The 118,326-nt window shown below is 40.4% G+C and overlaps 5 protein-coding genes across 7 annotated transcripts; all 5 read right to left on the bottom strand.

Annotated features, from left to right (window-relative positions):
• Positions 1-24,510: 24,510 nt before the first annotated feature.
• LOC139413692 (green-sensitive opsin-2-like) lies at positions 24,511-26,832 on the bottom strand. Its single transcript, XM_071161364.1, has 5 exons — positions 26,411-26,832; positions 26,104-26,272; positions 25,803-25,968; positions 25,456-25,695; positions 24,511-25,228 (listed from the first exon to the last, which is right to left on the bottom strand). Exons 1-5 carry the CDS (start codon positions 26,772-26,774, stop codon positions 25,127-25,129), a joined length of 1,041 nt encoding a protein of 346 aa, XP_071017465.1. The 5' UTR covers positions 26,775-26,832; the 3' UTR covers positions 24,511-25,126.
• Positions 26,833-37,305: 10,473 nt separating this feature from the next.
• On the bottom strand, positions 37,306-39,539 carry LOC139413691 (green-sensitive opsin-2-like). Its single transcript, XM_071161363.1, has 5 exons — positions 39,116-39,539; positions 38,763-38,931; positions 38,462-38,627; positions 38,115-38,354; positions 37,306-37,994 (listed from the first exon to the last, which is right to left on the bottom strand). Exons 1-5 carry the CDS (start codon positions 39,477-39,479, stop codon positions 37,893-37,895), a joined length of 1,041 nt encoding a protein of 346 aa, XP_071017464.1. The 5' UTR covers positions 39,480-39,539; the 3' UTR covers positions 37,306-37,892.
• Positions 39,540-45,774: 6,235 nt separating this feature from the next.
• Positions 45,775-90,340, bottom strand: LOC139413690 (green-sensitive opsin-like). Of its 3 annotated transcripts, none has more exons than XM_071161362.1 (5): positions 48,824-49,247; positions 48,161-48,329; positions 46,829-46,994; positions 46,460-46,699; positions 45,775-46,283 (listed from the first exon to the last, which is right to left on the bottom strand). In XM_071161362.1, the coding sequence occupies exons 1-5, from the start codon at positions 49,182-49,184 to the stop codon at positions 46,182-46,184; spliced, it is 1,038 nt and encodes a 345-aa protein (XP_071017463.1). In that variant the 5' UTR covers positions 49,185-49,247; the 3' UTR covers positions 45,775-46,181. The 3 variants fall into 3 exon arrangements, with proteins under 3 accessions (XP_071017463.1, XP_071017462.1, XP_071017461.1); XM_071161361.1 differs by lacking the exons at positions 46,460-46,699; positions 46,829-46,994; positions 48,161-48,329; positions 48,824-49,247 and adding exons at positions 76,257-76,496; positions 76,641-76,806; positions 86,105-86,273; positions 89,917-90,340 and having other exon boundaries at positions 45,784-46,283; XM_071161360.1 differs by lacking the exons at positions 45,775-46,283; positions 46,460-46,699; positions 46,829-46,994; positions 48,161-48,329; positions 48,824-49,247 and adding exons at positions 75,196-76,142; positions 76,257-76,496; positions 76,641-76,806; positions 86,105-86,273; positions 89,917-90,340.
• On the bottom strand, positions 64,336-68,380 carry LOC139413689 (green-sensitive opsin-like). The gene is made up of 5 exons (XM_071161359.1): positions 67,970-68,380; positions 67,384-67,552; positions 66,239-66,404; positions 65,824-66,063; positions 64,336-65,354 (listed from the first exon to the last, which is right to left on the bottom strand). The coding sequence occupies exons 1-5, from the start codon at positions 68,331-68,333 to the stop codon at positions 65,250-65,252; spliced, it is 1,044 nt and encodes a 347-aa protein (XP_071017460.1). The 5' UTR covers positions 68,334-68,380; the 3' UTR covers positions 64,336-65,249.
• Positions 90,341-96,607: 6,267 nt separating the features above from the next.
• LOC139413970 (green-sensitive opsin-like) lies at positions 96,608-106,115 on the bottom strand. The gene is given in 4 exon segments (XM_071161857.1): positions 96,608-96,847; positions 100,635-100,736; positions 100,738-100,776; positions 105,890-106,115. Coding segments are annotated over 4 exon segments (549 nt in total). The 5' UTR covers positions 106,058-106,115.
• Between the last annotated feature and the right edge of the window lie 12,211 nt (positions 106,116-118,326).

Here is a 118,326-nt window from a genome sequence, read left to right as displayed (position 1 = left end):
TGTTTTTCTTCTGTACAGGCTTCCTTCTTTTTACTCTGTCATTTAGGTCAGGATTGTGGAGTAACTATCCTCAGTGTTCTCCATTCAATTCTGTAACTGTTTTTTTTTTACCTATCTTTGCGAGGCATTGGAAAACATATCTGGTCTTTGTGGTTGAAATTCACTGCTCGACTGAAGGACCTTACAGATAGTTGTGTGGTGTACAGACGTGAGGTAGTCATTCAAAAATGATGTTGAACACTATTATTGCACACTGAGTGAGTCCATGCAACATATTATGTGACTTGTTAAGCAAATTTGTACGCCTGAACTTATTTTGCCATAACAAAGGGGTTGACTACTTATTGACTAAAGACATTTCAGCATTTCATTTTGAATTACATTGAAGAAATGTCTAAAAACATAATTCCACTTTGACATTATGGTGTATTGTATGTAGGCCTGTGACACGGAATTTAGATTTAATCTATTTTAAATTCAGGCTGTAACACAACAAAATGTGGAAAAAGTCTGAAGGCACTGTACATGTTGAACATCAGCCTGTGAAGAGGTTGGCTGGCTGCCCGGCCACTGCCAGATTCATACGTCTCAGTATCTGACTTTGAACCAAATGGTCTGGACAGCCAGGCAGGTTGCTATTTAGTTGAGGCCATTGAGTAGTTGCATGATTGAACCATTTATTGTATACCTTTTTGATATGGATGATATTTGCCACATTCAGTTTGTAGAAAAACTTAGACAATATTATTTTCACAAGCTGCAAGCATATTTTGTTTACTTATTTGATGCCTTGTTTGCATTCCATTTTTACCAGTTTTTATATCTGTAATGCTTTGTCTTTCACTTCTTTTCTTTGGTGTGAATCAATAAAACCTGCAACCTTGTAATTGACGCTAATCACATATAGTTTGCAGATAGAAGCTTATTTTGTAAACAAGCACTATTTATTTTTCAATTCAAACTGGTTAAACCGTTTCCTGAGTGAACAAGTTGCTAACAATGTTAAACTTCCTGGCTTCAATTCCTGCAGGGAGCTTCACGTATACCAAAACAATGCTTGCACTCACTGTACTGTAGGTGGCGTTAAGTGGCATATAGATATTGTGGGGATGTTTCAGTGCTTGTGGTGGCACGTATGGTAGGGTACACGTACCTTACTTGAACAGGCTTTGGTATTCCTGGTAATGGAAAATCGAATTAAGGCCCAACAGGTTTTACAGAGGCTTGAGCAAATTAGAGACTTGTTAGAGCATTGCAGGTGCCACTCTCTATGAGAGGGATTACACGAGGTGACTTCAGCCTAACAATGTTACGGTAAGCCTTCCACAGTGGGAGACGGTGAGAAACGTTGTGCATTCTCACCTGCCACACTTACCCCTTGTTTGCACAACATGGGCCTCGGAGGCTTTAACATCTGTTAATGTAATAACACTGTTTAACGTAATAACTTCTCTAAAAGTAAGAACTTATTTATTCGTAATTTAATAAAACCGGTGAAAGTAAGAACTTGCAGGATAATGTCATCAACATGTTGAACAGATAATGCAATATATTAGTCTGCATAAGTTCTTATGTTATCCGGTGGCCATTACATTATCAGGTGAGTAACAGCCTTTTTTAAACATTTTATTCAGTATTATTTCCCTGATTTTGATGCACCTACCGTCCTTCACCAATCACAAACACACACCATCATGACACAAGGCGAGACCCAGATGCAGACACAGGAGGCAGATGGTTGGAGTTTAAGATGTTTAATAATCCAAAAAGGAGTAGGCAAGAGAATGGTGAGGGACAGGCAAAAGGTCAAAACCAGTTCAGATGAGGTACAGAGTGGCAGACAGGCTCGAGGTCAAGGCAGGCAGAATGGTCAGGCAGGCGGGTACATTGTCCAGAACAGCCAAGGGTCAAAACCGTGAGGACTAGAAAAAGAAGAATAGCAAAGGCAGAGTACGGGAAAAAACGCTGGTTAACTTGGAAGGTGAAACAGGTGAAGCAGTTCCGGGTGTGACACATACACCTATACACATACACCTATACACATACACCTATACACATACATTGACACTCATACTCAGAGACACACTCACAAGCACACATTGAAATGTACACACATGCATGCTCATAGACAAACACACACGCACGCACACACACACACAGAAACACACCTACTGATATATATGTACCCACATATACAGAGACTCAAGCATTACAAACACACGCATGCGCACGCACTTACAAGCACACATTGGCACATGATAAAATTACACACACACATAATCAGGTAACAGATTCATTTTTTTCACAGTTCCAAACCCCATGGGAAACCAGACACACATGATGGGAGCAGCACAGTGTTAGCATTGCCCTTGTAGCAGTTTAGGGACAAAGTACTTGCTCATGGCCACAAAGGCAGTTAGGGATGGCACCTGAAAAATGTATGTAGGTGATGAGTGACCTTGTCTGAAACCTAAAGACCTGAGCTAATGCCTACGCTTAAGCTCAGCAGGTTATCACGGTCATATGGCCTGCAGGAAACCTTTGTTAGAAACTAGTCTGTCTCATTGATGCCGTGACCTAGATAGGTCTATGTGAGGAGAAGGTGAAATGCGTGGTGGAGTATAATGAAGGTAGTTCTGTAAACCATGCTAGTGTATTGAGTAACCTTTCTTGATACGTTAACCACATAGAGTCGATGTTCGCTACCCAGCGGAAATCTACTGGAATTAGCATAATAAAAACATGTGAAAATGTGTCAGTTTAAGAGATTAGTGTGGCAGTCCAGTAACTGCCAGGTCGCCAGTTTGAATCCAAGGGCTGACAAAATGGTGTAATTGACTGTGTTCAAACCTGAGCCACAAGACAGTGTTACCTTGCTGAACTAAGGGGCGTTATGAAGACTAGAGGTTAGACGGGCAGGACAGCAAACAGAGAGTTGCTCGTTGGATTGCTGGGTCTGATGGGAAAAATCGGGAGGATGTGATCCAGCAACTGAAGGGTTGCTGGTACTGTACATAATTCTAGATATCATATCCTGTCGTTGTGCCGATGAGAAAAGCACAACCACAAAAACAGTTCCAAGGTGAAATATTATTTTTTACCTTGGGAGGGCAAACGGAAGTCTTAAGGTCTCAAGCAAATTTATTCAACATGCGCAGTTCACCAAACTACCAAACCTCCTCAGTTACACGTCACTCCCCTTTTGACAGTCCCCTCCTAGCAGAAACCAATCTGTGTCACAGATGGAGGTCTATCCCAGGTCTCCTGTGAGCTACAAAGTCTCAAGCAAGGTTACTCATTATGATACACAGCCTGCTGTGTGTATGGTATTTCAGAGACTGTGATAGCAAAAAGACAAGTTTTACTTGTGCAATGGCTAAAGTGAAGATGTGTTCAATTTGGACTTTTCAAAACTCCTTCCACTGATGTCATGACTGTAATGAATGCCTATCTATAATCAAGTAAAATGTTACCTGAGTGAGTATGTGCGTGTGTGTGTTTGTGCATTTAAGGGAGCACACTTTGCATACATTTTGGTATACAGTGTATGCAGAACATTAGCCACTCATTCTGACCATTTCAAATACTGCATACCCCTTCATTAAAAAAACACATGGTAACTTGTAAATAGATTAATGAGATTAGTGTGTTGTGTGGCTTGATTGGTAGACCATGGCACTTGCTTGGTAGAGCAAGTTGACTTTATTAAGTTTCCAATGGTTTTAGCAGTAGAGGAAGAGTGGTCTGAGGGTAACTATTTATGTTTTTTGTTATATGGTAGACAGAGAACAAGTATTTGATACACTGCCAATTTTGCAGGTTTTCCTACTTACAAAGCAGGTAGAGGTCTGTAATGTTTTATCATAGGTACAGTTCAACTGTGAGAGACGGAATCTAAAGCAAAAATCCAGAAAATCACATTGTATGATTTTTAAGTAATGAATTTATTATTATTTTTTTATTGCATGACATAAGTATTTGATACATCAGAGAATCAGAACTTAATATTTGGAATAGAAACCTAAAGTTTCTAAACCTAAGTCACAAAAAGCACAAATAGAGAGAAAATGAATCACTAACCTTTGATGATCTTCATCAGATGACACTCATAGGACTTCATGTTACACAATACATGTATGTTTTGTTCAGTAAAGTTCATATTTATATCTATAAATCTTATTTTACATTTACAATCTTATTTTACATTTTACATTGTGTTATGTTCAGTAGTTCCAAAACATACAGTGATATTGCAGAGAGCCACATGAAGTCACAGAAATACTCATTATAAATGTTGATGAAAATTTAAGTGTTAACTTTAGATAGACTTCTCCTTAACCTTTCTAGGACACTCGTTCTGCTAGCGGAACCCCTCGACAACATTCCGCTGAAAAGGCGGAAACACACAGCCATTTTCCCAGCCAAAGGTCACAAATAACAAAAATAGAGATAAAATGAATCACTAACCTTTGATGATCTTCATCAGATGATACTCATAGGACATCATGTTACAAAATACATGTATGTTTTGTTCGATAATGTGCATATTTATATCCAAAAATCTCAGTTTACATTGGAGCCATGTTCAGAAATGCCTCCAAAATATCCGGAGAAATTGCAGAGAGCCACATCAAATAACAGAAATACTCATCATGTCACGCCCTGGTCTTAGTATTTTGTGTTTTCTTTATTATTTTGGTCAGGCCAGGGTGTGACATGGGTTTATTATGTGGTGTGTTTAGTCTTGTTTTTTTTGTAGGTATTGGGATTGTGGTATAGTGGGGTTTTCTAGAAAGTCTATGGTTGCCTGAAGTGGTTCTCAATCAGAGGCAGGTGTTTATCGTTGTCTCTGATTGGGAACCATATTTAGACAGCCATATTCTTTGAGTGTTTTGTGGGTGATTGTTCCTGTCTCTGTGTTAGTTTGCACCTGTCTCTGTGTTAGTTCGCGTTACGTTTCTTGTTTTGCATTGTTTGTGTTCTTTCGTTATTAAACATGTATCAAAATTACCACGCTGCATTTTGGTCCGATCCTTGCTACACCTCCGCTTCAGAGGAGGAGATAGAAGAAAACCGTAACACATCATAAACTTTGATGAAAGATACATGTTTTACATAGAATTAAAGATACTTGTTCTTAATGCAACCGCTGTGTCAGATTTCAAAAAAACTTTACGGAAAAAGCATACCAAGCACTAATCTGAGACGGCGCTCAGATAGAAACAACATTTCTTCGCCATGTTGGAGTCAAAAGAAATACGAAATTACATGATAAATATTCCCTTACCTTTGATGATCTTCATCAGAATGCACTCCCAGGAATCATAGATCCATAATAAATTGTTGTTTTGTTCGATAATGTCCATTATCTATGTCCGAGTAGCTACTTTTGTTAGCGCGTTTAGTACACATATCCAAACGCTCGTGCAGGTCCAGGTGAACGTCGGACGAAATGTTCCAAAAGTTATATTACAGGTCGAAGAAACTTGTTAAACTAAGTATAGAATCAATCTTTTGGATGTTTTTATCATAAATGTTCAATGTTCCAATAATTCCATTGTCTGTAGAAAAGCAATGGAACGAGAGATACCTCTCATGTGATATGCGCGTGACTGAGAATGAGGCTGCTGACAGACCCCTTAGTCAAACAGCTCCCATCCGGCCCCCCTTCACATGAGAAGCCTGAAACAATGTTCTTAAGACGGTTGACATCTATTGGAAGCCTTAGGAAGTGCAACATAACCCATATCCCACTGTGAATTCGATAGGGGCTGAGTTAAAAAAAACTATAAACCTCTATTTGTTGAGCAAAATCAAAGCTGTAATGCATCCTGATGTCTTTGCTTGCTGGTTCAGTAGGGGCCCCCAGAGACAACTGCAGGTTTTGAAAGGTCGTCTTGCAGTCAGCAATCGTCTTCTGGTAGACAGACAACTCACTCTGAACAAGCATGAGATGCTCCTCTTGCTTCTTCAGCTTGGTTTTCATGTCTTCACTGTATTCTACAATGTAGAACGTAGTTCAAATAAAGAAAAACCCTTGAATTAGTTCCAAACTCTTGACTGGTACTGTATTTTCCATGAATGCATTTATTTTCTAGAGCTACATCTCAAATAATATATACAACATATAGCAAATTATTACATATTCAGTCAATAAAATAATTGAAAGCCAAAAATTATCAAACCTAAAGGATAATGTCCATCCTGACAACATGAGTGGAATTCATTAGAGCTTGAATTCTAGTCATTCAATTAATTTAAATGAGCTAAATGAGTAAAGATTCCACTGTGAACTTCATGTTGAGTGACAGAGCTTCACTTCCGTAGAGAGTGTGTGACAGACCAGGTTTACCTCATACTCTGGCCTCCATCCTGATAATTGGCTTTAGAGCCTGCCGTATTGTGTGTCAGGTAAGTCCTCCTGAATTCGCTTAGCAGTGTCACTGCTGCTATCAGCCAATAAAGACATAATCCTGTGCAAAGATATGTCTGCCCCAGCAAAGGAATCAAACAATAGCAGAGGAATAAGGGAGACATAGGACGTAGGACGAAGTTTTAACAAACTCCAGGCGTTTACATTTGTTGGATGACATGAAAATAGAGCTCTTTGGCCACGCACACCAGTGGTGGGTGGGTTTGATGTCGAACTAAGGATGCATACGCAGAAAATAACCCCATACCTAATGTAAGGGGTAAATATTAAATGTTATCAGGCTGTTTTGCTTCCACTGGTTCTGGGGCACTTGTTAATGTCAACGGCATCATGAATTTTACCCAGTGCCAGAACCTTTTAACTAACCATCAAATATGGTTGCCTTTGCAAGGAGGCTGAGACTTTGCAGCAAGTGGATACTACAGCAAGACAAAAACCCAGAGCACACATCAAAATCCACAAGGAAATTATTAATTGACCACAAAATCTACATTTTGCAATGGCCATCTCAGTCTCCAGACTTGAACCCCATTGAAAACCTGTGGTTTGAATTGAAGAGGGCAGTCTAAGCCCTTAGATCACAATATCTACTAAGCTGACATGTGGAATTGTTTTAAGATGGTCATAAAATGTATTTTTTTGCCATTTGATTTTGAAATGTAGGACCCCTGAAGGCCAACATTTGTTTTTTATTTGGGGTGCTGAAAAATTGAATTTCGTCTTTACTGCTATGGCCCATAGAAACTTCAATAACACATTCATAAATGGCAAAACACAAAACAGTCCAAAAGAAAATTCATAAAAAATAAGGTTTTGAAGTGTCTGTCCTATACTTGAGAGATGTAAGAAAACTCAGGAAAGGTTTTACTTATTATTATAAGAAATGTTTAACCCATGTTAGGTCATGTTATTTTGGCACATTTTACCCACTATGCACTTTTTGCAATTTTTACAGCAGGGTACTTGGTTACATTCAGCCAACTCCACAGAAGTTTTTGTACGTCATACAGCAGAACAACTGACGCCTTTGTTTGTGAGAGTCTCCCCTTTCGATATTGGTGACATATTAGTTTGTAGCTACAACGGTTTGGTCTGGACAGTAGAGAATTCAGAAGACTGCTGTAAAGCTTGTGGATGTCATAGAGCCAAACAACTGACACTGTCATGTTCGTGAGAGTCTCCTCCTTTGAAATTGGTAAAATATTTGTTTGTAGCTCAAAGGTTTGGGTTTTACAGAAGATTTCGTGATGATTTTCTGGTCCATTTGCTTTAAAAGGCACCTTTCACAAGCCCCATGTTATGGAATAGGCACACACTTTATATAGGTGGAAAAAGGGGAGCTATTCTATATTCAAAAGGATGTCACGTGTGACGCATGGGTGCGTCAATCGACTGTTTTTTTTAAGCGTAGACAAAAGATATCAAAGATATGTAAAGATTCTGAAATCGAGGAATGGTCTAATGGTTGACGTTGAGACTTGTGTTTTGCGGGTACTATTTAATGAAGCTGCCAGTTGAGGACTTGTGAGGCATCTGTTTCTCAAACTAGACACTCTAATGCACTTGTCCTCTTGCTCATTTGTGCACTTTCTATTCTGTTTAGAGACAGTTTGCACTGTTCTGTGAAGGGAGTAGTACACAGCGTTGTACAGAACTTCAGTTTCTTGGAATAGAATAGCCTTCAGTTCTCAGAACAAGAATAAACGGACAAGTTTCAGAAAAAAGGTCTTTGTTTCTGGCCATTTTGAGCCTGTAATCAAACCCACAAATGCTGATGCTCTAGATACTCAACTAGTCTAAAGAAGGCCAGTTTTATTGCTTCTTTAATCAGCACCACACTTTTCAGCTGTGCTAACATAATTGCAAAGTGGTTTTCTAATGAGGCCTTTCAAAATCATAAACTTGGATTAGCTAACACAACATGCCATTTGAACACAGGCCTCTGTACGCCTATGTACATATTCCATAAAAAATCTGCCATTTCCAGCTACAATAGTCATTTACAACATTAACGATGTCTACACTGTATTTCTGATACATAAAAAAAAAAAAAAATCTTTCAAAACAAGGACATTTCTAAGTGACCTCAAACTTTTGAATGGCAGTGAATATACAGTACCAGTCAATTTTGGACACACCTACTCATTCAAGGGGTTTTCTTTATTTTTACTAAGACATAATAGTGAAGAAGACATAATAGTGAAAACATCAAAACTATGAAATAACACATATGAAATGATGTAGTAACCAAAAAAGTATGAAACAAATCAAAATATATTTTAGATTTGAGATTCTTCAAAGTAGCCACCCTTTGCCTTGACAATCTCTCAACCAGCTTCACCTGGAATGCTTAATAAAACAGTCTTGAAGGAGTACCCACATATGCTGAGCACTTGTTAGCTGCTTTTCCTTCACTCTTGTAACGGTTTTCTTGTGTCGAAGGAGAGGCGGACCAAAACGCAGCGTGGTTATTATTCATGGTTCTTTAATAAAGAAACTATACATGAATAGACTAACAAAACAAGAAATGTGAAAAACCGAAACAGCCCTATCTGGTGCAAACACAGAGACAGGAACAATCACCCACAAACCCCAACACCAAACAGGCTACCTAAATATGGTTCCCAATCAGAGACAATAACTAACACCTGCCTCTGATTGAGAACCATAACAGGCCAAACACAGAAACAGACAAACTAGACACACAACATAGAATGCCCACTCAGATCACACCCTGACCAATCAAAACATAGAAACATACAAAGCAAACTATGGTCAGGGTGTGACAACTCTGCGGTTCACCTCATCCCAAACTATCTCAATTGGGTTGAGGTTGGGTGATTGTGGAGGCTAGGTCATCTGATGCTGCGCTCCATAACTCTCCTTCTTGGTCAAATAGCCCTTACACAGCCTGGAGGTGTGTTGGGTCATTGTCCGGTTGAAAAACAAATGATAGTTCCACTAAGCGCAAACCAGATGGGATGGCTTATCACTGCAGAATGCTATGGTAGGCATGCTTGTTAAGTGTGCCTTGAATTCTAAATAAATCACAAACAGTGTCACCAGCAATGCACCCCCACACCATCACACCTCCTCCTCCATGCTTCATGGTGGAAACCACACATGCGGAGATCATCCGTTCACCTACTCTGCATCTCACAAAAACACGGTGGTTGGAACCAACCAAAAAACTCATATTTGGACTCATCAGACCAAAGGACAGATTTCCACTGCTCTAATGTACATTGTTTGTGTTTCTTGGCCCAAGCAAGTCACTTCTTGTTATTTGTGTCCTTTAGTAGTGGTTTATTTGCAGCAATTCTCGCCCATGAAGGCCTGAATAACGCAGTCTCCTCTGAATAGTTGATTATCGCTCACTCTGAACAAGCAGGAGATGCTGCTCTTGCTTCTTCAGCTTGGCTGATTTAACATCTTATGGCAGATTGGCATATCTGAAGACCTGATATTTGTTCCTTTGGCACTGCCAGCACAGGTCTGTCCTGGGCTTAGTGCTTGAGATGTAGGGCAGCAATTTTCTCCACAGATTCCTGATGGAAGACAGCCCGACTACACGTACCTCTGGAAAATCAGAAAATAATGTCAGAATAATAATAATAATCTCAGAAATAATGTGATAAGCAATGCGATTGAAAGATCTAATTTCTGCCTCCCAGATTGCAGTTCCTATGGCTTCCAGTAGGTGTCAAAAGTTTTTAGGCTTGTTTTTTTTTTAAATGAAGAAGTATTTCTAGTCTTTCCAAGTTGAGCGCCATGGCAAAAGTAGTTGCACGCGTGAACATGGGCGCTCTTTGTTCTTTTCCTTTGCTATTGAACATAGTAATCTCCGTCTGAAATGTTATAATTTATTTAGATATTAGACAATATGAGGATTAATAAAAAACATTGTTTGGCTCGTTTGGACGAACTTTGCTGGTAACTTTTTGGAATCCTTTGTATGCATGTTGAAGGACTGGATTAATTAATTCAATGGCACCAACTAAACTGTATTTTTGGGATATAAAGAAGGACTTTATCGAACAAAATGACCATTCATTGTGTAGCTGGGACCCTTGAGATTGCAAACAGAGGAAGATCTTCAAAGGTAAGTAATTTATTTTATCGCTATTTGTTATTTTGTGATGCCTGTGCTGGTTTGGAAAATATGCTAATGTGAGGTGCTGTCCTCAGACAATCGAATGCTATGCTTTCGCTGTAAAGTCTTTTTGAAATCTGACAACGCAGATCGATTACCAAGATTCTAAGCTAAAGAATCATGTATGACACTTGTATTGTAATGAAAGTTTAATATTACGATTTTGTATTTTGAATTTTGCGCGCTTATAATCCACATAATAATTCACATTTCCTGTTGCTAAAGGAATATTTTCCTGATGTAGTAAACTAGCTCAAATTTAGATCCTTGTCATGTTAGTCATATCGAGGAGACCAAGGCGCAGCTTACATACTTCTTTATTGAAGAAAGGACACAGAACAAACTATCAAAACAACAAAACGAACCGTGAAGCTAATATGCGTAGTGCAGACAGGCAACTTAACATAGACCAAGAACCCACAAACTACCCAAGGGATATGGCTACCTAAATATGGTCCCCTATCAGAGACAACAATAAACAGCTGCCTCTGACTGAGAACCAATTTAGGCTACCATGGACATATAAACACCTAGGTTTCCAAATACCCAGAGACATACAAAAACCCCTAGACAATACAAAACTAAACAAACCACCCTTGTCACACACTGACCTAACCAAAATAATAAAGAAAACAAAGATAACTAAGGTCAGGGCGTGACAATCCTACATCTGTAAGTGAGTCATTAGACACTTTTTTTGCACTTTTGTGTCACTTTATACATTAAGTGCATTCAGAAAGTATTCAGACCCCTTTACATTTTCCACATTTTGTTACATTACAGCCTTATTCTAAAATTGATTAAATAAAAAATAATCCTCATCAATCTACACACTATTAAGACAAAGCAAAAACTGTTTTTTAAAGAAATGTTTGCACATTCATTAAAAACATTTTTTAAACATACCTTATTTAAATAAGTATTCAAACCCTTTGCTATGAGACTCAAAATTAATCTCAGGTGCATCCTGTTCCCATTGATCACCCTAGAGATGTTTCTACAGCTTGATTGGAGTTCACCTGTGATCAATTCTATTGATTGGACATGATTTGGCAAGGCACACGCCTATATATACAGTTGAAGTCGGAAGTTTACATACACTTAGGTTGGAGTCATTAAAACTCATTTTTCAACCACTACACAAATTTCTTGTTAACAAACTATATTTTTGGCAAGTCGGTTAGGACACCTACTTTTTGCATGGCACAAGTCATATTCCAACAATTGTTCACAGACAGATTATTTCACTTATAATTTACTGTATCACAATTCCAGTGGGCCAGAAGTTTACATACACTAAGTTGACTGTGACTTTAAACATCTTGGAGAATTCCGGAGAACTATGGCATGGATTTAGAAGCTTCTGATAGGCTAATAGACAGAATTTGAGTCAATTGGAGGTGTACCTGTGGATGTATTTCAAGGCCTACCTTCAAACTCAGTGCCTCTTTGTTTGACATCATGGGAAAATCTAAAGGAATCAGCCAATACGTCGAAAACATGTTCTGTCTCCTAGAGATGAACGTACTTTGGTGCGAAAAGTGCAAATCAATCCCAGAACAACAGCAAAGTACCTTGTGAAGATGCTGGAGGCAACAGGTACAAAAGTATCTATATCCACAGCAAAGCGAGTCCTATAACGACATAACCTGAAAGGCCGATCATCAAAGAAGAAGCCACTGCTCCAAAACCGCATTTAAAAAGCCAGACTACGGTTTGCAACTGCACATGGGGACAAAGATCATACTTTTTGGAGAAATGTCCTCTGGTCAGATGAAACAAAAATAGAACTGTTTGGCCATAATGACCAACATTATGTTTGGAGGAAAAAAGGGGGGGCTTTCAAGCCGAAGAACACCATCCGAACCGTGAAGCACAAGGGTGGCAGCATCATGTTGTGGGGGTGCATTGCTGCAGGAGGAACTGGTGCACTTCACAAAATAGATGACATCATGAGGAGGACATTTATGTGGATATAATGAAGCAACATCTCAAGACATCAGTCAGGAAGTTAAAGCTTGGTCGCAAATGGGTCGTCCAAATGAACAATGATCCCAAGCATACTTCCAAAGTTGTGGCAACATGGCTTAAGGACCACAAAGTCAAGGTATTGGAGTGGCCATCACAAAGCCCTGACCTCAATCCAATCGAAAATTTGTGGGCAGAACTGATCAAGCGTGTGCGAGCAAGGAGACCTACAAATCTGACTCAGTTACACCAGCTCTGTCAGGAGGAATGGGCTAAAATTCACCCAACTTATTGTAGGAAGCTTGTGGAAGGCTATCCGTAACTTCTGACCCAAGTTAAACAATTTAAACTTCTGATCCACTGGGAATGTGATGAAAGAAATAAAAGCTGAAATAAATCATTCTCTCTGCTATTATTCTGACATTTCACATTCTTAAAATAAAGTGGTGATCCTAACTGACCTAAGACAGGGAATTTTTACTTGGATTAAATGTCAGGAATTGTGGAGAACAGAGTTTAAATGTATTTGGCTAAGGTGTATGTAAACTTCTGACTTCAACAGTATAAGGTCCCATATTGACAGTGCATGTCAGAGCAAAAACCAATCCATGAGGTCAAAGGAATTGTCCGTAGAGCTCCGAGACAGGATTGTGGTACCAAAAAATATCTGTAACATTGAAGGTCCTCAGGAACACAGTGGCCTCCATCATTCTTAAATGAAAGAAGTTTGGAATCACCAAGACTCTTCCAAGAGCTGGTCGTCTGGCCTAACTGAACAATCGGGGGTAGGGCCTAAGTCAGGGAGGTGACCAAGAACCTGATAGACACTCTGACAGAGCTCCAGAGCTCCTCTGTGGAGATGGGAGAACCTTTCAGAAGGACAAACATCTCTGCAGCACTCCACCAATCAGGCCATTATTGTGGAGTGGCCAGACGGAAGCTTCTCCTTCGTAAAAGGCACATGAAATGTGCTTGGAGTTTGCCAAAAGGCAAACTTAGACCATGAGAAACAAGATATTTTGGTCTGAGGAAACCAAGATTGAACTCTTTGGCCTGAATGCCAAGGGTCACGTCTGGAGGAAACCTGGCACCATCCTTACAGTGAAGCATTGTGGTGGCAGCATCATCTTGTGGGGATGTTGTTCAGCTGCAAGGACTGGGAGACCGAGCAAAGTACAGAGGGATCCTTGATTAAAACCTGACCCAGAGCACTCAGGACCTCAGACTGGGGCGAAGGTTCACCGTCCAACAATACAGTGACCTGAGCACACAGCCAAGACAACGCAGGAATGGTTTCAGGACAAGTCTCTAAATGTCTATGAGTGGTCCAGCCAGAGCTCGGACTTGAACCCGATCGAACATCTCTGGAGAGACTTGAAAATAGCTGCGCAGTGATGCTCCCCATCCAACCTGACAGAGCTTGAGAGGGTCTGCAGAGAAAAATGGGAGAAACTTCCCAAATACAGGTGTGCCAAGCCTCTAGCGTCATACCCAAGAAGACTCAAGGCTGTAATCGTGGCTTAAGGTGCTTCAACAAAGTACTGAGTAAAGGGTCTGAATACTAATGTAAATGTGATATTTCAGTTTTTTATGTGTAATACACTTGCAAAAATTTCTAACAAACTGTTTTTGCTTTGTCAATATGGGGTATTTTGTGTAGATTGATGAGGAAAATTATCAATTTATCAATTTTAGAATAAGGCTGTAACTTAGCAAAATCTGGAAAATGTCAAAGGGTCTGAATACTTTCTTAATGCACTGTAGAAGATCTCCACTAAACATAGAAACACATGGTTAATTCCTCTCTTTGTGACTTCCAATAACAAAGCTGACTACAAATCCAAAGTTGCCTTTGCAATTGATACAAACAAGCAATGTATAAAAAGACGGTTAAAATGAAAACCGAGATGACTGCATTCAAATATAAACAGTAAAGGCTATAGACTTATTTCAATCATATTATGAATTTCTTGTTCAATAAATGTAGTTATATTTTGCTACTTGTAGGCTACTTTTGTCTCAATATATTTCAGGATGTGTAGCCTAACACGTGTGCAATGAAGTGCCAAGTGCCAGTGATTTTGTGCAGTTTGTTGGGTAAGCATTAGAATAAACTGTCAATATTTGCAGCCAACGGATGGTAATACTGCTTCTCTCTGGGAGCCGATCCGTCCTCAGTATTGTAAAATAATTCTAATGTTAAAGTAACATTTTAATGGAGAATGCTGATCTGATTTGGCCTCTCGAGTGGTGCAGCGTTCTAATGCACTGCATCTCAGTGCAAGAGGTGTCATTACAGTCCCTGGTTCAAATCCAGTCTGTATCACTTCTGGCAGTGATTGGTAGTCCCATAGGGCTGTGCACAATTGGCCCAGTGTAATCTGGGGTAGGATGTTATTGTAAAAAAAAATAATAATCTTAACTGACTTGCCTACTAAAATGAAGGTTAAATAAAAATGTAAAAAATCTGAGAGCTGCTCTCCCTTTCTTTCGATCCTATCAGTATCGATACATGCCTCAAAAACTGTTATGAATAATGACGAAATGATGTATACATTTAACGTAGAACTATAACTAACAGAATTCTACCCTGTCTCTGTATAATGATGAAGAATATTTGTCCATAAGAGAAGAGGAACTGTGGCAGACAACTTGTGACCTCTATAAAACTGATAACAGGGAAGGAAGTCTCCCCACACAAAGAGAGGACAAACTGTTGGGCTTGCAGTAGATAGTGCCACATGTTGTAGGATGTGATAAGCAATGTATGCGTAGGAGAAAACTTGTAGACTATATTGTCATTGTCTGAGAAGAGGAGGGACATTTATGACGAAATGGGAGATATATTAACCAATGTACATGATATATTGGGGAGAGTTCTCGTAAAAAAACGTTGCTGACTATTGTAGACTGCCCTCTGTCGGTTTCATTTCAACAAGAATCTTACCAATTCTTGGTAGCAGACCGAATAGTTTAATTAAAGTTCAGTTTATGAACATTGAGAACATAATTCTCATAACAAAAACGCATTTAGCAAATGTTTTCTCTGCATGGTGTTTTGGGAAACACATTACATTTTCGGCGTTGTAGAAAAGATGCATCGTTAAAACACTGGTAAGCCTAAATCCCATCACCATCGGGAAACTGGACCCAGGTTTGGCAGAAGGCATGATTGGTAAATATACCCCTATGAATTGTGACACTTTTTTTTACCGAAGTATCAACAATTAGACATTAGTTAAACTTATCCTGCTAATAAAAACAATTTGTCCAAATAATCAATGCTACTGGCTACTATTAGGCTACTGTTAAAGTGCTCATATAGGCTGCTTCTCTGCCAGAGCGTGTGAGATAATTAGTCCTACCGCTATGTGAGGTCTATTCAATTATCTTATGAGATCACTACTCCCTAGATTGATTCTATTGATGGAAAACCATTGTTTACCTCTTTTGTCACATACCGTGGATCTCCGGAGAGACCTGAAAATTTACTTTCATCAAGCTGCCCACTCAAGAAAAAAGTGCCTACAACCTGGTTCAGGTTGTCAGTCAACCTACCAGGGTAGTTACAAATAGCACAGGAATTAAATCATCATGTATTGATCACATCTTTACTAATGCTGCAGAAATGTGCTTTAAAGTGGTATCCAAATCCGTAGGACGCAGTGATCACAATTTAGTAGGCATATCTAGGAAAACCAAAGGCTAGGCCTAACATAGTCATACAATACATTTTGTAGTGATTCTGATGTTATTTGTGGTGTGTAATGACGAGCAACCAGATGCTGCACTTGACACATTTATGGAATTGCTTATTCCAGTTACTAATAAGCATGCACCCATTAAGATAATGACTGTAAAAACTGTTAAATTCCCTTGGATTGATGAGTAATTGATAAATGGTATGTTTGACAAGGGTGAGGCAAACGGTATGGCAAATAAGTCTGGCAGCCCAATCGATTGGCCAATGTATTGCAAATTAAGAAATCATGCGACTAAACTAAATAAAAATAAATATAAATTATACTATGAAACCAAAATAAATTATGTAAAGAATGATAGTAAGAAGCTTTGGACCACCTTAAATGAAATCAGTGGGATAAAAGTCAAACTCGTCTTCCTCATTCATTGAATCAGATGGCTCATTCATTACAAAACCCACTGATATTGCCAACTATTTTAATTACTTTTTCATTGGCAAGATAATCAAACTTAGGCATGATATGCCAACAAACGCGGACACTACATATCCAAGTATATGTGACAAAATTATGAAAGACAAGCACTGGACTTTGACTTCCGTAAAGTGAGCGTGGAAGAGGTGAATGTTTTTTTGGTCTATCAACAATGACAAGCCACTTCGGTCTGACAATCTGGATGGAAAATTACTGAGGATAATAGCAGAGGATATTGGCACTCCTATTTGCCATATTTTCAATTTAAGCCTACTAGAAAGTGTGTGCCCTCAGGCCTGGAGGGAAGCAAAAGTCATTCTGCTACCCAAGAAGAGTAAAGCCCCCTTTACTGGCTCAAATAGCCAACCAATAAGCCTGTTACCAACCCTTTTTAAAATTCTTGAAAAAATTGTTTGACCAGATACAATGCTATTTTATGTTTTCGCTGTAATAGCTACTGTAAATTGGATAGTGCAGTTAGATTAACAAGAATGTAAGCTTTCAACCGATATAAGACACTTATATGTACCTTAATGTTTAATATCCATATTTTTTATGTTTATTTATTTCAATTGCGTGCCCTCCAGCTTCACCGGAAGTTGTCCCGCTAGCGGGACACCAAGGCTTATTAACTTGTTGACGCACCCACCCCGTTAGCGGGATCATTTTCATCAACACCCGCTGAATTGCAGCGCGTCAAATTCAAATTAAATTCCTAAAAATATTGAATTTTCATGAAATCACAAGTGCAATATAGCAAAACACAGTTTAGCTTGTTGTTAATCCACCTGGCGTGTCAGATTTCAATACAGCTTTTCGGCGAAAGCATAACAAGCGTTTATGTAAGAACATCTATCTCAGTAGACAAAATATTACAAACACCTAGCAGCCAAGTAGATTGGTCACGAAAGTCAGAAAAGCAATAGATTAAATCACTTACCTTTGATGATCTTCAGATGTTTGCACTCACGAGACTCACAGTTACACAATAAATGCTCATTTTGTTCCATAAAGATTATTTTTTTACATTTAAATACATTTAAACTCAGTTTTGCAAAATTCCTGACATGTAACTATTTTCGGATAGGGGGCAGCATTTTCACTTTTGGATGAATTGCGTGCCCAGAGTGACCTGCCTCCTACTCTGTCCCAGATGCTAATATATGCATATTATTAGTAGTATTGGATAGAAACCACTGTCTTTTATACTGATAACAAGTTCAAACAGGTGCCATTAATACAGGTAACGAGTGGAGGACAGAGGAGCCTCTTAAAGAAGAAGTTACAAGCCAGAAATCTTGCTTGTTTGTAAGTGACCAAATACTTATTTTCCACCAGAATTTGCAAATAAATTCATTAAAAATCCTACAATGTGATTTTCTGGATTTCTTTTCCTAATTTTGTCTGTCGTAGTTGAAGTGTACCTATGATGAAAATTACAGGCCTCTCTCATCTTTTTAAATGGGAGAACTTGCACAATTGGTGGCTGACTAAATACTTTTTTGCCCCACTGTAAATGATGGACTTTATGGAACTTTATGGAACAAATCAGTAATTTATTGTCGAACTGGGATTCCTGGGAGTGCCTTCTGATGAAGATCATCCAAGGTAAGTGAATATTTATAGTGTTATTTCTAACTTCTGTTGACTCCAAAATGGCGGATATTTCTCTGGCTGGATTGGGCTCTGAGCGCCGTTCTCAGATTAGGTTTTTTCCGTAAAGTGTTTTTGAAATCTGACACAGCGGTTGCATTAAGGAGAAGTCTATCTTTAATTCTGTGAATAACACTAGTATATTTTATCAATGTAAACTGAGATTTTTGGATATAAATATGCACATTATCGAACAAAACATACATGTATTGTGTAGCATGATGTCCTATGAGTATCATCTGATGAAGATCATCAAAGTTTATTGATTAATTTGTCTCTATTTTTCTGATTTTTGTCACTCCTATCTTTGGCTGGAAAAATGTCTGTGTATTTTTTTGACTTGGTGGTGATCTAACATAATCATATGTTGTGCTTTCGCTGTAAAGCATTTTGAAATCGGACACGATGGGTAGATTAACTTCTTATGGCTGAGATCCCGTTACCGGGAGCGATATAACAACAACCAGTACCGTGCGCCATATTCAAAAGAACAGAAATCTAATTATTCAAATTCCTCAAACGTACAAGTATCTTATATTGTTTTCAAGGTAGTATTGTTGTTAATCCCACCACAGTGTCCGCATTCAAATAGGATTTACGGGGAAAGGGCCACAAACGATTATGTTAGGTCACCAACAACTCACTAAAATACACAGCCAATTTTACCAGCCAAAGAGAAAGAGAGAAAAGGCACATCTAGAGATAAAATTAATCACTAACCTTTGATAATCTTCATCAGATGACACTTCATCAGATGACACTCACTTCATGTTACACAATACATGCATGTTTTGTTTGATAAAGTTCATATTTAAATCAGCAAATCTGAGTTTACATTGGCATATTAGATTCACTAGTTCCAAAAACATCCAGGGATTTTGCATAGCCACATCATTCAACAGAAATAGTCATCATAAATGTAGATGATAATACAAGTTATACACATGGAATTATAGATATACCTCTCCTTAATGCAACCACTGTGTCAGATTTCAAAAAAACTTTACGGAAAAAGAAACGCATGCAATAATCTGAGACGGCGCTCAAAAGTAAAAACACCACAGCCGCAAAGATGGCAAAGATAAACAAGAAATGACATGATAAATATTTCCTTAACTTTGATGATCTACATCGGAAAGCACTCCAGGAATCCCAGGTCCACAATAAATGTTAGTTTTTTTTCCGAAAATGTCCGTTATTTATGTCCAAATACCTGGTATACATATCCAAACGCTAATTCTGGTCAGCGTGATATCCGACAAAAACTTCAAAAAGTGATATTACCGGTCAAAGAAACATTTCAAACTAAGTACAGAATCAATCATTAGGATGTTTTTAACATATAGCTTCAATAAAGTTCCAACCGGAGTACTCCTCCTTGTCTTCGTGAGCAATGGAATGCAAGTGACTACCACGAGGAATAAACATGATCAGAAAATGGCTGACTGCCAGACACCTGACTGATTCTGCTATCATTCACTCCCACAACATCATAGAAGTCTCATTATAATGTCTATTGACGGTTGACATCTATTTGAACCCCTAGGCAGTGCAACATCATTCATATCTCAAGGGGATTTCATTGTGGACTCTGGTGAATACATACAAGCTCAAATTTCTGACTTCCTGTTTTGATTTCAACTCAGGATTTTGCCTGCCAATATGAGTTCTGTTATACTCACAGACATCATTCAAACAGTTTACAAACTTTAGAGTGTTTTCTATCCAATACTAAGAATAAAATGCATATACTATGCATATATATAAACTGAGATTGTGGAGCAGGCCGTTTACTTTAGGCACATTATTCATCCAAGCTACTCAATACTGCCCCCCAGCCATAAAAAGTTAACAAGAAGTGTATCTTTCATTTGCTGTATTCGACTTGTTAATGTGTGAAAGTTTCATATTTCTAAAAAATATTTTTGAATTTCATGCGCTGCCTTTTCAGCAGAAGTCGAGGGGTTCCGCTAGCGGAACTTCTGCCCTAGAAAGGTTAATCCCAGTAAAAATTAGGATCACCACTTTATTTTAAGAATGTGAAATGTCAGAATAATAGTGGAGAGAATGATTTATTTCAGCTTTTATTTCTTTCATCACATTCCCAGCAGGTTCAATGTTTACATACACTCAATTAGTATTTGGTAGCATTGACTTTAAATTGTTTAATTTGGGTCAAAGATTTCGGGTAGCCTTCCACAAGCTTCCCACAAAAAGTTCTGTGAATTTTGGCCCATTCCTCCTGACAGAGCTGGTGTAACTGAGTCCGATTTGTAGGCCTCCTTGCTAGCACACGCTTTTTCAGTTCTGCCCACAAATTTTCTATAGGATTGAGGTCAGGGCTTTGTGATGGCCACTCTAATACCTTGACTTTGTTGTCCTTAAGCCATGTTGCCACAACTTTGGAAGTATGCTTGGGATCATTGTCCATTTGGAAGAACCATTTGCGACCAAGCTTTAACTTCCTGAATGATGTCCTGAGATGTAGCTTCAATATATCCACATAAATGTCCTCCTCATGATACCATCTATGTTGTGAAGTGCACCAGTCCCTCCTATAGCAGAGCACCCCCACAACATGATGCTGCCACCCCCGTGCTTCACGGTTCGGATGGTGTTCTTCGGCTTGCAAGCATCCCCCTTTTTCCTCCAAACGTAATGATGGTCATTATGGCCAAACAGTTCTATTTTTGTTTCATCAGACCAGAGGACATTTCTCCAAAAAGTATGATCTTTGTCCCCATGTGCAGTTGCAGACCATAGTCTGGCTTTTTTATGTCGGTTTTGGAGCAGTGGCTTCTTCCTTGCTGAGCAGCCTTTCAGGTTATGTCGATATAGGGCTTGTTTTACTGTGGATAAAGATACCTTTGTACCTGTTTCCTCCAGCATCTTCACAAGGTCCTTTGCTGTAGTTATGGGATGGATTTGCACTTTTCGCACCAAAGTATGTTCATCTCTAGGAGACAGAACGCGTCTCCTTCCTGAGCGGTATGACGGCTATGTGGTCCCATGGCGTTATACTTGCATCCTATTGTTTGTACAGATGAACGTGGTAACTTCACGAGTTTGGAAATTGGATGAACAAGACTTGTGGAGGTCTACAATTTTTTTTCTGAGGTCTTGGCTGATTTACTTTGATTTTCCCATGATGTCAAGCAAAGAGGTACTGAGTTTGAAGATAGGCCTTGCTTAAAGGCACAGTCAACTTAGTGTAAACTTCTGACCCACTGGAATTGTGATACAGTGAATTATCAGTGAAATAATCTGTCTGTAAACAATTGTTTGAAAAATTACTTGTGTCATGCACAAAGTAGATGTCTTAACCGACTTACCAAAACTATAGTTTGTTAACCAGAAATTTGTGGAGTGGTTGAAAAATGAGTTTTAATGACTCCAACCTGAGTGTATGTAAACTTCTGACTTCAACTGTAAGTAAGCATTTTACTGTAATGTCTACTGCACCTGTTCTATTTGGAGCATGTGACAAATACAATTTTATTTGATATTAGGGCCTATTGAAATTATTTTAATTGACTGATTTCCTCATATGAACTGTAATTCAGTAAAATCTTTGGAATTGTTGCATGTTGCGTTTATATTTTTGTTCGGTGTAAGTTTTGCTAAAGGGAGGGCCACCGTTTTTATTTCAGAGAGTAACAATTTTCACCATGTAACCCTTTTTATAAATAACCTTTACTCCCTTGATCTATCCTCAGTTTTCTCCTATCACAGCCATTAAACTCTGTAACTGTTTTAAAGTCACCATTGGCCTCATGGTGATATCCCTGAGTGGTTTGATTCCTCTTTAGCAACTCATTTACGAAGGACCCTGTATCTTTGTAGTGACTGGTTGTATTAATACACAATCCAAAATGTAATGAATAACTTCACCATGCTCAAAGGGATATTCAGTGTCTGCTTTTTTGTTTTTTACCCATCTACCAATAGGTGCCACTGGTCTTTATGGTTGAATCTAAGTTCACTGCTCAACTGAAGGACCTTAATGAAAATTGTATGTGTGTGGTATAGAGATAATGTAGACATTCAAAAATCATGTTAAACACTATTATTGCACAAGGAGTGAGTCCATTCAACTTATGTAACTTGTTAAGCACATTTTTACTTCTGAACTTATTTAGTCTTGCTACAACAATAGGGTTGAATATGTATTGACTCAATACATTTTCAGATTATAATTTTTTATGAATTTGTAAAAATTTGTAAAAACATAATTCCAGTATGGTATTATGGGGTTTTGTGTGTAGGCAAGTAACAACAAATCCCTATTTTATCCATTTTTAATTCAGTCTGTAACACAGTAAAATGTGGAAAAACTCAAGGTGTGTGAATACTTTCTTGAGGCACTGTGTACTGTCCATAAGCTATGAGCTACTGTGTTCGTCTACAAACTATACATTTCCTTTGCCTGATGATTAGCAATCAAAACAACAGCATAATCTAATTTCTTCTCGAATACTGCCAGGCATTGATGCAATCATGCAGCAGATTATATCCATGAACACAATAACAATTAATTTGCCATCTTACCTAACTCTAAGGGGAGAGTGGGATAAATTGAACCAAAGGTGAGTCACCCTTCTTTCTAGGGAACCATACACAAAATGTTGAATTTGACCAAATATTTAGGACAAGGTCATCATTTCATGGATTCTGTAAAGGAAGCAACCACATGGAAAAAGTGGTAAGCAAATTATGTCCAAAAAACAGATTTTCACCAAGTCAAATACATTTGTGTTAGAGGTTTCATGATGTTTGCATTTAAACCAAAGCAGAACATTTTAAGATTGTTCTATATATCGGTTGGGGTCTCTATGAGCTTCAAAATGAGGTCCTAAACCTAGCATGGAAGTGCATCCTAGTAGATGTGGGAGCTAATACAGTGCCTTGCGAAAGTATTCGGCCCCCTTCAACTTTGCGACCTTTTGCCACATTTCAGGCTTCAAACATAAAGATATAAAACTGTATTTTGTGAAGAATCAACAACAAGTGGGACACAATCATGAAGTGGAACGACATTTATTGGATATTTCAAACTTTTTTAACAAATCAAAAACTGAAAAATTGGGCGTGCAAAATTATTCAGCCCCCTTAAGTTAATACTTTGTAGCGCCACCTTTTGCTGCGATTACAGCTGTAAGTTGCTTGGGGTATGTCTCTATCAGTTTTGCACATCGAGAGACTGAATTTTTTTTCCCATTCCTCCTTGCAAAACACCTCGAGCTCAGTGAGGTTGGATGGAGAGCATTTGTGAACAGCAGTTTTCAGTTCTTTCCACAGATTCTCGATTGGATTCAGGTCTGGACTTTGACTTGGCCATTCTAACACCTGGATATGTTTATTTTTGAACCATTCCATTGTAGATTTTGCTTTATGTTTTGGAAAATAATTTTGCACGCCCAATTTTTCAGTTTTTGATTTGTTAAAAAAGTTTGAAATATCCAATAAATGTCGTTCCACTTCATGATTGTGTCCCACTTGTTGTTGATTCTTCACAAAAAAATACAGTTTTATATCTTTATGTTTGAAGCCTGAAATGTGGCAAAAGGTCGCAAAGTTCAAGGGGGCCGAATACTTTCGCAAGGCACTGTATAGTCAAATTTTTGGCCTTCGGGTAAATTGCGCCATTGGCCATGGGGTAAGTGTTTTCATCCCAGCCATTATCGCTGATATATGAGGTACTGTAGCAACAGGGCCTGGCCTACGTTATAAGTGTTTTAAAAATGTACAAAGTGTTTGTTAGGTGTTAAACCTCTGTAACAAAGTTATTGTGATTGGGTTGAATTGTGTTTGGGAAATAAATATAGATATGGTTACAAAAAGGTAGTGATAATACTTAATTAAGTTGAGAAATTTCTCGCGGCTAAAAAACTGCCAAGAGACCAATGTTTTTGGACAAGCTATGTCTTCAAAATTGTAATTTGTACATAAATCCTGATTATTTCCAGGGATACACAACATTACAAAATATATGTAGAAAACTGTGATTTTCCTAATGGAGTGATGCTGAATGCAAAAAATGGCTCAACTCTCCCCTTACTACCCACTGGACATGAATGAAGGTAGGATTGGAAATCAGTTGTCAAATGAATATCACAACAACAAAGAAGTCTTTGTTATGCATGCATTTATTTATCTAGTACCACAATTGTTTGTTATTTATAAAATATTTACATTAAATGATGACACATGCCAGCAAAATAATTGCTATCCTCACAATAACATAAAAATACAATCTCGTGATCCAATCTCAACTACATTGAGTGACACCGTGGAGAATGACGCAGTGTTAGTGAAGAGAGGTTTTGCGTGATATCTCGTGTTCCTTATGAACTGTAGAAACTAGGTTGTGTCTTATTGTTGAGCTTGCCTTTAGATGTTACCATCGTAAATTATAGCCCTCCAGTTGGGAAGTTGTCTCTTGACTGAGGTGAGAGCAAAGAGAACAATAAATAGTTGTTTTATTAGATGTCAATACACTGCCCTGATTCTGTCACAACCTGCAGTAAACTTAGAATGAAAAATGTTTACATCAGTTCATTTTAGGAATCTATGCAGCAAAATGCTGTTCTTGAGTTTGTTATGGAGTCCAATTGCTACGAGTAAATTAAATAATCAGCACATAATGTTCAATTCGTAGAAGTCTTCAAAAACAGTCCATGTATTGTACAGAATTAGACAAGGGTAGAAATCAGAGGACAGGAAGTGCAGGATGAGGGAAAGTCTCTATGCAGGTCCCACAGAAGAAACTTCTGTCTTGCTTGCTGACACAGACGTCTCATCTTCTTCTGCTTTCATCCCTACAGCAGCCAGCATGCAGCCACGGAACTGGGAGGGAAAATAATGAAAAGCAATGAGCATAACATAATAAACAAACAATATAATATGTTGCTGCTAGGTCAAACTCAAAGAGTAAGTAGAACATGTAAAACATGTATAAAGAATGAAAAGCAATGAGCATGACAAGTCAAAATACATTTAACAAAAAATCTATTCTAATGCTGCAAGGTCAAACTCAGTGTTCCAAGTAGAGAAAAAAAATGTCTGTTACCAACCTGTTTGTTCATCAGAACATAGATAATGGGGTTGAACAAAGCTGAGCTCTTGGAGAAGAAGGCAGGTATAGCCATGGACTGGGCACTGAAGGCAATTCCTTTGTTGAAGAAGATGTAGGCAGCAAGGCTGGCATAGGGGGTCCAGGCGATCATGAAACCACAAACCATCAGGACACACATACGTGTCACTTCCTTCTCAGCTTTCTGGGTAGATGCTGAGTCCTGCTGGGAAGCTGCAGCCTGAAAATGAAGATAATCAAGACATCAGAGTGGAGAACTATCCTTTTGTACTATGTACACTATGTGGAACAGCTTGATAAATGTTGTTTGTGTAATAAGTCACTTACCGCCTTGACTGTCAGGACAAGACTTCCATAAGTGAAGGCGATCATACAGACTGGGATGATGAAGTGGCAGGTAAACATGTAGATCACATATGATTCATTGTTGAAGCCTTCGGCCAAGGTGTAGTAGTCAGGTCCACATGAGCATTGCATGCCCTCTGGGATGTACCTAAGAGAAATAGAAACGCACAATATTATCATTGTGTGTGAGTGAGTAGGATTGGTGGTGGATGGAGCATGACTTGAATAGCATGTGAATAACATTTTATGTTACTTTAATGTTTCTACGCTGGTTACAGCTTACCTGGACCAGCCAACAAGTGGGGGAGCAGCACAAGCCATAGCAGCTATCCAGGTGAATGCCACACCAGCACCAGCATGGGTGGAAGTGAACGTGAAGCTGCCCATGGGCTTGCAGACCACAATGTATCTCTCGACAGCCAGCACTACCAGAGACCACAGGGCAACCTCACCTGGAGAATGAAACCACAATCCGAAGTCATTTTTTTCAAATCAAATTGATTTATTTCAGTTCTAACTTTGAGTACAGTACATTATTTTAAATCAGGTTAAACTGAAGTAGATTCCCTTGTATTTGTTTTATTTCTTACCTCCAAGTGTAGCCATGAAGCCCTCAATAGCACAGCCCATTGGCCCAAAGATGAAGTAGCCATTAAGAGCAGATGTGATGGTGATGGTGAATCCAAAGAGGACCATTATCATTCCAGCTGCAGCCAAGTTGACCAGGATGAAGTTAAGGGGTTGCCGGAGCTTCTTGTTTGTGGCTGTGACATACAGGGTCAGACCGTTGATGGGGAATCCAAAACAAATCAGGAAGAATACATAGACAGCAAGACAATAGTATTGCCATGGAGGCGCCAAGTAGTACTGTTGGTATAGAAAAGGACTCCTTACAAGCCCAGTCCTGTTGGACATGGGGATGTAGAAGTTGCTTCCTTCCGTGCCGTTTTGCATCTTTACTCAGTGGATATCCAACGAATGCAAGAGAAAAAGAAGCTGAGATCTGATCTGGCTGTCAACCTTGCCTGTGCTAGGTTGTCCAGGTAGGGGGGTTTATATCATTTTGGGTCCCTATGTCATTGGGTCTAAAATTGGCTAAAATGGCTTAGGAACTAATTTGTTAATTGATCTTAACCTCAGATAAAGGAAAGGGCTTATTGTGACTAAATAATCTAATTAAACTAATTAAAGAATAAAGATTATCACACTGACCTAGTTTTATTTACACCTGCTAGCAACTACAGTGCCTTCAGAAAGCATTCATACACAATAACTTATTCCACATTTTATTGTACAACAGACGGAACTCTAAATATTTTTTTTCTCACCCATCCACACACAAGACCCCATAATGACAAATTGAAAATATTTTTTTTTAAATGTCTGCTAATTTATTGAAAATAAAATTCAGAAATAGTTTGGGGTCACTTAGGAATGTCCTTGTTTTTGAAAGATAAGCAAATTTTCATCCATTAAAATAACATCAAATTGATAAGAAATATAGTGTAGATATTGTTTTTATGGAATATCTACTTAGGCGTACAGAGGCCCATCACTAGCAACCATCACTCCTGTGTTCCAATGACACATTGTTTTAGCTAATCCAAGTTTATCATTTTAAAAGGCTAATTGATCATTAGAAAACCCTTTAGCACTTATGTTAGCACAGCTGAAAACTGTTCTGCTGATTAAAGAAGCAATAAAACTGGCCTTCATTAAACTAGTTGAGTATCTGGAGCATCAGCATATGTGGGTTCGAATTGCAGGCTCAAAATGGCTAGAAACAAAGAACTTTCTTCTGAAACTCATCAGTCTATTCTTGTTCTGAAAAATGAAAGCTATTCTATGTGAGAAATTGCCAAGAAACTAAAGATCTCGTACAACGCTGTGTACTACTCCCTTCACAGAACAGCGCAAACGGGCTTTAACCAGAATAGAAAGAGGAGTGGGAGTCCCTGGTGCACAACTGAGCAGGAGGACAAGTACATTAGTGTTTAGTTTCAGAAATAGATGCCTCACAAGTCCTTAACTTTCAGCTTCATTAAATAGTACCCGCAAAACACCAGTCTCAACGTCAACAGCAAAGATGCATCTCCGGGATGCTGGCCTAGGCAGAGTTCCTCTGTCCAGTGTCTGTGTTATTTTGCCCATCATAATATTTTATTTTTATTGGCCAGTCTTAGATATGGCTTTTTCTTGCAACTCTGCCTACAAGGCCAGCATCCCGGTGTCGCCTCTTCACTGGGTGTCCAGGGTGTCACCCTTTCAAAGCATTTCATGGCTACAAATGTGAGTATTTACAGACTGTATCAGGGAGAGTATGTAATCTAAGACACTTGCCAGCTGGTCAGTGCATACTCTGTGTCCTTATAATTTGTCTGGCCCTGCGGCCTTGTGAATGTTAACCTGTTTAAAAGTCTTACTCACATCGGCTACAGAGAGCGTGATCAAACAGTCGTCCGGAACAGCTGGTGCTCTCACCCATGGTTCAGCATTGCTTGCCTCAAATCAAGCATAGAAGGCATTTAGCTTGTCTGGTAGGCTCCTGTCACTGGGCAGCTCATGGCTGGGCTTCCATTTGTAATCCGTGACAGTTCGCATGCCCTGCCATATTCAATAATGAGTGTCAGATACGGTTTAGTAGGATTCTATTTTCATCCTGTTTTGATGCTTTGCCTGTTTGATGGTTGTCGGAGGGCGTAGTGGGATTTCTTATAAGCGTAAGGGTTAGTGTCCCGCTCCTTGAAAGTGGCAGCTCTAGCCTTTAGCTCAGTATGGATGTTTCCTGTAATCCATGGCTTCTGGTTGGAATATGTACATATGTTCACTGTGGGGGTGACGTCATAGATGCACTTATTAATGAAGCCGTGACGGATGTGGTAAACTCCTCAATGCCATCGGATGAATCTCGGAACATATTTCAGTCCGTGCTTGCAAAACAGTCCTGTAGTTTAGCATCCACAACATCGGACCACTTCCGAATTGAGTGTGTCACTGGTACTTCCTGTTTTGACTGTTTGCTTGTAAATAACAATCAGGAGACTAGAGTTTTGGTAAGATTTACAAAATGGAGGACTAGGGAGAGCTTTGTTCGTCATCTGTGTGTGGAGGAAAGGTGATCTAGATGTTTTTTTCCCCCTTCTAGTTGCACAGGTGAAATGCTGGTAGAAATGTGTCAGGAGGATTTCAGTTTTCCTGCATTAAAATCACTAGGAGCACTGGCTCTGGATGAGCATTTTCTTGTTGGCTTAGTGCCAGCATCAGTTTGTGGTGGTAAATAGACAGCTTCAAAAAATATAGATGAAATCTCTCTTAGTAAATGGTATGGTTTACAGCTTATCATGAGGTATTCCAACTCAGGCGAGCAGAACCTCGAGACTTCCTTAATATTAGAGATCAGACACCAGCTGTTAGCTATAAAATAGAGTCGCACACTATAATAAACTCCCAATAATTTATTGGATAAAACGTCAACGTCATCACTGTGCCTTCTTCAGGGTAATGTCTTGAATGCTTGAACCAGCTTATGTAGACAAACCATGCAATTAGCTGTTGTTAACAAAGAGACACACAGCCCGCCCTTGCATTTCCAAAACACTGCTGTTCTGTCCTGCCTATGTAACAAAAACACAGAGATTTTGTATGAACTATGTCCTCGTTTAGCCACGACTCTGTGAATCATAGGATATTAGTTATTCAGGTCCAATTGAACGGAGCTTGTCTAGTTTGTTTTACAGTGATTGCGAGTTTGCCAATAGAATAGAGGGTAGAGGCAGTTTACAGTGCCTTCAGAAAGTATTCACACCCCTTGACTTTTTTCACATTTTGTTGTGTTACAGCCTGAATTTAAAATGGATTACATGTAGAAGATGTGTTACTGGCCAACACACAATACTCCATATTGTCAAACTAGAATTATGTGTTTACACATTTTTTTTAATTCATAAAAAATGAAAAGCTGAAAATGTATCGAGTCAATACATATATTCAAATCCATTTATGGCAATACTAAATAAGTTCAGTAATAAGAATTTGCTTAACACGTCACATAATAAGCTGCATGGACTCACTGTGTGCAATAATAGTGTTAAATTACTACCTCATCTTTGATCCCTAAGTCGAGCAGTGAATTTCAAACACAGTCAACCACAAAGACCAGAGAGATTTTCCAATGCCTTGCAAAGAAGGGCACCTATTGGTATATGGGTAAAAAAAAAAGCAGACATTGAATATCCCTTTGAGCATGGTGAAGTAATTGTTATTCCAAATGCTGTTACAGACTGAAATCAAATTGGATTAAGTCCATTTTATTTATGATTATTTTTAACAATACAAACATCCCCTGCCAAGACCCACCTGCTCACACCCCCATCTCCAGCGCCTGTATCACTCTTCAGCCACATAGCCTCAAACTGCACCATTTTGTTTCTCTACATCGTCCACACATCTTTCAATATTTAAAAAATAAATCATTAGACCATTCCATTGTTTAAATGATGGAGGATTGGTTGATATCCCGTTTTTTAATTGTCATGTCTACTCCCGCTCCTCCCCTCCGGCGTTCGGTGTCACCGGTTTACTAACCACCGGTCCTGGGAACCATCATTACAAGCACCTGGCTTTCATCATTACGCACACCTGTGCTTCATCATTTAGCACACCTGGACTCCATTACCTCCCCTTTATCTGGCACTCCCAGGTGGCATTGTTTCTGTTTTTCATGTCTAGACACTTCTCCTACGTTGTGTCGTTCATGTTATTTGTTATAGTAAACTTACCACCTGCTTCTTGACTCCCAGTGTCTATGTTACATTAAGTATTTTTCAACAAGGTTGACGAGAAAAGTATGGTGCAACCCATTGGGTATCTCACTGCATCTCATATGCCATGTCTTGAAATATTCAGACAGACTGATTAAAGTCAATTTACATTGTAATACTTCTGACAGGCAACTTCTCCCATAACTTTTGGATTTCATAGCATTCCTAGGAGACATGGATTATTGCTAGTTTAACACTGAAGACATGATGTGCCTTTGTGCAGTAGAATTTGTGAATCTTACCATTATTTTTTACTGGATTAAGTGTAAATTGTTAACTGTCATTTTGTTAGTTATGTTCCAACATTCCCTCCATCTTGTGCCGATATCAGTTATTTTAAGTCTCGTTTGATTGGATAGGCTCTCTGCAAGGTTTTGTATAATTTACCTATCATATGAATTTCCTTTTCTGACTCAAATAGGATTCATATAAGATTGCTCTGATGTCCAAAATATTTCAATTGGAAATGTCTTGATATGAAACCTTTAAGGTGCATGTATTTTAAAATATCTCCATTGGTCAGTCCAAAATTCTGTCATAGAATTAGATGTATTTCCTATTACCAAGTCATTTATGTTACCAAGTCATTTTATGCCTTTAGTTTCCATATAGACCAATTTGTGACGCGATTCATATGTCGCATGTCACGACGTCACAGGAGAGCTGTTTGAATGTAAAAAACTTTTTTTTTGCACAATGCATGTGAACTTGTGAACTTTCGTGTGCCTTAATATCAAACTTGTATGCCATCTCTAAATACAAATAAAATTGTTAACTTACGAGCCTAGTTAGTTTAGTCACAGAAAAAGTGAGCATCCTTCCCACTAGCCATGATTGGCTGAGATAATGAGTGGGCTGGACATGCCGAGAGATTGGATTGGTCTGCCATATTGCAGTCTGTCTATTGGAGCTGGATGCGAATGTGAAACGCTCTGAATTTACGAACGGACAATCTGACAGCACAGTTGCAGTCACCAACGCTCTGGATAACAAAACAGCCTAACCAGCTCTACTAGGGCGAGTAATGTTCAGTGAGCTGTTCTCTCTCTTAGATGTCTGGAAGTAGCGGGCAAGTTAGTACAGAACACATGGATCAACCATTAAAGAGGTGGGTGGGGCTAAGGCTTAAGAAGGTGTGAACAATGCTGAATGGGTGTAGACAAAGAAGGGAATTCCAATAGTAGTACCAAAAGAGAGTTTAGAAGTTGATCAACCTTCAAAGCATAATTACTTTCCCATTGTTTCCTCAAATGCAATGTATGATATACAGTGCCTTGCGAAAGTATTCGGCCCCCTTGAACTTTGCGACCTTTTGCCACATTTCAGGCTTCAAACATAAAGATATAAAACTGTATTTTGTGAAGAATCAACAACAAGTGGGACACATTCATGAAGTGGAACGACATTTATTGGATATTTCAAACTTTTTTAACAAATCAAAAACTGAAAAATTGGGCGTGCAAAATTATTCAGCCCCCTTAAGTTAATACTTTGTAGCGCCACCTTTTGCTGCGATTACAGCTGTAAGTCGCTTGGGGTATGTCTCTATCAGTTTTGCACATCGAGAGACTGACATTTTTTCCCATTCCTCCTTGCAAAACAGCTCGAGCTCAGTGAGGTTGGATGGAGAGCATTTGTGAACAGCAGTTTTCAGTTCTTTCCACAGATTCTCGATTGGATTCAGGTCTGGACTTTGACTTGGCCATTCTAACACCTGGATATGTTTATTTTTGAACCATTCCATTGTAGATTTTGCTTTATGTTTTGGATCATTGTCTTGTTGGAAGACAAATCTCCGTCCCAGTCTCAGGTCTTTTGCAGACTCCATCAGGTTTTCTTCCAGAATGGTCCTGTATTTGGCTCCATCCATCTTCCCATCAATTTTAACCATCTTCCCTGTCCCTGCTGAAGACAAGCAGGCCCAAACCATGATGCTGCCACCACCATGTTTGACAGTGGGGATGGTGTGTTCAGCTGTGTTGCTTTTACGCCAAACATAACGTTTTGCATTGTTGCCAAAAAGTAAAATTTTGGTTTCATCTGACCAGAGCACCTTCTTCCACATGTTTGGTGTGTCTCCCAGGTGGCTTGTGGCAAACTTTAAACAACACTTTTTATGGATATCTTTAAGAAACGGCTTTCTTCTTGCCACTCTTCCATAAAGGCCAGATTTGTGCAATATACGACTGATTGTTGTCCTATGGACAGAGTCTTCCACCTCAGCTGTAGATCTCTGCAGTTCATCCAGAGTGATCATGGGCCTCTTGGCTGCATCTCTGATCAGTCTTCTCCGTGTATGAGCTGAAAGTTTAGAGGGACGGCCAGGTCTTGGAAGATTTGCAGTGGTCTGATACTCCTTCCATTTCAATATTATCGCTTGCACAGTGCTCCTTGGGATGTTTAAAGCTTGGGAAATATTTTTGTATCCAAATCCAGTATCTCGGACCTACCTGGTGTGTTCCTTGTTCTTCATGATGCTCTCTGCGCTTTTGACGGACCTCTGAGACTATCACAGTGCAGGTGCATTTATACAGAGACTTGATTACACACAGGTGGATTGTATTTATCATCATTAGTCATTTAGGTCAACATTGGATCATTCAGAGATCCTCACTGAACTTCTGGAGAGAGTTTGCTGCACTGAAAGTAAAGGGGCTGAATAATTTTGCACGCCCAATTTTTCAGTTTTTGATTTGTTAAAAAAGTTTGAAATATCCAATAAATGTCGTTCCACTTCATGATTGTGTCCCACTTGTTGTTGATTCTTCACAAAAAAATACAGTTTTATATCTTTATGTTTGAAGCCTGAAATGTGGCAAAAGGTCGCAAAGTTCAAGGGGGCCGAATACTTTCGCAAGGCACTGTATTTAGGCTTACCATAACAAGCGGTTCAATATTTATTGACTCAAGACATTCAGCTTAGAATTGTTAATTAATTCTGAAACGGTTCTACAAACAAAATTCCACTTTGACATTATTGGTTATTGTGTGTAGATCAGTGAGTAAAAGGGGTGTGAATACTTTCTGAATGCATTGTGTGAATTTGAGGGTGGTTATGTTTCTCCAGCCCCATCCCTCAGCTTTATAGCAAATCAGTAACAGGACAGATTTTTGGCTGAAAAATAATTAAACAAGTTTAGGATTGTGGCTTTAAAACTATCATGTCAAACTCATGAACTGTCATGCTTTACATTCGTAGCTTTGACTTTAAGATTGGTTGCATTATTCCAGCTGCCCCTTTGCTGAGACTCAAACTTCATGTTGTGACATTATATTGACTATTTGTTATCCTTATGTTTTGTTTTGACGATTTCAGGTGGAGAGATGGACAAAGTTGTATCCACAAGAAAGGTCTTGCAGACCATGAAGGAACCATGAAGATATTCACATCCAATAAAAAGCATTCCATACCTTTTATCTGATTAGAATGGAACTCACCTCATATTCAATAGCATAATCATTATTAGGCATACAGTAATTGGAAAGAACAGGGAAGAGAAAACAACTTTGGTCAGAAATTGCTTGTCGTATTGTAAGCATGGTGGTTAAGACCGTTGCTTAACCAACATACAGTGCATTCGGAAAGTATTCAGACCCTTTGACTTTTTCCACATTTTGTTACTTTACAGCTTTATTCTGAAATTGATTAAATCGTTTTTTGCCCTCATCAATCTGCACACAATACCCCAGATGGCACCGACAGAAAACTATGCAATTATTAGTTTTTTTATGTATTATTTCCTACATTGTTAGCCCAGAAAATCTCAAGTGTTATTACATAAACCTGAGAAGAACTATTGGATATAAAAGCGATGTCAACTTATAATCATTACGACCAGGAATACGTCTTTCCCAAAGCGTAAAGTCGCAATTCAACGGCTCAAACACAAGGTGTGTGTAGCAGGGTGTACAGTCAATCACGGATTACAAAAAGAAAACCATCGACGTCTTGCTCCCAGACAAATTAAACAACTTCTTTGCTCGCTTTGAGGACAATACAGTGCCACTGACACGGCCCACTACCAAAGCCTGTGGGCTCTCCTTCTCCGTGGCCAACGTGAGCAAAACGTTTAAACGTGTTTACCCTCGCAAGGCTGCCGGCCCAGATGGCATCCCTAGACGCGTCCTCAGAGCATGCGCAGACCAGTCTGTTGTCCTCACATGCTTTAAGATGGCCACCATTGTTCCTGTTCCCAAGAAAGCTAAGGTAACTGAACTAAACTAAACTAGTGCCCCATTGCACTCACTTCTGTCATCATGAAGTGCTTTGAGAGACTAGTCAAGGACCATATCCTCTCCACCCTACCTGAAACCCTAGACCCACAGCAATTTGCTTACATTTAAGAATGATGGAGGCCACTGTGTTCTTGGGGACCTTCAATGCTGCAGAAATGCTTTGGTACCCTTCCCCATATCTGTGCCTTGACACAATCAAGGCAAGTCTTGGAGCTCATGGCTTGGTTTTTACTCTGACATGCACTGCCAACTGTGGGACCTTATATAGACAGGTGTGTGCCTTTACAAAATGTATCACAGGTAAATTTACCACAGGTAGACTCGAATCAAGTTGTAAAACATCTCAAGCATGATCAATGGAAAGAGGATGCCCTTGAGATCTTGAGTCTCATATTAAAGGGTCTGAATACTTATGTAAATAAGTATTATTAGGAATTTTTTTACATTTTCAAACATTGATAGAAATCTGTTTTCACTTTGTCATTATGGGGTATTGTGTGTAGATTGATGAGGAAAAAATATCGAATACATTTCAGAATAAGGCTGTAACGTAAGAAAATGTGGAAAAAGTCAAGGGGTCTGAATACTTTCCGAATGCTCTGTATACGGGGTGAAGATAAGTTCAGACCAGATCAACAGTGTGCCAGCATGGATCTCTGAAGGAAAGACATCAGCAGCAGAGGGCAACAGTGGGTGGAATCACAACAGTGGAAGCTGCATACCCAAAGGGTAACAGTGAGTGGTAGACTCCAGTGCATACTCCAGTATCAAAATCGTGAACGTGTGTTGAATGACTTTGTTATGGAAGAGCATGGCGCCATATTCTTGCATAATTCCACTCTGAATGGATACCTTAGTCCGCCTGTGAATCTGCAGCCATGAAATAGGGATGAATACATACACTAGTATATACAAAAGTATGTGGACACCCCTTTAAATTCATGGATTCTGCTATAAAATCGAGCTTACAGTCATGCAATCTCCATAGACAAACATTGGCAATAGATTGGACTTATTGAAGAGCTTAGTGACTTTAAATGGGGCACTGTCATAGGATGCCACTATTCCAACAAGTCAGTAGGTCAAATTTCTGCCCTGCTAGAGCTACCCCGGTCAGCTGTTATTGTGAAGTGTAAACATCTAGGCGCAACAACGGCTTAGCCAAAGTGGTAGACCACACAAGCGCACAGAACGGGACCACCGAGTGTTGAAGTAAGTTGCGCATGAAAATTGTCTGTCCTCGTTTGCAACATTCACTACCGAGTTCCAAATTGCCTCTGGAAGCAACGCCAGCACAATAACTGTTCGACGGGAGCTTCATGAAATGGGTTTGCATGACCGAGCAGCTGCACACAAGATCACCATGTGCAATGCCAAGCGTTGGCTGGAGTGGTGTAAAGCTCGCCGCCATTGGACTTTGGAACAGTGGAAATGCATTCTCTGGCAGTCCAACGGATGAATCTGGGTTTGGCAGATACTAGGAGAACGCTACCTGCCCGAATGCATAGTGCCAAATGTAAAGTTTGGTGGAGGAGGAATAATAGTCTGGAGCTGTTTTTCATAGTTCGGTCTAGGCCCCTTAGTTCCAGTGAAGGGAATTCTTAACGCTACAACATACAATGTCATTCTAGATGATTTTGTGCTTCCAACTTTGTGGCAACATTTTGGGAGAAGGCCCTTTCCTGTTTCAGCGTGACAATGCCCCCCGTGCACAAAGTGACGCCAATTTTTCAAGATCGGTGTTGAAGAACTTGACTGGCCTGCACAGAGCCTTGACCTCAACCCCATCAAACACCTTTGGGATGAATTGGAATACCGACTGCGAGCCAGGCCTAATCGTCCAACATCAATGCCCAACCTCACTAATGCTCTTGTGGTTGAATGGGAGCAAGTCCCCGCAGCAATGTTCCAACATCTAGTGGAAAGCCTTCCCAGAAGAGTGGAGACTGTCTTAGCAGCATAGGGGGCACCGACTCCATATTAATACCCATGATTTTGGAATGAGAGGTTCAACAAGCAGGTGTCCACATACGTTTGGACATGTAGTGTAAGTGAAAGACTTTTGTAACAGTGTTTCTTTAATTTGCATTGGAATATTTGCATTAGTGAAATGTTGGAGAGATTCAGATGTTGACTCACATGTATTGTTACATTGACAAGTCCCTCACATCTGTTAGAATGGCATTGATGCTGTAAAATGGCTTGATTTGAAATAAGCTGCAGTGACAGTGTTTTCCAGTAGCAATGCGCGGATGTTTCATGATCATTTTCAGCTTTAAGATCTACTGATTGGAAGTAGTGTATAGTTGTAGCTGATAAGATGTATACTACATACTAGAATTTGTGAATTTGTGCTAATAAGATGTTATGATATTTGATGTGGATTGGAAATCAGTTGTCAAATGAAAATAATAACAGCAAAAAAGTAGTAGATTCATGCATGGATTTATTTATCTAGTACTATAATTTTTTGTTATTTATAAAATATATACAGGAAATGATGACAACAAAATAATTGCTAGCCTCACAATAACATAAAAATACAATCTCAAGACAAAAATGAGAGCTGTTCTGCAAGTCTGAGTTTCATCCATTTGTTACCACCTATGAGAGGCAAATCATCTGTTTGTTTTGGATGAGTATAAAATGTATGTCAAGTATATTTTCAACTACATTGAGTGACACAGTATGTGAGTGTATAGATTTGCCTTGTGAACTGGGTTGACTAGATTCTGTCTTATTGTGGAGCTCGGATTTCATCATTGTCAATTATAGCCCTCCAAGTCTGTCGACTCAGGTGAGATCATAGAGAACAAGAGATGGGTTCAGATGAATGTCAATACACTGCCCTGTTTTTGTCACTTCTGTGTTATCTGGAGTGACAGAGTCCAATCATTACAGCTCAAAACAGTATAATGTCCATTTGGTGAAAGTAGTGTGTCTTCAAAAGCAGTCCATGTAGAGCATCAGACAAGGGTAGAAATCAGAGGGTGGGAAGTGCAGGATGAGGGAAAGTCTATGCAGGGCCCACAGAAGACACTTCTGTCTTGCTTGTTGACACAGAAGTTTCATCTTCTTCTGCTTTCATCCCTACAGTGGCCAGCATGCATCCACGGAACTGGGAGGGAAAATAATGAAAAGCACTGAGCATGACACATTAAGCAAACAATATATTACGTTGCTGCTAGGTCAAACTCAGAGTAAGTAAAAAAGGTCAAAAATGTAAAATGTTCCCAACCTGTTTGTTCATCATCACATAGATAATGGGGTTGAACAAGGCTGAGCTCTTGGAGAAGAAGGCAGGTATAGCCATGGACTGGGCACTGAAGGCAATTCCTTTGTTGAAGAAGATGTAGGCAGCAAGGCTGGCATAGGGGGTCCAGGCGATCATGAAACCACAAACCATCAGGATGCACATACGTGTCACTTCCTTCTCAGCTTTCTGGGTAGATGCTGAGTCCTGCTGGGAAGCTGCAGCCTGAAAATGAAGATAATCAAGACATCAGAGTGGAGAACTATCCTGTTGTACTATGTACACTATGTGGAACAGCTTGATAAATGTTGTTTGTGTAATAAGTCACTTACCGCCTTGACTGTCAGGACAAGACTTCCATAAGTGAAGGCGATCAAACAGACTGGGATGATGAAGTGGCAGGTAAACATGTAGATCACATATGATTCATTGTTGAAGCCTTCGGCCAAGGTGTAGTAGTCAGGTCCACATGAGCATTGCATGCCCTCTGGGATGTACCTAAGAGAAATAGAAATGCACAAAATTATCATTGTGTGTGAGTGAGTAGGATTGGTGGTGGATGGAGCATGACTTGAATAGCATGTAAATAACATTTGATGTCACTTCAGAATTCCTACACTGGTTACAGCTTACCTGGACCAGCCAAGCAGTGGGGGAGCAGCACAAGCCATAGCAGCTATCCAGGTGAATGCCACACCAGCACCAGCATGGGTGGAAGTGAACGTGAAGCTGCCCATGGGCTTGCAGACCACAATGTATCTCTCGACAGCCAGCACTACCAGAGACCACAGGGCAACCTCACCTGGAGAATGAAACCACAATCCAAAGTCAGTTACTTCAGTTCTAAATGGATTTAAATAACTTTTGGGACAGTCCTTTTAGTTCCAAATTTATTAACAATTACTTTGGATACAGTTTATCATTAATTTAAATTTGTTTAATCTAAAGCGGATTCTATAGGTTCTGTATTTTTAAAGATTTCTTACCTCCAAGTGTAGCCATGAAGCCCTCAATAGCACAGCCCAATGGTCCCCAGATGAAGTAACCATTGACAGCAGATGTGATGGTGATGGTGAATCCAAAGAGGACCATTATCATTCCAGCTGCAGCCAAGTTGACCAGGATGAAGTTAAGGGGTTGCCGAAGCTTCTTGTTTGTGGCTGTGACATACAGGGTCAGACCGTTGATTGGGAATCCAAAGCAGATCAGGAAGAACGTATAGACAGCAAGACAATAGTATTGCCATGGAGGCGCCAAGTAGTACTGTTGGTATAGAAAAGGACTCCTTACAAGCCCAGTCCGGTTGGACATGGGGATGTAGAAGTTGCTTCCTTCTGTGCCGTTCTGCATCTTTACTCAGTGGATGTCCAATGAATGCAAGAGAAAGGCAAGATGAGATCTGATCTGGTTGTGAACCTTTTGCCTATGCTAGGGTGTCCTGGCAGGGAGTTTTATACCCTTTTGGGGCCCTATGTCATTGGCTAAAATTGGCTGAATTAGCTTAGGCGGGGTTGTTACGAACTAATTCGTTAATTGATCTTAACCTCAGATATTAGGGAAGGGATTATAACACGTAATCACTGTGGATTTTGTCTAACTCATCAGGGAATAAAGATTATCACACTGACCTTGTTTAAACATTTGTTTTTAATGTAAAACATGTTTTATTATTGTTTGTTTTTTATTACTATACCTCTGTAGGATAATGCAACTAAGTATGGATGGGTAGTCTATAGCTTCTGCTTGCACCCAGTTACTGTGTAAGCGGACACGTAGGACACGTATGTTTGAACAGTGTACAAATGACTAAAACCAGACGTTGAGTATGTAGTAAAAATATTGTTCTTTTGATCATATCATCTTTGAAAACTAGCAATCGCCAAAATAAAAACTAGACAGTCAGAGAGACATGAAAATTCCCAAAACAATGAATTTATCAGTTTTGATTTTGTTGTTATGTTTGAGCAAAAGAACACAGGATTAGCCATGGCAAAATGCATATAAATGCAGGAAATTAGCTTTAAAATGGCAACATTTTCTCTCAGCTCCATCTAGAAATTACAGGAAATTGGCTTGCATTTTCAAAAATGTTTCTACTACGCCAAGATGTAGGCCTAATAAATATTAGAAAAAATCCAGCTGTGCCAAGGGACTGACAGTGCCTATCGCCACGCCCCTTGCTACACCCCATGGCACGCCTACCACCTAAGCCCTTTTTTCCAGAAAAAGAGAGACATTTATGAGCATCTGGCGACCCCATTGTCTTAGGTTAGATAGCACAACAACTGTCTGCAATGATCTGGCTGAAATGGCTCCTGGCAACTGTCAGAAGCAGTGTATGTGATCAGAGTTGAGCTGTTGGAAATCCCACTCAAGGCTCACGGAGCAGTGCTTGTGCACAGCTCCAGCGCTCCTGGTTCTTTTCAACCGTTACGCTAAAAACCACTCTTCGCTCAACGGGAAAAAAACTGCCACTCAGAATTCGATCCATTAATTAAAATCAACAAAATCACACCCATCTATTTTTGTGTCTAACTGGACCCACCATTAGGTTTTGAAGTATTGAAACCATATGATTTGAATGGCAATGGCTATAGCCTACAAATAAATAAATTGTGAAGCATTTGTGAGTGCAACACACTAGGATGGCAGGTACATGAACTACCCATCATTTAAACAACATTGTGTTGTACTAAATCATTATAGTTTCTAAATTGCACATATAGGCTGTGACATACTTAGATTTAAACATGAAACAAAAAATGCCTTTTTAGGCTCAGTTGCCAGTGCCTTTTAATTCACTACTAGACACACAAGTTTGGACAAAGTCTGTGGCTTCAGGCTCATACGATGGTGCCTGGAGATGAGGCAAGCAGCGGAGAATTCCCTTTCTGCACTTGCAGAGCCACTGAGGATGCAAAACACCCTTTGGGCCACTCTTGCCAGGCTGGTCATGGATGCGGAGTGGTTTTTAAAAAATTTGGCAAAATAACCCAATCAAAACCAAAAACTCCTTGAAAGAGGTAATTTGTCAGGCCTATTGGTCCAAAATCAATGATAACCTATTGTATAGAAAATCGAATTAAAGGAAACGAAACTTTAAAGAGATCTTTTCTAATTACTTTGCTAAAATGACACACTTAGCAAGCTAACCACCTCCTTCCTTTCTAAATGTATTTTCAGATTTCACAATTATTCCTTAGTTGTGGACATTGCAAAGGATGCAATTTTGAATCCAGTGAAAGAAAGAAATCAACTGCCAAAGGTTGCAAGTTTGAATCCAACAATAGCAAGTTGTTTTTGAGATTTTTGTTTTAAGCCTATCCCAAAACTTAACCCATACCTTAACCATTCGCAGTTAATGCCTAACCTTAAGAGTTTGAGTTAATGGCTAAACCTTAAACATTTGGAGTTAATGCCTAAACCTAACCTTACGGCTAGGCATTAACTCAGAATGGTTAAGGTTATGGTTAAGGTTAGGGTTAAGGTTGCAAACTTTGGAATCCGTGGCAGATGCTTACAAAAGTTGTTTCAAAGTTGTTGCAAACATTAAAATTAGAAGTGTTAACATTACTTTTAGGCATTAACTCCGAATTTGTAAGGTTTAGCCATTAACTCTGAAATGTTAAGGTTATCATCCAGAAGGCGAGGTCAGTACAGGTGCATCAAAGCTGGGATCGAGAGACTGAAAAACAGCTTCGATCTCAAGGCCATCAGACTGTTAAACAGCCATCACTAACACAGAGAGGCTGCTGACAACATACAGACTCAAATCTCTGTCCACTTTAATAAATGTACTTAAAAGGTATCACTAGTCACTTTAAATAACGGCACTTTAATAATGTTTACAAATCCTACATTACTCATCTCATATGTATATTTATTTTTTTATCTTCCTTTATTTAACTAGGAAAGTCAGTTAAGAACACATTCTTATTTTCAATGACGGCCTAGGAACAGTGGGTTAACTGCCTTGTTCATGGGCAAAACTACTGCTTTTAACCTTTCAGTTACAAGTCCAACGCTCTAACCACTAAGCTACCTGCCACCCCGATATAATTCTCTATACCATCTACTGTATCTTGCCTATGCTGCATGGCCATCGCACATCCATATATTTATATGTACATATTCTTATTCATCCTTTACATTTGTGTGTATAAGGTAGTTGGGGAATTTGTTAGATTACTTGTTAGATATTACTGCATTGTTGGAACTAGAAGCACAAGTATTTTGCATTGACATTTTTATTTTATTTTAACCAGGTAGGCAAGTTGAGAACAAGTTCTCATTTACAATTGCGACCTGGCCAAGATAAAGCAAAGCAGTTCGACACATACAACGACACAGAGTTACACATGGAGTAAAACAAACATACAGTCAATAATACAGTAGAAACAAGTCTATATACGATGGGAGCAAATGAGGTTAGATAAGGGAGGTAAAGGCAAAAAAAAGGCCATGGTGGCAAAGTAAATACAATATAGCAAGTAAAACACTGGAATGGTGAATTTCTTCTAACCATGCTAACCATTTCTGTTCCCAACATCTGCTAACCATGAGTATGTGACCAATAACATTTGATTTGATTTGATACAGGCTATTTGATTTGGGTATGTCATTTTAGGCGAAGATTGAAAAAAGGGGTGGATCCTTAAGAGGTTTTTAAGCATCTGCCTCTGATTCCAAAGATTGCAAGTTCAAGTCCAGCGATAGAATGCTTTTTTGGCTTTTTTTAAAAAACCTATCCCAAACCTTCACTCTTACCTTAACCATTCGTAGTTAATGCTTAACCTTAATATTTTGGAGATAATGTGTAAACTTAACCATAACCTAAAAAATTCAGAGGTAATGCCTAAACTTAACCTTAAATAATTCCACATTTGACATTTGCAACTAATTCTGACTCGAGACTGCGAGCTAATTGACAAGTGCATGCTGGGCTAAGCATGCCCTGAGCTCCTGAAGTGAAGTGAGCTCTACTGGAGATGTACTGGAGCGAAATTGGAGAGGGCGAGAATGCCGGTGCTGCAACCTTTGGGAAAGTCGCTCTGCGCTCCAGTCAAATTGGGTACGCTTCTCACTCCAGCTCTGCTCACATGCTGGTGACCCTTGATCCCGTCCGGAACATGATGTCAGGTCTAGAGTGTTTTAAGCTCCAGAGGCCCTATGCAAAATGTGATGGTCACTTTCAGTAGCATTACTCACTACTGAATGTTTTTGGACTTTGTAGAAACAGTCATGGAAACATTGAGAGAGATTTCGCTGCACATGGATACTACACTGGATTTTGGCGGCACAGCAGGAGTTAAGTTTATTCCGGGTCGATACTGAACAATATATGTAGTCTCTGGGGCCTCGCAGATCATCTGAAAATTATGTTCATTTTTTCCCAACACACATCCGTACGGTGTGCCACAAGTGCAAGAAGCTAAAGGTAGGCTATAGTATGCAATATCTAGTGCTTCTGTGATTCTTGGAGAATATAGGCTTGTAAATAACTAATAATACAACTGTGAACATTTTTTATTCGTAATCAAACGTATAACTACAAAATGTGGTTAAAATTATGATGATGATCTCATGGACTGTGAGTACTCACCCTCATAGCCCAACATTTCTCCAGCCCCAGCCCTCATTTGTACAGCAAATCGGTGCAGGACATCATTTTGGCTGAAAAAAGCACTGAACTAATTCAGGATTGTGGCATTAAAGAAATCGTCTCAAATTCATGAACTGTCATTCTTTACATCCATAGCAATGAATGGTTGCATTTCTCCAGCTGCCATTTTGCTGAAACTCAAACTTCATGTTGTGATTTTAAATTGACTGTTTGTTATCCTTATGTTTTGTTTTGACTATTTCAGGTGGAGAGATGGACAAAGTTGGATTACACAAGAAAGGTTTTGCAGACCATGAAGGAACCATGAAGATATTCACATCCAAGAAAATGCATTATATTCCTTTTATCTGATAAGAATGGAACTCTCCTGATATTCTATAGCATACTCATTATTAGGCATTATTCTTTTACACCCTATTTTTTCTGTTCTAAAGAGCTGTTCCACTTTTAAGCTAAACATATGTGTTTAAGGCTGATGACACAATGAACACTAAGTCAATACCAAAGTGTGTTTCTCTTATTTGTGTTGCTACATAAGCCCTTCCATTACTCATAAAACACCACTGCTACCTTACTAGCTACTCTCTGGTCAGAAAACTGTTTTAACAGTAAATCTGATTTAACAGAAACACACGGACATTTACATGAGGCCAATATTTGATTGTTGTACTTTACACCATTTGTTCACTAAGTCTGCTTGTGACAATAAAAAGATTAGGAGCAATGGAGTATGTTTTTGTTTTGGTCACTTTAAGGTCAAACTAGGTGAACTATCTCCTTAAGCTGTTCATAAGTCACCATATACTTCAAGGTGTAGGCCTTTATTTCATTACTTGAAATGGCTAATGAGTGTCTGAAAATCTCAGAGGCTAATGAGTGTACAGTATATACTGTGATTTCTTACATGACTTAAGTTATTTCTAACAGGTTGTCCATGCAGAAATAAACATTGTGAACTCAATTGATGAGGTTAAGCTTGCCTTGTGTAATCACATGGGATATTTTTACATCTGCTCTGCAAGCCTATGTGTCTAGATTACACTAATCTTGCATAAATAGTGGAACAGGATAGGGATAATACTATGCCACTAAAGGACTATAGCCTTTATTATGGAGTGGCACACTAAAACTACGGCAAGGTAGTAATAGAATGGTATTTAAAGTGATAGTTCAGCTCCATGAGTTATGGTGTGATAAATGTGTAGATATCTATAACCAAGGTAGTGGGAATGTAGAGGGGCAATTCACTGCATTTTAACCTCAAATCCATCAGACCTGGGTTCAAATACTATTTACTGTATTTGAATTAGTATCAAATAGTTTTCGAAAAAAGTATTTGACAAAGTTTCTTTGAAAATACAAATAGTTTAGTATTGGAATGTATTTGAAAATATTTTAAATAATTGCTTAAGCAACATTAGCAAGTTCAAAATGAGTTCAGACAGGATCAAGAGTGGGTCAACATGGATCTCCGAAGGAAAGACATCAGCAACAGTGGGTGGAATTGAAATCATGAAGCGTGAGTTGATTAGTCCCATGTGGCTCTGTTAGTAGAGCATGGTGCTTGCCATGCCAGGGCTGTGGTTATGATCCCCCATTGGGGAACAGTAGGAAAATGTATGCACTCACTAGTGTAAGATGCTCTGGATAGAAGTGTTTTCTGAATGCCAGGATATGTACACTGAGTATAAAGAACACCTACTCTTTCCATGACATAGACTGAGAATATTAGGAAGGTTCCTATGTTTGGTACACAAAGTGTATATTGACCAGATACTCTAAGGGACGCTCTAACAATGAAAATACATGTATTTTAAAAAGGAAGGCAGTTGGGAGGCAAAATCAGATGGGATCATTCTAAACAATGCAGATATGCATGTGAACTAGTTAACACAGCCACAAAGTCAGAATTGGCTAGCCTATATTAGGAATGTGTAGAATGTGCAACATTAGTGCTAATCATCTGGACTAGAAATCAGTAAACAAATGTAAATGACCAACAAAAAGTAATAGTTTCATGCATGTATTTATCTAGTACTAGATTTATTTATAAAATACTGTATACACAGGAAATGATGACAACAAAATAATTGCTGGCCTCGCCATAAAATAAAAATACAATTTCATCATCCATCAAGACAAACATTAGAGCTGTTCTGAAAGCCTGAGGCTCATCCATTTGTTACCACCTATAAGAGGCAAATCAGCTGTTTCTTTTGGACGACTATAAAATGTATGTCAAGTCAATTCTCAACTACATTAAGTGGCACAGTCTGTGAGCGTAGAGAGAACAACAGAGCCCAATCATTACAGGTCAGTACAGTTTAATGTCCATTTGGTGAAAGAAGTGTGTCTTCAAAAGCAGTCCATGTAGAGCATCAGACAAGGGTAGAAATCAGAGGGCAGGAAGTGCAGCATGAGGGAAGTTTCTATGCAGGGCCCACAGAAGACACTTCTGTCTTGCTTGTTGACACAGAAGTCTCATCCTCAGGGGCTGCTATGCCTACAGCAGCCAGCATGCAGTTACGGAACTGTAGAGAGAGAGCGAGACCACAATGTCAGAGATGGAAGAGTCAATATGCTAGAGTACTAGCACAGACAGTAGAAATTACTTTTATGATATAAGTAGGCTTATGTTGTTGGTGACCTGTGACCAACCTATTTGTTGAACACTAAAAAGGAAAGACCAAAATCCCATGTTACCAACCTGTTTGTTCATCAGCACATAGATGACTGGGTTGAAAATGGCTGAGCTCTTTGAGAAGAAGGCTGGGACAGCCATGAACAGGGCAGTGAACGCAGCTCCTTTGTTGAAGAAGATCCAAGCAGCAACAGAGGCATAGGGGGTCCAGGCAATCAGAAAACCCATAACCATCAGGAGGCACATACGTGTCACTTCCTTCTCAGCTTTCTGGGTGGATGCTGAGTCCTGCTGGGAAGCTGCCGCCTGAAAATGAAGAGAAGCAAGATAAATGCTTGTGTGACTTATTAGAAATCATATCCTTAGCATAAGAATCCAAATGCTATGACTTTGTGGGTCTGCTAGTTACATTTTCTGTGTCTAAGAACCACATACCGCCTTGACTGTGAGGACAAGGCTTCCATAAGTGAAGGCAATGATGAAGACTGGAACCATGAAGTGGCAGACAAACATGTATATGACATATGAGTCATTGTTGTAGCCTGGACTCAGAGTATAGTAGTCAGGTCCACATGAACACTGCATGCCCTCAGGGATGTATCTATGAGGGAAATTCAGTTGATGAGACAGTTTTAGATTATACATTATAAGAAGATCATCAGTGTTAACCTTGACTAACAACCAAAATCTCTACAGTAAACATATCGGTATGTCGACAAAACAAAATACACGAGGCAAGGTGTGTTTGTGTCTGTAAAATTAATTATATGAAGAAATGTCCGTGGAAAAGCTTTTACAAGCAAATATTTATATAACAACTATCAAAGTAAACTTGGAGTCACGCAATTTACATGTTGTGTGGTCCCCTCCACTATGACTCATCGCTAAAGCATGCACTTTATTAGGTAACAGATTCAATAAATGATGATGAACTTCAGAGGGTGGTGAAAGTGCAAAGTGATGAGCATGATGCTTCTTTCCAATAAATAGCAAAGGTCTTATTCTGGTGACATGATAATTGATGCTAAGGCTGCCATTTGACAAATAATAATAATCTCATCACTTAGGCTATATATGTGTGCTCTAGCCAACTGCGTGCCAATACCACTCATTATGTGACAATTTTTTTTGCGAAAACCATCAGCAGAGTTGAAAATGCGATGGAAACCCATTTAACTTGTATTTTGTTTATTAAGGAAACATGGAATTTAACCGCAAAAGGTATTTTATGTGAACTTCGTCATCCCGCAGAACCTTATATCTGCAACAAGTCAATTTGATGGAAATCCATCACTGGTGGGGAAATGTGTGTATTGTTTTAATGCAGATTTTAGAATATTCGCATGGAAATCTGTCACCAATTGGATGGAAACCTAGCTAATGTCACTAAAATGCAATAACACAAAAAAGCCAACAACTTTTGCTAGAGAATACCATGATTGACCAAATGCATTATATGTGTGATTCATTGTATTAAACCTAACCCATTATTGTCTTTACATCATTGTTTGATCTCATCTCATAGACATTACACCTGAATTTATAATGAGTGTGTAATTGATGCGATTAAAAGATCAGACAATTATATGAATTGCAAATTGCAACGTAAGGGGATGGTATCTCTTAAGCCTTTTACTGGATTAGAAAACATGGTCAATAAAGAGTCTCTATTGAAATAGATTTTTAGTCCAGAACTAAGCTTAATCTGTGTCATATAAATGTAGGATCTTTGTGTTTTACTTTTATATCATATTACATGCACTGTACCTGGACCAGCCAACCAGTGGGGGAACAGCGCAGGTGGCAGCCATCACCCAGGTGAATCCAACACCAGCACCAGCATGGGCGACACTGAATTTGAAGCTGCCCATGGGCTTGCAGACCACAATGTATCTCTCAATTGCCAGCACCACCAGAGACCACAGAGCCACCTGACCTTGAATTGAGAATAGGAAAGGGAAGATATTCGTTTTTGCTTGTCCTGCATTTGTTAGGCAAAAGAGGTTGGAGCATGGAGATGCAAACAACAGAGAAGGGGATCCAATTGCTGCATAATATGGACTGTATGGAATCTTGGATCTTACAATACAATGTTATTTCTAAATGACCAGACTATTATTTAATTAAATCTAAATTCTTTAATCTTGATTGAGACTATCCAAGTATATTTGACAAAAATCTGATTGCATACCCAATCAGTGAACTTTATTGAAACTACTTCTTCACATGTTAAACAATGAAGTTAAGAAAACTCTGTTGCTGTGAACACTAATTAACTAATGTACCATATGGGGAGAAGAATGGACAGCAGGAGAGTGAACCTTTATGCTCTCGCCAACTTCATTGCTGTCATTGTAATGCCAATTCAATAAGAAACAGACTGGCACCCATGCTAGCCAAAGTGAACAACCTGCACAAAAGATTTCTCACCTCCAAGTGTAGCCATGAATCCCTCAATGGCACAGCCCAATGGTCCCCAGATGAAGTAGCCATTGACAGCAGATGTAATGGTGATAGTGAATCCAAAGAGAACCATGATCAACCCAGCCAGAGCCAAATTGACCAGAATGAAGTTTAGAGGTTGCTGGAGCTTCTTGTTTGTGGCTGTGACATACAGGGTCAGACCGTTGATGGGGAATCCAAAACAGATCAGGAAGAACATGTAGACAGCAAGCAGATAGAATTGCCATGGATCCGCCAAGTAGTACTGAGGGTATAGAAAAGGACTCCTTACAAGCCCAGTCCTGTTGGACATGGGGATGTAGAAGTTGTTGCCCTCAGTGCCATTCATTTTGAGTAAATGGACAGGTGGTAAGGTGTAGAAAAAGTTGAGTAATTTGGTCAACCCTGTCTCTTTGGATGCAGCAGCTCTCTAATGCAAATGTTGTCTTGAGATTGATTTTATACAGTTTTGTGGAGGCTGCTTTCAGGGGATTTAAAATCTGTTAATTAGATTAGTCTGGGATTATGCGATTCAAAGTCTTACAGTTGACTAACCTCTGATTCCAGGGGATTTGGATATTTATTCATAGGCCTTTGAAGTGTCTATGATAGTACAAGTTGTAGAGACATTTCACAGGTTGGTATAAAAAGAACAGAAAGGCTGTATATGCACCCAATTACCACCTTTATTTTATTGATTTGATTGTTTATTTGTTTGTCTGTTTTTGCACTCAGCACCCCGAAAACACAATAATTTAAAAACATTTAAATCACACTAAAATGTCAATTTACCTCAAAGGTCAATGTATAGACTTGTAGTTGAGTCAGAGATTGCACATTTTAATTTATAAACCCAATTATACATCTTATAAATAACTTCAGTTAAATATGTCCACTAAAATACTAATATGAAGTGAAAATATACAGCAACTAAGATTGCCTGTAGTCTGGGTCCTTTATGCTGTGGTTTGTTGAGCTGATAAATGTATATACAGTAGCCTATAAAAGCATTCACAACGTACAGTATGCAGCAAAAGTGGGCATAGCGCTTTGGTGTTCTCAAATAAAATCTATATGTTATACTGTTATTCAATTCTGCCACATTGTGAGATGGGGGTAATATTATGTTCACTTGCTAATATATAAAAAATATAATACCATTAATATATAATACAGAATAATATAAACCAATTAGCACACCATTTTATCCAAAGCATTTTACAGTAGTGTGCAGACCTGGGTTCAAATACATGCATATTGTATGTCAAGTACATAAACTCAGCAAAAAAAGAAACGTTCGCTCACTGTAAACTACGTTTATTTTCAGAAAACTTAACATGTGTAAATATTTGTATGAACCTAACAAGATTCAACAACTGAGACATGAACTGAACATGTTCCACAGACATGTGACCAACAAAAATTGAATAATGTGTCCCTGAACAAAGGGGGGTCAAAATCAAAAACAGTCCGTATCTGATGTGGCCACCAGCTGCATTAAGTACTGCCGTGCATCTCCACCTCATGGACAGCATCAGATTTGCCAGTTCTTGCTGGGAGATGTTACCCCACTCTTCCACAAGTTCCCAGGCATTTCTGGGGGAAATGGCCCTAGCTCTCACCCTCCGATCCAACAGGTCCCAGACGTGCTCAATGGGATTGAGATCTTCGCTGGCCATGGCAGAACACTGACATTCCTGTCTTGCAGGACATCACACACAGAACAAGCAGTATGGCTGGTGGCATTGTCATGCTGGAGGATAATATCAGGATGAGCTTGCAGGAAGGGTACCACATGAGGGAGGAGGATTTCTTCCCTGTAACGCACAGCATTGAGATTGCCTGCAATGGCAAAAGCTCAGTCCGATGATGCTGTGACACACCACCCCAAACCATGATGAACCCTTCACCTCCAAATCAATCCCGCTCCATAGTACAGGCCTCGGTATAACGCTAATTCTTTCGACGGTAAACGAGAATCCGACCCATCACCCCTGGTGAGACAAAACCGCGACTTGTCAGTGAAGAGCACCTTTTGCCAGTCCTGTCTGGTCCAGCGACGGTAGGTTTGTGCCCATAGGTGACGTTGTTGCCGGTGATACCTGCCTTAAAACAGGCCTACAGGCCCTCAGTCCAGCCTCTCTCAGCCTGAGCATTGCAGACAGTCTGAGCATTGATGGAGGGATTGTGCGTTCCTGGTCTAACTCAGGCAATTGTTGTCGTCATCCTGTACCTGTCCCGCAGTTATGCTATTCGGCTGTATCGGTTCTGTGCAGGTGTTGTTACACGTGGTCTGCCACTGCGAGGACGATCAGCTGTCCATCCTATCTCCCTGTAGCGCTGTCTTAGGCGTCTCATAGTACATACATTGCAATTTATTGCCCTCATGCCTCCTTGCAGCATGCCTAAGGCACGTTCCCGCAGATGAGCAGGGACCCTGGGCATCTTTCTTTTGGTGTTTTTCAGAGTCAATAGAAAGGCCTCTTTAGTGTCCTAAGTTTTCATAACTGTGACCTTAATTGCCTACCATCTGTAAGCTGTTAGTGTCTTAAGGACCGTTCCACGGATGCATGTTAATTAATTGTTTATGGTTCATTGAACAAGCATGGGAAACAGTGTTCAAACCCTTAACAATGAAGATCTGTGAAGTTATTTGGATTTTTACAAATTATCTTTGAAAGACAGGGTCCTGAAAAAGGGAGGTTTATTTTTTTGCTGAGTTTATTTTCTGTGTATTTAAGTATTTCCAAATACACTGGCCAAAGTTTCTGAATGTCTACCAAATACTTCCAATGGTAATTGAAACCATTTTTAAATATTGTTTTTCAAAAACATTTAAAATATCCATTAAATATTCTGCTATAAAAATACATTTAAAAATCCATAAACTAGTATGTTGGAGCCCCCTTGTTGTCCTAGGCTCATCTTAATTTGAATGCAAGGCAAACTGGTTGTGGGCTTCTAGGGGTAAAGCATGAGTATTTGAAAGTACACTTTTCAGTGTGTTTGACTATTTTCAACTCCACAGCCAAAAACAACTACAGTCATGACTGAAATTATTGGCACCTGTGAAAAATGTAATGAAAGAAGGATGCAAAGAACTACCTAATATGAAATATGGTGGTGAATCTTTGATGTTATGGAGATATTTCGCTTCCACTGGTCCTGGGGCCCTTATTAATTAAGGTCAATGGCAATTGACTGGGGCCCTTATTAAGGTTAATTTACCTTAATTAATAAGGGCCCCAGGACCAGTGGAAGCAAAATATCTCCATAACATCAAAGATTCACCCCCATATTTCATATTAGGTAGTTCTTTGCATCCTTTTTTCGATGTCAAACCCACCACTGGTGTGTATTGCCAAATAGCTCTATTTTGATGTCTTCTGACCATAGCACCAGTTCCAATCCAAGTGCCAATGGAGCACTTGGATTCAGAATCAGCTAACTTCAGGAGTTTACATTTATTGTATGACATGAAAATAGTGCTCTTTGGCAACACACACCAGTGGTGGGTTTGGCATCGAACGAAGGATGCAAAGAACACCATGCCTACTGTAAAATATGGTGGTGGATCTTTGATGCGGTGTGGCATATCACATCAGGGTCACCACTTGTAGTGCTAAGCAATATTTCAAGTATCACTAATATGTCTGAATTCAGACATAGTTTAGCAAGAAACTGATACAATTCAATACAGCTTTCATGTCTACCAATATTGACTCGTATGAGTTTCTTGCTAAAGTGTGTCTATGAATATTAAAGGTTATGTATCTATCTTGTGTGTGTTGACTACCAACCTTGTTGGTTAAGTATCTGTAATGTTCTGTGTTGAAGCCTCAGGGGTGAGGGGTCAACTTGCAATTGACTGTCTCAAGGACAAATAAACATTATTGAATAGAATTTAGCTTGAACGTGAGTTGAAGCTGACCCCATTTCAGGTCAGTGAAAGGAAAAGCTATCTAAAAAGCAACAGTAAAATCTAGTAAAAAACTTACCTGACAGCTTTTTTCCATTTAGTGACACACTGGCCACGTGTGACTTGTGTATATGAATACAATCAAATGCTGTCTGTGAGTTACCAGCTGCTACATATCTGCACGTCTAAACATATTACTTGATTAAAAAATCATTATTACACATGCTTAGCTGTTTACAGCCAGGCGCCACTCGTAACAGCTAATTAAGACGTTCCTGCTACTCCACGAACACTTGGTGGTGGTGCAAATGGTTTTCATCATGTATTTTGTAGACACAATCCATCTCTATAGGACTAAAGGGTTGACTATGAACCTACCATGCCATTGGAAGGCTGTATGAATTGAAGTTACACCCTAAGAGATCCAGGTTAATAATACCAGCCAGTACATCTTACAGTATTGGCTCAAGCTTCACCATTGTGCACAACCACTTTGAGGTATTTGTCTGGTGTTGAACTAAAAACACTCTGCCCAAAACAATACCACAAAACCTGTTGATTTTAATGTGTGTATTTGATCAAAAGTCCTGTTACCCCATTCCCTGTATATGAAATAACTAATATTACCTCAGTTGCAGATTATTCTATGGACTTGCTTACAAAGTATTCATACCCCTTGACTTATTCCACATTTGGTTGTGTAACAGCCTGAATTCAAAATGGATTAAATACACTACCGATCAAAGGTTTTAGAACACCTACTCATTAAAGGGTTTTTCTTTATTTTTACAATTTTCTACATTGTAGAATAATAGTGAAGACATCAAAACTATGAAATAACTAACACATATGGAATCATGTAGTAACCAAAGAAGTGTTAAACAAATCCAAATATATTTTACATTTTGATTCTTCAAATAGCCAGGCATTCTCTCGACCAGCTTCATGGGATAGTCACCTGGAATGCATTTACATTATCAGGTGTGCCTTCTTAAAAGTTAATTTGTAGAATTTCTAGTGTAGAAGGAGCATCTTCCACTTTCAAAGATGAAGAAGTTTCAGAATATGAGGGTTATGTCTCTGTCAATTCGGAGTCTGACAGTGAGGACCAGCCCGTCAGCAACCAGCTCATCAGCAGCCTGCAGGAGAGGAAATATGGAGTCAGAAAATTGTGAAATTGAACAGTCTTCTTGCCCCAAGGAATGAGCTACCCCGCATGGCTGCCAATGTGATAAGGATGCAATCAGGGACAAAACTAAAGACGGTTGTACAGGACATAAAGTCTTCTTTTGAACTTTTCATCCCAGACACCATCCAGAAAATCATTCTGGACTGCACTAATTTGTAGGGAAGGCGTGTTTTTGGAGAGAGATGGAAGGAGATGAACTCATTTACATGCATACTTTGGTGTTCTTATCCTTGCTGGTGTTTTCAGATCCAATGAAGAATCCACAGAATCCCTGTGGTATGCAGAAACTGGCAGAGAACTTTTCCGTGCCACAATGTCTCTGGAAAACCTTCCACATTATTTCCAGCACTATCCGCTTTGATAACTGAGACACCAGAGAGACAAGCTATCTGCAATCAGGTCAGTGTGGGACAAGTGGGTGGACCACCTTCCCCTGTTTTACAACACTGGGCCCAACGTTACTGTTGATGAGAAGCTTATGCCATTTAGGGGCCTCTGCCCTTTCAGGCAGTCTAAACCTGCAAAATTTGGAATCAAGATCTGGGCTGCTTGCGATGTTGCTTCATCATATGTGTGGAACTTGCAAGTGTGTACGGCGAAGCCAGATGGAGGAGCCCCTGAGAAGAACCAAGGGATGCGGATTGTCCTGGACATGACACAGGGACTCTGTGACCACAGTGATAACTTTTTTACTTCGCACTAGCTGGGACAGGAGCTCCTCAAGAGGAAGCTGACGATGGTAGGAACAGTACAGATAAAAAAGTCAGAGCTCCCACCTCAGATGGTGAGTACATGGAACAGGCCTAGTGTCCTGCGTGCCAAAGAAAGGCAAAAATGTGGTACTCATGAGTACACTGCATAAAGATGGGAGAATATGTGAACCAGGAACATCAAAAACCATTAATCATAATGGATCACAATGCCACAACAGAAGGGATGGACAATTTAAACAAACTGGGGACTGGCTACAGCTGCAAAAGAAGAACCCTAAGCTGTCCACTTGTGACATTCTTCAACATGTTGGACATCTCGGTGTACAACACGTTTGTCATCTGGGTGGCGTTGAACACAGATTGGAACAGAGGGAAGGTCCAGAGGAGACAGCTCTTTCTCGATGAGCTGGGCAAGGCATTGGTAAGACCTCAAATCCAGAGGAAGCAACATATCCCAAGGACCCCAGCTTCTGCTGCCACCCATCCGCCCATCCGCCCGACCCACAGAACCAATAACTCCAATACCTGAAGTAAGTGTGATGTTGCATGTTTGTGTGTCTGACTCTCCTACCCTGGCCTGCTGTAACAATATATGAGTGAGTGAGTGAGTGAGTGAGTGAGTGAGTGAGTGAGTGAGTGAGTGAGATGTTAGCAAAATTCCTGAACGAAGTGTTTTCATCATTCTAGATTGCAGCTGGTAGCAACAAGAAGCACTGCGATGTGTGTAGACCCAAATAGGACAGGAAGACAGTACACAAGTGCAAGAAATACATTTGCAACACACACACACACAGTAAACTCTGTCCTTCATGTGGTGTGTAGACCGACCTTAATTTGTGTTAAATGGGCTCATTTATCATGTCCATAAAATACTGTACGTAATATTTGTCCTTCCAATTTGCTCAGTTCAAAGAAAATACATATCAATAGTGATTAAAACCTTGTTTCATTTATATTTGTTCAAGATTAACATGATTTATTCCACCCATCTCTTGATTACAATTTATTTAAAATAAATTAACAGCAATTTTATTGATAAATGTGATCGAGCAGAGGTAAATGGCAAATATTAATCATGTATGCTGTTTATATCGCTTGCAATTGATATAAGTCAACATCTAAGTATTAAGTATTAAGAATTTTTACTTAAGTTGTCATGGCTGTATTGTTTTAATCTCAGGGCCATGCGTCCCACTAGACGTATAACAAATTCTTGTTAATCTAACTGCGCTGTCCGATTTACACTGAAAGTGTGCCATGCGATTGTTTGAGGACGGCGCCCCACATCAACATAAAAAAATATCCCAAAAAGTCAGTTTAGTTGGCGTCGATTTAAGTAATCCATTCGTTCAACGTGCAGAGAAAGGAATCCAAAAAGCTACCGCTAAACTTTGTTAAAACAAGTCAAAATATGTTTCTATTTAATTCTCAGGTACCCTAAACTGTAATTAAACTATAAAATTTCAAACGGAAAGAAGTATGTTCAATAGGAAAACGATATTAGCAGGTGCGCGACCTCTTCATCGCGCACACACAGACTGTTTTCCAACTCTGAGTCTCAGTACAAAAACTCATAATTCTCTCTCGTTTGGGAAGAAACAAACCTGAAACCTTGAACTAAGACTGTTGACATCTAGTGGAAGCCATAGGAATTGCAATCTGGCAGCTGGATTTGGATATGCCCTTATACTTTCCATTGCAAGAGCATGGGCTCTCAAAAAAAATAATCTTCTTTGGATTCTTTCCAACCATATCTATTGTGTTATAGTCTCATACATTATTTTGAAAGTTCTACAAACTTCATAGTGTTTTCTATCCAATGGTACCAATTATATGCATATCCTGGCTTCTGGGCCTGAATAACGGGCAGTTTACTTTGTGCACATCAGTCAGGCGGAAATTCAGAAGCGCTTTTATTGATAAATGTGATCTAGCAGAGGTAAATGGCAAATATTAACCACGTATGCTGTTTATATCGCTTGCAATTTATATAAGTCAACATCTAAGTATTAAGAATTATTACTTAAATTGTTATGGCTGTATTGTTTTAAAAACCATCAGACCTGGGTCCATCAGACCTGCGAACATTGGGTGAATAACAAAAACATGAACACCACAAAAGGGTTGAAAAACAAATGGAAGTATGGTTGTTTTAAGCCTACCCCCCCAAAATCTCCTTGATTTAGCACAGACACTTCAAAACCTTATGTCTTATGATACATTTGTGAGTTATTAGGTTGTTGTTACCATTTTACCATGTTCTTTCTCAGTTAATACCTGGTCATTTTACTATTTTGTGCATTTGAACTAGAAATATTGTCTTGTTGAGTGCATGAACCACCAAACAATCAAAAACAAGAATTCAATGACACAGACACTTTTTGTCCATGCATTCATTTATCTAGAATTTATACATTTATTTATAAAATATTTAAAGCAAATTTTGACATACAGCTGGCCAACAAAGTAATTTCTTGCCTCACATAATACAAATTAAGTATCAATCCCTCAAGACAGATGTCACGATCGTCGTATGGAGTAGACCAAAGCACAGCGTGGTTGGAATACATTCTTCTTTATTTAATGAAGAAAACGAAGAACACTTAAACAAAAAAATGATTAAGACGACCGTGACCGCTATATGAACACTGTGCTAACATGCAACATAACATAGACAATCACCCACAACCCACAATGACAAAACAGGTTACCTAAATATGGTTCCCAATCAGAGACAATGACTAACACCTACCTCTGATTGAGAACCATATCAGGCCAAACACAGAAACAGACAAACTAGACATACAACATAGAATGCCCACTCAGATCACACCCTGACCAAACAAAACATATAAACATACAAAGCAAACTATGGTCAAACTATGGGTGTGACATCATCAGAGTAGTTCCACTATGGGCCGATTGAGACAGTAAATGTACATCTTTCCTATACAATTCTCATTAGTTGGTGTTCAGATTTACCTTATGCAGGTGCATAACAGTCTTTGCAGGTGTGGTTCCCTTGCGAGCACTGTGGTTCCCTTGCGAGCACTGAATAGATTTAATTAAACCGCTGAAAACCCTCCCACTTGCTGGCCAACAGATTTTCTCATGGATTGTTCATTCAACATGGTTATCATAAGCCATCCCTTTATATACAGTTTACATTTAATTATAATTTTTGTCAACAGATACATCAAGACCACAGGTTCAGAATATAGGGATTAATGGAAGAAAGCCATCTAAATAGTGTATATGCATGTTTGTCTGTTTCAGCACCAACTGGTAGATTAAAGATATTCTGATGTTGTAGATAATTTAGACATATTTTGGGGTTAGGAATATATGTATGAATCATAAAAAACAGGTTTGGATAGCCTATAAAATATATATTGATGAATAAAGGATACCGTGGTTTCATTCATCCTGAAAGTTGTCATATTCAAGTTAAATCCATACAATTTTGGAAGTTGGGAAAATTTTTAGAATAGGGGTTGAACAATAGTCAAAAAGTCTTCCCTAATCATCACTAATCATGGAACTGTATGGCAATGGTCCAGTTGTTGTGAAGTGTGTGCCAGGCTCCAGGTTTAAATTGCTACTTTTAGTCTGAGTTCCATAATGATCCCAAATTATTCCACAATGTTAGCATAATATGATCCACTATTGCTAGTGACCCTCAAGAACAAATACAAGGACATGACTGAAGAAAGGTAAACGGAATGAAATGATGCAAAATGTAGACTACAAATTGAAGGAAACTAACACTAAAGTGACAGTTATAAATGTACACTGAGTATACAAAGAACACCTATTCTTTCCATGACATACACTGACCAGGTGAATCCAGGTATAAGCTATGATCCCTCATTGATGTCACTTGTTGTCCACTTCAATCAATGTAGATGAAGGGGAGGAGACGGGTCAAAGACAGGTTTTTAAGCCTTGAGACAATTGAGACACCCCGGCCGTCCTACAATCTAAGCTAGATGCTCTCAATCTCACAGAAATCTTTAAGGAACCTACCAGGTACAACCCTAAATCCGTAACCATGGGCACACTCTTAGATATCATCCTGACCAACTTGCCCTCTAAATACACCTCTGCTGTGTTCAACCAGGATCTCAGTGTTCACTGCCACATTGCCTGCGTGCGTAATGGGTCTGTGGTCAAACGACCACCCCTCATCACTGTCGAACGCTCCCTAAAACACTTCAGCGAGCAGGCCTTTCTAATCAACCTGGCCCGAGTATCCTGGAAGGATATTGACCTCAACCCGTCAGTAGAGGATGCCTGGTTGCTCTTTAAAAGTGCTTTCCTCGCCATCTTAAAAACCTCTCTGGGATATGTGGGACGCCCACCTGGCCAAAAACCAGGGAAAATGCAGAGCGCCAAATTCAAATAAATTACTGTAAAAATCAAACTTTCATGAAATCACACATGTAAGAGACCAAATTAAAGCTACACTTGTTGTGAATCCAGCCAACATGTCAGATTTCAAAAAGGCTTTTCGGCAAAAGCAAACGGTGCTATTATCTGAGGATAGCACCTCCGTGAACAAAGAGAGAAAAGCATATTTCAACCCTGCAGGCGCAACACAAAACGCAGAAATAAAAATATAATTCATGCCTTACCTTTGACAAGCTTCTTTTGTTGGCACTCCAATATGTCCCATAAACATCACAAATGGTCCTTTTGTTAGATTAATTCCGGCGATATATATCCAAAATGTCCATTTATTTGGCGCTTTTGATCCAGAAAAACACGGTTCCAACATGCGCAACGTGACTACAAAATATCTCAAAGGTTACCTGTAAACTTTGCCAAAACATTTCAAACTACTTTTGTAATACAATTTAAGGTATTTTTAACGTAAATAATCGATAAAATTGAAGACGGGATGATCTGTGTTCAATACAGGAGGAAAAAAACTGTAGCTAGCTTTCTGGTCATGTGCCTCCATCTAACAGTACACTATAAGTGACCCTCGTTCTGAACAGGGCTACTTCTTCATTACACAAATGAAAAACCTCAACCAATTTCTAAAGACTGGTGACATCCAGTGGAAGCGGAAGAAGGTCCCTTAGAAATCTGGATTTCCAATGAAAACCTATTGAAAAGAGAGTGACCTCAACAACAAACAAAAAAATCTGAATGGTTTGTCCTTGGGGTTTCGCCTGCTAAATAAGTTATGTTATACTCACAGGCATAATTCAAACAGTTTTAGAAACTTCGGAGTGTATTCTATCGAAATCTACTACTGATATGCATATCTTATCTTCTGGGAATGAGTAGCAGGCAGTTGAATTTGGGCATGCATTTCATCCGGATGAGAAAATACTGCCCCCTGTCACCAAGAAGTTAAATAAGCATGCTACATTCAAAGACATGTAGAACTAAGAACAGATATAGCCCTTGGTCCACCCCAGACTTGACTGCCCTCGACCAGCACAAAAACATCCTGTGGCATTCTGCATTAGCATCGAAGAGCCCCCGCGATATGCAACTTTTCAGGGAAGTCAGGAACCAATATACTCAGTCAGTTAGGAAAGCTAAGGCTAGCTTTTTCAAGCAGAAATTTGCACCACACACAGAAATTTGCACCTCCTCCCAGCTGCCCACTGCACTGAGGCTAGGAAACACTGTCACCCCCGATAAATCTACGATAATCAATCATTTCAATAAGCATTTCTCTATGGCTGGCCATGCTTTCCGCCTGGCTACCCCAGCTCCGGCCAAAAGCTCAGCACCCCCTGCAGCAACTTGCCCAAGCCCCCCCCCTCCACTTCTCCTTCACCCAAATCCAGAGAGCTGATGTTCTGAAAGAGCTGCAAAATCTGGATCCCCACAAATTAGCTGGGCTAGACAATCTGGACACTCTCTTTCTAAAATTACCTGCCGAAATTGTTGAAACCCTTCAACCTCTCTTTCGTATCATCTGAGATCCCAGATGATTAGAAAGCTGCTGCGGTCATCCCCCTTTTCAAAGGGGGAGACACTCTAAACCCAAACTGTTATAGACCTATATCCATCCTGCCCGGTCTTTCTAAAATCTTCGGAATCTGTTAACAAACAGATTACCGACCATTTAGAATCCCACTGCACCTTCTCCACTAAGCAACCTGGTTTCCGAGCTGGTCATGGGTGTACCTCAGCCACGCTCAAGGTCCTAAAAGATATCATAACCGCCATTGATAAAAGACAGTACTGTGCAGCCGTCTTCATCGACCTGGCCAAAGCTTTCGACTCTGTCAATCACCGCATTCTTATCAGCAGACTCAATAGCCTTGGTTGCTCAAATGACTGCCTCGTCTGGTTCACCAACTACTTCTCAGATAGAGTTCAGTGTGTCAAATCGGAGGGCCTGTTTTCCGGAACTCTGGCAGTCTCTATGAGGGTGCCACAGGGTTAATTTCTCAGGCTGACTCTTTTCTCTGTATATATCAATGATGACTCTCTTGCTGCTGGTGATTTTCTGATCCACCTCTACGCAGACTACACCATTCTGTATACATCTGGCCCTTCTTTGGACACCGTTGTCATGACGTTGGCCTAGGAGATAGGTTTATGACAGTCATAAATACCTCTTCCCCCCTTTTTCCTCTCTCTAGCCTACTGAGGTTACATTTAAAAAAACCCTTGGTTAACATAGAGATTCTGGGAACATCAGAATGTGGGGGGAAATGAACTATATTCTGGTAATCAGAACAATTGAACATATCCGGTAGTACTTAATGAATATGATGTCAGTTCGGTTGTCATCTGAGACATTCTCATCAATGATAAGATGACATAAACTCTACAGTGGAAAGTCTACACATCAGAGTTATCGGATTCATATGGAATTGATGTTCAATTTTAAATGTTTGAATATGAAATTATTTGTGATGGGATGAAATGTGATTTTAGCTTCTAAAATGTGAGATGTGGGTTTTCATAAGTTAGGGCTGCTCACTCAGTGGCCAGCCTCTGTGAAGGGAAATGGGCTATAACACTTTTCAAACACGCCCTATTCTCCCTTCCTATATAAGCCCTTGACGACAACATAACTTCCTGTTCCGAGGATATGAGGGCAACGGTCCTATGTCAGAATGGTTCAGATAATAACTACAGAACGAAGCCACCATCAGCATGAGCTTTGGTTGCGAATGGTATGAACCTTTGAACTCTTATTCACTACAGAAGTGATACCTCCTAGCTGTTGAGTTAGTGACCGCAGCTGCAAAAGCAGGTTAGGAAGGAACAGACAGACTCTCGTTGGCTGGCCCTCACTACATATTTGTTACCAAACCCACTGGCTCCAGTTCATCTATAAGTCTTTGCTCGGTAAAGCCCCGCCTTAGCTCACTGGTCACCATAGCAACACACACCCGTAGCACGCGCTCCAGCAGGTATATTTCACTGGTCATCCCCAAAGCCAACACTTCCTTTGGTCGCCTTTCCTTCCAGTTCTCTGCTGCCAATGACTGGAACGAACTGCAAGAATCACTGAGGCTGGAGTCTTCTATCTCCCTTTCTAACTTTAAGCAGCAGCTGTCAGAGCAGCTTACTGATCACTGTACCTGTACCCCATATTTTGATTTATCCTCTTGCTCTTTGTCCTCCAAACACAACGAGTTGAGTTTTTACCAAAAGTTATATTTTGGTTTCATCTGACCATATGACATTCTTCCCAATCTTCTTCTGGATCATCCAAATGCTCTCTAGCAAACTTCAGACGGGCCTGGACATGAACTGGCTTAAGCAGGGGGACACGTTTTGGCACTGCAGGATTTGAGTCCCTGGCGGCGTAGTGTGTTACTGATGGTAGGCTTTGTTACTTTGGTCCCAGCTCTCTGCAGGTCATTCACTAGGTTTCTTCAAACCAAGCTGCTTACCTATTGCAGATTCAGTCTTCCCAGCCTGGTGCAGGTGTACAATTTTGTTTCTGGTGTCCTTTGACAGCTCGTTGGTCTTGGCCATAGTGGAGTTTGGAGTGTGACTGTTTGAGGTTGTGGACAGGTGTCTTTTATACTGATAACAAGTTCAAACAGGTGCCATTAATACAGGTAACGACTAACGAGTAAAGAAGAAGTTACAGGTCTGTGAGAGCCAGAAATCTTGCTTGTTTGTAGGTGACCAAATACTTATTTTCCACCATAATTTGCTCATAAAAAAATCCTACAATGTGATTTTCTGGAAGAGTTGATGTTACGGATACAGGTATCCTGTGTCTGTGTGTATCTGTGAGAGTCAACAATCAACCCATCCAGACACATACCCTATCACAGTTCCTTCCCCATGGTTTAAAAACCCCATCATTTGTTTGAGGAGGCTCAATCTTTGTAATGCCAAATGCTTATTTTCCTTTGTAATGCCATAATTTGCAAATAGAATTCTTTGTAGATTTAAAAAATCTCTTTGTAAAGCCATGTTTGTAGATCTCTGTTCTTCGCTCGCTCTCTTTGTGTATTAATTAACCTCTTCTTTTGTTTGAGCACCTCCAAATCACTTTGTCATCTCCTGTGAGTATTGTTTTTGCTTATGGTGTTTGCTTTTGGGCATACACTACCCGTAGGTAAACTTTGTTAAAAACACTAGTTAGTCTGTATTTTTGGTTAGTTAGTTGAAGTGTACATATGAAGAAAATTACAGGACTCTCTCATCTTTTTAAGTTGGAGAACTTGCACGATTGGTGGCTGACTAAATACGTTTTTGCCCCACTGTATGTAATTGTGGTATTTCATTTTTTTATATAAATTAGCAAACATTTCTAAAAACCTGTTTTTGCTTTGTCATTATGGGGTATTGTGTGTAGATTTGATCAATTTTAGAATAAAGCTGTAATCTAACAAAATGTGGAGAAAATCAAGGGGTCTGAATACTTTCCGAATGCACTGTATGTCTTACCACCAAGTAAAAAAACAACAATTGTTGAGCAACCCCTGAGAGGAGTATTAAAAGGAGACGCTTCTTGGCTGAGGTGTACCTTCTTATACACAGTTACAGTGTGGTGCTTAGATGTGTTTTGTATCTTAATATGGCCTTTCCGTGTATACATTAACTTATTGAGCAAATTCATGGTGACATTATAGGTTAAACACAGAGCTTAGTGTCACTGTCAGCACTATCTATCACCGATATCTGACATCAACAGCGACTGTCAGGCACATAAGAGCAGCTTAGAAAGAGGAAATAGATTGCAGAGAGGATTCAGAGTCCCAAAAGACAACAGAACACTCTGTGCATGCCCCAGAGAAGACAGTCCTGTCTTGCTTGTTGACACAGATTAATCCCCCTTTTCACCCATTGAGTTCTTGCCATAGAACAAAGTTGTCAGGGTGTATGAAACTGTAGAGAAAAAATAAGGATCAAAAGCCAGGGAATAGATACAGAATTGTACAGACCTGACCATTAAGAGGAATTAGTACTATATCAAATACTTTTTTTGGTAGCACCTTGTGTATACATTTCAGTATTTTTGGTAGCACCTTGTGTATAAATGCAAATATTTTTAGTAGCACCTTGTGTATAAATGTTAGTATTTTTAGTAGCACCTTGTGTATAAATGTTAATATTTTTGGTAGCACCTAACGTGTGACCAACTGTGATCAAACATGAATTGTCATAGAGGAATAATTATATTTTTGTACATAGTCCAGTCAAAAACATTCAATGACACAGCATATTTTTATGCATGCATTTATTAATCTAGAATAACATTTTCATAAGAAGTATTTATAAAATGTATTCAAGCAAATGATAATATACAAGTGGCCAACAAAAGCCACACGTATGTAGCCTCACATTGTACCAATTAAATCTCAATTCTTCATCGTCAAAGTATGAAAGTAGTTCAGTATGTCATTCCAAGCTCAACCATTCACAATAGGTATCTTTCCACGTCAGCTATGATTTGGTATGTATGTCACCCTCTTAACATAAATGACAGTCAATATATCAAGTGCAGATTTTTGAAAGAGTAGAGACGCCTTGATGTGTGCAGTGTAATTACATTTATATTTTAGTAATTTAGCAGACGCTCTTCTCCAGAGTGACTTACTGTACAGGAGCAATTAGGGTTAAATGCGTAGCTCAATCAAGGGCACATGGACATATTTTTCACCTAGTTGGCTAAGGGATTCGGACAAGTGACTCTTCAGGTACTGGCTCAACGCTCTTAACTGCTATGCTACCTGCAACCACCCATAATTGGCAAGAATCCACTTTGTGTCAAAGTAGCATGACTTGCCTTTTAGTGGTATTGCTGTTCATTAATGCAGGTGTTGCTCAGAGAGGAATTGTTTGTCTCACTTTGAAGAGTGCCCAAAGCTACGGATCTATAACAAAACCTTCAAGTGGTTCGTCATGAAAACTCTTGAGGATTCAACTTGCTGGGAAAAAATGAAAAATCACAACTTGAAAGTTCTCCTGTGCTCCAGTGGTCTAAGGAAATACAACATATATTGCACAATAAAAATGGGCTATGTTTGATTAAGCAATGTTTTGTGTTTTGAGGACTGTACTGTAAGAGGGCATCTTCTGATTAGAAAATAAATCCACCTAATTGAAAATATGCGAGTCCATGTAAAAAAATAAAATCCTTGGAAGTTGTTATGCAGGGCCCACAGAGGACACTTCTGTCTTGCTTGCTGAAACAGAGGTCTCATCTTCAGCTCCTGAACTAATTCCTACAGCAGCCAACATGCAGCTACGGAACTGTAGAGAGAGAAGGATAATTAGAGAAATAGATTGTTAGCATTTTTCACTTTGCCCAACATGAAGCATTGTTTATTGATGCACAAAAGAGAGAGCCCAACACACTGTATACAAAACATTAAAGACACCTGCTCTTTCCATGACATAGACTGTCCAGGTGAATTCACGTGAAAGCTATGGTCCCTTCTTGATGTCACTTGTTAAATCTACTTCAATCAATGTAGTTGAAGGGGAGGAGACAGGTTATAGAAGGATTTTTAAGCCGTGAGACATTTGAGACATGGATTGTGTGTGTGTGTGCCATTTACGGGGTGAATGGGCAAGTTAAAATATTTACATTTCTTTGAACAGGTTATGGTAGTAGGCGCACCGGTTTGTGACAAGAACTGCAATGCTGCTGGGGTTTTCATACTTTCACATTTTCATGTGTGTGAGGGGTTGTTTGGTATAGTCAGTGTTTGTTACCAACCTGTTTGTTCATCAACACATAGATGACTGGGTTGAAGATGGCTGAGCTCTTTGAGAAGAAGGCTGGAATAGCCATGGCTGTGGCTGTAAAGGCAGCTCCTTTGTTGAAGAAAATCCAGGCAGCAAAGCTGGCATAGGGGGTCCAGGCAATCAGAAAACCACAAACCATCAGGAAGCACATACGTGTCACTTCCTTCTCAGCTTTCTGGGTAGATGCTGAGTCCTGCTGGGAAGCTGCAGCCTGAAAACAAACAAGGGAACACACATGAAATCAGATAATTGCTTGAAAAAAAGCATGGGCAGTATATCTCAACTACATTCAACCACCGAATATCGAGTGATTAATTTGTTGTGTTTAGGAAAAAGGGATAGACAAACTGTCTGTCTGAGCAGTGTACTAGAATTAACCGCCTTACCGCCTTGACTGTGAGGACAAGGCTTCCGTACGTGAAGAAGATGGTGACGACAGGAACACAGAAGTGGCAGGTGAACATGTAGATCACATATGATTCATTGTTGAAGCCTTCGGCCAAGGTGTAGTAATCTGGTCCACATGAGCACTGCATGCCCTCTGGGATATATCTATGTGGGAAAGACAATAAATGAACCTGTTTTAAAATATTTTGCTTTAAAATGTATAAAAGGTTATCACAGTTATTCACTTGATGAAGTATTTGAGTTGTAAACTCCCATCTGAAAGATCATTACTGTAATTACTATACTTGTCAAATGTATTAATCAGATCATTGACTTAGATGCTGTATAACTATACTTATGCAGTATAATCCAATGAGATTGTTTTTGCCCTTTCTCAGAGCCAAATCCAATCCTGAAGGGCAGAATGTTGAGAGGCTATTGTCATCATTCTAAAAACACAAACTCACTACTAAAAACACTACTTCCACCTACTTCCACCTCACCTCACTCCATCTCACCAGATCAGATCACAATCTTTTCCAAAACATTCCTGGCCACTATGATTGGATCTTGGAGAACCAGAAACGAATTTAAATTCAGGTGTAAATATATTTAATTATTTCAAATACAGTTTTCACCTTATTTGGAAGAGGAAGTAGTCCGTTTACTGTGCCTGTTAAGTTTTATGAATACCATTGTAACAACAATGAGAGAACTGAGAGGCAAAGACTGACAAGAGCTACTGTACAGTACTGTAGTAGAGAACTAAACAAGCGCTCCTAGTTTATTGAAGTGGGGGAAGGTCGGCAAATTACCTGCAGATTGCTTGCCTGCCCTCTCTACAGGGTGCAAACAGTACCAAACCAATATCAATCATTTACTTCTCATCCAGTTTTGCATTAACTAATCAGACAGGGTATTTAACATTGTTTGTAATTGATCTATCCATTGTGGGTGAATCTTAACTTCCACTTATCTCAAATTTTCACTTTGTCTCCCATTGAAATCACTGCACGACAAAGTGAAACTTAAGTGGAAGTTGCGATTCCAGAAACAGCAACTGTCATTTGTGGTGAGCAAGATGAGTTACCCCCTTCAATGTAAAGCTCTGTGAGACCTCTTATTAATCAATGTTTTGAGTTACCTAGACCAGCCAACCAATGGGGGGGCAGCACAGGCCATTGCCATGACCCAGGTGAATGCACATCCGGCACCAGCGTGGGTGGTAGTGAATGTGAAGCTGCCCATGGGCTTGCAGACGACAATGTATCTCTCAATGGCCAGCACCACCAGAGACCACAGAGCAACCTGACCTACAATGAGACAAGGAAAGTGAGCAGTTAGGACTTGTTTTCCATTTGGTTGCTGAGACTTCTTCCAGCATCTCCATCAATGTGTGTATGTCAAACAATTAATATTTTTTTAGACCAGGATTGGTTGCTTGTATCAGTCGGTTTGCTCAGACATAAATTGTTGATCTAAATATAGCAACAAAATAAATATAATTTAACCTAGTTTGGCTGTATTACACAAATCCAGTGAGACCAGGTGAGACTTTTATCCAGTGAGACCAGGTGAGACAACCACATATCACAGTCATAGAATGTAAATGTTCCCTTAATCCATTAGTTATGAGGAAAGTCAGTGCTAGTAAGAAAATACACATTTGTCTTATGTGTGTATGTGTGTGGGTGTGGGGTGTGTGTGTATGTGACTAGATGTTCTCTTACCTCCAAGTGTAGCCATGAAACCTTCGATGGCACAGCCCATAGGTCCAAAGACGAAGTAGCCATTGATGGCGGTAATGAAGGTGATGGTGAATCCAAACATTACCATGATCATTCCAGCTGCAGCCAAGTTGACCAGAATGAAGTTGAGGGGTTGCTGGAGCTTCTTGTTTGTCGCTGTGACGTACAAGGTCAGACCGTTGATGGGGAATCCAAAACAGATCAGGAAAAACATGTAGACAGCAAGCAGATAGAATTGCCATGGATCCGCCAAGTAGTACTGAGGGTATTCAAAGGGACTTCTTACAAGTCCAGTCCTGTTGGACATGGGGATGTAGAAGTTGTTTCCTTCAGTGCCGTTCTGCATCTTTAACCAGGGAGTGGTTGAGATGGAAAGTGGAGAATCTGCTCTAGCTGCAGTCTAGTGTCTTCTGGCTCCTTTATTATCAGGGATTCTATGGGTATGGTTATATACCCTTCTAAGCAGCCTCATCAGGGATCAACTGGTGATCAAGGAGAGTACCACGTGGAGGGGGAGGCAGGGGGTGGGGGCACGTGGGGAGACGGGCGGGGGGATTTGAATGAGAGTGATTGGATAATTGGTCTTGTCATAATCACCTAGATCAAGGGTAGGCAACCCTGGTCCTGGAGTACTGCAGGCATTTCATGCTATTGATTTATCTGACATGAAAGACCAGATGTTTTGAATTTAGGCAATCACTGAACTGATCAATTTGGTAAGTTTGGGTTCTAGTTTGGGTTCTGTTCTATATATAAAAACCAGTTTTATTCAGAGAGCATGACAGACAGAGCTGATGCAGTCACTCTGGCACCACCATAACACGCAGCCTGCTACTGAGTGTGTGTGTGTGTGTGTGTGTGTGTGTGTGTGTGTGTGTGTGTGTGTGTGTGTGTGTGTGTGTGTGTGTGTGTGTGTGTGTTTTAATGAGAGCGATCTGGGATTTTAATGAGAGAGATCTGGATAATTGGTCTGCTCAGAATCACCTAGATGATCTTATTGCAAAACATATGCAGTACCAGTCAAAAATTTGGACACACCTTCTCATTCAAGTTTTTTTTTATTCATTATTTTCTACATTGTAGAATAATAGTGAAGACATCAAAACTATTAAATAACACTTTTGGAATAATGTAGTAACCAAAAAAGTGTTAAATAAATCAAAATATATTTTAGATTTTAGATTCTTCAAAGGCTTCAAGGGCGGTCTTCTGTATCCCACCCCAACCTTGTCACAACACAACTGGCTCAAATTAACTTTTAGCAAGGCATACCTGTCAATTGAAATGCATTCCAAGTGACTACCTCATGAAGCTGGTTGAGAGAATGCCAAGACTGTGCAAAGCTGTCATCAAGGCAAAGGGTGGCTGGCGACTTTGAAGAATCTAAAATCGAAAATATATTTCGATTTATTTAACACTTTTTTGGTTACTACATGATTCCATATGTGTTATTTCATAGTTTTTATGTCTTCACTGTTATTATACAATGTAGGAACAAGTTTAAAATAAAGAAAAACCCTTGAATGAATAGGTGTGTCCAAACGTTTGACTGGTACTGCATATTTGGTATCCAGTTTCAAATTTGGGAGGTGGTTTAGGGATTGAGGGCTGTCGCCAAAAATATAATATTGAGAGGGAAATAGTGCTGTTTGTTTTTACCTGAAAATGAAGTTAACCACATGTCACCACCTGCAGTAAAAATGCAAATATACATAATTTCAGTAAGATTCCATAGGATACTGTTTCAGGATCAGCACCTTTCAAATGAGAAATAGGGCATCATTCTTTATCTCAATCAGCCAGGCAGTTAGCAGAACAGGTTAATATGATTTGGATTTAGATTCAGTTAGACATTTTTTTAGACAACTACCTACCTACCTTTTCTAGTAGGCTTAAATTGAAGATTTGGCAAATAGGAGTGGCAATATCGTCCACTATTATCCTCAGTAATTTTCCATCCAGATTGTCAGACCCCGGTGGCTTGTCATTGTTGATAGACAACAACAAGAAATGTCACCTCTTCCACACTGAATTTACGGAATTCAGAAGCACAATGCTTGTCTATCATAATTTGATCAGATGTACTTGGATGTGTGGTGTCAGCGTTTGTTGCTGGCATGTCATCCCTAAGGTAGTTATTTCTTGCCAATGAAAAGTCATTAAAGTAGTTGGCAATATCAGTGGGCTATTAAATGAATGATGGAGGCGAGTTGTATTTTTTTTACCAAAAATGTCATTTAAGGTGCTCCAAAGCTATTTACTATCATTCTTTACATAGTGCGTGTTTGTATGTTGAGCCAAAGTAAGCTTTATAGTTAAAATGTGTATATTAAATGCAGCTTTCAAGATCTACCAAAATCTGGTTTTGGTTTCTGGTACAACTATCTGTTCCTTTCTGACTGGGTCTTGCTTGTTATCTACAGCCAAAACATTTTTGAATGAAAAACACCCACTTACATTGCATGCTTAATGTTTAATGGTTGTATATAGTATGATAATCTCAAGTCTCATCTTGAATGCTGCAGGTTAGCTAGCAACAAGTAACATAAAAAAAAGTTACAGACGCACAAATACTATACCCCTCCTAAAATGATAACCTCTTTCTCACTCATCATTATTCATGATTCATTCATGACTATCAATAATCATCCATATTAGCGTAGAAGTGTTAAGAAACATATAATATTTTTATTTACAATAAAAGTGACTCCAAAATGACACAATACATTATTCACCATTCAATTATATTGTGAACAGAAAAATCTGAAATACAACCAAAACAAACAGCAAATGCATCCAACAAGTTTGTAGAGTCACAAGCCTGGTGTAATCATTACCTGCTAGGAATATGGGACCAAATACTAAACTTTTGACTACTTTATTACACATATTAGTGAATTTGAGCCAATACTTTTGGTGCACTAAAATGGGGGAGCTATGTACAAAAAGTGCTGTAATTTCTAAATGGTTCACCCAATATGGATGAAAATACCCTCAAATTCTATCTGACAGTCTGCACTTGAACCTCAGTCTACAAACTTTTGGGGTAAAGGGCTAACATAAGAAAACATGCTTCACTGTCCCAATAATTACGGAGGGCACTGTATTTGTCCTTCATTTGAATGTTTTTACAAAACATTTACAGCATTTTATTCATGGCCCCAAAAATATCATACATTGGAAAAGGTATCAGAGAATGAGGACCAAACGTCAGTGAACAAGGTACTACATACAGACACAGGATATGACCATCAACATGTGACCTACTGGGGTTCAACCTGGGTCTCAAGCATGGCACAAGACAGCGTCGTTAGTTTTGGGAGGTACTGTAACACAACTCTTCAGGACAGATTTTTCCGAACCACCTCTGAAAATAAGGACGACAACCTCAGGAGAAAGGCTTTTGTTTTACAGTTTGTGTTTGTGTTTATAACACAACTCTTCAGGCCAGATTTCCCCGAACCACCTCTGAAAATAAGGATGATGACCTCAGGAGAAAGGCTTTGCTATAAGGCATTTATAAAATAAATCTCTTAAAATGGTCACTGATCAGTGAGTTTGTATCATAACATTTCTGTGGTCTTGATCAATCATTTTGGTGTATTTCCAGATACAACATTTCATGATTTTACTGATGAATCATTTGTAAAGTGATCAGCTAATCAAACAGCTAAACAAATCAGCTCAACAAACAAAATAGCAAAGTAAAAATAAAAATAAATTAAGTGAATAAAAAAATACATGATTTATGCATCCATTTGTCCCATCCTACATTACATAGAAATACATGTTTATAATAAATTTTTACATTACATAGAAATACATGTTTATATACATGTTTATAATACGTTTTTACATTACATAGAAATACATGTTTATTCAATGGTCTCTTAGAATGCATTAATGCATCCAAATGCAGGCAACAAAATCTAGATTGTTACATCCAATTAAAATAAAGTTCCATGTATGTCTTAACACCAAGTATAAACAACTCGGTTGAGCAACCTCTGAGAGGAGCATTAAAAAAGGATGCTTCTGGGCTGGGGTGTAACTTCTTACATACTGTTACAGTGTGGTACTTGGCTGTGTTGAGAGTAGAATTTCAGACGTGTTTTGTATCTAAAAGACGTGTCCTGCATTCAAATGACCTAGTGGCCTCATGGGTGGAATGTTATTAATATTTTTCATAATTTAACAATTAATAAATGTCCAGTGTTTCTATGTCAAACTTTTTGCTATATTTTAGTCTTCTGTGATGTACAGTGGGGCAAAAAAGTATTTAGTCAGCCACCAATTGTGCAAGTTCTCCCACTTAAAAAGATGAGAGAGGCCTGTAATTTTCATCATAGGTACACTTCAACTATGACAGACAAAATTAGGAAAAAAATCCAGAAAATCACATTGTAGGATTTTTTATGAATTTATTTGCAAATTATGGTGGAAAATAAGCATTTGGTCACCTACAAACAAGCACGATTTCTGGCTCTCACAGACCTGTAACTTCTTCTTTAAGAGGCTCCTCTGTCCTCCACTCGTTACCTGTATTAATGGCACCTGTTTGAACTTGTTGTCAGTATAAAAGTCACCTGTCCACAACCTCAAACAGTCACACTCCAAACTCCACTATGGCCAAGACCAAAGAGCTGTCAAAGGACACCAGAAACAAAATTGTAGACCTGCACCAGGCTGGGAAGACTGAATCTGCAATAGGTAAGCAGCTTGGTTTGAAGAAATCAACTGTGGGAGCAATTATTAGGAAATGGAAGACATACAAGACCACTGATAATCTCCCTCGATCTGGGGCTCCACGCAAGATCTCACCCCGTGGGGTCAAAATGATCACAAGAACGGTGAGCAAAAATCCCAGAACCACACGGGGGGACCTAGTGAATGACCTGCAGAGAGCTGGGACCAAAGTAACAAAGCCTACCATCAGTAACACAATACGCCGCCAGGGACTCAAATCCTGCAGTGCCAGACGTGTCCCCCTGCTTAAGCCAGTACATGTCCAGGCCCGTCTGAAGTTTGCTAGAGAGCATTTGGATGATCCAGAAGAAGATTGGGAGAATGTCATATGGTCAGATGAAACCAAAATAGAACTTTTTGGAAAAAACTCAACTCGTCGTGTTTGGAGGACAAAGAACGCTGAGTTGCATCCAAAGAACACCATACCCACTGTGAAGCATGGGGGTGGAAACATCATGCTTTGGGGCTGTTTTTCTGCAAAGGGACCAGGATGACTGATCCGTGTAAAGGAAAGAATGAATGGGGCCATGTATCATGAGATTTTGAGTGAAAACCTCCTTCCATCAGCAAGGGCATTGAAGATGAAACGTGGCTGGGTCTTTAAGCATGACAATGATCCCAAACACACCGCCCGGGCAATGAAGGAGTGGGCTCGTAAGAAGCATTTCAAGGCCCTGGAGTGGCCTAGCCAGTCTCCAGATCTCAACCCCATAGAAAATCTTTGGAGGGAGTTGAAAGTCTGTGTTGCCCAGCAACAGACCCAAAACATCACTGCTCTAGAGGAGATCTTCATGGAGGAATGGGCCAAAATACCAGCAACAATGTGTGAAAACCTTGTGAAGACTTACAGAAAACGTTTGACCTCAGTCATTGCCAACAAAGGGTATATAACAAAGTATTGAGAAACTTTTGTTATTGACCAAATACTTATTTTCCACCATAATTTACAAATAAATTCATAAAAACCTACAATGGGATTTTATGGATTTTTTTTCAGATTTTTTTTCTGATTTTCTGTCATAGTTGAAGTGTAAAGTGTAATATTGGGATACAAAATCAAAATTGAATACATTTCAACTCTATATCTGATATGGTACAGGTGTCTTCTTTTTTTGTAAGCCCATACCTATATGTATGGTGTATACTTTCGTTTCAAAGTACATTTGTTTAAGACTACCAATAAGCACTGTGTGTGACCCTGATTTAGCCCATTGCAGTAAAAGGTTAATATGGCCTTTCCGTGTATACATTAGCTTGTTGAGAAAATCCATGCTGACACTATAGGTTAAACACAGAGCTTAGTGTCACTGTCAGGACTATCAATCACCGATATCTGACACCAACAGTGACTGTCAGACACATAAGAGCAGCTTAGAAAGAAGAAATAGAATGAAGAGAGGATTCAGAGTCCCAAAAGACAACAGAAGACTTGGCCCAGAGAAGACAGTCCTGTATTGCTTGTTGACACAGAAGAAGCCCCCTCATCACCCATTGAGTTCTTGCCACACAACATGGTCAGGGTGTATGAAACTGTAGAGAAAGAATAAGGACCACAAGCCAGGGACTAGATACAGACTCTTGTATAGGACATGGCAATTAAGATGAATTTGCAATAAATTAACAACTTTTTTTGGCACCTTGTGTATAAATCAATTAATATTGTTGGTAGCGCCTAACATGTGTGACCAACTGGGATCAAAACAACCAAACATTAATTCTCATATAATTATATTTTTGCACATATCCAGTCAAAAACATTAAACGACACAAAAACCTTTTGATGCATGCATTTATTAATCTAAAATAACATTAATAAGTATTTATAAAATGTTTTCAGCAAATTATAGCATAAAGGTGGCCAACAAAAGCCACATTAGGAACACCTGCTCTTTCCATGAAAAAGGTGAATCCAGGTGAAAGCTATGATCCCTTATTGATGTCACTTAATCAGTGTAGATGAAGGGGACAAGACATATTAATGAAGGATTTTTAAGCCTTGAGACAATTGAGACATGGATTGTGTATGTGTGTCAGTCAGCGGGTGAATGGGCAAGACAACATAAGTCCCTTTGAACAGGGTATGGTACAAGGTGCCAGGCACACCAGGTTGTGTCAAGAACTGCAACGCTACTGGGGTTTTCACACTCAGCAGTTACCCATGTGTATCAAGAATGGTACACCACTCAAAGGACATCCAGCCAACTTAAAACAACTGTGGAAAGCATTGGAGTCAACATGGGCCAGCCTCCCTGTGGAATGCTTTCAACACCTTGTAGAGTCCATGCCCTGACAAATTGAGGCTGTTCTGAGGGCAAAAGTGTGTAATAAATAGAACAATTATGGTTGTCGGCTCCTAAGCAATTTAATCTCCCAACAATCCACATATTTGTTATTAGAGACTTCTCTCTTCCTGGATTCCCCGCAGGTGAAGGGACAGTAGGGGCACAATCAGCAACTCAATATTAGGAAGATATTTTTAATGCTTTGTACACTCAGTATATGTAGCCTCATTTCGTACCAATTCAATCTCAATCCTTCAAGACAAAAGCATGAGAGTAGTTCACTATGCCATCTCAAGCTCAAGCAATTATGTAGAGAAGGTATTGTGTGAAGCAATGGAAAAGAGTCCTAATTTGGTATGCATGTCACTTTTTTGAAAAAGAATGACAGTCAGTATACCAAGTGCAGATTTGTGAAAGGGTGGAGAAGCCTTGAAGCGTAATAACATTTACATTCTAGTCATTTACCAGACACTCTTATCCAGAGTGACATATAGTAGAAATTATGGTTAAGTGCCTTGCTCAATCAACAGTTTTTTCACCTAGTCGGCTCTGGGATTCAAGCCAGCAACCTTTTGGTTAATGGCCGGACGCTCTTAACCGCTACGCTACCTGCTGCCCCCTCCCCTGTAATTGGCAAGAATCCACTTTCTGTCACAGTAGCATGACTTGCCTTTTAGTGGTATTGCTGTCCTTTACAGCAGGTGATGCTCAGAGGGGAATTGTGGCTCACTGTGACGGGTACCCAAAGCTATGGAGCAAAAACCAAACCTTCAAGTGGTTAATCATGAAAACTCTTGAGGATTCACCTTGCTGGGAAAAAATTGAAAATCACAATGTGAAAGTTCTCCTGTGCTTCGGTGGTCTAAGAAACTGCAACATAAAATGCAGAGCAGAAATTGGCTATGTTTGATTATGCAATGTTTTGAGGACTGTACCGTAAGAGAGCATCTTCTGATTAGAAAATAAATCTACCTAATTGAAAATATGCCAGTCCATGTAAAAAATGTAATCCTTTGAAGTTGTTATGCAGGGCCCACAGAGGACACTTCTGTCTTGCTTGCTGACACAGAGGTCTCATCATCAGCTCCTGAACTAATTCCTACAGCAGCCAACATGCAGCTACGGAACTGTAGAGAGAGAAGGATAATTAGAGAAATATATTGTTAGCATTTTTCACTTTGCCCAACATGAAGCATTGTTTATTGATGCACAAAAGAGAGAGATCAAAATATGTTACCAACCTGTTTGTTCATCAGCACATAGATGACTGGGTTGAAGATGGCTGAGCTCTTTGAGAAGAAGGCTGGAATAGCCATGGCTGTGGCTGTAAAGGCAGCTCCTTTGTTGAAGAAGATCCAGGCAGCAAAGCTGGCATAGGGGGTCCAGGCAATCAGGAAACCACAAACCATCAGGAAGCACATACGTGTCACTTCCTTCTCAGCTTTCTGGGTAGATGCTGAGTCCTGCTGGGAAGCTGCAGCCTGAAAGCAAACAAGGGAACACACATGAAATCAGATAATTGCTTGAAAAAAAGTATGGGCAGTATATCTCAACTACATTCAACCACCGAATATGGAATTGATTGATTTGTTGTCTGAGCAGTGTACTAGAATTAACCGCCTTACCGCCTTGACTGTGAGGACAAGGCTTCCGTACGTGAAGAAGATGGTGACGACAGGGACACAGAAGTGGCAGGAGAACATGTAGATCACATATGATTCATTGTTGAAGCCTTCGGCCAAGGTGTAGTAATCAGGTCCACATGAGCACTGCATGCCCTCTGGGATATATCTATGCGGGAAAGACAATAAATAAGCCTGTATTCAAATATTTTACTTTCAAATGTATAAAAGGTTATCACAGTTATGCCTTGGATGATGTCTTTGAATGATAGTCTTTCAGAAAGGAGTTTACCATGAATACAATACTTGTCAAATGTATAAATCAGATTGACTTAGATGCCGTTTATCTATACTTATGTAGTATAACCAGATGAGATGGTTTTTGCCCTTTCTCAGTGGGCAGAATGTTGAGAGGCTATGGTCGGCATCCTATAAACACAAACTCAAAATGTCTACTTCCACCTCAGTGTGTGATGTCACCAGATCAGATCACAATCTTTCCCAAAACCTTCCTGGCCACTCTGATCGGATCTTTGAGAACCAGACACTATTTTAACTTCAGGTGCAAATTAAATAACTGAATCTAGAATAATGTGTCACCTTATTTGAAAGAACTGGTCAGTTTACTGTGCCAGTTAAGTTATGAATAACATAAGACTGAAAATAACTACTTACAGTACTGTAGTAGCGAGCTACTCAGGTGGGCTTCCGAGTGGTGCAGCAGTCTCAGGCACTGCATCTCAGTGCAAGAGGCGACACTACAGTCCCTAGTTTGAATCCAGACTGCATCACATGCAGCTGTGAATGGGAGTCCCATAGGGCGGTGAACAATTGGCCCAGAATCGTCCGGGATTGGCCGGGGTATGCCGTCATTGTAAATAAGAATTTGTTCTTAACTGACTTGCCTTTCTCCAGTCTATTGAAGTGGGGAAAGGTTGGCAAATTGTCTGCAGATTGCTTGCCTGCTCTCTCTACAGTACCAAACCATTAAATTAACTTCTCATCCAGTTATGTATTAACTAATCAGACTGGGTAGTTGACACAGTTTGTAATTTATCTATCCATTGAGGGTGAATCCTAAATTCCACTTATCTCAAATTTTTACTTTGTCTCCTATTTAAACCAATTCACAACAAAGTGAAATTTAAGTGGAAGTTGCGATTCGCACCAATGTAATCAACCGGGTATCACACCCTGGTGGTACTCACGCCTCAAGACTATATTAGACCATTACGGTCTCCGGTTCTAAGGCAAGGCTGCACTGATGCATTCACTGGTTTAAGCCGATGTGGCCAACATGTTTCTTCTAGTCTTTCCACTAAGGCTGAATGAATAAACCACGTAAAAACTTTCATTTTTGGGGGGTTGGAAGACCTATGCTCCATTATTTCTGAGTACAGTGGTCTCCAGAATGTCTGTTACATTTGAGTCATTTAGCAGACGCTCTTATCCAGAGCGACTTACAGTTAGAGCATTAATCTTAAGATGGCTAAGTGGGACAACCTCATATCACAGGCATAAAAAGTACATTTTTCCTCAACAATGTAACTATCAGTAGAGCCAGATATAGAATGGGGGGGGGGGGGGGTGGACTGTTTGAAGAGGTAGGGTTTCAGATGTTTTCGGGAAAATGGGCAGGGACACCGCTGTCCTAGCTTCAGGGAGAAGCTGGTTCCAATATTGGGGTGCCAGGACAGAAGAACTTGGACTGGGCTGAGCGGGAACTGCCATACCGTAGGGGTGGGAGAGCCAAAAGACCTTAGGTGGCTCAGGTGTAGAGTTTGAGCATAGCCTGAAGGTAGGGAGGGGCAGTTCCTCTTTCTTTTCCATAGGTAAGCACCATGGTCTTGTAGTGCATGCGAGCTTCGACTGGAAGTCAGTGGAGTGTGCAGAGGAGTGGGGTGACATGAGAGAACCTGGGAAGGTTGAAAATCAGGTGGGCTGCAGCGTTCTGGATAAGATGCAGGGGTTCAATGGCACAAGTGGGGAGCCCAGCCACCAATGAGTTGCAGTAGTCCAGACGTGAGAGGACAAGTACCTGGATTAGGACCTGCTCCGCATCATGTGTGAGGTAGGGTTGTACTCTACAGATGTTGTAGAGCATGAACCTGGGTGTCAGAAAGGGGGAAGGATTAAAGTAGTTGAGTGTCATCTGCATAGCAATGGTAGGAGTGACCATGTGAGGATATGACGGATCCGGGTGACTTGGTGCATAGAGACAAGACAAGAGGGCCTAGAACTGAGCCTTGGGGGACACCAGTAGTGAGAGTACGTGGTGTAGACAGATTCTGTCCACGTCACCTGGTAGGGGCGGCCTGCATAGCCTGAGACGCCCATCCCTTAGGGTGGAAAGGAGGATCTGATGGTTCACTGTCTCGAAGGCAGCGGATATATCTAGGTGGAAAATAACAGAGGAGAAAGAGTCAGCTTTGGCAGTGCGGAAAGCCTCCGTAACACAGAGAAGAGCAGTCTCAGATGAGTGACCCATCTTGAAGCCTGACTGGTTAGGGTCAAGAAAATCGTTCTGAGAAAGGTAACGAGAAAGTTGATCAGAAACGGTGCTCATCCAGAAGTGGTGCTCCTAGTGGCCGGGGACTTTAATGCAGGAAAACCTCTTCTCTACCAGCATGTCACATGTGCAACCAGTGGAAGAAAAAAAAACTCTGGACCTTTACTCCACACACAGACGTAAACAAAGCTCTCCCTCGCCCTCCATTTGGCAAATCTGACCATAATTCTATCCTTCTGATTCCTGCTTACCAGCAGAAACTAAAGCAGAAAGTACCAGTGACTCGCTCAATACGGAAGTGGTCAGATGACGTGGATGCTAAGCTACAGGACTGTTTTGCTAGTACAGACAGAATATGTTCCGGGATTCATCCAATGGCATTGAGGAGCATACCACCTCAGTCACCGGCTTCATCAATAAGTGTGTTGCCGACGTTGTCCCTACAGTGACCGTACATATCCCAACCAGAAGCCATGGATTACAGGCAACATCCGCACCAAGCTAAAGGTTAGAGCTGCCACTTTCAAGGAGCGGGACACCGCAGGATGCGGTTTCAAGGAGCGGGATGCCTTCAGATGAACCATCAAACAGGCAAAGCATCAATACAGGAATAAGATTGAATCCTACTACACGGGCCCTGACACTCATCGGATGTGGTAGGGCTTGCAAACAATTACGGACTACATAGGGAAACACAGCCGCAAGCTACCCAGTGATGTGAGCCTACCAGATGAGCAAAATGCCTTTTATGCTTGCGTCGAGGCAAGCAACACTGAAGCATGCATGAGAACACCAGCTGTTCCGGACTACTGTGTGATCATGCTCTCTGTAGCCGGTGTGAGCAAGACCTTTAAACAGGTCAACATTCATAATGCCACAGGGCCAGACGGATTACCAGGATGTGTACTCAAAGCATGCACGGGCCAACTGGCAAGTGTCTTCACTGACAATTTCAACCTCTCCCTGACCGAGTCTGTAAAACCTACATGTTTCAAGCAGACCACCATAGTCCCTGTGCCCAAGAAAGTGAAGGTAACCTGCTTAAATGACTACCAACCCGTGCACTCACGTCAGTCTCTATGAAGTGCTTTGAAAGGCTGGTTATGGCTCACATCAACACTATCATCCCAGAAACCCTTGACCCACTCCAATTCACATACTGCCCCAACAGATCCACAATCTCAATTGCGCTCCACACTGCCCTTTCCCACCTGGACAAAAGAAACACTTATGTGAGAATTCTGTTCATTGATTACAGCTCAGCGTTCAACACCATAGTTCCCACAAAGCTCATCACTAAGCTAAGGACACTGGGACTAAACACCTCCCTCTGCAACTGGATCCTGGATCTCCTGATGGGCCACCCCCAGGTGGTAAGGGCACACCTGGGGCCCTCACCGACACATCTGCCACGCTTATCCTCAAGACTGGGGTTCCCTCAGGGGTGCTTGCTCAGTCCCCTCCTATACTTCCTGTTCACCCATGACTGTGTGGCCAAGAACAACTACAACACCATTATTAAGTTAGCTGACAACACAGCGGTAGGCCTGATCACCGACAACGATGAGACAGCCTATAAGGAGGAGGTCAGAGAACTGCAGTGTGGTGCCAGGACAACAACCTCTCCCTCAATGTGCGCAAGACAAAAGAGGTGATCACGGACTACAGGAAAGGAAGGCCGAATATGCCCACATTTACATCGACAGGGCTGTAGTGGAGCGGGTTGGGAGTTAAGTTCCTTGGTGTCCACATTACCAAACTATCATGGTCCAAATATACAAAGACAGTCGTGAAGACGGCACGACAGGTTAGTGAGTACGGCCTAGTACGTCACTGGGGCCAAGCTTCCTGCCATCCAGGACCTATATACTTGGCGCTGTCAGAGGAAGGCCCAAAAGAATTTGACTCCACTCACCCAAGTCATAGACTTTTCTCCCAGCTACCGCACAACAATCGGAGCACCAAGTCTATGTCCAAAAGGCTCATTATCAGCTTCAACCCCCAAGCCACAAGACTGCTGAATAATTAATCAAATTGCCACCCCGACTATTACCATTGACCAACCCCACCACTTTGTTTTTACACTCTCATACTTGCTGTTGATTTTCTATGCTTAGTCACTTTACCCTACCTACATATACAAATTACCTCGACTAACCTGTACCCCCACACCTTGACTCGGTGCTGGTGCCCCCTGTATATAGCCTCTGTATTATTATTTTCTTAACTCCATTTCTTGAACTGCATTGTTGGTAAGGGCTTGTAAGTGAACATTTCACAGTAAGGTTGTTGTATAACACCTGTTGCATTCGGCACATGTGACAAATAAAATTTGATTTGAGACAGCTCAAGTGTTTTGGAAAGAAAATAATGGGATACAGGTCTATAGTTTTTGATGTCAGAGGAGTCGAGTGTTGGTTTCTTGAGGAGGGGAGCAACTCAGGCCAGTTTGAAGTCAGAGGGGATGCAGCCAGTGGTCAAGGATGAGTTGATGAGGGAAGTGAGGAATGGAAAAAGGTCTCCAGGGAGACGGGAGGAAGGGATGGGGTTGAGTGGGCAGGTTGTCGGGCGGCCAGACCTCACTAGTCACAGGATGTCATCTGGAGAGAAAGAGGTTAAGGCGTGGGGTAGTTCTATGTAAATGAGACCAGTGGACTCAATAGGCTGAGTAAATAGCGGATGTCGTCAACCATTTTCAAAGTGGTTGACAACGTCGTCCGCAGAGAAGGAGGACAGAGGGGGAGGGACTGAGGATTAAGGAGGGAGGAGAAGAGGTTCATAGGGTTAGACACAGAAGCTTGAAATGTAGAATGTGCCTGAATGTGCCTTTAGCCTGTATACAGAGGAGGGAGTGAAAGGATGATAGGTCCTCCGGAAGTTTAGATTTTCTCCATTTTCGCTCAGCTGCCCTGTTCTGTAAGCTCTTTTTGCTCGTAACGAGTCACTAGGCCACGGAGCAGGATGGGAGGGCTGAGCTGGCTGGAAAGAAAGGAGACAGTGCAAATTATAGGATGTGGAAAGGGAGGAGGGTAGAGTCGAAGAGTCAGAATCAGGAGACCGGAGGGAGAATGGTTTAGCAGAAGGGGGAGATGATATGGTAGAAGAGGAGAGAGAGCAAAGAATGCGATGGCGCATTACCATCTGGGTAGGGTAAGATTAGTTAGGATTGGAGGAAAGGTAGACAGAAAAGGAAACAATGTAGTGATCATAGACCTGGAGAGGGCAAGAGATGAAAGGAGGGGAGAGAGAGATGGAAAGGAATGAAACTAAGTCAGACAACGGGAGGTTGAAGTCGCCAAGTACGAAGAGCGGTGAGCCATCAAGAGTTTGAGGAACTCTCCAAGGGCACCTGGTGGGTGATAGATGTCCACTCAAGCTTAACATAATTGACAAGTGACAATGACAGCATGGAATTTAAATAAGGAGATGGACAGGTGAGAGAGGGGGAAAAGAGAAAATCTCCACAAAACATTGCGGCCAAGGGGTGGGGAGCGTCTGTGAAGTCTAAAGTATAGAAAACATACACACATAGTTGACAAAGCTACAAAAGAGCAAAAGGAGATATGTAAATAACTAGGTAAGATACACAAGTGACAGAGTGGTGTGGAGCCTTCCTCTCTCGAAGAACATCGCAGAACAACTCAGCAGAACCGTCTTTGTTTCGGTGATGGTCTTAGTTTGAAACACGACCGCCACTTACACCTGCTGTTGAGAAACCAGGGGAGACTGAAGAACTAACCCTAATTGCTAATTGCCTAGCAGAGGTGCAGAACAAACCTCCCTGTACTAATTTATGATTGTTTAGTAGAGGTGAAACCACTCCCCCTCCAATACAGCCACTGGTTACCACGAATAAGCCACAATTTGCCCTGCCCCTTGATTCTGGTTGATGTGTTAACAACTATCTGCAAATGATGAGCAGTCAGGAGTTCACACACCAAGTAGGCTACTGGGAAGACAGTATTAGACAGATAAAGACCAACACATGATACTTATCACTCCTGGAGATATCAGGAGTCCTCTAGCTATAGAATGATCTGAAGTTACCAATCAGACAAGCTAAGCTGCAGTAACAACATCAGTCAAGTGATCTGAGTCAGATAAGATTATGTAAGCTATCTCACTGACCTAAGGTCTAGCCTAAGCCTATGGGAGAGAGTATTTAGGTTCATGCTAAGGTATCAGATAAGATTCATTGAACTACATCTAAACATACTTGGCCTTAACACCCTGCATTATTTTGTTGGCTATCATGTTCTAAGCTACTCAAGATTGGGCCTCATTAGGTCTGGTTGGACATGGTTAAATTTCAAATCTGTTCACACTATCCTTAAAATGCAATAATTTCTAGCCTAAAATTGGCATTATCCCTTTTCACCTCTCCACTAAAAAGGCTGATGTGGCAAGGTTTCTTGAGCAAAACCAGACAAGGCTATTTGTGGTGAGCAAGATGAGTTGCCCCCTTGCAATGTATATCTCTATGAGACCTCTTATTACAGTTTTTTTTACAATCGCTAGGACCCATTTCTCAATACTTAGGTCACTTTTTCAAAACTCTTCGCAAAGTTTTCCTAACCAACTTTTAGCCTGGCACAGCAGTTAATTTCACATCCAAAATGCACTAAAACTAACACTTCATACATGTCTCAAATCAACTCATTCTTCCATAACACTGGCAAAGGTTGTCACCCAATAAGCACACTTTGTCACTCATAAAACAATGACCTAAAAAAAACTAACAACACGTAGCATTACACAATGTTTTCTTATGTAAACTGTCTTTACAAAACAAGAATGACACCTCTCTACTGTTTAGAATCCACTGCAGTATATGTTACAGGAATGAATCAGACATGATGCAATATGCTTCAATATGTTTTATGTCATTTTCTGGCATTGAGTGATTCCAAAATACAAGAATGTGTATATATACCATCCTCCGATACAGATAAAGTAGCAATGCTGGTCAACCCTGTCTTCTGCATTTGGCCACAGGTTCTCATCCACATCACATCTTATGTCAACTTGGGCAATACACCTAGGAAAGAATATTTTGGCATGCCTGGTCCATCTCGGGCAATCTTCTGCAGATATGTCCAGGCATCCAGCATTCATTGCATCCAGGAGGGACATTTGATCATGTGGATGGTGGTCATAAACCTTCCACCTCCATGAGGTAAATAATTCCTCTATGGGGTTGAGGAATGGTGAGAAGGTGGTAGGAAAAGTGACACCGTCCTGGGATGGGCTGCAAACCACTCTGTGACTGCACGGGAGTGGTGAAATGCCACATTGTCCCATACAATTACAAACATTAGCCGATTTCGCCCCACTGCAACCCTTTCCTCACCTGACACAACCCTTCCATAGAGGTCATCCAGGAATGAAATGAGATGCTCGGTGTTGTATGGCCCAATTAGCAGTTTGTGTAACAGCAGTCCATCAGAGGATATTGCTGCACACATTATGATGTTGTCACCCCTCTGGCCCAGGACATCCACTGTGGCTCTTTTCCTAATCACATTCCTTCCTCGCCGCCGTGTTTTGGCTAAGTTGAAACCAGCCTCATCCACAAAGATGAATATGTGGGGTGTTTACCTGGTTTCAATCTCCATGATAATAATATTACGGTAGTTTACACTATACCTAAAAACACGCCATTGTGTGCCTCTGCCCTGTTTGGTTTTGTTCAAACCCAGTTCTGTGTTTTATAGTCATCTTACCTGGATATATTGGTTTCTGAGTTGCTTGACTCGTTCAGAGATCCTCTCAAAGGGGACAGTATACAACTGCTTCATACTGACTTGATGTTGTTTCAGGACTGTAGAAATATTTGTTATGCTTACATTGTGAATATTTCCAAATGTAATGTTGTCTGCAAAAACTCTGTTCTGAAAATCTGTGAGTTGTATGCCTTTGTTTCTGATGACCATATCAACATTTACAGTTTCCTGCACAGCAGTGAAAATCCTACCTCTCCCGCCTGTGGGAGGTAACCGTTGGGTCCTAAGCAGAAATACAAAAACAATTACGCACAAGTGGGTTTGGAGGCTTTGCTCAATTTACTTCTGTAATGTGCAGTTCAGTCAGATGCCCTTGCAGAATGCACATCTTATCTGTTGTTTCTGCCGGACATCTGTTGTTTTGCCGGATATTTCTCAGAATAGATGCCACTGTTGAGCGTTGCAAATTTGGCTGCACTCTCAGACCAGCCTTTCTTATTCATAGACCATGATTTATTACATGATCAATCATAGTAGCCCTAATCTCATCTGAGACTACAGCTCTTGATCTTCCTCTCAGTCTTCTTCCACCCCGCATACGTACTCCTCTCCCTCTCCCAGCCACTCTTCTTACTCTGTCAGCCACTCTTCTTACTCTGTCAGCCACTTCTCTATCTCTGGCTGGGTCCATGTTTACATTACAGTACAGCATTATTCCTAAGATGTCCCCTTTTGTATAGATGGTAATGAAATTGATAGGCTAACACCCGGGTAGGTGTTCAGCTACAATGGGATTCAGCTGTGGTTGGTCTAATTATTTTGATAGTATTTCATTTTTGGAATATATTTGGAATATATTTCAATACGGTATTACTGTAGAAATGTAGCAAATTGCTGTCTTATTCAATTTTATGTTAGGTTAGGTTGTTTTTACTAAAGTTTAACAGTTTTGAAAACATTATGTAAACTTGTGCAAATTGGCCTGTATGTACATAGAGTTTTGGTGGTGTTTGTGTTTGAGTGAGAAAATGATTCAAACGATTGAAATTTGAAAGATGTAGTCATTGAATGCATTTTGTGCCAAAGCAATGAACAATGATCCACAGTTTAGCTCACATAGACTGCTGTTGTGCTCACTGTGTGAAGAGTTTTGAAAAAGTGACCTAAGTATTGAGAAATGGGTCCTAGCGATTGTAAAAAATAAAATAAAAACTGTAATCAAAGTTTTGAGTTACCTAGACCAGCCAACCAATGGGGGGGCAGCACAGGCCATTGCCATGACCCAGGTGAATGCACATCCGGCACCAGCGTGGGTGGTAGTGAATGTGAAGCTGCCCATGGGCTTGCAGACGACAATGTATCTCTCAATGGCCAGCACCACCAGAGACCACAGAGAAACCTGACCTACAATGAGACAAGGAAAGTGAGTAGTTATATCTTGTTGTCCAATTGGTTGCTGAGACTTCCCCCAGCATCTCCATCAATGTATGTATCTCAAACAATTCATGTTTTGTAGACCAGGATTGGTTGATAATATCAGTCGGTTAGTTGAGACATAATGGTATTATGTAAATATGCAGTGCCTTGCGAAAGTATTCGGCCCCCTTGAACTTTGCGACCTTTTGCCACATTTCAGGCTTCAAACATAAAGATATAAAACTGTATTTTTTTGTGAAGAATCAACAACAATTGGGACACAATCATGAAGTGGAACGACATTTATTGGATATTTCAAACTTTTTTAACAAATCAAAAACTGAAAAATTGGGCGTGCAAAATTATTCAGCCCCTTTACTTTCAGTGCAGCAAACTCTCTCCAGAAGTTCAGTGAGGATCTCTGAATGATCCAATGTTGACCTAAATTACTAATGATGATAAATACAATCCACCTGTGTGTAATCAAGTCTCCGTATAAATGCACCTGCACTGTGATAGTCTCAGAGGTCCGTTAAAAGCGCAGAGAGCATCATGAAGAACAAGGAACACACCAGGCAGGTCCGAGATACTGTTGTGAAGAAGTTTAAAGCCGGATTTGGATACAAAAACATTTCCCAAGCTTTAAACATCCCAAGGAGCACTGTGCAAGCGATAATATTGAAATGGAAGGAGTATCAGACCACTGCAAATCTACCAAGACCTGGCCGTCCCTCTAAACTTTCAGCTCATACAAGGAGAAGACTGATCAGAGATGCAGCCAAGAGGCCCATGATCACTCTGGATGAACTGCAGAGATCTACAGCTGAGGTGGGAGACTCTGTCCATAGGACAACAATCAGTCGTATATTGCACAAATCTGGCCTTTATGGAAGAGTGGCAAGAAGAAAGCCATTTCTTAAAGATATCCATAAAAAGTGTTGTTTAAAGTTTGCCACAAGCCACCTGGGAGACACACCAAACATGTGGAAGAAGGTGCTCTGGTCAGATGAAACCAAAATTGAACTTTTTGGCAACAATGCAAAACGTTATGTTTGGCATAAAAGCAACACAGCTGAACACACCATCCCCACTGTCAAACATGGTGGTGGCAGCATCATGGTTTGGGCCTGCTTTTCTTCAGCAGGGACAGGGAAGATGGTTAAAATTGATGGGAAGATGGATGGAGCCAAATACAGGACCATTCTGGAAGAAAACCTGATGGAGTCTGCAAAAGACATGAGACTGGGACGGAGATTTGACTTCCAACAAGACAATGATCCAAAACATAAAGCAAAATCTACAATGGAATGGTTCAAAAATAAACATATCCAGGTGTTAGAATGGCCAAGTCAAAGTCCAGACCTGAATCCAATCGAGAATCTGTGGAAAGAACTGAAAACTGCTGTTCACAAATGCTCTCCATCCAACCTCACTGAGCTCGAGCTGTTTTGCAAGGAGGAATGGAAAAAAATGTCAGTCTCTCGATGTGCAAAACTGATAGAGACATACCCCAAGCGACTTACAGCTGTAATCGCAGCAAAAGGTGGGGCTACAAAGTATTAACTTAAGGGGGCTGAATAATTTTGCACGCCCAATTTTTCAGTTTTTGATTTGTTAAAAAAGTTTGAAATATCCAATAAATGTCGTTCCACTTCATGATTGTGTCCCACTTGTTGTTGATTCTTCACAAACAAATACAGTTTTATATCTTTATGTTTGAAGCCTGAAATGTGGCAAAAGGTCGCAAAGTTCAAGGGGGCCGAATACTTTCGCAAGGCACTGTAGCAACAAAATAACTAGAATTTGACTTAGTTTGGCTGTATTACACAAATACACTTTTATCCAGTGAGACGAGGTGAGACAACCAGATATGACTGTCATAGAAAATACAGTGCCTTGCGAAAGTATTCGGCCCCCTTGAACTTTGCGACCTTTTGCCACATTTCAGGCTTCAAACATAAAGATATAAAACTGTATTTGTTTGTGAAGAATCAACAACAAGTGGGACACAATCATGAAGTGGAACGACATTTATTGGATATTTCAAACTTTTTTAACAAATCAAAAACTGAAAAAATTGGGCGTGCAAAATGATTCAGCCCCCTTAAGTTAATACTTTGTAGCGCCACCTTTTGCTGCGATTACAGCTGTAAGTTTCTTGGGGTATGTCTCTATCAGTTTTGCACATCGAGAGACTGACATTTTTTCCCATTCCTTCTTGCAAAACAGCTTGAGCTCAGTGAGGTTGGATGGAGAGCATTTGTGAACAGCAGTTTTCAGTTCTTTCCACAGATTCTCGATTGGATTCAGGTCTGGACTTTGATTTGGCCATTCTAACACCTGGATATGTTTATTTTTGAACCATTCCATTGTAGATTTTGCTTTATGTTTTGGATCATTGTCTTGTTGGAAGACAAATCTCCGTCCCAGTCTCAGGTCTTTTGCAGACTCCATCAGGTTTTCTTCCAGAATGGTCCTGTATTTGGCTCCATCCATCTTCCCATCAATTTTAACCATCTTCCCTGTCCCTGCTGAAGAAAAGCAGGCCCAAACCATGATGCTGCCACCACCATGTTTGACAGTGGGGATGGTCTGTTCAGGGTGATGAGCTGTGTTGCTTTTACGCCAAACATAACGTTTTGCATTGTTGCCAAAAAGTTCAATTTTGGTTTCATCTGACCAGAGCACCTTCTTCCACATGTTTTGTGTGTCTCCCAGGTGGCTTGTGGCAAACTTTAAACAACACTTTTTATGGATATCTTTAAGAAATGGCTTTCTTCTTGCCACTCTTCCATAAAGGCCAGATTTGTGCAATATACGACTGATTGTTGTCCTATGGACAGAGTCTCCCACCTCAGCTGTAGATCTCTGCAGTTCATCCAGGGTGATCATGGGCCTCTTGGCTCCTGTCTTCTCCTTGTATGAGCTGAAAGTTTAGAGGGACAGCCAGGTCTTGGTAGATTTGCAGTGGTCTGATACTCCTTCCATTTCAATATTATCGCTTGCACAGTGCTCCTTGGGATGTTTAAAGCTTGGGAAATCTTTTTGTATCCAAATCCGGCTTTAAACTTCTTCACAACAGTATCTCGGACCTGCCTGGTGTGTTCCTTGTTCTTCATGATGCTCTCTGCGCTTTTAACGGACCTCTGAGACTATCACAGTGCAGGTGCATTTATACGGAGACTTGATTACACACAGGTGGATTGTATTTATCATCATTAGTCATTTAGGTTAACATTGGATCATTCAGAGATCCTCACTGAACTTCTGGAGAGAGTTTGCTGCACTGAAAGTAAAGGGGCTGAATAATTTTGCACGCCCAATTTTTCAGTTTTTGATTTGTTAAAAAAGTTTGAAATATCCAATAAATGTCATTCCACTTCATGATTGTGTCCCACTTGTTGTTGATTCTTCACAAAAAAAATACAGTTTTATATCTTTATGTTTGAAGCCTGAAATGTGGCAAAAGGTCGCAAAGTTCAAGGGGGCCGAATACTTTCGCAAGGCACTGTACATTTTCCCATAATTCAGTACTTATTAACAAAGTCAGTGCTAGTAGAAAAATATGAAGTTGTGTCTTGTGTGTGTGTGTGGGGGGGGGGGGGTTGTATGTTACTGGATGTTCTCTTACCTCCAATTGTAGCCATGAAACCCTCGATGGCACAGCCCATAGGTCCAAAGACGAAGTAGCCATTGATGGCGGTAAAGAAGGTAATGGTGAATCCAAAGACTACCATGATCATTCCAGCTGCAGCCAAGTTGACCAGAATGAAGTTGAGGGGTTGCTGGAGCTTCTTGTTTGTCGCTGTGACGTACAAGGTCAGACCGTTGATGGGGAATCCAAAACAGATCAGGAAAAACATGTAGACAGCAAGCAGATAGAATTGCCATGGATCCGCCAAGTAGTACTGAGGGTATTCAAAGGGACTTCTTACAAGTCCAGTCCTGTTGGACATGGGGATGTAGAAGTTGTTTCCTTCAGTGCCGTTCTGCATCTTTAACCAGGGAGTGGTTGAGATGAAAAGTGGAGAATCTGCTCTAGCTGCAGTCTAGTGTCTTCTGGCTCCTTTATTATTTGGGATGCTCTGGGTATGTTTATATACACGCCTAAGCAGCCTCATCAGGGATCAACTGGTGATCAACTGGTGATCAAGGAGAATACCACGTGGGGGGGGGGGGGGGGGGGGATTTGATTGAGAAAGACTTGGATAATTGGTCTTGTCATAAACACCTAGGTGATCTTATCACAACAACATATCTATTAAGGATCCAGTTCAGAGTGGGTTCTGTTCTATATATAGAAACCAGTTTTACTCACAGAGCCTGACAGATTGAGCTGATGCAGTCGCTTTGTCACCATCACAAACACAGCCTGTTACTGAGAATGTGTGTGTGTGTGTGCGTGTGCGTGTGCATGTGCGTGTGTGTGTGTGTGAGAAAAGATGTTGAGATATATATCTCTGCTGTTTGTTTTTACCTGAAAATAAAGTTAACCTCATGCTACCATCTGCAACAAAACTGAAATTCTAAGTCGTTTGAGTAGGATACCATAGCACACTGTTACAGGATCAGCACCTTTCACGTGAGAAAATGGGGCATAATGCTTTATCTCAATCAGCCAGACACACATTTATCTCTCAATGGTTTTCAAAAGGAGTACCAGAACATCAAAATTATTTGATGCTGAAGTAAAATTGAAGCATACCTATTACACGCTGTGTGTTTATATGTTGAGCCAAAGTAAGCTTTATAGTTCAAATGTATATATGTATATTTATTGCAGCTTTCAGGATCTACCAAAATATCAGTTCCTTTCTGACTGGGTCTTGCTAGTCATCTCAATCAATAATGTATTTTGAATTATAAGTCTCTTTAAGTCTCTACTGAAGACTCATCTCTTCAGTGGGTCATATGATTGAGTGTAGTCTGGCCCAGGAGTGGGAAGGTGAACGGAAAGGCTCTGGAGCAACGAACCGCCCTTGCTGTCTCTGCCTGGCCGGTTCCCCTCTTTCCACTGGGATTCTCAGCCTCTAACCCTATTACAGGGGATGAGTCACTGGCTTACTGGGGCTCTCTCATGCCGTCCCTGGAGGGGGTGCGTCACCTGAGTGAGTTGATTCTTCACTGATGTGGTCATCCTGTCTGGGTTGGCGCCCCCCCCCCCCCTTGGGTTGTGCCGTGGCGGAGGAATTTGTGGGCTATACTCAGCCTTGTCTCAGGATGGTAAGTTGGTGGTTGAAGATATCCCTCTAGTGGTGTGGGGGCTGTGCTTTGGCAAAGTGGGTGGGGTTATATCCTTCCTGTTTGGCCCTGTCCGGGGGTGTCCTCGGATGGGGCCACAGTGTCTCCTGACCCCTCCTGTCTCAGCCTCCAGTATTTATGCTGCAGTAGTTTATATGTCGGGGGGCTAGGGTCAGTTTGTTATATCTGGAGTACTTCTCCTGTCCTATTCGGTGTCCTGTGTGAATCTAAGTGTGCGTTCTCTAATTCTCTCCTTCTCTCTTTCTTTCTCTCTCTCGGAGGACCTGAGCCCTAGGACCATGCCCCAGGAATACCTGACATGATGACTCCTTGCTGTCCCCAGTCCACCTGACCGTGCTGCTGCTCCAGTTTAAACTGTTCTGCCTTATTATTATTCGACCATGCTGGTCAGTTATGAACATTTGAACATCTTGGCCATGTTCTGTTATAATCTCCACCCGGCACAGCCAGAAGAGGACTGGCCACCCCACATAGCCTGGTTCCTCTCTAGGTTTCTTCCTAGGTTTTGGCCTTTCTAGGGAGTTTTTCCTAGCCACCGTGCTTCTACACCTGCATTGCTTGCTGTTTGGGGTTTTAGGCTGGGTTTCTGTACAGCACTTTGAGATATCAGCTGATGTACGAAGGGCTATATAAATAAAATACATTTGATTTGATTTGAAATTTGATTATGAACACCCACTTACATTGAATATTTAAATATTCATGTTTAATGTTTAATAGTTGTATATAGTATGATAATCTCAAGTCCAGTATTGTATGCTGCAGGTTAGCTAGCAAAAAGCAACATACTGTATATTCAGAATAGCAATATGTAGCTATTTATTAAAGGAATATAACTAATCGTTTTTGCTGCTTGTCACAATAACTTATCTATACATTATGCACTGTGATTGGCTATTATTTACATTGAAAATAGAATATTGGATTATATTCACTTTGCATAAGGTCATCAATAGAAGGCACTGTTATAGATCTGTTGCTAGCAAGCTAACCGTCAGTCGGTTAGCTAGCTAGGTAGTAGACTGCATTTCTATGAATAATTCATGATTGGAATAATCTATTACTTGTTTATATCATATACAAAAGGAAATGTTTGATACCAACGGTCAGTTATTTTGTATCATACAATTTCGATTTCACCTCTAATAAAGTTATATTTTTGCTAACTGATCAGCTGAACAAATAAAAAAAGCAAAACAACAAAAAACTAAACCACCAAAATATTATTATGCATACCTTTATTTGTCCTACATTTTTATGATTTTACAAAATATCCACAGCATTTGATTCAAGGCCCCAAAAAATTCACAAAAACACCATACATTGGAAAAGGTCTCTCAGGATGCTTCAACGCATCCAAGTGCAGATCACAAAGTCAAGGTTGAGACATCCATTCTTCAGATGTTTAAATTAACTACCACATGTATTCCACAACAAGAATAACAACTCAGTTCAGCAAACTTGTTGAGAGCAGCCATTTCATGATGTATTGACTGGGCTGTACCATCTTATTTAGTGTTGTAGTGTTGTACTTAAATATGGTGAACGTAACCTTTTACTGCAGTGGGCTAAATCAGTGTCACATGGAGTGATTCTTGGTAGTTTAAAAAACAAATCTACTTTGAAACAAAAGTACACACATAGTTACGGCCTTACAAAAAAGAAGACACCTGTACCATATCATTGACTGCAGGAAAGGCCTCTATGACCTATATGTGTACACCTTAGCTTCATGAGAATATCCATGCTCTATTGCTTAATTAACACAGAGTTTAGTGTCAGTACTGTCAATCCCAAATACAAATAGCAGACACGACCAGTGGCCAAGGAGGACATGTATGAGGATACTGTATGTTTCTATGCAGGGTCCACAGAAGGCACCTCTGTCCTGCTATTTGACATACAAGAAGCTTCTTCATCACACAATGGGTTCTTGCTACAGAACAAAGTGATCAGCATGCAACTACGGAAATGAAGGTAGAGAATGAGAGCCAAAAATCTGCGAACAAGGTACTAGATACAGACATAGGATATGACCACTAACATGTGACCAACTGGGGTTTGACCCGGGTCTCCTACATGCCACAAGAGAGCGTAAGTCCCTTGAGCTAAAGCCTATACATTCGTTTTGGGAGGTAACACAACTCGTCAGGCAAGATTTCTCCGAACCATCTCTGAAATTAAGGATGAACACCTTAGGAGAAAGGCTTTTATTATAAGGCATTCAGTGGTGTAAAGTACATAAGTAAAGATACTAGAAAGTACTAATTTAGTAGTTTTTTGGGGTATGTGTACTTTACTTTGCTATTTATATTTTTGACAACTTTTACTTTATTAATGTTTAGCAAGACAGGAAAATGGTCCAATTCACACATTTATCAAGAGAACATCCCATATCATCGCTTCTGCCTCTGATCTGGCGGACTCACTAAACACAAATACGCCGTTTGTAAATTGAGTGTTGGAGTGTAACCCTGGCTATCCATACATATAAAAATGGGGCTGTCTAGATTGCTTAATATACGGAATTTGAAATGATTTATATGGGGGACAACTACCTGCCCTCCTGGACACCTACACCACCCGATGTCACAGGAAGGCCATAAAGATCATCAAGGACAACAACCACCCGAGCCACTGCCTGTTCACCCCGCTATCATCCAGAAGGCGAGGTTAGTACAGGTGCATCAAAGCAGGGACCAAGAGACTGAAAAACAGCTTCTATCTCAAGGCCATCAGACTGTTAAACAGCCACCACTAACATTGAGTGGCTGCTGCCAACACACTGACTCAACTCAAGCCACTTTAATAATGGGAATTGATGGAAATTGATGGAAAATATATCACTAGCCACTTTAAACAATGCTACTTAATATAATGTTTACATACCCTACATTACTCATCTCATATGTATATGTATATACTGTACCCTATATACCCTATATCATCTACTGCATCTTTATGTAATACATGTATCACTAGCCACTTTAAACTATGACACTTTGTCTACATACCCTACATTACTCATCTCATATGTATATACTGTACTCGATACCATCTACTGCATCTTGCCTATGCCGTTCTGTAGCATCACTCATTCATATATCTTTATGTACATATTCTTTATCCCTTTACACTTGTGTGTATAAGGTAGTAGATTTGGAATTGTTAGGTTAGATTACTCGTTGGTTATTACTGCATTGTCGGAACTAGAAGCACATGCATTTCGCTACACTCACATTAACATTTGCTAACCATGTGTATGTGACAAATACATTTGATTTGATTTGGTTTTGATTTGATACTTAAGTATATTTTAGCAATTACATTTACTTTTGATACTTAAGTATATGTAATAACAAATACTTTTAGCCTTTTACTTAAGTAGTATTTTACTGGGTGACTTTCACTTGTGTCATTTTCTATTAAAGTATCTTTACTTTTACTCAAGTATGGCAATTGGGTACTTTTTCCACCAATGAAGACATTTATAAAAGAAAATGGTCAATAGTCAGTGAGATTGTATCATAACATTACTATGCTTTTGACCCCTCATTTGGGCGTATTTCCAGATACAACATTTCATGATTTCGCAGATGAGTAATTTGTGAAGTGATCAGCTAAACAAATTGAAATAGCAAAGTAAAAAATACATTTAAAAAAGTATGAATAAATCAATTATTTAAGCATCCATTTATTTGTCCCGTCCTACATGTATGTTTTATAATAAAGTACGTACATTATTAGATTCATGGCCTAACAGTTACAGTACATAAATATAAAGATCTATTCAATGGTTTCTCAGAAGGTATTAATGTATCCAAGTGAATTTAAATAAAGTTCCACATGTGTCTTACCACCAAGTAAAAACAACTCATTTGAGCAAACCTTGAGAGGAGCATTAAAAAAGGACGCTTCTGGCCTGGGGTGTACCTTCTTATATACAGTTACAGAGTGGTGCAAAAACCTTCTCCTGTAGTCAAATGACCTATTGGCCTTATGGGTGGAATGTTATTAAAAAATGTCATTATTTAATCATTAATAAACATGTTTTTTTTTTTTTTTAATGACAATTATAATTTTTTTCTATGTCAAACAGTTTTGTTTTATTTCAGTATTCTGTGATGTATATAAAGTGTAATATTGGAATACAAACTCAAAATTGAATACATTTCAATTCTATATCTGACATGGTACAAGTGTGTTATTTTTTGTAAGCCAATAATCATGTGTGTGAGTTGTATACTTTTGTTTCAAAGTACATTTGTTTAAGACTACCAATAAGCACTGTGTGTGACCCTGATTTAGCCCATTGCAGTAAAAGGTTAATATGGCCTTTCCGTGTATACATTAGCTGATTGAGAAAATCCATGGTGACACTATAGGTTAAACACAGAGCTTAGTGTCACTGTCAGGACTATCAATCACCGATATCTGACACCAACAGTGACTGTCAGACACATAAGAGCAGCTTAGAATAGAATGAAGAGAGGATTCAGAGTCCCAAAAGACAACAGAAGACTTGGCCCAGAGAAGACAGTCCTGTCTTGCTTGTTGACACAGAAGAAGCCCCCTCATCACCCATTGAGTTCTTGCCACAAAATCACATGGTCAGCATGTATGAAACTGTAGAGAAAGAATGAGGACCAAAGGTGCAGCTCAATATTAAGAAGGTGTTCTTTATGTTTTGTGCACTCAGTGTATGTGTTCTCACTTTCTACCAATAAAATCTCAATCCTTCAAGACAAAACATGAGAGTAGTTCACTATGTCATCCCAAGGTCATCATTTCACATTAGGTTTCTTACCACCTTAGCTATGAAAAGCAATTAGAAGGTTTTGAATGGAGCAATGGAAAATGGTCCTAATTTGTATGCATGTCACTGTCTTAACATAAATGACAGTCAGTTCAGATACTGTATGTGAAAGAATAGAGGTGCTTTGAAGTGTGCAGTGTAATTACATTTATATTTGAGTCAATAAGCAGACCCACTTATCCACAGCAACTTACAGGAGCAATTAGGGTTAAGTGCCTTGCTCAAGGGAACATCGACTAATTTTTCACCTAGTCGACTCACGGATTTGAACCAGCAACATTTCAGTTCCTGACCCAACGCTCTTAACCACTAGGATACGTGCCGCCATCGCTGTAAAGGCAGCTCTTTTGTTGAAGAAGATCCAGGCAGCAAAGTTGGCATAGGGGGTCCAGGCAATCAGGAAACCAAAAGCCATAGGAAACCACAAGCCATAACAAACCTCATACGTGTCACGTATGGGTAGATGCTGCTGGGAAGCTGCAGCCTGAAAACAAACAAGGAAAGACACATGAAATCAGGTAATTAAGTAATTGTTTGATAGAAAAATTATAGGCAGTATACACTGAGCATACAAAACATTAGGAACACATTCTCTTTCCTTGAAGCTATGATATCACTTGTTCAGTGCAGCTGAAGGGGAAGAGGGGAGGAGACAGGATAAATCATTATTTTTTAGCCTTGAGACAATTTAGACATGGAATATGTATGTGTACCATTCAGAGGGTGAATGGGCAAGACAAAGATTGAAGTGCCTTTGAACGGGGCATGGTAGTAGGTGTCGGGCAAACCATTTTGGGGTGTTTTTGTCTTTATCTGTTGTGGTCTAGTACTATATTTTTGATAGCTAGGGTCATCTACACTAAGTGCTGCCTGTCTTCCCAGTTGCCGACGTGGACCGTGAACTGCTGACTGCTCTTAATTTGCAGATAGTTGTTGACACAACCAGGATCAGGGGGCAGGGCAATTTGTGACTTGTTTTGGTAATCAGTGGCTTTATTGAGTGGTTCACCTCTCTAAGCAATCACCAATTAGTTCAGGGAAGAGTACTCTCCACCTCTGCTAGGCAATTAGTGTTAGTTCTTCAGTCTCCCCTGGTTTCTCAGCAACAGCTGTAAGTGGCGGTCGTGTCAGCGGTGGTTTTGTCGCAAAACTTAGACCATCGCCGAAACATAGACGGTTCTGCCGAGTTGTTTGAGGAATGTAAGAGAGGAAGGCTCCACACTACTCACTCACCTAGTTATTAACATATTACAGATTTTGCAGCTTTGTCGACTATGTGTGTTTTCTATACCTGTTCCCACCTCTGTCCGGTAGGCTTTACATACGCTCCCCACCCCTTGGCTTCAACCCTTCTAATTTAATTTACCCTGCACGCACAACCTATGTGGAATTCTGGCTCTCAGGCAGCGTCTGGAACTGCCGATCTGCAGTCAAGAACACCGAATTCATCTGAGCCTATGCTGCCCTTCTGTCCCTTGACTTTTTGACCTTGACTAAGACATGAATCTCTTCAGAGAACACTGCTACTCCAGCAACTCTTTCTTCCTCTGACTATGTTTTCTCTCATTGTCCTAGAGCATCTGGTCATTGCGGTGGTGGCACAGGTCTACTCATTCCTCCTAAGTGGAAATGTTCTATTTTCCCTCTCTCACCTGTCCATCTCCTCATTTGGATTCCATACTGTCACTGTCACTTGTTCACTCAAGCTTAACAGTATTATCATCTATCGCCCACCAGGTGCTCTTAAAGAGTTCCTCGATGAGCTTGACATCTTGATAAGCTTATTTCCTGACGATGGCTCACCGCTCTTCGTACTTGACGACGTCAACCTCCCGATGTCTGTCTTCAAATAATTTATTTCCAACTCTCTCTTTCCCCTCCTCTCTTCTTTTGATCTCACCTTTTCCCAATCTCCTCCAATTCACAAGAAAGGCAATACGCTTGACCTCCTCTTTACTAGAGGCTTCTCGCCTATTATTCTCACTGCAACCCTCTTCCGGGTCTCTGATCACTACATTGTTTGCTTTTCTGTCTCCCTATCCTCCAACCCTAACCACTCAGGCCCTACCCAGATGGTCATGCACCATTGAAATCTTCGCTGTCTCTCTCCCACTACTCTCTCCTCTTCTATCCTATCTTCTCTCCCTTCTGCTAAATCCTTCATCCTCTGGTCTCCTGATTCTGCCTCTTCGATCCAACTCTCCTCCCTTTCCACATCCTTTGACTCGCACTGTCCCCTTTCCTCCCGGCCGGCTCGGACCTCTCCTCCGGCTCCGTGGCTGAGTGACTCATTGCGAGCTTACAGAACAGGGCTACGGGTAGCTGAGCGAAAATGAAGGAAAACTAAACTGCCTGAGGACTTATCATCATTTCACACCCTCCTCTTTAGCTTCTCTTCCTCTGTATCTGCTGCTAGAGCCACTTTCTACCACTCTAAAATTCCTCATTTCCCTCATCAACTCATCCCTGACCACTGGTTGGGTCCCCTTTGACTTCAAAATGATCCGAGTTGCTTTCCTCCTCAAGAAACCAACACTCGACTCATCAGACTTCAAAAATGATTGACCTGTATCCCTTCTTTATTTTCTTTCCAAAACACTTGGGTGTGCTGTCTCTGATCAACTTTCTCATGATCTCTCTCAAAATGACATTTTTGACCTTAACCAGTCAGGCTTCAAGATGGGTCACTCAACCGAGACTGCTCTTCTCTTTGTCACGGAGTCTCTCTCTCCTCTGTTCTCATCCTCCTAGATATATCTGCTGCCTTAGACACCATGAACAATCAGATCCTCCTCTTCATCCTCAGGGCTGAGCATCTCAATCTCTGCCCACTCTTGGATTACATCCTACCTGGCAGGCCGCTCCCTCCAAGTGGCGTGGAGAGGATCTGTGTGTGCACCACATACTCTCACTACTGGTGTCCCCCAAGGCTCAGTTCTAGGCCCTGTCTTCTCTCTATACACCAAGTCACTTGGCTCCGTCATATCCTCACATGGTCTCTCATATCATTGATATGTGGATGACACAACTGCCTTCCACCTCCCCCCCTTCTGACACCTGGATGGCAACACACATCTCTGCATGCCTGGCAGATATCTCAACTTGGATTCCGGCCCACCATATCAAGCTCAACCTTGACAAGACAGAACTGCTCTTCCTCCTGGGGAAGGCCTGCCCGCTCAAATACCTGTCCATCACGGTTGACAACTCCACAATGTCACACTCCCAGAGGGAAAAGAACCTTGGCGTGACCCTGGACAACACCCTGTCGTTCGCTGCAAACATCAAAGCAGTGACTCACTACTGCAGGTTCATGCTCTACAACATCCGTTGTAGAGTACTGTCCTATCTCACAAAGGAAGAGGTAGAAGTCCTAATCCAGGAACTTGTCCTCTCCCATCTGGACTACTGCAACTTGCTATTGGCTGGGCTCCCCGCTTGAGCCATGAAACCCCTGCAACTTCTCCAGAATACTGCAGCCCTCCTGTTTTTTTCACCTTAACAAGTTCTCTCATGTCACCCCGCTCCGCTGCACACTCCACTGCCTTCCAGTCGAAGCTCACATCCACTACAAGACCATGGTGCTTACCTACAGAATAGCAAGAGGAACTGCCACTCCCTACTTTCAAGCTATGCTCAAACCCTACACTGAGCACTCCCTTCTGCTACTTCAGGTCTCTGACTATCTTCTGTAAACATCTGAAACCTACCTCTTCCAACAGTATCTTAAATTATCCTCATCCTCACCTCGACCACCCCCCCTCCCCTTGCACTGTGTACACTCAGTGTATTTAAACTACTTTCAACCACCAAATATTGATTGATTTATTTGTTATGTGTAGCAAAATCAGGTAGACATACTGTGTGTCTGTGTGGATGTGTTTGAGGAGTGTGCTACAATTACCGCTTTTGTCACACCCTGATCTGTTTCACCTGTCTTGTACTCGTCACCCAGTTTCCCCATTATCCCCTGTGCATTTATACCTGTGTTTTCTGTTTGTCTTTTACCAGTTTGTCTTGTCTCGTCAAGCAAGCCTACCAGCATTTTCCCGTACTCCTCTTTTTCTCTCTAGTCCCTGTTTTCTAGTTTTCCTGTTTTGACCATTCTGCCTGCCCTGACCCTGCCTGCCATTCTATACCTTGTGACACTGCCCTGGATTACTGACCTCTGCCTGCCCTGACCGTGAGCCTGCCCCTTGTTTTTGTAATAAACTTTTGTTACTTCAACATGTCTGCATCTGGGTCTTATCCTGAGGTCTGATAGGGTTGACTGTGAGGACAAGGCTTCCTTTAAGTGAAGACAATGGCGATGGCAGGACACAGATGTGGCAGGAGAACAAGTACAAGACATATGATTAATTGTTGAAGCCTTTCGGCCATTGTGTAGTAGTCTGGTCCACATGAACACTGCATCTATGTGGGAATGACAAATAAGCCTGTTAAGATATTTTACTTTGAAATGTATAAAAGCTTATTACAGTTATCCCTTGAATGAAGTTTTTAAATGTTAAACTTCTTTCTCAACAGCCATTACTATAAATACTATATTTGTCAAATGTATGAATCAGATTATTGACTTAGATGCTGTTTAACTATATGTATGCAGTATAAGCAGATGGGATGGTTTTTGCCCTGTTTTAGTGCCAAATCCAATCCTGAAGGGCAGAATGTTGAGAGGCTATTAACATCAACATCATAAAACACAAAGTCAATATGTATACTTCCACCTCAGGGAGTAGTCTCAACAAATCAGATAACAATCTTTCCCAAAACATTCCTGGCCACTATGATTGGATCTTGGAGTACCAGATAGGATTTAAATATCTGGTGTAAATGGAATTAATTATTCCAAATACAATTTTCACCGTATTTGGAAGAGGTGGTGGTCAATTAAGTTTTATGAATACCATTGTAACAAGAAATTGAGAGAACTGAGAGGCCAAGGCTGACAAGAGTTCCTCTACAGTACTGTAGTATAGAACTACTTAAACACTCCCGGTCTTAAGCTCCAAATCTATTGAAATGGGGGAAGGGTGGCAGATTGCCTCCAGATTGCTTGCCTGCCCTCTCTACAGTGTACATACAGTACCAAACCAATATCAAACCATTAACTTCTCATCCAATTATGAATGAACTAATCAGACTGGGTATTTGGCATTGTTTGTAATTTATCTATCCATTATGGATGAATCCTAATTTCCATTTATCTAAAATGTTCAATTCGTCTCTCATCGAAATAAAAAAATGAAAGTGAAACTTAAATGGAAGTTAGAATTTGCACCAATGTGATCAACAGGGTATCAAACCCTGGTGGTACTCACACCTCAAGACTACATTAGACAGGGTTTCCCAAACTCAACGTCTCAGCTAAGGTTCAGTGAACTACCTTGATGAAACATACTTGGCCAAAAAAAGGAATGCAACTACTCAAGATTGGGCAGGGTTGGGTCTGGTTGGACGTGGTTAAATTCAAAGTCTGTTCATACTATCCTTGCAATGCAATCATCTCTAGCCTAAAATTGGCATTATCCTATCCTGGGGGGGTGGGGGGGCAGCACAAGTCATAGCCATGACCCAGGTGAATGCATATCTGGTACTAGCGTGGGTTGTACTGAACTTGAAGCAGACCACAATGTATCCCTCAATGGCAAGCACCACCAGAGACCACAGAGAAACCGGACCTAGAATGAGACAAGGAAAGAGAGAAATACAGTAGTTATAACATGTTTTCCATTTGGCTTCCAGCATCTCCATCAATGTGTGTATCTCAAACAATTAAAGCTTTGTAGACCAGGATTGGTTGCTTATATCAGTCGGTTACTTGAGACATAAATGGTATTATGTAAATATAGCAACAAAATAACAATAATTTAATTTAGTTTGGCTGTATTGCAGAAAGTCACAGTCATAGAAAACACCTTTTCCCTTAATACAGAAGTTATGAGAAAATCAAATCAAATCAAATCTAAATCAAATCAAATCAAATTTTATTTGTCACATACACAGGGTTAGCAGATGTTAATGCGAGTGTAGCGAAATGCTTGTGCTTCTAGTTCCGACAATGCAGTAATAACCAACAAGTAATCTAACTAACAATTCCAAAACTACTGTCTTGTACACAGTGTAAGGGGATAAAGAATATGTACATAAGGATATATGAATGAGTGATGGTACAGAGCAGCATAGGCAAGATACAGTAGATGGTATCGAGTACAGTATATACATATGAGATGAGTATGTAAACAAAGTGGCATAGTTAAAGTGGCTAGTGATACATGTATTACATAAGGATACAGTCGATGATATAGAGTACAGTATATACGTATGCATATGAGATGAATAATGTAGGGTAAGTAACATTATATAAGGTAGCATTGTTTAAAGTGGCTAGTGATATATTTACATCATTTCCCATCAATTCCCATTATTAAAGTGGCTTGAGTTGAGTCAGTGTCAGTGTGTTGGCAGCAGCCACTCAATGTTAGTGGTGGCTGTTTAACAGTCTGATGGCCTTGAGATAGAAGCTGTTTTTCAGTCTCTCGGTCCCAGCTTTGATGCACCTGTACTGACCTCGCCTTCTGGATGATAGCGGGGTGAACAGGCAGTGGCTCGGGTGGTTGATGTCCTTGATGATCTTTATGGCCTTCCTGTGACATCGGGTGGTGTAGGTGTCCTGGAGGGCAGGTAGTTTGCCCCCGGTGATGCGTTGTGCAGACCTCACTACCCTCTGGAGAGCCTTACGGTTGAGGGCGGAGCAGTTGCCGTACCAGGCGGTGATACAGCCCGCCAGGATGCTCTCGATTGTGCATCTGTAGAAGTTTGTGAGTGCTTTTGGTGACAAGCCAAATTTCTTCAGCCTCCTGAGGTTGAAGAGGCGCTGCTGCGCCTTCTTCACAATGCTGTCTGTGTGAGTGGACCAATTCAGTTTGTCTGTGATGTGTATGCCGAGGAACTTAAAACTTGCTACCCTCTCCACTACTGTTCCATCGATGTGGATAGGGGGGTGTTCCCTCTGCTGTTTCCTGAAGTCCACAATCATCTCCTTAGTTTTGTTGACGTTGAGTGTGAGGTTATTTTCCTGACACCACACTCCGAGGGCCCTCACCTCCTCCCTGTAGGCCGTCTCGTCGTTGTTGGTAATCAAGCCTACCACTGTTGTGTCGTCCGCAAACTTGATGATTGAGTTGGAGGCGTGCGTGGCCACGCAGTCGTGGGTGAACAGGGAGTACAGGAGAGGGCTCAGAACGCACCCTTGTGGGGCCCCAGTGTTGAGGATCAGCGGGGAGGAGATGTTGTTGCCTACCCACACCACCTGGGGGCGGCCCGTCAGGAAGTCCAGTACCCAGTTGCACAGGGCGGGGTCGAGACCCAGGGTCTCGAGCTTGATGACGAGCTTGGAGGGTACTATGGTGTTGAATGCCGAGCTGTAGTCAATGAACAGCATTCTCACATAGGTATTCCTCTTGTCCAGATGGGTTAGGGCGGTGTGCAGTGTGGTTGAGATTGCATCGTCTGTGGACCTATTTGGGCGGTAAGCAAATTGGAGTGGGTCTAGGGTGTCAGGTAGGGTGGAGGTGATATGGTCCTTGACTAGTCCTTCAAAGCACTTCATGATGACGGAAGTGAGTGCTACGGGGCGGTAGTCGTTTAGCTCAGTTACCTTAGCTTTCTTGGAAACAGGAACAATGGTGGCCCTCTTGAAGCATGTGGGAACAGCAGACTGGTATAGGGATTGTTTGAATATGTCCGTAAACACACCGGCCAGCTGGTCTGCGCATGCTCTGAGGGCGCGGCTGGGGATGCCGTCTGGGCCTGCAGCCTTGCGAGGGTTAACACGTTTAAATGTCTTACTCACCTCGGCTGCAGTGAAGGAGAGACCGCATGTTTTCGTTGCAGGCCGTGTCAGTGGCACTGTATTGTCCTCAAAGCGGGCAAAAAAGTTATTTAGTCTGCCTGGGAGCAGGACATCCTGGTCCGTGACTGGGCTGGATTTCTTCCTGTAGTCCGTGATTGACTGTAGACCCTGCCACATGCCTCTTGTGTCTGAGCCGTTGAATTGAGATTCTACTTTGTCTCTGTACTGACGCTTAGCTTGTTTGATAGTCTTGCGGAGGGAATAGCTGCACTGTTTGTATTCGGTCATGTTACCAGACACCTTGCCCTGATTAAAAGCAGTGGTTCGCGCTTTCAGTTTCACGCGAATGCTGCCATCAATCCACGGTTTCTGGTTAGGGAATGTTTTAATCGTTTCTATGGGAACGACATCTTCAACGCACGTTCTAATGAACTCGCACACCGAATCAGCGTATCCGTCAATGTTGTTGTCTGACGCAATACGAAACATGTCCCAGTCCACGTGGTGGAAGCAGTCTTGGAGTGTGGAGTCAGCTTGGTCGGACCAGCGTTGGACAGACCTCAGCGTGGGAGCCTCTTGTTTTAGTTTCTGTCTGTAGGCAGGGATCAACAAAATGGAGTTGTGGTCAGCTTTTCCGAAAGGGGGGCGGGGCAGGGCCTTATATGCGTCGCGGAAGTTAGAGTAACAATGATCCAAGGTCTTTCCACCCCTGGTTGCGCAATCGATATGCTGTTAAAATTTAGGGAGTCTTGTTTTCAGATTAGCCTTGTTAAAATCCCCAGCTACAATGAATGCAGCCTCCGGATAAATGGTTTCCAGTTTGCAAAGAGTCAAATAAAGTTCATTCAGAGCCATCGATGTGTCTGCTTGGGGGGGGATATATACGGCTGTGATTATAATCGAAGATAATTCTCTTGGTAGATAATGCAGTCTACATTTGATTGTGAGGAATTCTAAATCAGGTGAACAGAAGGATTTGAGTTCCTGTATGTTTCTTTCATCACACCATGTCACGTTAGTCATAAGGCATACGCCCTCGCCCCTCTTCTTACCAGAAAGATGTTTGTTTCTGTCTGCGCGATGCGTGGAGAAACCCGTTGGCTGCACCGCCTCGGATAGCGTCTCTCCAGTGAGCCACGTTTCCGTGAAGCAAAGAACGTTACAGTCTCTGATGTCCCTCTGGAATGCTACCCTTGCTCGGATTTCATCAACCTTGTTGTCAAGAGACTGGACATTGGCAAGAAGAATGCTAGGGAGTGGTGCACGGTGTGCCCGTCTCCGGAGTCTGACCAGAAGACCGCCTCGTTTCCCTCTTTTTCGGAGTTGTTTTTTTTTGGGGTCACTGCATGGAATCCACTCCGTTGTCCTGTTTGTAAGGCAGAACACAGGATCCGCGTCGCGAAAAACATATTCTTGGTCGTACTGATGGTGAGTTGATGCTGATCTTATATTCAGTAGTTCTTCTCGACTGTATGTAATGAAACCTAAGATGACCTGGGGTACTAATGTAAGAAATAACACGTAAAAAAACAAAAAACTGCATAGTTTCCTAGGAACGCGAAGCGAGGCGGCCATCTCTGTCGGCGCCGGCAGTATCAAAAGTCTGTGCTAGTAAGTATATTTGTATTGCGTGTGTGGGGGGGATATCAGGATAAACATGTAGGGTCAGACCGTTGATGGGAATCCAAAACAGATCAGGAAAAACATGTAGACAGCAAGCAGATAGAATTGCCATGGATCCGCCAAGTAGTACTGAGGGTATTCAAAGGGACTTCTTACAAGTCCAGTCCTGTTGGACATGGGGATGTAGAAGTTGTTTCCTTCAGTGCCGTTCTGCATCTTTAACCAGGGAGTGGTTGAGATGAAAAGTGGAGAATCTGCTCTAGCTGCAGTCTAGTGTCTTCTGGCTCAATTGTTGACAGGGATGCTCTAGGTATGGTTATATACCCTTCTAAGCAGACTCATCAGCGATCAACTGGCGATCAAGGAAGGTGCCACGTGGCGGTTCCCCCAACCGTATTTTATTGAGAGATATTTGGATAATTGGTCTTGTCATAATCACCTACATGATCCTATCGCAAAACATATAGAGTATTTAGGATCCAGTTTCAGTGGGTTCTGTTCTATATATAGTAACCTGTTTTATTTACAGAGCATGACAGACAGAGCTGATGCAGTCACTCTGTCACCATCATCAACACACAGCCTGTTACTGGGAATGTGTGAGTGTGTGTGTGTGTGTGTGCGTGCGCGTGTCGTGACTTGAAGACTGTTATTTATCTAATTAGCTAACTATGTTTAATTTTTACCCAAATAAATGAATCATGCAACAATTAACTCATTAGGATCTGGGGCACCACGAGAGCGGTTCTTTCAAAAGTTACCATCTCCCAAATTAAACTCTATCACATCTATAAACAGTAAACTTATTAATCATGTCCTCGTATAGTATCATATCATCATTCTGAACAGTCGTAACCTCTTTGCATCTGCAAAAACCAGAGCCTTGCTTATGACTCATACTACACAAATTGGTTTAATTATTTATTTACTAGCTAATTAAATGGGAACACAGGATAAACATACACACTCAGCACCGGTTAATGACATGAGACGTAATTTGCTGAAAACAGGTCCCTATTGATGTTTGTTAAAGAAGAGATGGAGAGGGAGAGAGAGGGACAGAGACACTTAACATTAGTACATACTTTGCACACGAACTGCCGCCCACTTTGAGTAAGAAATCAGGAATGTATTTATGTGAAGAGAGCAGCCTTGGAAAGAGGATTGGGCCTTTTCATGGGCACGCTTGTAAGGCTCTGATTGTCCGAAATGGTTCTATAGTTGTCCTTCTTTGTAGTTGTCCTGTATCCAGTGACTTGTCATGTAGTCCTGAACAGAACTACAGAGTTGACTTTTTCTTCCATTCAATCTTGAAGAGGCTTCTTTGAAGATGGGCTATTCAGCCATATCGATGGTTTGAGCAGAGTAACAGGATGGTCCTACATAAATTGACTTTTGAATATACTTTAATTAGGACAGCTAATCAGCCATACCAGTGATTGTCCAGGAAGTGCATTTATCGTCTCCACCTCGTGTTGAGATTCAAAGTTCAAACCACTTTAAACTTGCAGCTTAACTTTTTTTTGTCTAATGTTTTTTTTTTCTCAACCCATCATTCATACAGATTGCTCAAAATGGGCATTTCTGGACAGCTAACAACCTCTCTGACCTCACTTCGGGGAGGTGACTATACACTGTGCAAAGTTTATGGAAAACAATAAATCTCTCATAGTTTCTCAAATCACATCCCCCTCTTAACAAAAACACTTTCATCATTGTTCACATTCCATGCACAACGCATAGTATGGAAACTTTGTATATGTAGTGGGTATACTTTCCAAGTTACAGTATTTCCTTTATAGCATTTTTTATGACATCACAAAATAACAAACAAAATGACATTAGTAATCTATAGATCGCCTCTGACCATTCTCCACATTCTATGAATTGAAATATTTTTCCAGTATTCGCTTTTGAACGTGTTGGAGTTTCAGCAGGAATAGTCTGTTGAAACAAAGCACATTCCTTTGGTGAATCTTGAGAGCACAGACCTGAATCTGCTCCGTTGATTTACAACGGGTTTGTTAACCCCCACACCCTAAAGGGTGAGAGGGGGTCTGATTGAAGTTATTCAATGCAAACTTGATCTGACATATTTGGATTAACGTGGACAGTCATGACACTGGTGTGGCCAGATCTGATGAGACAATAGACAGGTATTTCACATCAGTAGCTGCCTGGAAAAGAGTTGCAAGAAGGCCTTCCTACATCACTTAGATATGTACTCTGTTTTTGAAACCAGGTTTGCAGTTCATTTGAGCTATATGAGATGGAAGGGAGTTCCATACACTAATGGGAATATATAAAGGTGTACGCTTTCTTGAATTTGTTCTGGATTTGGGGACTGTGAAAAGACCCCTGGGGGTATGTCTGGTGGGGTTTTCAACACAATGATTCTTATAAAAGAAGAAGTTATGCAGTCATTCTCTCCTCAACTCTTAGCCAAGAGAGACTGTCATTCATAGTATTTATATTAGCCCTCTGACTACAAAGAAGAGCAAGATGTGCCGCTCTGTTCTGGGCCAGCTGCAGCTTAACTAGATCTTTCTTTGAGGCACTTGACCACGTGACTGGAAAATAATAGAGCCTGCAGGACTAGCTTTTTGGAGTGTCAAAAAAGCAAAGCATCTCTTTAGTATGGACAGACCTCTCCCCATTTGTACAACCATTGAATCTCTACGTTCTGACAATTTACAGTTAACAATTTAAGGTAACACCAAGTCATTTAGTCTCCTCAAAGTTTTCAACAGCCACACCATTCATTACCAGATTCAGCTGAGGTCTAGAGCTTAGGGAATGATTTGTACCAAATACAATGCTATTAATTTTAGAGATGCTCGGGACCAGTTTATTACGGGCAAACCATTCCAAAACTGACTGCAACTCTTTGTTAAGGGTTTCAGTGAATTCATTAGCTGTGGTTACTGACACGTATATGGTTGAATTATCAGCATACATGGAAACACAGGCTTTTTAAAATGTCAGTGGCAGGTCATTTGTTAAAATAGAAAAGAGTAGATGGCCTAGAGAGCTTCATCAGCTGTCCATGGCTTCATCAGCTGTCCGGGTGGCTGGTCTCAGACGATCCCGCAGAATCCGAATGTGGAGGTCCTGGGCTGGCATGACTATACGTGGTCTGCGGTTGTGAGGCTGGTTGGACGTACTGCCAAATTCTCCAAAACATTGGAGGTGGCTTATGGTAGAGAAATTAACATTACATTCTCTGGCAACAGCTCTGGTGGACATTCCCGCAGTTAGCATGCCAATTGCACGCTGCTTCAAATTGAGACATCTGTGGCATTGATTTGTGTGACAAAACTGCACATTTTAGAGTGGCCTTTTATTGTTCCACAGAACATGGTGCATTTTATTACTTCCGGCACCGACAGAGATGGTCGCCTCGCTTCGCGTTCCTAGGAAACTATGCAGTATTTTGATTTTTGTGTGTTATTTCTTACAATGTTATCCCAGGAAATCTTAGGATTTATTACATACAGTCCGGAGGAACTATTGGATATAAGAACAACGTCAACTCACCAACATTACGACCAGGAATACGACTTTCCCGAAGCGGATCCTCTGTTTGGCCTACCAGCCAGGTCAATGGATCGGATCGCAGCCCGTGACCCAAAACAACGGTGCCGTAGAAGGGGCAGACGGAGCGGTCTTCTGGTCAGGCTCCGAAGACGGGCACATCGCACACCACTCCTTAGCATACTACTCGCCAATGTCCAGTCTCTTAACAACAAGGTAGACGAAATCCGAGCAAGGCTAGCCTTCCAGAGAGACATCAGAGACTGTAAAGGTCTTTGTTTCACGGAAACATACATATGACATGAGTAATGTAGGGTATGTACTGTACTCTATACCATCTACTGCATCTTGCCTATGCCGTTCGGCCATCACTCATTCATATATTTTTATGTACATATTCGTATTCATTCCTTTACACTTGTGTGTATAAGGTAGTAGTTGTGAAATTGTTAGGTTAGATTACTTGTTAGATATTACAGCATGGTCAGAACTAGAAGCACAAGCATTTCGCTACACTCACATTAACATCTGTTAACCATGTGTGTGACAAATAAAATTAGATTTTATTTGGTTTGTGTAATGATCATGCTGTTTAATCAGCTTCTTGATATGTGTAATGATCATGCTGTTTAATCAGCTTCTTGATATGTGTAATGATGGGGCGGTGAGTCGGAAGCAGGTGCAACATTTTAATAAAACAAAACCAAGAACACAACACTAACTTAAGCAGAAAGCCTATACACAAGAACAATACCAACTGGTGAGTGAACATGGGAGAGTGACGTACAAAGGGGAGGAGATGACGGTAATGGTGTCCAGGTGTGAATCATAATGAAAAATGCTCACTAACAGGGACCCCAACCACGCAAGCCAAACATTATTGTCTCAGCTGCCGCACAGCAAATGGTACCGGTGCATCAAGTCTGACACAAACAGGTTCAAGAACAGCTTCTACCCCCAAGCAATAAAAAAAAGCTAACAAAATAGCTACACAGACCAAGTTTATGATCTTTATTTACCTTTTATTTCACACTCACAGGGCCCTACACACTCACTGTGACTCCAACACACACACACACACACACACTGACTCAACTCCAGCCACTTTAATAATGGGAATTGATGTAAAATATATCACTAGCCACTTTAAACAATGCTACTTAATATAATGTTTACATACCCTACATTATTCATCTCATATGTCTACGTATATACTGTACTCTATATCATCTACTGCATCTTTATGTAATACAGTGCCTTGCGAAAGTATTCGGCCCCCTTGAACTTTGCGACCTTTTGCCACATTTCAGGCTTCAAACATAAAGATATAAAACTGTATTTTTTTGTGAAGAATCAACAACAAGTGGGACACAATCATGAAGTGGAACGACATTTATTGGATATTTCAAACTTTTTTAACAAATCAAAAACTGAAAAATTGGGCGTGCAAAATAAGTTCAGTGAGGATCTCTGAATGATCCAATGTTGACCTAAATGACTAATGATGATAAATACAATCCACCTGTGTGTAATCAAGTCTCCGTATAAATGCACCTGCACTGTGATAGTCTCAGAGGTCCGTTAAAAGCGCAGAGAGCATCATGAAGAACAAGGAACACACCAGGCAGGTCCGAGATACTGTTGTGAAGAAGTTTAAAGCCGGATTTGGATACAAAAAGATTTCCCAAGCTTTAAACATCCCAAGGAGCACTGTGCAAGCGATAATATTGAAATGGAAGGAGTATCAGACCACTGCAAATCTACCAAGACCTGGCCGTCCCTCTAAACTTTCAGCTCATACACGGAGAAGACTGATCAGAGATGCAGCCAAGAGGCCCATGATCACTCTGGATGAACTGCAGAGATCTACAGCTGAGGTGGGAGACTCTGTCCATAGGACAACAATCAGTCGTATATTGCACAAATCTGGCCTTTATGGAAGAGTGGCAAGAAGAAAGCCATTTCTTAAAGATATCCATAAAAAGTGTCGTTTAAAGTTTGCCACAAGCCACCTGGGAGACACACCAAACATGTGGAAGAAGGTGCTCTGGTCAGATGAAACCAAAATTGAACTTTTTGGCAACAATGCAAAACGTTATGTTTGGCGTAAAAGCAACACAGCTCATCACCCTGAACACACCATCCCCACTGTCAAACATGGTGGTGGCAGCATCATGGTTTGGGCCTGCTTTTCTTCAGCAGGGACAGGGAAGATAGTTAAAATTGATGGGAAGATGGATGGAGCCAAATACAGGACCATTCTGGAAGAAAACCTGATGGAGTCTGCAAAAGACCTGAGACTGGGACGGAGATTTGTCTTCCAACAAGACAATGATCCAAAACATAAAGCAAAATCTACAATGGAATGGTTCAAAAATAAACATATCCAGGTGTTAGAATGGCCAAGTCAAAGTCCAGACCTGAATCCAATCGAGAATCTGTGGAAAGAACTGAAAACTGCTGTTCACAAATGCTCTCCATCCAACCTCACTGAGCTCGAGCTGTTTTGCAAGGAGGAATGGGAAAAAATTTCAGTCTCTCGATGTGCAAAACTGATAGAGACATACCCCAAGCGACTTACAGCTGTAATCGCAGCAAAAGGTGGCGCTACAAAGTATTAACTTAAGGGGGCTGAATAATTTTGCATGCCCAATTTTTCAGTTTTTGATTTGTTAAAAAAGTTTGAAATATCCAATAAATGTCATTCCACTTCATGATTGTGTCCCACTTGTTGTTGATTCTTCACAAAAAAATACAGTTTTATATCTTTATGTTTGAAGCCTGAAATGTGGCAAAAGGTCGCAAAGTTCAAGGGGGCCGAATACTTTCGCAAGGCACTGTACATGTATCACTAGCCACTTTAAACTATGCCACTTTGTTTACATACTCATCTCATATGTATATACTGTACTCGATACCATCTACTGCATCTTGCCTATGCCGTTCTGTACCATCACTCATTCATATATCTTTATAGAAACTGCCTTGTGTCTATACAGGTTTGATAGGGGGATGGTCTGACTGTCCAACAGACAGATGACAGGATGCTGCGGGGACAGGTACGACCTGCCTCAACCCAATCAACCAAAGACCACGCAATTAATTAATTAATTAAATTAGGGCAGTATCCTGTTAGTTAAGATTCAAATAACCAGTTTTCTGGCTGGTTCACTAAATGGATTATTGAAGTCAGAACTAGCTAGCACAGCCGCAGTGCCCGTATTGACAGTAGGCAGCACAGCTTCAGGTAGTCTAGGCTATCTGGCTAACTAGCTCTGTGTGAATTACAAGCCTGACTAGCTTAATTTCATTCATTAGGGCAGTATCCTGTTTTGAATATAACCAGTTATCTGGCTGAGGACAGTTGTGCTTGGGAAGGACATGCTACCTTTCTGAAAACACAACAAATCTTAATAAATGCTGCAACACTATACAGTGAGTGCTGTCATTGTTCTACTGTATATAAGACCACCTCACTTTACATATAATCAAGACAGAGGCAGGAATTCTTACACAGCTAAGAGTATTTAAGATCTGTGAGCCATTCCACTAAAGGGAATGGTTAATCTCTTCCTTTGGACTGCATTGTCCATTACATTCCTGTGCTCCTTTGCTGTAAGTGAAGATTACTGGTGGACCTTCACATATAGATTGATGAACCTGACATCCCAAAGACATGTAAAAAATATATATTTTAAAAAAGGCCACTATGAAATGAAAATAGAACATAAGCATTCCAGCCACGGCCAAGTTGGCCAGCAGGAAGTTGATAGGTTGTTGGACTTTCTTGTTCTGAACCCCAGGAATCATAAGGATTCGTCACAAGTACCAGAAATGTTATGTTCACCAAACGGTGCCGCTATAACAGCGACATGTTTATATCTCCTGGTCTATTTGACTCAGAGTGGTAACATTTGGCACACATGCTTAGGGATATGAGTCTAGCTAACCTGTAAAGTGTGGTTTAGTTTGACTGTATGGTGGCGCTGTTGGACAGGCAGGGAAAATCATTTAAGCAAGCTCATTGGCTCATAGAGGCAATATTGTTTGAGCTAAAGACTTGGAAAATATGTGCATGCATAGACGTTATATACCAAATTTGGTATCGATCGGTCCAGCGTTTCTTTAGAAGAATAAGTTTTAAAGTACAGAAGTATCTCATCCTAGGACGTGTCCAATTTGTCCTGAGGGTAAAACAGTGTGCACACAGCTTGAACCCCGGCATTGCTGTTTGCAGCTTTAATTATTATTATTTCTTTCTGTAGTGGTGTCATGCAACAAAATTTGTATTGGTCAGCAAAATATTAAAAGATAATACTGTTGTCCCAGAAGTAGAAGTCTGGATTTGGAAAGAGTACAAGGCTGTCTAATTGCACCATTAGATTGCCAACCTTTTGCTTGAACGTTTAATGAGCTAAAGGCTTTACCTTGCCTCCTATTGACACTTTGCAATTACTGGATTAGTGAAGGTAGTCTCCAATGCTGTTAATTGTCTGTTCGTTAAGACTATGAAGCACTTTAATTGGTAATGTAAACACTGTGAAGCACTGTAATTTGTGTTGTTAATCTCATGGGATTTAGATGGCCTAGCAATAAAGTTGTATGGCTTAGGCTCATTGGGCAAGCCATATGATATACTGTATCAGTGATATAAGATTTTGCAAATCATAATGATATTATAATAGTATTATGTTAATTTCCTCCACAGGAATGATTCTCCATGTTGTTCAGTGATCACTAGCTGGCACAATGTCAGACACAGGAGGCCAGACGATTTGCTTTTGAGAATGTCTTATGTACAGTATTTAGATCTTTACTGGTACAGGTTTTCCACCTTGCATAGAGGAATAACGTTGGCTTACTGTATTACACCAGAGCCCATAGAGTCTCTCATGGTTAAACTATATTGGTCAATTACAAACAGGCAGAACTTAATGCACAGCTGCATGTTAGCGTTGGAATTTTAAAAACATTACTAACACTTGCACAAACGAAAACCAAAAACCCACAAGAATAAACCAGCAGATCAGTTGATCTCCCATTGTTAGTGTCAAAAGAGTTACATACCACACAGCTTTGTCTAGGTTCTCTACTCTTGGCCCCAAATGAAATATTGACCTCTCAGGAACATTGATAATAGCAAGGCTGGTAATTAGACCCAGCGAATTGTAAGACATTTGAGTACAGTAAACTTGAGTAGAGTTCAGTATAGTTCAGTACAGAGTTAATAGACTTAAAAATGTTTGGCAGCAACCAGGACTGAAAGTTAACACTGACATGAGGTTTAGGGAGCGTTAATATGGTGGCCAATAGTGCTTGCAATTGAGATCAGCTGTGCGGGTGATCTTAGTTTAAGTTTTAATGTCACATGCACAAGTACAGTGAAATGCCTTTCTTGCAAACGCAAAATCCAACAATGCAGTAATCAATATGTAATGCTAAAAATATCAAGGTAGAACCAAAACACACAAGATATATAAATAAGAAGAACAGGTTAAAGTCAGTAAGCATACTATATACAGCGTCAGTTCCAGTAGCATATTTACAATGTGCAGGGATACTGGATCGAAATAGGCAGATATTTATAGGGGTAAGGTGAATAGGCATCAGGAAATATGATAAAAAGTGTAGCATCAGCATATGTGATGATTTTATGTGAGTTAGTGTGTGTAGTCAGTATAAATGTTTGAGCATGTGTGTGTACAGTGGTGTAAAGTACTTCAGTAAAAATACTTTAAAGTACTACTTAAGTAGTTTATTTTGGTATCTGTTCTTTACTATTTATATTTTACAACTTTTACTTCACTATATTCCTAAAGAAAATAACATACTTTTTACTCCATACATTTTCCCTGACACCCAAAATTACTCGTTACATTTTGACAGGAAAATTGTCCAATTCACACACTTATCAAGAGAACATCTCTGGTGCACTCACTAAACACAAATTATTTATTTACAAATGATGTCCGAGTGTTGGAGTGTGCCCCTAGCTATCCGTAAAATGAAATAAAAAAATTGTGCCATCTGATTTGCTTGAAATTACTTTTACTTTTGATATTTAAGTATAGTTTAGCAATTCCATTTACTTTGATACATAAGTATATTTAAAACTGAACAGTTTTAGACTTACTCATGTAGTATTTTACTGGGTGGCAAATGATGGAGTGAGTGTTTGTATGCGTGTTGGAATATCATTGTGCGTGGTGCAGTGTTTCCCAAACTTGGGACGCATGTTTTGTTTTTTGCCCGAACACTGTGTAGTGCTACTCATCCCAGAGTTCAAAGCCCGTGAAGCCATCCAACTAGTGTTGATGACTTCACAACTTGTAATTACCACCTTCCCACTTGGTTATGAACACAGCATGCTATGGGCCTGGGACACCAGGTGGGTGCAATTCATTGTCAGGTAGAACAGAAAACCAGCAGTACTCTGGGCCTTCAAGATAGGATTTGAATACTCCTGCTATAGAGGAGGGTGGCAGTGTCTAAGATGTTAACAAACCTAAAGCATGGATTGTACGCTGTCCTTGCATAGGTAAGGAAACAAATGTGAAATGTTGTAATTTGGGTGAACTACCTACAATGTACTGTACATACAGTAGGCCTAAAGTCCATTACTGTATCTCCACACACCAATCAGTGTCAACTAACGTTATCCATTAGACCTTAATGACTTAAACTGGACCCATAATTGTAGTATCTCTTTTAAAGCTGCAATATGTAACTTTTTGGGAAACCTGACCAAATTCAAATACTTTTAAAGCTGAGATCTGCGATAGGTGAAACAGCGACATTTGGACGCCCAAGGCACATTTGTTATTGTTTTGAGGAAATGAGCATCCAGTAATGTGATTAAAAAATAAAAATAGTACATATTCTGCTTTTCTATCTTGCGTGTAATTATGTGAAATGATGTCAGAGGGAGGGGAGTTTTTATTGTTGAAGTAGTGCCTTTGTTGTTGTAATATTGCAAACAGACGTGGCAGTTTTACTGCTATGTATTCCAGCTTTGAACAATTAGTTGTGTTTGGGACAACTTGCAGTAATCCAGTTATTGTCAAGTTGTTTGCAGTGGCTGGTAAGGAGGATACGGCCCCTAATATCTTTAGAAAGGCCGTAAAGCCATTACTTGATTACACATCCAACCCCATTTAACAATTAAACCTCATTCCTGCTGGCAGAGAACTCGGTGACATTATCAGGTCATTCCTGGTAAAACCGCACCTGTGAATGGGCCTACCATCCAGATCCCTACCTAAAGTCATTAAATAATTAAAACATCCAAGCAATAAAGCTATCAATCCAATTGTGTGATTAAAACCGTGTTCCCACTGCTGGCACATGCTGTGTAATTAGTTTGTCAGTTCCTGGTAAAGGCACCACTTGAAATGGGACTATACACCAAAACCAATTGCCTAACTTGGACCCAGCAGAAAAACAGATTAACCACAGTGCTTTGGCAGGTTCAGTGAAATATGAATGGAGCGGCTAGTAACCCACTCGAAATCTCGTGCAACTTTTAAAATAAGGCAGTTTGAGATATCGATTTGCAGATTGCAAAGAAAACTATTCAAGTATTAAAAAAATAAAAATTAACAAGCGTTGCTATAAAGTTCCATAGAAAAATCTACATTTAATTGATATGACCCTGCTTCTCTTCAACCTAGATCTTTGTCACTTAAGTTAATATTTTCTATTAATAAATGGCGAAGCACAGTTTATTGGTAGACCTACGTCATGAAGTTCTTCTCTATTAAATTCATGGTATTCAGTTCATGGCTGCTGCTACTACTACAACATTATCCTGTTGCCTAGTCACTTTACCCCTACCTATATGTACATAGATACCTCAATTACCTCGTACCTCTACAAGTTGACTCGGTACTGGTGCTCCCTGTATATAGACATGTTTCTTTCATTTTTGTTTTTACTCCTTATTTTTATTTGTTATTCACTGTGTATTTATTCCTTGTCACTTTCTATTTGATCTCTGCATTGTTGGAAAAGTACTAATAAGTAAGCATTCTGTTAGTCTACACCTGTTGTTTACGAAGCATGTGACAAATAACATTTTGATTTGATGGGCAGGTCATGTTAGGATAGGGATTACATGGGCTTTGCTTGAGTAGATATTCCACTGCAGAAAACATTGTCTCATTCCTAATAATTGATTCACGTTCAAAATAAAATAACATTGTGTGCGTACTGTAGGCCTGTATCAGTGACTCAAACTAAACAGATCAAATTAATTGAATCATGTAGAATAGACAGTGTAGTAGTCAATGTTAATTAAAAGGGCCTCTCTTAACCTCCCTACGAGGCTAATAAGGCTTCTAATTACAGGACAGGTCAATCAAATTACCCTCTTAACTCAGGCTGACCTTTGTGAACATTAATCTCCGACCCAAACTGTAAAGGGCACATTTCAGTCCAAAAGGGAGAGGCCGACTCTTTACTTTCGTTTACATATTTTCTGTATGCAACAACAACAAACAAAAAAAGGTTTGCCCTCAGAACAGCCTCAATTTGTCGGACAATGGCCTCTACAAGGTGTCGAAAGCGTTCCACAGGGATGCTGGCCCATGTTGACCAATGTCTCCCACAGTTGGCTGGATGTCTTTTGGGTGATGGACCATTCATGATGCACACGGTTAACCCAGCAGCATTGCAGTTCTTGACACACTCAACCTGGTGCGCTAGGCACTTACTACCATTCCCTGTTCAAAGACATTTCAATCTTTTGTCTTGCCCATTCACCCTCGGAATAGCACACATACACAATGTCTCAAGGCTTTAAATAAATCATATTTAACCTGTCTCCTCCCCTTCATCTACACTGATTTTAAGTTGATTTAACAAGTTAACAATCTAGCTTTCACCTAGATTCACCTGCTCAATCTGTCATGGAAAGAGCAGGTGTTCCTAATGATTTGTACACTCAGTGTATA

Source organism: Oncorhynchus clarkii, chromosome 7 (assembly GCF_045791955.1).
Source record: "Oncorhynchus clarkii lewisi isolate Uvic-CL-2024 chromosome 7, UVic_Ocla_1.0, whole genome shotgun sequence".
NCBI lineage: Eukaryota > Metazoa > Chordata > Actinopteri > Salmoniformes > Salmonidae > Oncorhynchus > Oncorhynchus clarkii.
The sequence above is the reverse complement of the archived record's forward strand: the minus strand, read 5'-3'. Positions and strand labels throughout refer to the sequence as shown.

What these genes read in the sequence shown, in the direction of transcription:
- LOC139413692 (XM_071161364.1), bottom strand. Translation starts at nt 26,774, where the DNA reads ATGCAAAACGGCACGGAAGGAAGCAACTTCTACATCCCCATGTCCAAC. An exon ending in CCACTTGTTGGCTGGTCCAG is followed by an intron (nt 25,969 to 26,103) that starts GTAAGCTGTAAC and finishes TATTTCTCTTAG; the next exon opens with GTACATCCCAGAGGGCATGC. An exon ending in ATGTTCTGATGAACAAACAG is followed by an intron (nt 25,229 to 25,455) that starts GTTGGTAACAGA and finishes TTTCCCTCCCAG; the next exon opens with TTCCGTGGCTGCATGCTGGC.
- LOC139413691 (XM_071161363.1), bottom strand. Translation starts at nt 39,479, where the DNA reads ATGCAGAACGGCACAGAAGGAAGCAACTTCTACATCCCCATGTCCAAC. An exon ending in CTTCATGGCTACACTTGGAG is followed by an intron (nt 38,932 to 39,115) that starts GTAAGAAATCTT and finishes TTCATTCTCCAG; the next exon opens with GTGAGGTTGCCCTGTGGTCT. An exon ending in ATGTGATGATGAACAAACAG is followed by an intron (nt 37,995 to 38,114) that starts GTTGGGAACATT and finishes TTTCCCTCCCAG; the next exon opens with TTCCGTGGATGCATGCTGGC.
- LOC139413689 (XM_071161359.1), bottom strand. Translation starts at nt 68,333, where the DNA reads ATGCAGAACGGCACTGAAGGAAACAACTTCTACATCCCCATGTCCAAC. An exon ending in TTTCATGGCTACACTTGGAG is followed by an intron (nt 67,553 to 67,969) that starts GTAAGAGAACAT and finishes GTCTCATTGTAG; the next exon opens with GTCAGGTTGCTCTGTGGTCT. An exon ending in ATGTGTTGATGAACAAACAG is followed by an intron (nt 65,355 to 65,823) that starts GTTGGTAACAAA and finishes CTCTCTCTACAG; the next exon opens with TTCCGTAGCTGCATGTTGGC.
- LOC139413690 (XM_071161360.1), bottom strand. Translation starts at nt 90,280, where the DNA reads ATGCAGAACGGCACTGAAGGAAACAACTTCTACATCCCCATGTCCAAC. An exon ending in TTTCATGGCTACAATTGGAG is followed by an intron (nt 86,274 to 89,916) that starts GTAAGAGAACAT and finishes GTCTCATTGTAG; the next exon opens with GTCAGGTTTCTCTGTGGTCT. An exon ending in CCATTGGTTGGCTGGTCTAG is followed by an intron (nt 76,807 to 86,104) that starts GTAACTCAAAAC and finishes TTTCCCGCATAG; the next exon opens with ATATATCCCAGAGGGCATGC.